The following is a 144,179-nucleotide window of genomic DNA, read 5'->3' on the forward strand; positions in this document are numbered from 1 at the left end:
GACACCAATGTGCTGTTTTTGACGTAAGGGAGGGGGGAGTGGCTTTTAAATGGATGAACCTTTCCATCTAGGGTGAAGGGGCAGGTGGAGGCTGAGGAAAAGCCAACCATCTCTCAAAGTAACCCTTCCTGTGCCCTCAAGACCCCTAGGATGAGGAACAGCCCAGGTAAAAATGAGCGGCCCTTGTGTACCAGGTGCGCCTCCGGTAATCTTTCAGAAGCACATTTAAACTTGCCACTGAATTTTTTCCAGAATTTTCTTTCAACCACTAGCCATCGGCCAGCCCCCATTCTGTTGGAATTTCTACCACGGCAGCTTCTCCCCCACCCTCTGCCTTTCCTTGGGATATCAACCAGCTCTCCCTCCCTGGAGGTCAGCCAATGGGTCTCACTCCCTGAGAGACAGCATCTGTAGTCGCGTGATGCTACCAGTTTCAAAAAGTCCTCTAGTTTGAGCCTACTGGACATTCTATCTGGCCAGTGCTTCTTGAGACTGTCAAAGTCATGAAAAGCAAGGGAAGAAATAAGAAACCTCCACAGACCAGAAGAGACACACCTTCTGTCTAGAGTGTAATTAACGGCAGTGTACCAATGTCAGCCAATGTCTTGGTTTTGACAAAAGTACCATAAGATGTTACCCATGGGGAAAACTAATGAGAATGCTGTTCTCTTTGCAACTTGTCTGCAAATTTAAGTTTATTCCAACGTGAAAAGTTTATTTAAGTGAACCCATGCTTGTATAAATGCTATGTATACACTTGAGGTTCTCCCGTAGCTCGATTTAGATGACTTTCAAGTTCAAGGTCTTGGATGAGTGACGAACAGAGAAATTCATAAAAATGGGGCAAAGATGAGGTGCTTTGCCCTCATCTGTGTCTGCCAGCTGGTGCACACAGGTTGGCAGAGGGAACATAGCAGGGGCCTCTTCTGCCGTCCCTCTGCACCATGGCTTACTTGCCCCCCCTCACCCCTTCCCGCCGATGGCTGACTCCACGGGCTTCACATCTACCCCAACACAGTTCTGCACACTTGGCCGTTCTTCAAAGCTTTCTGTTCCTCAGTCCCAGCCAATTGCCAAGTTGGTGCCAATGGCAGTGGTGGGGGATCGGGCAGTTACAATTCCCAGTACAACAACCCTTATTCTAGCCACCTGCCATGTCAGACCCTATGCCAGGGCTAGATCATGGTCATTGTTTATTACAATCTCTGTGCTAAAAACAGCCCTGGAAATGAAACACTTTCCCTATTTTGCAAGGATGTTAGAAATGACATCTTAGCATTTTTTTATTAGTTGCTCAAGACAATACAATAATCTTGACATATCATACATTTGATTCAAATGGGGTATGAATTCTCATTTTTCCACTGGGTACAGATTGCAAGCATTTTATCCACAGTAGAACTTCTTCCAAAACGGGACTCCATCCTCTCAAACCCTGCTTTATCGGCTGAGCTTATGTAACATTCTAAATCCTTCGTTGTCATTTCAATAACATTCACAGCATCTTCACCACGGTAGGTTCTGTCTCAAGAAACCATTATCTTTGTTCATCCCCAAGAAGCGGCTCCTCATCTGTTCAAGTTTTATCATGAGATTGTGGCAATTCAGTCACACCTTCTAATTCTTGCTATTTCCACCAAATCTGCAGTTACTTCTTCCATGAAGTCTTGAACCCCTCTCAAAATCACCCATGAGGGTTGGATTCAACTTCTTCCAAACTCTTGTTAGTGTTAATATTTTGACCTTTCCCCCTGAATCACAAATGTTCTTTGTGATATCTAGAATAACAAATCTATTCCAGAAGGTTTTCAATTCACTTTGCCCAGATCCATCAGAGGAATCACTATCTATGGTGGCTATAGTCTTACAAAAAAAGTGTTTGTTAAATAATCAGACTTGAAAGTTGAACCTTGATTCATGGACTGCAGAATGGACCTTGTATTAGCAGGCAGGAAAAGCAAAACAAGACCAAAAACTCCCCAAACCCAAACAAACAAAAACAAAACTGCCCCTGGGAGAAATGGCATAATTTGCCCAACCAGAGAAACAGACTGGACCCCCAAAGCACTTTCCTCTTATTCTCCTGCCTCCCTTAAAGAAGCTCTTCCAGAGTGATCAAACTGACCATTTGACAGAGAGGCAACCCAGGATTATGGTAAGTAAATTTTGCATGAGGCCACACAGCCTAGCCAGGTTTGGTTAAAAAAGAAACTCAGATTTCTTCACTGCTTCCCCCCTGCCCCCCCACCTTATGCCTCTGCCTCTAAATTCCTAATACTTTCTGAGTGCCTCTGGCCCATGCTTCTGGAGTCCAGCCGCTCCCAGATCAGTCCAGTGCTCAGGGAGTTTCTGCTATCCCAGGTAGGTACAGATTCTCTGCTCTGCTTCACACCCCCCATCATCATCACCTTGGTGTCTGCAGGCCCAGCTCAGTAGGGGGTTGCAATTACCATCTGTGTCACTGGCATCTTTACAGAGGCATATTTAAGTCGCTGCAGCACTCACAGGAGAGAGCAAGTAAATACACAGCCCAGCAAAGCGCTGAACCCAGCCTCAGGTCTGACTGCATGGAGCAGACATCAAAGAGTTGCTCCCCTTCTGAGACGCTGCCAAAGGTTCTCTTGGTCTCTGAATGATGGATGCTCAGATGACACACAGAGTGAAAAGTAACCTCCCAGAATATTCTAGGATGGTCAAGTCTGTGTTACCCTGCAGGACAAGAGCTGTGTGGGTAAAGATGGAGGTGCTCACATGCAGCCCCACTCCACATGCTGATGGGCCACGTGCTTCTTCACCCCACCACAAGTCCCTGGCAGGGGGGATAGGGCGATGCTGTGCAGTGAACCCACACTCTCCTTCAGGGTCACCCGGTGGCTGATAGAATCCTATGGACAATAAGATGAGGGCTCCATACAACAGGGATCTATTTTGTGACCAGAGCAAGAGCAAGCAGACTTTGGAGTTCTTGAAAAGAAACATGGGATCCATTGGGAACCTGCCTGGGTTCATTAAAAATATTTCATGCTAGACACACTGCATCTTAAAAATCAATTATTTATTTAATAAATGTTTAGTGAGCATGCCTATGTGCCAAGAATAAGCTTAGCACTAAGGATATAGCTCTAAATGAGAAGGAAAGTTCCCTGGCTATGTGGGGGCTCAGAGGACTGAGGAGGAGAAGACAGACAATAAACAAGTATATGCACAAGGTGCTGGTGGGGGGACAAGTGTCATGAGGACTGAGAACTGGACAGCAGGGTGGGTGCTGTAGCTGGAATGTCAGGGAAGGCCCCTTGGGGAGGTGGCATTTAGAGAAAGAGAAGGTACCCTGAGCCTGGTGGATCAGCATTGGGATGAATCCCTCTTCCCTAGCAATGGTGACAGGTAAGAGGACTTTGCAATGTATGAGACATCTGGATTTCATCAAAGCCTTTGGAAGAACCCCTCCATGTAATATTTACTAAAATATGTGCTTGCTCTGTGGCAGATGCTGTTTTATTTATGCACTCATCAGCTCAGACTTTGGATCTGTTTTATGACCAGTTCTCTACCCTGGGAACTCCTTAAGGGTTCTGGTTCTTCCCATCAAGAGTCTCCTATGTTTGTGGCAAAATATGACACACAGTGGGTGCTTGCTCAGTGAATAGATGGAAGGATGGCCGGAAGAAAGGAAGGAGGGAAGGAAGGATGGAAGGAAGGAAGGAAGGAAGGAAGGAAGGAAGGAAGGAAGGAAGGAAGGAAGGAAGATGGGCAGGCCAGCCAGCAGATGACCTAAAGTTAGGAGGTAGTGTAAATTCTTGAGATCCAATGATCAAGGTCCACGAAGAGATGAGATGATGAAGTCAAGAGCCAAACAGAGAGATGGACGCGAGGTAAGATCATACCCATCTGATTCTTAGACCCAGACTTGCCGGGAAGGCAGTGAGGGGTACATTACCCATTTGTAACTGGACATACATCAGCACCATGGTGGGACCACTGTAGAAGCCCTGGTGACATTAGAATCTCTTCCCATAAGTGCTTTTGGGATATGGACAGGGGTAATATGCAAATGATTACCAATAGTCCTGGCTATGTGGAGAAGAGATGGGGTCAGGGAGTTGGTGTGGCTTGGGAGCAACTCTGTTATCAGGCCTGGCCCTGACACCCTCACACCCTCTTACCTGTCACCATTGCTAGGGAAGAGGGATTCATCCCAATGCTGAAATGCTCCTTACCATTTTGACACCTAAGCTGCCTTTCCTTTCTCAATACCCCATGGGTCCCTTCATGTGTCTCCTCTCTCAACATCCCTCCTTACAGTCAGCAGGTACACCTACCTGTCTTCCACACAGAGGTCTGTGCAGGTGCTTCACTGGAGGACTTTGCAATGCAGGTGCAGTGGGACATCAGGTTCTGCCCTTGAGACTTCTCTCTTTCCCTGGTGGCAAACCCATGAACTCCTCAGCTTGAGTCCTATGGCCCAGGTAGCTGTCCAAGGTGGTCTCCTCGCCCAAGTAGCAGCTGTGGGGCTGCATCTGACCTCCCAGAGAAACTGGGCTTCAGTTCCCCTGGGCTGTCTTTGATGCAAGCCTCGGGCCATCATCTAACTTTGGGTGTCAAGAGTTTCATCTGTTAAGTGGATACACCAAGACAGTTTATTGGGAGTTTTAAGTGGAACAATGGGAATAAAATGGCCAGGGCTGGCTTCATAGGCATGAGACTTTGCAAGGCACAGGAGACTGCAGTTTCATCTCTTGAAATTCATGATAATTTTTGAACATGGAGCCCACATTTTTATTTTGCACTGGGCCCTGCAAATTATGTAGCTGGTCATAGAGAGGGCTTTGAAAACCCAAAAAGTGTTATAAAGCAGTTAGTGTTATTGATTACAGTGATACAAATTTGTCTGTAAAGGATATGGATACTTATGGCGGGGAGGGGTGTGTACATTTCTGCAAGCCTGGAATGTTGGGATAGCATAGAATTTGTCACTGTGTCCTCACCCAGGTCCTCCAAAGACTCCAGAAAACCTTCATTCCCAGGCCATGGACACTGTTCTAATTCTGGATTTGGCTTGATTAGCTGTGCAAACTTCAGCAGTCTCTTCCTTCTCTGGATGTCACTGATCTGCACCAAGCCAGCTCCCACTAGTCCCATCTAATCCTCTCCTGCTGCCCTGCACCTGTTGAAAGCCTGCTCTAAGCCTGGCTGAGCAGCTCTGCCCCTAGTGGGAGTTGGAGGCATGAAACTCCCTTTCAGGAAGCGCGGAGTTAGAGCCCCGCCACCTGCTTCTCTACCTCTACTGTCCTCAGACTCTGCGAGCCTCTAAACAGCCCGCCCTGGGTGAGATCTGGGCCCACTGGTATAGCTGGTGCTGTGACTTGAGGGTTCTGGGGAGCCGTGGGGGACTCCTTAATGGGGGTAATTCCTTAAGAGTGGATCCAGCCTTTATCTGAAGAGAAGGTTGTCTAAAGAACTATGGGAGTGTTCCACATCTGTCCGTATCTGTGTGTCTGTGAGGCAGTGCCCAGTATGTCCCTCTATACAAGTGCGTCTCCTAATGGACTCCATTCAGTGTGTGGCATTGCTTCTGTGGGTAACTATATCAAGGAGTGAGTGGGTCTGTCACTGTGTGTCAGTGTGGGGCAGTGTAATAATAAGCTAATGGCAGAGCCCTGAACGCATAGGCAGATGGTGTCAGTGATTTGTCTGTGGGGCTATCATTCTGTGTGGGACTTTTTCAGATTCTGTGGGAGGGTGTGTTGTAGCATGTGCTTGTTTCTGAGTGTTTGTGTGGGTCTGTGCCCGTGTCTATGCCTGTAGATGTGGTGATCAGTGTCCAGCTCTGCATGGGATAGTGATCCAGCTTGTGCCTGACTCTGTGTATTTGTAAGAGAGCACTACAAACTGCGCGATTCTATGTGTGTGTGCACGCCTGTTACAGTGTCCTAGCTTGTTTCTGTGTGAGTGGAGCAGAGCCCAGAGTGTGTGCGTATGTGTGAGTGTGGGTGTCAGTGTATCTATCTGTGAAGCCGTGATTCAGTGTGTATTTGTATCCGATGGTGTGTGTCTGTCACCGTGTCTGCATCTGAGTGAGTTGTGGGGGCGTTCTCCTCTGGGTGACGGTGCACAGTGTGTTTGTGTGTGTGTGTGTGTGTGTGTGTGTGTGTGTGTGGTGTGAGCACCGTGATGTGTGTATTAGAGCCAACAGAGGCTCCAACGCAAGGCTGTGGCTGAGTGTGTATGTATCAGTGAGTGTCAGGGTCTTTGCTTGGCAGTGGCGTGTGTGGCTCGCAGCGTGTGCTTATCTCGCGGGCCAGGGCAGGTGTGGACCCCAGCCCGCGAAACCAAGACCCCTCCTGCGAGCTGAGCGGCAGGCACAAGCGCCGGCGCCTCTAGGACCCGGCGGCGGCCGGCCGCTGTCCCCGGGCCGCGCGAGTGAGCATGTGCAGAGCCGGGCGCCCGCTCGCCCGCTCGCCGCCTGCCGCCCGCTCCGCGCCCGCAACGAGCTCCGCGCCCGCACGCCCGCTCCGTCGCCCGCTCCGCGGCGGCTTAGCCGGGACAGCCGCAGCTCCGGATTGCTGAGCGGCGGGGCCGTGCCGTGCCGGGAGAAGTCGGTCAGCTTGCAGCGGGCGCCGGGGGCGTGCGGGCGCCAGGGGCGCCTCTGCTCCGGGCACTGCGGGGCTGCGGACTCTGCGCCCCGGGAGGCGGGCGCGTGGCCGGCGGTGCGGACGCCCCAGCCGGCGGCGATCGCGGGGTGAGTCCTATCTCCCGGGTGCCTCAGCCGGGACCCCCGCGCGGGCTGCAAGTCGGATTTCCCCCAGCCGTGGGCAAACAAGTTTTTGTAGCCCGGGCTGGGAGCGCGCCGGGGCTGCACCTGCTCGGGCTTCGGGGCGGGTTTTCGCAGGGTGCCTTTCCAGGGGGCTGGGGAGCGGGAGCGTGTGCGTGTGTGGGGAGCGCTGGGAAACAATCGGGCTGAGCCCGTGGTGCTTTAGCCAGTTGCACAAGCCGGGTCCCCCGCCAGGGTCCGAAGAGACCGTCCGTTTCCCAGGAGGGCTCCGGGGTTCGGGCCCAGGGAGGGGGCAAGGGCAAGATTTGGGGTGCGCACTGTCTCCCTCCTAGTCGTGGACGTTCAGCAGAAGCAGCTCCCTCTCATTCCGCTACCAAGCCAGGCTTCCGGTCAGCGGAGGTCTCTCCCCCCCCCCCCCCGCCCCCAGCCCCGTTTCTTGGTGAACTTGAACAGAGACCCAAGCAAAGGCAAAAATCAATCGAAACGTATGTATTTTGTCCGGAAAATTACCCAGCAGAGAGCTTTGCATCTTCCTAGGTGTGGACGGAGACTCACGACTGGACGCTGTTTATTCCGTTTTTCTTTGATACTCAGAAGCATCCCTGGTTTGGATCACCTGTCTCAGGATAACCCCCATGACTGCTTTACTTGAGCATATGAGCCCCACAGAAGATACCTGGTCGTGGCTGGCTCACTGGTGGGGAGGTGGGGGCAGGGACTGGGACCTCTGGCCCTTCTTCTGACTCCTAGGAGGGCTGATGTAGGGGTTTTGGCCCCACAGCCCTGCCCTGTGATCCAGTCTCTGATCATTCTTGGGGTCCCAGATGCTCCCAAATGGACAGACTCAGGACTCCACTGTACTTCTGTGACCCTAGATGCTAGCAATCCTCCTGTTGCTGGAAGAGGGAGGCATTTGGGCCAACCCATGTTGGGACCCATGGTTGGGATCAGGAGTAGGGGCATTTTCTCCAGAGAATTACTGGGTTATCCGACACAGGAAGTGAGGGCTAGTGGGTAGTTAAAGAATTAGAGGAGGCCTCAAGCTGGCTGGCCCTACTCTGACTGCAGCCTCCCACTACTTGGCTGCAAGTGCTAGAGGAGGGCAGAGGGACGGTTTCTTTGGGGTAGGAAGACATTTATTTCTCCTAAGCATGCTCCCCACCACCACCACCACACACAGTCAGCATGGCCTGTGACAGTTGTGTGGAGAAGGTGCTTTGAGGGCTGCAGGAACTCAGGGTTTCTGTAAAGAAGAGCAGGACCTTTCCAGAGTGCAGTGGCTGAAGCTAACTTGGCAGGCCACCAGGCTGGTGGGCTGAGCCTGACTGCCTCATCTTCCCCACCAGAAGCCTCTTGGCCCTCATCTGCAGCTGCACCCTTCAGATCTCAACAGGATGGTTCCCACAGCTCCTCTGGAAGACCTTATTTTGGGGGTGAGGGGGTCCTTCTTTTCAGTGGGTGATGGAGCTCTCAATGGTGCTATCTTGTGGCCTGCTGCCCATCTGATCAGAAGTGAAGAAAAGCCTAGATTGAGCAGAAGGCTGATCTCACCAGGCAGAGGGGATGTTATGGGTCACCAGTTGGCCTCCTGTTAAGCCTGAGTCTCCAGCCCAGCTGGTTCAGCCCAAGCACTGCAGAGCAAGTCAGTGATTCGCAGAGCTGGGTTCCTTGTAGAGTCAGCTTAAAAATGTGACTGAGAGCCTCCAAATTCAGAGCCTCCAGGCCCAGACAGAGTCTAGCCTCTCAAGAAGGTGTATTTCTCTTTGTGGACATTCTCATCTGGCTTCGACCCTGGTCAGTCTTGTTGAGATCAGATCCTCCCCCTGGAGCTTCAAAGAGTTCAAGTCCAAGGACTTTGGGGCAGCTCCGAGTTTATGCCTTTAGGGCTTTATCCATAAAATGTGAGTGGTAATCCTGAGAAACAGCAGGGCCAGAGCTGGGTCCTAATATCTGGGGCCAGGCTGGGCTAGAGGCTGTCGCTGCTCATTTGGGGAAGGAGTGGGTGAGCATGGCCTTCCACTATCTTCTCCCTGGGCCTCATAGTTTCACCTTCTCATTGCTTCCCCTAATCCTTCCTCCTCTCGGCTTTTATAATCACCATGTTGATTTATGGCCTACAAAATTATCACAGGTGTGCCACTTTGAGGGGAATGTGGTCAGGGAGGAGCTCTACTTGTGCACACCGTCTCCTTGCATGACTGTGAGAAGTGTGTGAAGGAATGAGCTGGATTTATTTTGTAAGCCATACAATACGGTGCACCTCTTGGTGGGTGTTGAGACCTCCTTCCCTCCATTTGGCTTCCCTTTCCTTAGAAAGTCCTGGGGATGTGAACCCCCTTGGCATGAGAGGATAGGGGGCTTCTGAGGACAGGAATGCCCAGGGTTTCTTGGCCCCCATTCAACAGCACAAGCCCCTATCCCAGGGGTGAGAATGGAGCCAGAGAAGGGCAAGCCTGACTTTGACTCAGTGTTCCATTCCCTGGTCCATATTGATCCAAGTCACTCAAACACCTGTTTACCTGCTACCCTCCGAGATAGACAGTCTTTAAGGACTCACCACCAGGTGGAAGAAATGAATAAACACAAATGAATAAATTAAGATACTATTAAAGGAATAGTTCAGCAATAGTTCAGAAGAGATTATGATTGCTGGTTTGAAGAGTGGACTGAACTCCAAATCGATCAACCCAAACAGGGAAACAAATGCCAGTCCCCAGCCCCCATAACCATTGTCAGCCACTACCACGGTGCTTGGAAGTCTCCCCATCTGGTATTGAGCAAATGAAGGCCCTATGATCCAGCAGATCATACCACACACTTGGAACCGGAAAACTTGAGTTCAGTCTAGCAAAAGCTGTTTCTTTGTTTCAATTAATTGGTTTGCTTTCTGTCTCAGATTCTGCATCTATATAAAGGGGATCCTAATTCATAATATAATAACTTTGTAAGTTTATAGGAGGATTACTCATTTACTGTTCTGCTCATTCATTCAACGCACTTGATAGTACATGAAAGTACCTTGCGCTCTTTAGTGTGGTATAAAATATTTATTATTTATATGAACTTCAGCAGTAGGTTTACTGGAGGGGTTTTCCAAGTTGGCATTAAACGTTTGGGCCTTACTATAATTTATTTTTATGTTTTTATTATTTGTGATTGACAAAGCATAACTGTATACACTAAGGGGGGTGCAACTTGATGTTTGATATCTATACAACATGAGGAGTGGTTACACTTATTGACTACTATGTTTTGCATCTTTTTAAAGCAACATTTTAAAAAATTTTGAACCCTTTCTTTTTAAGTTTTAAAGTTCAGAAGATCAAAGATTTGCCTCTTCAAAGACAGGGACCCCACGCCATTTCCGTTTCCCAGAACTTGTTCCTTTCCAGGGTCCAGCAGGTTTATATTTAATAGGTTCCTTGTTCCTTTTCTCAGCCTTTAAGACCCAGGGGTGTGGACCCTGGAGTGAGGGCTTCATACACAGAGGACAGAGGCACCTCTGTGCCTGCAAGGGTCTGGCAGGATGGGGAGGAAGTTGGGATGACAGCAGGAAGCCTAACTCAAGGGAGAACACAAAAACCCAGGCACAGGGCAGTATCCAGCTCACCATCAGCACTGGGGAATGGCTTTGCTCTGGGGACCAGGGGAGCCTCATGGAAGAGGTGGCATGGGGGCTGAGCCTTGGTGGCTAGAAAGTATTTCAGAGCTCTGAGATGAGGCACAGTCAGAGGTGGCTATGGGGAGAGCATGCTTAAAAGGGCTTGAAGCTTCTTAGGCAGGAAGCAGGAGCCTAGAGCAGGTGGGACTCAGAAAATCTGGGTCCCAGGGAGGAGGAGGTTGGGGGGAGGCAGGTGGTACCTGGCCAGGGACACAACACTGGTTGGGACACAGGGTTCTAGAAGGAATAGTCAGGGAAGGCCACTGAATACTGGGCTAAGGAGCTTAGATTTGTTCATTCAAGCCCGGGGCACCCACTATAGGCAGTAGCAGTATGATCTTTGTATCAGAAAGATCATTTTCTTAGGCTGCTGGAAGGGGACAGTCTCTTAGAGAGGAGATGAGGTCTGATGACAGGCAGTGAGCTTGAGCAGGTGCTGAGGCAGGGGATGGAGAGGGGAAAGTAACCAAGGGCCCCTGAACCCAGCTGGAGGCTCCCATACATGGCTTTACTGAGGTCCCAAGGCTGAAGACTCCCTGGCTGCTGGTCACTGAGGCTGGGGACTCTGAGCTGTTGGGACATGGGTGCCCATTTTCTTGTGTGAAGAACAACAGGCTGGGCCATGTTCTTTGTCTTCAGTGTCCCTGTCCTGCTCAGAGCTCTGAGTCTTAAGAGCTCTGAGCATTGCTGCAGTGGCCACCATGGCTGAGATCCCTCAGGGGGAGCGGGAGTGTCAGGAGTGTCATCTCTGGGCAGACAGTTGAAAGGAGAGGTGGTCACATGCCTGAACTCCAGTGGCCACTGGTCAGCCAGCTGCAGAGACTGACTCTTGTGCTGTCTTCTCTTCCTGCTGCCACCCCTCAGTCTCTAACTCCCAGCTTAACTGGGAGGTAGGTATCCCCAACACCTGTCCCTCACCTCCTCCTTCTTGGGGCTCAGGAAGGAGACCCACTTGCTCAGGGTGTCCCTCCTTAGGCCATGCTTGAGTAACCTGAGACCTCTAGAAGACACTAATGGGATGGCAAGTGTGCATTTTCGTCCATTCTGGATGTCCCTTCCCAGCGGGGCTGAGCAGTGGGGGGGAGTTGGAGAGAACCCACCAACCTCCTACTGAAGCACTTTGCATGGTTACAAACGGGAGTGCACCTGGAAGGCGGGCCTTGGGGAAGAAGGATGGAGACTTCCAGAAGAGGGGAGAGACTCTGAGGCTGTCTCTCAGCCAGTCCCAGAAGGCTGGAACACTTACCCACATGGCTGTGTCTGGAAGGTTTGGCTCAGGAGATGCCATGTGTCGCATCATCTCCAGGAGCTTTGGCCTGGCATGATTTCAAAAAGGTGCTGACGGAGGCACACTAAACTCCTTTCAAGAATAAATCTTGCCTGGGCAAAGCCAGGACCGAGGGGGAGAAAACAGGCAGGGAGCTCAGTGGTAGCCAGGTAGGTTCTGGGAGTGGGTGGGCTGGGCCTGTAGGCTGGCCCTGAATGACTGCCCTTAGGCACTGAGCTTCACCTGGTTGACATTCAGGGACAGATCTGAGCTCTCAAATGTGGGGAAGCAGAGCCTCTGTCTTGGCAAGCGGCAGGGAGGAAACGAGATGGTGCCGGTGAAGTACACAACCCATGTAGCCTATTTATTAATGCTGCAAGGGCTTCATAAGTGATGGCATTGAGAAATAAAGCGGTTGCTAACGGCAGTCTTAGCTGAGATCAGCTTCAAGCTAGAGTGGGATATCGGGCCCATCTCAGGGAGCAGGGGGCTAACAAGGAGATTGCCTGCTACTTGAGACTGATTCTGCCGGTGACAGAGCTGCTATAGGCCTGTCCTCCAATGCTCCTTGTTTGCCTTTTTTTTTTTTTTTTTTTTTGGTACTGGGGACTGAACTCAGGGGCACTCGACCACTGAGCCACATCCCCAGCCCTATTTTGTATTTTATTTAGAGACAGGGTCTCACTGAGTTGCTTAGCATCTCACCATTGCTGGGGCTGGCTTTGAACTCGTGATCCTCCTGTCTCAGCCTCCTGAGCCACTGAGATTGCAGGCATGTGCCACCAAGCCTGGCCTTGTTCACCTCTTTTGCATTCATAACCAGAGCATTACATAGTCCGTAGGTAACAGAAGTGTCACATCCACTCCCCTCCTTCAGTCCCATAGCAATACCCCGTTGAACAAATGAGAAGCCTGAGGCCCTGTCCTGGGCAATGATTTGCCCATGGTAGGTGTGCTCCCCCGGAGGGCCCGATGGCTCTGGGATGCACTGGGCACCGCCTATAGCCTCCCGGGCCTGATGCAGACAGGCAGTGGCCAGACACTTGCCCAGGTATCTGCTGGTTTCACTGTGGCTCACCTGTGAGCCCCCCTCTTTGGAAGTAAGTCACTCAACAAACATTTACCATCACTGCCCTGCTAGCTGTGAGTTGGGGTTTGGGGGTGTGGAGGTCTATTAGGCATGATCCGTGTCTGAAGGGGCTGTATCCCTGTGGAGAGGTGAGCGTGGCAGAGTGAGGGACCATTGGCAAATATTGTTGGTCAAGGATGGCTGAAGTCAGGGATAAGGGAACAAGTTTCTGATGCTTTGGGCAGAACATCTTCACAGCCCACCTTTAGCAAGCACCCTGTCCACCTCATAGTGCCCAGAAGCCTCTTCCCCAGGCCAGGGGGAGACCCTGTGGGGTGGGGGTGTGCCAGGGAAGGCGTTGTAGGGTCTTGGGGAACTGAGTGAGAGTGAATCCTGATTAGTTCTGGGGCCCCACAGCACCCCAGTCCTACTTAGTGCCCTGTATCCAAATCCTACCTCTAAAATGCACGTGCAGTTCATGCCGTACCTGGCCTTCAGAATTTGAATCGTAGAGCCATTGCCACTTTTCTGCTCCATCGCCCCAGGAACTTCCTCTCCACGGCCAAGGTACCACCTCTCGCCTTTTATTTTAGTTGTGTGGGATTTTTCAGTGATCCCAACCTCCTTTCACCAGAACCTTTTGCAAACACATCTGGAAAGCCCTGTCTGTGGCATTATATCAGATAAAAGGCTCAGGTACTCTAGTTCATATGCATGTGACCTCAACTCTGCAAAGTTGCGTCCTTTGATGACCCACGCAACATTCCGTCTCTCCCACCTTTCAGCCTTCATCTCTGGCTCTGGGTAGGTGGAATGTGAGCTTAGACTGCTCCAGGATCCTACAGGAACAGGTTTCTGGTAGTCTATCCATTCATCTGGCTTCTTGCTTAGTATAAAAATTGTATTCATAAACAGGATCACTGAGCAGTTACACTGTGCCAGGCTTCTGGCTGGGGACCAGAGTTACAAAAATAAATAGGACAGGAACAATGCTAATTGTCACAGGATGGTGAGTACTGGGATAGGGGTCAGCACAGGCTGTGAGAAGACCAAAGAAACTCTACCGGTAGGTGGGTGATGCGCAGGGAAAGCTGCTTGGAGGAGGTGACATCTGGGCTGATCCCTGGGAAAATGCAGGGATTCTCCAGACATAGAGGGAAGAGAAAACAGGCGGCATGTGCAAAGGCACTGGGGCTCGGTGTGCTGTGGCTACTGAGGCTCTGCTTGAAGGTGATTGTGTGTGTGTGTGTGTGTGTGTGTGTGTGTGTGTGAGATGGGGAAGCAGAAGTGGAAGAAAAAGGCTTGGCAGAAGATGAGGCTGGACAGGCTGGATCACGAAGGGGGCCTTGTGTGTCATGCTAAGGAGCTTGGAGTTTATCCCCAAAGCCTCGGGAGCTATTGAAAGGGGTTTTAAGCAGGGGAGTGCCATGATGAGATTTGCGAGTTAGGAGGATCACCCTGGCGGCCTTGTGGAAGATGGATTGGAGGGGCCAAAGCTGGAGGCAGAGAGATCAGTCAGGATTTGGGGGGATTTTCTCTCTGGTTTTACAAATCTGACGAGAGAGACTGGGTGGGGTGGGCCTGGCAGACGCACCAGCTTACAGAGAAAGGAAAGGCTCTGGGGCCATGGGAATGGCTTCCTGACTCAGGGCTGATCCCACCTCCATTTGCTGATTACCCCAATCTGGCAGCCCTCACCACTCCATCAGGAAGGGCCAGGCTGGTCTGGGCCCCTTTGAAGTTTCCCTGAGCCCCCAGCCTCCTGGGGCCTGGAATGCAGGCCTTGGAGCCCAGACAATGTCTCTCTGCTCACACCGGCTGACTGTCCCAGGCACACAGATAGGCCATTGAGGGGCCCTGGCGGACCTGGCAGGAGTCCCAGGCCATGTTAGTTATGGGCAGTGGCTTAGTCAGGCTTCTGGGGGCCTTTCTTCTGGGACAAGCCTGTCCTTGTGCTAAGGGCCTTCCTCACACGCAGCCCAGCCTGGCTGGGCAGCTGCAGAGCCCTCGGCCAACCCTAACAGAGCACTTCAGAGGCACCGCCAAGGGAATCAAAGCCCTTCGGGAGGGCCCTTGTCCCTGGGAGTGGAAGGCACCATGGAGGGCTGCTCAAAGGCCCTTCCACCTTCTCCACACCCCGTGCCCTGGCCTCTGGTGCTGTCCCCGCCCTTTGGCCCTGGAAGGAAGCCAACTGAAACACACTCCCTCCCCTGGGGCCCCTTCTTTGTGAAAGGCAGTGACCAGCTCTGCAGGAGCTCTTCCAGAACATAGTTCACAGTCCCATCGCACCCCTGGAAGTCAGCTGAATGCATGCATGTATTGAGTACCTGCTGTATGCACCTACCCAGGCTAGGTGCACTTTATATGACGGTGTCTCATCACAGGTTGGACAGTGTAGTAGTTGAGGGGATAGGATCTGAATAGAGACTGATCAAAGGCTTGGCGCTTGTGTTTGCCGACTGTGTGACTTTAGGAAAATTGCTCTGCTCTATTTGCCCATTTCCTCACCTGTAAAGTGAGGATGTTACAATATCCCCTCTATTGGATGGATGCAAGGTTAAATGAGATAATGCACAATGAATTTTGCCGAGTGCTTGGCACGCAAGGACTCAGTAAAAAGCCGCTGTTCTGTTTCCTCCTGCTGTTTATTGCTACTGCTATTATCTCTGGATCTTCGCTGCTCCTCAAGAGCAGAGTGTATCCCCATTTCACAGAGGAGGAAGCTGAGACCCAGAGAGGTTAAGCAATCACACAGCTGGCCAGTGGCAGAGCTGAGGTCTGAACCCCTCTGTCCAGGGTTTCTGCCATACCCACAGCCCTTTTGATAAGTCAATCCCAGGGTTGGGGGTATCCTGGACCCCAGGGAAGGTGGTGGCAGATCCTCCTATTGTATCTGAGTGCCCTTTCTCCATTTTTCCAGGTTTCCAAGCCAGGAGAGGAGGGTTGGTAGCGCTCAGGGATGGGGAAGATGGTGCCATCCGCACAGAAGCTGCAGCCTCGGGGCCCTGTGGCTGCTGGAGATAAGTGATGGCGCCATTTGAACACCTGCTGGAAATGGTGCAGAAACCGTAGCCCCAGGAGAGCACGGGCAGGTGCTGGGAGCCAGGATGCGAGGATGACGCCTCCGGAGGCTCCAGCCTCCCTCCTGCCCGCGCGCTAGGAGCCGTCCCCAGGCCCCAACCGGGAGCCCAGCTGCCCAGGGGCATGGCCAAACCTTTCTTCCGACTCCAGAAGTTTCTCCGCAGAACGCAGTTCCTGCTCTTCTTCCTCACGGCCGCCTACTTGATGACCGGCAGCCTGCTGCTCCTGCAGCGGGCCCGAGTGGCCCTCCCACCGGGCCCCCGGGCGCCAGGCACACTGCAGGCCCTGCCGGTGGCCACCGTGGCGCTGGGCGTGGGCTTGCCCGACGGCAGAGCCCTGCGCGATCCCCGTGTCAGCCCGGATCCGCTGCTCCACGAGGACGCGCTGCGGAGTCCCCTGGCTCGGTCGCCGCCGGTCCCCCTGCGCTGGCCCCGGAGGAACCGCAACACCGAGCTGCGCCAGCTGCGGCGCCGCTGGTTTCACCACCAGGGGTCGCCCACCCTAGGCCCCGAGGCCCCCAGGCCGGCCGCGCTCAGCAGAGGTAGGTGCTCAGCAGAGAATCTTGGGGGGCCTTTCCCAGGAGCCCTGCTCAGGCTCCCAGGTTTGATGTTCCCTTTCTCTGTCGCTAAGGCAGCTGGAGAAATAGGTCCTTCTGGCTTATGGGCTTCCCCGATCCCTCCTTTACTCCTGCAGAGCCCGAGACAGAGAGGAGCTGTGATGTGAAGTCCTTTAGCATTTAGCTCACTCACCAGCAGGGATTTCATAGGGCTCAAGGTCGAGATGTGTGAACCCAAAGCTCCAACTCTCGGTTCAGAATAACTTTCTCTATTGGCTCAGTTGTACCTTGCTGGGTGACCTTGGGCAGATCAACTTAACTTCTCTGGATCCCCCTTGAAATGGAGATAGACACCCACCCCAGGTTTATTGTGAGGATTGCCCGTGTTAGTATAGAGCAGCAGGTCCCACGCCTGCAGCACCAGGCACCTGGAAATCCGTTCCCAGTGCAGATGCTCAAGTATTCCCACACTCAGTGAGGCCGGCCATCCATGTATCAGCACTCTCTCTCTGGGGTCATTTTGATGCATGCTTCAGCCAAGAGCCACTAAGAGAGGGGGCCCAGTATATCCTTTGGCCCTCTCACTCGCAGCTTTTGCTATTTAGTAAAACTAATTTATATAGTGTTTCCTGTGCATCTGTATATCTACTATGTATAGATACTAGAATTATCTCCAAATGTTCTGATGAAGAAATTGAGGCACAGGGAAGTTCATTAAGTCTACCAAGGTCATTCTCTTTGCTTGGGTTCCCTGGAAGCAAACCCTGAGACCAGGATTCAGATGCACACAGTAGATTTGGGGTGTGATCCCAGCAAACACTAGTGGGAGAGTGGGAAAGAGACCAAGAAGAGAAGCAGCCATAAAGGTGCATTACTGAGCAGGTTACTACTGGGCAACCAGAGCTTGACCAGCTCGGAAGGGTCTGGAGTCAGAATAGATCACACAGCTCATGGTGACCTGGAAGCAGCAGGCCTGAGAGACAGGGGAGGCACAGCAGGATTGGCCGTGGTTACAAGGCTGGGTTTCCCACCTGGAGACACTGAGTTATGCAGATTGTCTGTGCAGGGCTCAGTCAATTGTTGGGTGCTTGGTGAGTACCCAGTAAGTGCCGAAGTTGCTCTTGAATGGTGACTGGGCTCAGTCAGTTCCTCAGCATTCCTGTCACCTCCTCATTTGGTCCTGTGCCCTAAGTCACAAGAAGAACTGCTTTCTTGACTGTAAAAGGTGTAGTTGGAACATTGGGTCCTATATGGAAGCGTGTAGAAGGAGATAGGTCAGGGTGGGCACCAAATCTGAGTTAGGAGAGCTATGAGTGCCAGGCCTTGGAGTTAAGCTGTATTCTTGTGGGGGCGGGGGGGGTGGTGCTGGGATCTGAGGATGGTGAGAAGAGTCCAAGGAAGAGAAAGGGGTCCAAGCTTCTCTTGCCTTAGGAAGATGATTCTGGTAGCGCCAAAGAATGAAAACTAGAGGAAAGAAGTTTTCTCAGAAATCATCTAGTTCCTAGTCCTTGCTATAGGATTTCTTCACATTAGAAGAAAGAAATAGCTGATGGTTTCTCATTAGCTTATTTTACACAGGTGTGCTTTCTGTAAACTCACCCAAACACTCCAAGAAACTGTCTCTATGCAGTTTTCACTGATGCAAATTGTTTAGACTAAGGTGTAAATGACCCACAGAAGGCAACATAGACTTCTTGAGAGGAAGTCATGATAAAAGCACAAGTTTTTTGTTTTTTTTTTTTTAAGAGAGAGAGAGAGAAAGAGAGAATTTTTTTAAAAAAAAATATTTATTTTTTAGTTTTCGGCAGACACAACATCTTTGTATGTGGTGCTGAGGATCGAACCCGGGCCTCACGCATGCCAGGCGAGCACGTTACTGCTTGAGCCACATCCCCAGCCCCAAGAGCACAAGTTATATGAAAATAGACCTGGGTTCCTTTCTTGGTATTGCCATCTATTGACTCTGCAAATTGGCCTTAATTCCTCTTTTCATTTCTCACTGTTCTCACTGAGGATCTGCTATATGGATCTACACATGTGTTTGTTTGTTTTTTTTTAAAGAGAGAGAGAGAATTTTTTGATATTTGTTTTTCAGTTTTCAGTGGTCACAACATCTTTTTTATTTTATGTGGTGCTGAGGATCGAACCCAGTGCCCCGTGCATGCCAGGCGAGCTTGTTACCGCTTGAGCCACATCCCAAGCCCTACACATGTGTTTTTCACTGTGCCCTTGAGAGGCCAGTCTGGTGGTGGAATCAGACTTGTGCCCAAGTGATTACTGCACAGCATGACCCAGGTATGATAGAGGCATGGCAAAGGGCTTGCAGACTCATTAGACAAAAGTGACCTCTAGCCTGGTGTGGTGGCATACAACTGGAATCCTAGTAACTAAGGGAGGCTGAGGCAGGAGGATCACAAGTTCAAAGCCAGCCTCAGCAACTTAACCAGAGCCTGTCTCAAAAAAAAAAAAAAAAAAAAAAAAGGTCTGAGAATGTGGCTCAGTGGTTAAATGCCCCTGGGTTTAATTCCTGGTGCATATTGACCATCAGAAAAGAGGGCTCAGGGTGACCAACTGTGACCCTGAGTATAGAATATGTATATCCAAGAGAACCAATAAGCATCCTTTAACTTACTTCTAGTAATAAAAGCTGAAGAAATTGTGGCTAGATATAAGCAGGACTGATATTCAACTGTTATCTAACAGCATGGTCTTATTGAGAGCTAAAAAAAACTGAAATACTTCCATACCTATTGATAGTTACTGCCCAGAGCCTCTGGGGTGCCCTCTGTACTCTGGCTGCCTCCCCAGTGACCATCAAACCTCCTCATTATTCAGCAAAGAAAGGATTAATTCCTGGGACAACAGGGGGTATTCGGAATCCAGTTCCAGCAGGATGGTGACAATTTTGAATGGTCTGTCCCGCACCATGGGTTGTTAAATATTTTGAATATGCCCCACAGTTTCAGGAGGAATTTGCTCTGACTGCAGAATAACAAAATCGTCTCTGTTGTCCCTTGGTGGGAGGTCTTCAGTGAAAGCAGGGAAGCCAGGGCACTGGCCCGAAGGCTCTCTGGGAGCCCCTCCTGCTCCCTTCCCGTTGTAGGGCACGGGAGGGCCTGCAGAGCCAGGCGGGCCTCACTGATGGAGAGTGGCCACAGTGCAGCCCTCTGGACAGCTGCTGGGGCCACAGACAAAGCAAGCATCTCTTTGCGGCCTGGGCATCCCGCCATCCTCTTGAAAGGGGATCCTGCAAGGCACGGAAGCTGCAGGAGGCTCCATCAATCACTGAGCATTTCATTATACCTTGGACAACATCCATAATGGAATAAAATGTCAGTAAGTTTACTGGGGGAAAAAATAGTAACTTCTGCATAGCCAGTTTGTTTTTTATTGATAGTAATTTCCAAAGACATTCCAATATCTCCAAAGCCATCGTTAATAGCCTCACGGCTTGTCCATTTTGATGTGCAAATGAACAGATGCAGAGTCACAGACAATAATGCATCGCCTCCATTTCAGCCGAAAGTAATAAATCCGCGGCAGGATGTGTCCCAGCGCATCCCTCGAAAGTTCTCTTCTTTCCTGCACATTCTCGCCTCTGTCGGCGAGTTAGAGAAAACATTTCTGGTGTTTCGGGGATGAAAGAGCTCACCTGCTCTTCACAAACCAGAGTGGCCATCTGCATCTGAGGCCGGGGCTTCCTTTCCACGTTGATCAGGTCCATAACCGGCCAGCTGGTAACTGCTAGCCACTCCTTGTTTGAAGAAGAACTGGAGTCTGACTGCTGGGAACCAGTTTTTCCCCCTCCTCTTTTAATGGCGTGCTCATTATTTGGCTAATATTTATGGATCCATTGTCACGCTAGGTCCCAGGTTAGAGGGGAGGATCAGAATGATAATAGCTGTTGCTTACTTGAACATCTGTCAAGTACCAGGCACAGCTCTATACAGGCATACATCTGTTTTCTCATTTAATTTAATCATAGCCTTCTGATGGTGCCCTCACAGGTTTCATGGCAAAGAATATGAGTTTCAGGAAAGTAAAGTCATTGAGAAATTTTCATTATTAATAATGATCTAGAAACCTGGGTAGTTCAGGCCTTACATTTGACCATTCATATGTGTTATCTTCTGCAGTCTTCAAAACCAGCCTGTGGAATTGGCACCCCATGCCTATTTTACAGATGGGAAAGCTGAGATTCAGAGAGGGGAAGCTGCACATCCCAGGTCACACAGCCAGGTAGTGGTGGAGCAGGGATTTGAACCTAAGTCAACCCGTTGCCCAAGGCTGTTTCCATCCGGTTGCCCAGAAACCTTGGAACCTCAGCCTTGGAAAGTCTTGAGACGGGCCACTTTTAAAACCTTGTGGCTAATGTCCCAGCTACAGTGATAAATGTTTAACATTCCCTGAGCTCATGTTTTGGATTTTTAATTGAAAGCTTTAATGGACGTTTTTCTTTGCTGGGCAACACATCAAAAATTTCTCAGATACGAGCTTTCTTTTGCTAAGTGGGTGGGCAGAGGAGGGAAGTTCATGCGCACTGTCCTGGGAGAAAATCCTCTGCAGTGAAGCATGATGGTTGCAGTCGTCTTGAGGCTGATAGGACAGAGAAGCTTGTGGGGCCTGGGTCTCAGGGAAGCAGGCAGTGCCCGGTGCCAGGGGATGGCCTGCTGGGAGTGACTGTGGGAGGCTCCTGGCTTGGAAGATGGCCAGACACTTTGGCAGACATTGAAGATGGCTGTCAGCTTCTTCCTCAGCCCTGTGTCCTCTGACCCTAAGGCTCTTTGGTCCTGGCATGGTGAGGAGTGCAGTCTACTCTCGCTTTGGTCATTCTCTGCTTCCTCTCTCTTAAACTAGAGCCTCAAGAGTTGCACCTTGGTGCCGTCAGCAGGACCATCCCTCCATGGATCTGAGCTGTCAGCTCCTGTTCTTGCACCCATAGGGAACATCATGGGTTTTTAGGAGCTGTAACCCACTGTTCAGAGTTGGATGTTGGCGTTGACACTGGGCCTAACCCTGATGAGTCATGGTGGGTCACCAGCGGGGGTAAAGGTCTGGCCCCAGCCCTCCAGGAGGGCTGTCTCAGTAGAGACAAGACCCACAGACTTGCAAGATGGTGAAGGGCAACAGTTAATGACAAGAACTTGGCTAACCGATGAGTTTTCCAGGTATAACTTGTAAGAATCCTAAGAAGAGACATGTTGCAGTAGGCTGGAGTGGACAGGTATGTGACCTTGGTCTTCAGGACAGGCAGGGAGAACAGGGTGGATGTGTCAGGGGAGCAGCGATGGAGTGGGGCAGGAGAAATGAGCTTGAACAAGGGGAGGCGGCGAGGGTGGGTGTCTATCCATTTGACAGTTGGGGAAACTGAGGCCCAGTTGAAGTGATTCAGCCAGATCAGAGATGGACAGAAAAGCCACTTTGGGCTTCAGGCCTCAAGCATGAGGTTGGTGGACCCATTTCTCCAGATCACTTAGCACAGGGCTCCTGAGTCCCTGCTTTGGACTAGCTCCTTGGCCAAGAATAAAAATGAGTCTCTCCTGCTCTCGGGGAGCCCGTGAACCAGTAGACCATCAGGACTTTCCATCGGGAAGCCAGCAGGCTGCTGAGAGACCTTGGATGTGCAGCTTCCGGAGAGCCTCATTCACCTGGAGGTGGTGGTGCCCGCTGCCAGTGGCACGGGAGAGGAGCAGGATGCAGGGAGAGGTGCAGCTTCTTTATCACAGGTGCCCCATCCAGATCTCAGCACAGCTATTGTGGGTGTGCATTCACAGCTTGGGGACCGTGCGATGGCGTGTTTGCAAACTCCCAGCATTCTGTTTCTTCAAAACACGGTGGTGTGCGTGACATTTACCTGCCCAGTGCCACGTTTGCATGGTGTTTATGATCACTGTGTTGCTCTGTGCGTCTCTGGGATCTTCTCCTTCCCTTAGGGGAACAGAATAGGCTGTCACAGACTCCCACCCACTGGTGGAGCTGTCCCCCAGTGTCCCCTCATGGAGCTGTCCCCTAGTGTCCCCTCATGGAGCTGTCCCCCAGTGTCCCCATCCAGGGATGTGCCGGAGTGACCAGAGAAGGCTCCGTGGTCAGTTGGTCCCATTGATTGCCACACAGGACACCTATCTTATTACACCCTTAACAGACTCTGCTTGCATCAGCAGAGGACAGTGGATTTTTTTTTTTTTAATTTCTTGGCCTGTTGGAAAGCTCTTCCTTATGTAACCTGACATCAGATTTTCCTGGAGTCCTGTCTTCTCTCTGGCTCACATGGAAGCAGCAAAACTTTCTCTTGAGACCTTGTGGAGGCAGAGGGGCCTCTCTGAGCCTAGAGAGATTAAGGATGAGGAGGAGGGGGTAGTGGCCATGGAAGGTCATTAAACTATCCAGTTACATTGCAAGTCAATAATTTTTTAAAAGTTTAATGAGATGGAAATGCTCACTACCCTGATTTATACGATATGTCCTATATGTCTATTGAATTATCATGTTATAATGTATAATTAAAATCATAATAATGAATAAAAACAAATCCACATGTGGGTAGTGGAGAAAGCAGTAGTCAGCATGAGCCAAGCTCCTCACAGGGCTGCACTGGTGGACAGTGGGCTGTTTACCAAAGAGGGGCAGGCAGTGAACAAGATGGAGCTGTCCAGATGCCCACTTGGCTCCTGCACTGAGCGGGCATTGGGCTGCAGCCCTCATCCTCTGCTCTTCCTTGGAGAGGTGACTGAGCCAGGCAGGGCTAGAGACTCCTTGGCTTTTCCTAAGCCTGAGCCCCACTGTTTGGATCCCTCCCTCCCTGATCTTATCCTCCCTCCCACAGGAACCTACCTTGGCTGCTTCCGTGACGAAGGCCAGGAGAGAACTCTGAAGGGGGTAGTGTTTTATGACTTGAGGAAGATGACCGTCACCCACTGCCAGGACGCATGCGCTGAGCGGTAAGTGCTGGGACCCTGTGCTGTGACTCCCCTGGAGATAAGGTCAGAAAAGAGTCCCAGAAGAGTGATGCCGTGGCTACCGATATATTTAGGCCTCAATTGATGAGATCAGATCCCCATCATCCAGAAGAAAGGTGCCGGGCCAGTGTCCAGAGATCTGGTTTCTAATCCAATTGTGCCAGGGACTTGCTGTGTGACTTTGGTGAGATTTTTTTTCCTTCCATGAGCCTCCATTTACCCACCTTTTAAAAATAAAATGAGACGTTTTAATCTAGATTTCTCCAAGGACCTTTTCAGCTCCATTAGCAAAAGTGTTTCTATTTTGCGTTTATAACAAGTTTTGCTTTTTTGGATACTGCCAGCTCTCTTAATAGTTAGCAGACATTTGTCATGTGCCAAGCAAGGGTCCACTGTGCATGTGTGCATGTGCACGTGTAGAGGACAGGCAAGGCAGCATGAGAGGACACTGTCATCTATTTCTATGGCCTTAGATCCTCTTACAATTTTGATGTCACCTAGAGCCCCACAATGCCCTATCAGGTAGCAAATTAATTTGTCCCCTTTTTCACATGGAGAAACTGAGGCTGAGGAAAGGCAGGACAAGACCCTCCTGCATTGCATGCACTTTGCAGCTTAGATAAAGCTGAAACTGAAGATGGCAGCATCTCATTTTAGTTTCTTAACAATGAAAGAAACTGAGACTTGGAGGTAGGAAGTGATGTTCAGCATCTCAGAGCTACTAAGTGGCCAAACAAGGACTAGATGCTTCTGTCTGGATTTTTAGTCTGGGGCTTTTTTTATACCAGGATCCACTGAGAGGGGAGTTTGAAAACGCTGACCACTTTCTGTAGTTGCAATCCCATGTGAAACTTTTAATACATTCCATTTCCCATCTCTTTTTGTTTACAGCTGCAATTACAATGGGGGGGAAAGTAGGTAGAGAAATGACCGGAGCCCAGGGCTGGGCAGACGGCCCCTTTATAATATGACAAGCGGCAGGTGCTTTGGGCCTGGGACATACTTAAAGTTTTTGAGTTGTGCAACTGTAACATTGCTAGCTTGACACTGTCTGCAGTGAGAGTATTTACACCACAGAAATGGGCAAGCACTCCATATCAGGGCTCTCTCTGTTCCCTGCTGAGAACTGGGTTCCCAGCCCATGGCTGATCCAGCCCCATATATCTTATAACATGAGGTCACTAAAGCTCAGGGCTGAGGTCAGAACAATGGGGCTAATCACTTATTACAAAGGGAAAATGGTCCCCTAGACTTACCTCGATGACTTTTAATTCTGGATGAAGACTGACTCCTAAGGCCAGCCACAGGCTGTGGGCCATCCCCCCTGCCTCCTCACCCAGACCTAACCTTGGCTTATCCTGGCTCAAGGCCCAGCTGTGGATGCCTGACCCGGACCTTTCTGCAGTTAGGGCTGTGAGCCAAGGTCTGGACTCACCCAGTCTCCGTCTCCCTGCAGGTCCTACGTCTACGCAGGCTTGGAGGCCGGTGCGGACTGCTACTGCGGGAACCGGCTGCCAGCCCTGCGCGTCGGGCTAAAGGAGTGCAACCAGGAGTGCAAGGGGGAGAAGGGCACCGTGTGCGGGGCTGTGGACCGGCTCTCCGTGTATGGTGTGGACGCATTGCTGTCCAGCTCCAGGAAGCGTGAGTGTGCCCGCCTCTCCCTGAACTGTGCATGTCCCACGTGCTCCAGCTGTCCCCTACCTGTAGCCTCTCAACCTCACTATGTGGGACAGATCCTGTGTCCTCCCTTCTCTCTTATCTTCATTATATGGTGCTATGTCATGGTAGGTGTCAGGGCCCATTGAAGTCTCAACTGCTTGAGTTCATGACTGAGACATGCCTTGCAGGAGGGAAGGATTAGGAGGCCTAGATATGCCTCATACATGCTGTGTGACCTCAGACAGCCCCCTTACCCTCACTTGGTTCTATCTATTTTGTAAACTGCCACTGAGGAGACCTAGATTTCTAGCAATAGGAAGCACAGAGAATCTGAAAGTTCCCTAGCTAGAAAACATCTGGAAATGTTGGGTAAGGTTAGCCAATATCATTTTAAATAGACAGCTTCACTAGCAGGAAAGTAAGGCGATCCATGGGTCCACAAAGAAGAGGAAATGAAGAACCACGGTGGTCGGAGGAGGGGATGATGTTGTGCAGCCCTGGGTCTCAGGGCCCTGGGTCATCAGTCTTGGTAAACCTAAGGTCTAGGTTTTTCCTGTTTAAGCAGAGCAGGAAATGAGGCCTTGGGCCTGTCATTCAACAGGGAAGTGGATTAAAACCTCTGCATCAAGTGGAACTCAATTTCACTGAAGTATAAACCAGTGGAAATTTCGATGAAAAAATAATTAATAATAAGTCACCCACCAGTTCAGGGAGATAGAAAGGAAGCTTCTCTATTTTAACTTGAACTTCAGTTGAAATTCAACTTTTTCTACAAATTAGTCCTTATACATTTTTACAAGTTCTGGGATTCAAATTTATACTGTGTGTTCCTAAAAATTCTAAAAGTTGGTTCTGGGATGCGTGGAGTATCTGGCAGAGACAAATGCAAAATCGAGAGAGAGAGAGAGAGAGAGAGAGAGAAAGAGAGCTGGACCATCACTCAGAGTTCCCACAGGTAAATTCTCACTGAAGATGAATTTACAATTCAAAATTACAGAACTCAAAGAGAAAATAATCAACCATAAGGTAGAATAAGCTGATAACTCCAAACAAGAATTTCAAGGAGAGTGCTGTCAATTAGAGATGACACCTGAGGGGCCCCAATTAGATAAATTTGAAACTCAAGGTTGTCCTTATTACAAGATGATGGGCCTCAGATTTACTTAACCAGATTACAAAAGGTTCCTCTATAAAATATAACAGGGTTGTGCACATTCACATGTGCTGGGGTGATTCTTTTTTTTTTTTTTTTTTTTTTTGGTACCAGGGATTGAACTCAGGAGCACTCAACCACTGAGCCACACACATCCCCAGCCCTATTTGGTATTTTAGTTAGAGATGGGGTCTCACTGAGTTACTTAGGGCCTCACTAAGTTGCTGAGGCTGGCTTTGAACTTTCGATCTTCCTGCCTCAGCCTCCTGAGCCGCTGGGATTACAGGCGTGTTCCACCAGACCTGGCTCTGGGAGTCATTCTTCCTGTGACTGGAAGGGCCAGGCCGGGAAGAAGTGAGCCTTCTCCCACAGCATGGATGGAGACTTACGTTACCACTGGCCAGGGTGGAACTACAGATCATGGTGGCACAACCCAGCATCCAGACATGGTCTGCTTTTGTCCATGGTCTTGCCTCTGTCCATGGTTCCATGAGGTCGATGGATCAGTCCAGGAATGGACGGAACTCAGGAAATGAGGTGTCAAGTCAAACTCTAAGTCTGTGGAGGGGTTACTGGGAGGATTCTGTAGCAACAGTTGAGTTTTCCAAGCAGTTCAGATGCCCATCACTGAGAACCACAGTGCACCTAAAGGTCAGCCCTGGCCACCTTGTATGGATCAGAGTGTAGGGACAGCAGCCCAGTGTTTGTCCCTGACAGCTGGGGATACTCAGGTGCTCCTTGCATTCAGACAGGACATGTCTGGAAGCCAGGAGGGCCAGACAGAGCAATGGGCACAGGATGGGGAAACTGACAACATGCTCTTCAGCTTAAGGGTCCAGCAAAGAGGCCATTACCTCCACAGGTGCTTACTGCCACCTACCCTGCTCCAGGCCTTGACCTGGCACAGAGGTTTGCCGTCACCTGGACAGCCATATGGGCTCCCTGAAGACTAGGCTGCCCGAGGCTGGTTTCTTGGATCTTTCATTTCTTTGGATTCAAACATTAGCCTGACCCCTTACCCTTCACCTCTGACCCCCAGCAGGACCAGGGGGTCACTTGGTTCTATCTATTTTGTAAACTGCCACTGAGGAGACCTAGATTTCTAGCAATAGGAAGAACAGAGAATCTGAAAGTTCTCTAGGATGTGCCACCCACTCTCCTCTCTGCTGTCACTGACTCTCAGAGACAGGTGTTGTACTTCTCTTGTCCACTGGCTAAGGGGCAGATGGCCCAGTCATTTGGGCCAGCCCCAGACCTCAAGTCTGCCAGACCTGCTGTCATGGTTCATGTGGGCAGGCTGTGAAGCCCTGTGCGGTTGACCCTTGCCTTTCCGCTCCCTTCTCGAGAGGACAGGCTGACAGGATCTCTCTCATAGGTGACCAGGTGACCCCCCCCTATTGTAACTTGCAGCGGTTTCTGGCTAACAAGACTCATGGACCAGCTTCCAGGTCAGACTCAGGGTTCAGTCCTGAGAGCTCATTAATGTCTTCCCCTTGATGGCCCTTGGGGTCTCACCTGGAGAGCAATGGGAGAGGCTGTGGAACAGGCAGCTCTAGGCAACAACCTGACTGCTCACAGTCGCATCTGGGGTACCTGGGGACAGCTGGTCTGACCCCGTCCAGCAGCCCGTGTGTTGCTCTCCTGTCACGGTCGATGCCGTCCCCTCATGTACCTTGTCTGCTCAGCTCCTTCGTTTACTCAGCTCTTCCTGGGAGCCTGCTCTGTCAGGGTCAGCTGGCTGAAGGCCACTCAGGGTGCCAGATGCAGATGCCCTTTGCTTCCCTCTCTGTGACCTGGGGACTCACTAGGATGCTAGTCACTCTATCCTCTCTGTGTTTTCCTGTCCTACTGACATTCCCCTTGCCTTGTCCCTGTGCCTGTCTCATCCCAGCACCCTGTGCATCTACAGGTTGGTTCCTTGGGGACCAGCCATGCCACAGGACAGTCTTGTGGGTCCCGTGTATGTCCTCACCCTCTGCTTGGACACACCCAGGGCAGGCGCGTGGGTGTGGGAAGACCCAACTCAGCCATGTGGTGCACTGTGCTTCTCATAGCCAGCCCCAGCTTGGTGGCATGTAGGAGAAAACAGAGTCTCTGAGCCGGTGACACAGGAGGGTTGCAGAGCTAGTCAGGAGCAGTGACTGCCCATGAACCCAGGCCTTGGGGACTCTGAGTCCCTCTGTTTTCTCTGCAACAGGCTGCTTTCCTGCATTTGTGCCTTACTAGGTCTAAGTCCTGACTTTCCAACCTCGGGTGCTATGGTCAGCCAGGATGGGCTTCCAGATCCAGGGTTTGATCCTGCTTCGGCAGTTTTGCATGGAAAGTGCTCTCTGCCATGGTCAATGCCGGCGAAAGGGATGCTGCTGCTGGTCAGGAGGTGTGACGGGCAGAGCCGCCTGGTAGAGAGACTGAGCCCTGGGAGACCTTTTGTTCAAGGGAGTGTGGGATGAGAAACAGGATGTTTCCTAGAGAAACTCTGATGAGTTTGGAAGAAATAAGAACAGTTGGTGCCGGAACATTCCAGAAGGTTTGTTCAGCACCAAGGGAGCCAACGAGGGAGCTGGGCTTTTCCACCAGAAGGTCTAGAGAACAACTTGGCAGGAAGCTTCCTTGGTGACACAGGTGTCAGGAGTATTCCTAGAATTCGGGTGGGAGTTCAAGATCAAGCAAAACTTGCTCAGAAGCAGAGCAGCCTTGTGGTCCCAGTGGCACAGCAGATTGCGAACTTCCAAGTCTGCTTTTCTTTTAATGCCTATATTCAGAGGGCATAGAGTTTTCCAGAATATCAGCTTCTCAGGTCACCTGTCATGGACTCCGACACATAGTAATTGCCCAACCCAGGAAAGAAAGGAGAGAAGAAAGGAAAGACAGATGGACACCATCTGCAGAGATCTGGTAGAAGCAAACCCTGAGCTTAGCAATTTCAGTCAAATGGTCCCTTGTCAGTGACCCTGGACAACCAAGGTCCTATGCCTGGTTTCCTTCAGGATCTTGACTGCACCCTCTCCAGGACTGTCTCTCTGCCTGACTTGAGTTCTGCCCCTCCTGAGCATGTCTATACCTTTCTCAAGATCCAAAGTCAACATTTGCCCTTGTAACAGGCACCAGCACCCGTGGACACCATTTCTTACCACAAACCCATTTCCTTCCTCCCAGGGCGGACTGCTACCTACCGAGGGTGCTTCCGACTGCCAGAGAACGTCACGCAAACCTTCCCCACCTCCCTGGTGGAGGCCAATGTGACCGTGGAGATGTGCTCAGGATTTTGTTCCCAGAAAGTAAGATCCGTGATAATTTCTTAGCCCTTTAAGGATTCAGCATGTGTGGTGGTCTGCGGAGAAAGGGCAGGTGCCCGTGCTGAGCTGCCCTTGTGTGCGCTGGCCCAGGTGGGAGGGTACAGGAGGGAGGCAGACCAGCCACCTGATGCACAGAGGACGCCAGTTGTTTGAGGCCAGGTAGGGAATTGTCGGTGAAGGCTATAAAGCTGGAACGAATGTGCCTTTCTGGATGCGAGCTCTGCACAAGTGTCAGATGTTAAATTGACTTGGTTTGGATGCGTGAAGATGCTGGCTTGGGACTTGGGGATAGCTGATGGATTTTCTGTTGTTTGCACTGATGATGTTGGGCTGCAAATCTGACTGCAGGGGTCATGGCCACACCTGCTCCTTTGGGTGGATCCAGACTGTGGAATGGAGGGTGATTCTGCTAGCACTGGGCCAAGCACCCAAGGCCACTGTCCCCACATTGCATGCTAGCTCAGGAGTAGAAGGAGTTGAACAAGGGCACAGGGGGCTTGCAAAAGGCAGGGCCAAAAGTGTGTGACAAAAGGCTGGGAGACCCAGCAGATAGTGTCCAGAGAACAATGAGGTCTTGGGCTGGGGTCCGGGGCTACCTGGGTGTGCTGGGTTTCAGTAGTCTTGACAGGACTGTGGTACTTAACTACATAATAGAACAGGACTAAGGAGAGAAGAAGGCTGTGTTGGGCGACTTTCTCATTGCTGCCACCAAAAGACCTGATGAGAACAACGTAGAGGAGGGAAAGTCTATTTGGGGCTCCTGATTTCAGAGGTCTCAGTCCCTAGATGGCCAACTCCATAGCTCGGGGCCCAAAGTGAGACAGCACAGCATGGAGCAGGGGCGTGGTGGAGGAAGGGGGCTCAAGGAGGCAGAGAGAGGGCTTTGCTTACCAGGGACAAAATATAAGCCCCAAGGGCACAGCCCAGTGACCTACCTTTTCCAGCTCCACCTGACCTGCCTACAGCTGCCCTGGGTTAACCCATATCGATGTATCGATCCCCTGATTCGGTTACAACTCTCATACAATCATTTCACCTCTGAACATTCTTGCACATGAGCTTTGGGGGACACCTCATATCCAAACCTCACAAGGGCCTTCACTATGATGATGATGGTGACAGTGAGGATCAAGAGAAGGTGACATTTACTGATCACGTATTTCATGCCAGGTACTTTATCCCAAGCACTTTATGTGGCTAACTCCTTTACTCCTTCTAAGAATCCTATAGGGTGAGGACTGAGGTCAGCTCCATTTTGCAGGTGAGGAAACTGAGGCAGAGAGCCCGAGTAGTCTGCTCAAGGTCACCCAGCCAGTAAGTGGTGGAGCCCGGGCTTCACGTCAGCCAGCTCCGCAGTCAGCTGTTGGTTCAGTGGGTACGGGGGAGGGGCTTCAGTGAAGCAGATGTCCTCTGCTGCACCCCACCCCACATGCCCTGGGAGCTGCCTTCTTCCTGCTTCCTGTGTTCCTCAGTTGCCTGGAGAGCTTTCCTCTGAGGCTGCGTGGAGAACAAAGCTTCCACTGGGGCTCTTTGAAGCAGCTCTACTGAGTCACTAGCATTTCCAAAGCCACTGCGGAGGATGCCTTGGGGATCAGAGTCCGAAGGTCACGATGCACCCAGCCCTGCACCGGGGGCAGTTTATTGATTTGCAGACATCTGGCCTGCAGACCTGTGGGAGGCAGACCTCTGGGGGAGGCAATCGGGATGCATGCTCAGCTGTCAGCTCCTGTCTGTACCCTCAGGGGAACAAACCACCCCCTCAAGGTGAACCTCACATCTGCAGTTCTGAGTAGTTCCCCAGAGAGAATCCTCCACTGGGATCAAGGAGCTGGTCACACAGGCTGAGGCTGGCTCCCTCCATCAGCAGCCCTGCAGGGCTCCTGCTGAGGGCTGGGTGCTGGGCATGAGTCATCTGCCTCAGTCCTCCCAGGGGCTCTGCCAGGGAGACATCCTCCTTTCTGTTTGCTGCCAGAGGCAGTGCAGGCTTGCAAGGTGGGAGTGTCCACACCCAGGCACCGAGCAACTAGCTTCACAGCCCTGTCTCCTGACACCAGGGCCTCACTGCCACTCTGAATAAGGGGCAGAAAATATGAGAAGAAACAGGAGAGGGAATGGGCTGTCACCATGGCTGTGTGCCCTGAGCACTTCAGATGGCTTTGAGTGGATAATCTGTTCACATGTAACACAATGAAAAGATACCAGAGGGCCTGGCGGGAAGCTCCTTACTCCTGAGTCCTTCCGCTCACGTCCATCCTCCCAGGCAGCCCACAGCTGTCTGCTTTCCGAGACAGAATATTCAAGCAATTGCATCCTCTTCAATGTCATTACGAACCCCCCGGATGGTATAGAGCCCCGCACACGATTCTGCACCAAACCCGTTCCAGTGGACTATCCATCTTCAGGATGGTTCCATATCAGCAGAGAAAGTGATTTCTCAATCTTCTTTTTTCCTCATTACACAGATGGCCTATAATTTATTTAACCCATCCCTGCCTGTTAAACATTTAGGTTATTTCTAGTCTTTTGCTCTTACAAACAACACAGCATTGGCTATCCTGGGGTCATTTTGTCTGAGTGAATCTGTAAGGAAAAAAAACAACCCTAGGAGAGTTCAAGAATGTGTCTTTCATTGTAGTCAGAGTTGCCAGGTTGCCCTTAGCAAAGGTTATACTAATTGTATCTCCCTTCTAGTGATGAGCGAGGAGAACCGTGCCACCCTGGTAACCCTCATCTATGGGAAGGGTGGATTCCAATCCTAGGCAGATGCCCCAGGTGCACCACTGATTGGCCAGCCCTTTAGAACCAAGAAGGTCCTGCCTTGTGGTCACAGGCAAGAATTTCAAGATCTAGAACTCTTCAACTTCTATTTTCAGCCTTCCTTCCTATTTACTGGCACAAATCCAGGTTGCTACAATTTCACAGCGGAGCCTGTGCCAAAAGATACCCGCAGGCTCTTGGGGATCTTAAGCCATTTGAGACCTTAGCACCTTGTCCAGTTCCCTTTCGTGATACATTTCAAGAATGAGTTACCTGCTCAGCTCTGGCACATGTGGCTGGGAATCATTCTGGTTAGACCATAGGGAAAGGCATCTCCCAAGAGGCCTGTGCCCTCCATGCCTGCAGCATTGGATTCCATGTGACAGCGTCTCCCTCATCCGGCCCATCTGTATTGTCGGATGGGAGGGTGGGTGTTTCCTCGGGTCCCATTGTTTAGAGCTGCAGGATTTTGCAGCTGTAGGAAGAGTCACTATTTCCAGTTTGAAAGTTGAAAGCCCGTCTTAGTAAACGCACGTGGAGTGAAATTTGGCAAAACACATACGCTGATATTTATAGTGGGCGAAGCCAGATGCTGGGTGCCTGCAGAGTCTAGTGATCAGTGATCACTGGCCCCACTCATCACACCCGGCTCATGTCTGAGGAGGGGCTGGGATGGGAACTCGGGGGACTCACTCCTGGCAGAGTAAGGCCAGTGCTTGAAGCAGGTGAAGGAAGCTGAGAGGGAGGCTTAGAAGGGAGGAGGATGGCCCTTTTTAGGGAGGTTGGAGCTGGAGCAGTTGGGCAAGGTCAGCAGGTTGGGTGAGTGGAGCAGGGAGTGCCTTGTGAGAGGTGGCACCTGTGGAGCAGGATCAAGGTGGTAGGGAAGCTGCCCAGTCCTGCCAGAGTGGAGGGCTAGCTGGGGGTGGCGTGAAACGTAGGGTGGGGACAAGTTGCAGAGGACTTGAGATGTCTGCTTTAAAGTTCAGACTTTTTTTCAGGGGGGGAAATGAGGGGGGATTCCTGAGGGTGTGGCAGGGAAGGAGTCATAAGACCCCCATGACACTGCAGAGCTGTTCCGGAAGGTTATTCTGGAACACGGAGAGGGGTAGAGCTGATGAAGGAGGAGGTCGATCGGAGAGATGCTCCAGGAGCAGAATCCACCTGAGACGTGGACATCAGCTGGGGGGATGAGGAGGCATGTGGGGGGTGGGGGGAAACATCTGGCCAGAGGAGAAGGGGAGTTTCCCGTGGATCCCTTTGGAAGGCAGCATTCCTTAGAGAGCCCTTGACAAAGTGGCCACAGAAGTCAACCGATGACCTGGCTATAAAGTGAGGGATTCCAGGAAGGGCATGAATAGTACCCAGATATCGTGCATCCCACTACAATGACCGCTGACCCAGCAGCATCAGCCTTTGGTTCCCGGACCAGCTATCCCTGCTCCCTTGTCTAGCCTTTGGATGTTGCTATAACTTAGACTCAAGCCTTCTGGGCTGGCAGCTCCTGAGCTCTGCAGATTCCTGGTGGGGGCTTTGCTTCACCCTAGGCAGGGTGGGGGAAAGACTGACATTTCAGCTTGGAGAATTCTTTGTTTCAGGATCTGCCTGTGCATTAGAGGATACTTAAACAGTCTCCCTAGCCCCTGCCCACCTGATACTAACCGCAACTCTCCTCTCACTTGTGACAATTTTAGACTCCAGACATTGGCTAAGGGCCCTGGGGTGGGGAAATCGCCCCTGGTGGAGACCCATGGCTTGCTTGAAGGTGTTGGTTAGCAATGCCCAGGCCTGGCCCACTTTCCCCCAGGTCTGAATTCTACCTCTAGCCTTGAGGTCTGGGGATGTGAAAGCAGTTGGAAATTCATCTGACCTTGGTCTCCTGAACATCGAGGGTGGTGAAAGCGGTGCATTTTGGGATGTCTGGGGTGCTTTCCTGTTCTGAAGGCCAAGCCCTCTTCTCCAGGAAGGCCGGGGGTACGGAGGCTGCAGGGCAGTCCCCGTGGAAGCTTTATCTCATGCTCATTTGGCCAAAAAAGCAGGCTCCGATACCCTGTGAGGTGGGAATGGCTAAATTATGCCAGGGTCATGCCGTGGTCTATAATAGAGCCACTGAAATGTTTTCCAAAGACTCGAGTGAGGGAAAATGTTCGCAGCAGAATGTTCGGTGGGGGTAGGGGAGGGGACCAGAGGCTTAATTGGGGCCAGCTGGGTAGAAGGGCTGCTGGGAGTGACAGATGTAGAGGTGGGGCTTGGCAGCAGGAAAAGAGGGGGAGCCCTCCTTGCAGCACCCCCACTTTAGAGCTGCCCTCTGAGGCTTCTTTGTGGCCCCCTCGATAAAAATCTCTACTCTGTTTTTTGCTTGTGGGTGAAAATGGATTTGGGGAGCTCCAGGAGTGCAGTTGAACAAAAAAAAAAAGAACATTTGGGGCAATATTAGCATCTTCATGATCTGATTCTCTGCCAGCGAGAGGGACTGGACCCGTGTAACGTGTTTTTAAAGCCTCCTGAAATGATCCTGCCTAATTTCCGGTGGTGATCATATTGAGGTGGGAGGAGACCTGCTCACCCTCTTTCGCCTTCAAGATCCTATCAGCTCCTTCGTTGGTATGCAAAGTTCGAATGAGCAGAGGGGCAGGTAGATATTTGCATTGCTACCAGTTCAGATCCAGGGTCATTGATTTTGAAGCCTTATATTTGTCCACAAGCAAATGCATAGACCATTTGTGGGAGTGAGCGTTCCAAAATGGGGCTGATAGGTGAAATCTCACACCCTTTGCAGACAGATCACCAAGGAGGGAGGCTTCACCAGCTAGTATACCTTGGGACCTGAGCTTTGTTCTTAGTGGCTGTGTTGATAAAGGAAGGAGGGTGGGTAGAAAGGGGAATCACATTTTTCTTTTACCTTCTTTTAGCCTCTTTTGATGTCTAGGTTTGCTTGCAGAATATTAATCACCTGGATGGTTTCCCATTGACATTTCTTAAGGGCTTTTTCTTTGGCCATTTAATAGTGGTGCTAACAGGGCCACCTGTGAACTGGAAAGGCACGCACTCATGTGGAGCCTGCTTGTTCTCTGCTAGGTAGCTGCTCTCACTAAGTCCACATAGATCTGGGCAGATGCAGTCCATCCTGGATAGATGCTTGGTCTCTGGGGGTGGGCACCCTATCTCACATCTTTGCCCAGGGTGGGGTTTTCAGAACTGGTACCTTGATATGAAGAATCTTCCCTTGTCCAAATACTGTCTCGCCAATAGGTGGCTGAAGTAATACTTTGGAAGAGTCCATAGAGAAGCTGTCAATATTGAACCTTGTGTGTGCTTTTAAGAACACTGGTTTGTGGTTTGCAATATCTATTTTAGAAAATTTGGAAGCATAAAAATAAAAATAAAATTCATCCGTAACTTTACCACCTCAGAGAAAACAGCTAACATTTTACAGCCTTTGGGTCTTTTATTGTAGGTATAGTATAGGGAATTTGTGTTATGGACATTGACTCTTCCCTCCTTACATCTGTTCCCTTTTCTTTGTGTTTTATGTCCTGGACATTTTTTATGTTTTCATGCTTTGCCTCCCATGACTGCATGCATTCCACTCTCTCCTGGTGGACATTGAGTTCACTTCCTTTTTTCCTTTTCCTTTCCTTTTTAAAATGCTCATTATTTTTTATTTCCTTGGACTGTGCTAGCAGATATGGAATCGTTGGGACTCAGGATATGTACGTTTTAGGTGTGTGCTTCTCAGACTTCTGATACATTTTTTGGAGTACGTCTCTTAGCTTCACCCTTAAGTTGATAGAAAGGAGGATTTGGACTTGTAGTATTCTGGGTTCATATCCCTGCCCTGAACCTTGGTTTTTCTCATCTGCTAGGTGGGACTGTCAGAGGTGAAACTGCCTCACCAGATTAGGATAAGGACTCTGTAATTTATGTTCTTGAGTGTCTCTTGAGTAACAAGTGTTCCAGATGTGGATCATGATGATTGCTATCATTCAACTTCCCCTGGTTCTTTTGCTCTATGGGGGGATGTTTGAGAAACTGCCTAAGATGCAGAGCTGGTCCTTTCCCAGGTCGGTGGAAACCCAGGTGCCCTGGGATCTCGATGGTGGGATGGGTCCATCACAGAGTGTTTTGCGGACTTTTGTCTGATGGATGGGTGGCTTTGATGGGAAGGTGTTCCCTGGAAGTGGGATTGGCAGGTCAGCTGCCGGGGGGGTGGGGGGGGTTCAGGTTTTCATAAAGCTACCCACCCAATGGGACAATCCCATATGGTACCTGGAGACTCTCTAACCTTTGCCCCAAACCGTCATACTTAACCTTTTCTCCATATCCAAAGGACAGATGGCTCAGTATCTGTTTAGAGTGAGGCTGGACACATGGAAGGGGAGTCAGCTCTTGATATGGAGAAGAGAAGACACTGGGGTTGTGAGGGCGAAGCTTCTGGCTCCATGCATTTAATCTCCCCCAGACTCAGACCATCCAAGTTGCTCAGTATCTACTGTATGAAAAGTACCCGAGAGCATTTCAATGCTCAAATCCCTCTTCGGAATGGAGATATCAACTCAACCCACCTAAATTTAAACGCACGCCTGCATTCCCCAGAGCCCTCATCGCTAAACCCTGCCCCTTTTATAGATGATAAAACCAAGGCTCAGAGATACCCAGTGGCCTTTTTTGGAGACCACATACGGGATTCAGACCTGAGGTTCTTGATGGCAAGCCTTGGGCTGTCTCCTCCTCCCAGAGCCGCCTCTCAGAGCCCCACAGCCCTGATGTCAGTCACAACATCACTGGATGCATCTTCCTTCAACCTGTCATTTTCCTGACAGCAGAAGTCCGCTCGTCATCCCTCATCCCTGCAGCTACCCTTGCAGACATCTTCTTTCCCTCCCACATCTTAAATGTTCAGAGCTGCCTCTGGAATGAAGCGAAGGCCCCAGAGATGAGAGATGGGCTCACAGATTTCTCTGGGAATCCTCCACCCTGCTCTCCTTGGTTTGCCCCCAAGGAGTCAAGTCACAGTGAGTGGGCAAAGCACGGGTCTTGGAATCCAGGAGGCTGATTCTGTGCCCACTCACCTGACAGACTGGAGATCTTGGGCTATGGGTCACCTGCCTTTTTTGCCTCCATTTCCCCTCTGTGCTCTCTCAAATCTCTATAATTCTGCACAGTTTGGGAGATCCTGAGAATGTTTCTCAGAGAAGGATGGATTTGGAGGAGGCAAGGCCTGGACATGCCTGCTGGGACCCTGGCTCCACATGTGATGGAATATCCATTCCTCGATCCCTTGGCCATGGGCCAAGCTTTTGCATGTGGATCCTCACGACCTACAAAGCCCAGCCCTTATGGTTTCATGACCTGGCTCCAAGCCGAAAGCCCACCCTCCTGTCAGGCTCAGATGCAGATCCCCCAAACCTCCAGATAAGTTCCTATCCTGCCCCCTGCCCTGCCTCCAGCTGCAGGTGCAGTATCAAGGTGTGTCTCTGCCCTGCCCAGGATGGGCGAGGTGCTTCCATTCAAGCCCCCTCTTGGGTTTGTTTGAAACCACCCCACGCCTGCTTTCTTTATCTGCCTTCCTTTCTCCGAATCCTCTTCTCCTCTCTGCCCTTTCTCTCCTCACTGAAGCTTGGAATGGTGTTGGGGTAGGGGGGGAATGTAAGTTGGCAGAGAGATAAGATTCATCAATATTTAATTTTTATGGAAATCATGTCCTAGAAATCCCCAAGGGGCTGAAAATTGTTCTGTGTTTTCAGAATCCAGTGATGTTGCTGAAGCGGTTATGTTGTAAATAAAACCACATTACTGTCTGCAGTTCTCCCGCCGCTCTGCAAACACCCGGAAACTTGACAGTTTAATCCACTCAGGGAAGCAAAAAAAAAGGTTCGGGTCACTGGTGGGGGCAGCTCATTCTGCAGCCCTGGGATATAAGATTGTGAGGCATCAGCGTTGGCAGTGCTGGTGCTGCTGGGGAGGGAGACGGAGCCCATGTGCGCACAGCGGATTTCCCATGCCTGCCTCTGAACGGGAATCCCAAGACAGCACAGCCCCCAACCCCAAGGTTCCTGAGCTTGGGGAGGCTTTGCTTAGCAGTAACAGGATTTTTGTCTCCTCCTTCACACCCAGTGAGGCTATTGGCCCAACAACCAGCAGAAAGATAGTGTTCGAGGTGGTTGGAATGGCATTTGAGGGGCTTGGGATCTGGAAAGGAGTTTGGTCATCCATCCATCCATCCATCCATCCATTCATCTATCCATCCATTCATCCATCCATCCATTCATCCATCCATCCATCCATCCATCTGTCCATTCATCTGTCCATTCATCCATCTATCTATCCATCCATCTATCCATCTATCCTCTATCTATCCATCCATCCATCTATTCATCTATCAATCTATTCATCTATTCAATAAAAAATTTATTCATCTATCCATTCATCCATCCATCCATCCATCCATCTATCCATCCATTCATCTATTCATCCATCCACTCATTCATCCATCCATTCATTCATCCATTCATTCATCCAGCCATCCATTCATCCATCCATCCATCCATCCATCTATCCATCCATCCATCCATCCATCTATCTATCCATCCATACATCCGTCTATCCTCCATCTATCCATCCATCCATCTATTCATCAATCCATCCATCTATTCATCTATCAATCTATTCATCTATTCAATAAAAAATTTATTCATCTATCCATTCATCCATCCATCTATCCATCCATCCATCCATTCATCTATCCATCCATCTATCTATCTATCCATACATCCATCTATCCATCCGTTCATTCATTCATGCATTCATACATCAAACATTTATTGAGTATCTGCCACAGGAGAGACACTACTTTAGGTGCTGAAGATATAGCAAAGCATACAAAGCTCACAAGAAACCCTTCCCTGCTTGCATCCTCCTGGGTAGAGGCAGGCAGTCAACCAAATAAATATGTAAAGTACATAGTATGTTGTGTTGATAAGCTCAGGAAAGAAAAATGAGGCAAGCTTCGTAGGTGTTTACCCATGAGAAATGAAAACATCTATCCACTAAAAGCCTTGAACGAGGATATTTAATGCAGCTTTATTCACAATAGCTAGAAGCTGGAAACAGCCCAGATGTCCATCAACAAGTGGATGAATCAACACACTGTCCTGTCTACACATAGAATACTATGTGCCAATGAAAAGGACCCACCTATAGACACATAAAAAAAAAACAGGGATGAATTTGACAAATATTTTTCCGAATGAAAGAAGCCAAACACACAAAAATAGGTACTGGGTGATTCTGTTTGTAAGATATTTTGGAACAGGTCAGTGGTGATAGAAATCAGAGGAGTGGTTGCTTTGGATGAGAGAGGGATGAGGGCAAAGGGGCAGAGGACCCTCTGGTGTGATGGACATGCTGCCGGTCTTGGTGTGTATTCACCAAAACTGATTAAGTGCTACACCAGGGGGGTTATTTAACAAAATTAGAAAGCAGAGCACGGGAGCAGGGTGTGTTGAGGAAGATGGGAGGGGCACTGCAACTTGTAAAGGGGTGGCGCTGAGACAGTGACTTGAAGATGGTGAGGGGGAGAGAGCCACAAGGGTATCTGGAGAACATTCCAAGAGGATAGACCAGCAAATGCAAATGTCCTGAGGTAGGAGCCGGAACAGAGTGATCAGGAACAGCAAGAAGGCCATTGTCTGAGTGTGCACAGGCTGCTCTGACACAGGTTGGGTGGCTTAAATGACACACATTTACCTTCAGAGATCTGGAGGCTGAGACTCCAAGATGGAGGTGTCAGAAGGTTTCTCCTGAGACCTCTCTCCTTGGCCTGTAGGTGGTTGATTCTCACTGGGTCCTCAGATAGTTGTCCCTAGGTCTGTGAGTTGTCTGTCTTAACCTCCTCTCTGCACAGGGACACCAGTCATATTGCATTAGGGCCCCTCCTAATGGCTTCATCTTAATTATCTCCATTAAGCTCATCTTTTCAATAAGGTCATATTTTGAGGTACTGGGGTTAGAGCTTCAGGGCTTGAATTTGGGAGACACAGTTCCACTCATTATAGTTAATATGCATGGAAGTGGAGGGTGGGGCACAGCCAGGCCCCTGTGTGAGCTCTCAAGTTGCACCCTGGGATCTAGGCTGCCGGGTTCTGCAGCTCCCTGGGGAGGAGGTGTCGAGATGGGATAGGTGGGACAAGGGCTTGTTGTTGTTGTTGTTGTTTTGGGGTTTTTTTGACTGGTTTTTTGTTTGGGGTACTAGCAATGAACCCCAGGGCCCGTGCATGCCAGGCAGGCCTCCACCACTGAGCTCCATTCCCAGCTCTCAACGAGGTCTCTGTGAGAGGGGTCAGAGGTCACACTTCTTGAGATCTCTTTTCATGAATTCACATCACAGTGGATACTTGCTTCCAGCAAAGCCAGCGGGGTTCTGGTTGAGGGTCAGGTCCCAGATGGCGCTTTCTGTTGGGAAGGAAGTAGCCGTGGAGTCTAGCTGCAGAGACGTGGGGCTCCATGGCCTCTTGTATTCTCCCCGCGAGCGCAGAGGCCTCCTGGGTTTAAGGAAGGGTGAGGGACGTGGGGGACCTTTCCCAGGGGCTGCCGGGCCTGGGAGAGGATTCAACCTGGGGTTCAAGAAGCACTCGGCAGCATTTCCTCCCACTGCCCGGGGGCTCTGCCTGGCCCTCCCTGTCTGCATCTTCTCTATTGTCTTACGGGAGTGCTGAGATCCTCAGCTTTACCAAGCCGTGCATAGTAAATGCTATCGATTTTCTTTTATTTATTTATTTATGAGATTTCTCGCTGTGGGCAAAAAAATAAATAAAAAGGTTTGTGCAGCGATTCCCTCGGCGGTGAGCAGTTCCCTCCACCCACTGCCTTCCTCCCTTGCACACGCTCATGGACGGCTCCCTCATCCCTCCACGCTCCAGGGGACCCAGCATCTCTGGTGGAAAGACACAGGAAGGAGTGGAGATGAAACGGGGTTAAATGTCCCTACCCAGAGCCTGGTGCATAGTAGGTGCTCAAAAAGAAAAATAGGTGGAAAAGGTGGGTAGATGCATTTTTGAGTGAGCTGTGGCAGGTGCCCAAAGGGGTGAGGCTGAGGATGGTTCATTCCTCGGTGAAGCAGCTCCTGTGGACCAGGCCCAGTGCTGGGCAGTTTGTACCTGTCTCATCTAGCCATCACCATATACCTACAAGATGGATTTTATTACCTTTTCTCAATGGTGAGATTCAGAGAGATTAAGTTTCTTACCCAAGTTACCCAGCAAGTGTGTAAGTAGCTTTCCAGTCTTCAGGAACCAGCCCACTCCACTGGATGGTGCAGCCACACCAAATTGGAACCAGAACCCCCTGAGAGACTGCCAGGAGCTGACTGGGTCTCCACAGGGAGGCATATCTTCTCTCCTAACCCAGAAGGGTCCCTCCTTTTTCAGGAAACCCCCGTCACATGGGCCACCTTGGACAAGGAACAAGGACTGTGTTTCCCCACCTGTTCCATCTTTGAAAACAATGACTTTGTGGAAATATGTCCCCACTCTGCAGTGGGACATCAAGCCCAAGGGTTGGCTTCAGTCTCTTTCCGGGAAATGATGGGCCAAGGTGTGACTGTGACCCCTGAGCTCATGTGAAGCCCCCTCTCTGCATTGCCCTTCCCCTGTCCACACCCCTGGCCAACACCTGGACCTCTCAAAGCTCACTTCCGGGCCCTGCTTCCTGCTTCCTGCCCTTCACCCACCCCTCTGCCTGAGTGCCACTTACACTGTGCACCGTTGTCTGTCACCCACTCAGAGCTCCTAGAGGGCAGAAGTCACGTCTTGTTGAGTTTGTCTCCCTGGATTTGAGCACAGAACCTGCTCATGGAAGGAGGACAGTCACCCCTGTTGACCAAGGCATCAGGCGGTCCCCACATCTGTCCCCCCTGGAGCCTGAGCTGTGGGAAGGCGGGGCCCTCATGTTCACCCCAGTTCCTCCTCTTCTCCTTCCCCGGCAGGAGTTCCCCTTGGCTGTCCTCCGGGGCTGGGAATGCTACTGTGCTTACCCCACCCCACAGTTCAATCTGCGGGATGCTGTGGACAGCTCGCTGTGTGGCCAGGTCCCCGAGGCGCAGAGGCTGGCCGGTTACTGCGAGGTCTACCAGACGCCCGTGCAAGGTGAGATCTGCAGCCATCACTGGGTGTGGTGGCTTTGGGTCTGGGATGGGGAGAGTTCCCAGGATTGGAGATGCCGATGATCCCCGCGGAACTGGGTGGGGAAGGTGTGTGTGTTGAGTCTCCAGCATCTGAGCCAGTAAGAGATGGACGCCAGGGCTCAGTTTCAGGAACCCCTGGTCCTTTATCTGAGTCTCTCTGGGGATGATGGGGTAACAGGAGGATGAGAAGAATGGGGAAGAAGGGCAGGCCCAGAGGGACATCAATGGCAGGTGGTGGAGTTAGGGGGCTTGGGGAGAAGAGACCTCCATCTCTAGGGCCTCTAGATCCTGGTATCATCCTTGGTGTGAGCAACACATCTGCCCTAGCTGACTTTAAGAACTGAGAGGGGACAAGCAGGTGGAGAGGAAGATTCCCAACTTCTGGAGCATCAGCTCAGACTAGCACAGCCCTGAGGGCCTGAGGGTCTGGGGACTTTCTCCTGGCCATGTCACGTGCTAGAAAAGGAAGATGAGCTCCAAAGAATTGCTCGACTTAAATGAGGCCAGCCCTGGTTCCCTGTGGTATGTGACATGGCTCAGCCCGGCTAGACCTCCTGTCCACCTCTGCTATTAGAATCTGGAGTCATCTGGGCAATGCTACAAGCCAGAGTTTGTCTGTGGCCATAGACATGAAGTGGGGCGAAAGTCTACAGAGCAGCCTTGTCATGGGGCTTTCTTTGGCCAGCTACAGACCTGTGCACCCAAGGTTCAGGTGGCAAATGCCTTCACCTCACTGGGTCCTGGTTTTCCCATCTGTTAAATGGAAATCTTGGATCATCAGTTCTCATCCTGGGGAATCTGGAATGGAGGGGAGTAACCCTGTGATGACTTCTGGACTTTCAGATACTCGGTGCACGGACAGGAGGTTCCTGCCAAACAAATCCAAGGTGTTTGTGGCTTTGTCAAGCTTCCCGGGAGCCGGGAACACGTGGGCCAGGCACCTGATCGAGCACGCCACCGGCTTCTATACAGGGAGCTACTACTTTGACGGGACCCTCTACAACAAAGGCAAGTCAAAGCTGCAGGGAGGGACAAAGGAGCTCCCAGAGGTTAGACTGTCCCCTCCTGGGGCATGAGAGCGGTGCCTGTCAACCTTGAGCATGCATGAGAATCGCCTGACTGCCTTTCTAGAATACAGATTCCTGGGCCACACCCCAGAGTTTGATTCAGTTTGTCTGGGTTGCGGCCTGGGAATGTGCATTTCTAAACCAGCTTCCAGGGGAGGCTCATGCCGCCAGTCGTGGGACCACTTAGGGTGGAACTTCATGAGACAGATTCAAAGGGTCAGACTCACAGTTTGGATTCCCTCTCTATAAACATTTTTTGAATTTCCCTTTTTTTTTTTTTTTTAGGCAAGGGGTAGCTCATCAAAATGCAATTTTCTTTAAATAGGTCCAAAAATCTCGAAGAGTTTTATGATTTCTAATCTTTTCCTCGTAGAAATAAGAGGCCTCATTATGCCAAGAAAATTAACTTAAATGGTTCAAGACTGTGTGCTGTTTAAGAATGAAGAGCCTCAGACAAGTCAAGTAGCATCTAAATTTGGCAAAATGTATTTATCTGTTGTCAAGTGTTATGGCATTTTTGCTGGGTTTCTTAACCAGAATTTGGTTTAGGAAAAGATGATTACTGTCAGTAACCTCCTAGAGAAACAGAAACATCCTGAGCTTAGCAGAAGGTTCTGGAATCATAACAATCTCTCTGGTTGGGGAAAAGCCACAATTGCCCCTGAATCCAGCCCCAGGAGTGCTAGGACCACCTGCAGATGGGGGAGGAAGTGGTCAGATAAGTTTGTGGTCCTTCCCACTCTGGCCTGTCACCTGTGCTCAGGCTGCTGTTATCTGAGTGTTCCTCTAGAAGGCCTCCCTTTACGGAAGCACCGTATGTTTTGGTCTCCCTATGACTGTCTGACCCAAAGACTGGAATAGCGAGCTACAAAGGTTGGTGTAATATTGAGTCGAACATACTTTAGAGATACCTAGTGGATTTTTGAGCCTTTTAGGACTGGATGTGGCCGCTGACCTCAGAGCACTGAGTGATGACACGCACACATTCAAAATTCACAAGACAGCACCAAATGCCTGAATGCCCACCTGTTGTGGCAAGTGAATGTGGTCTGAGCTATAAGGCAGAATAGCTGCTGATGGAATGGGCTAAAGCACCAAGGAAGGAACCCAAGGTCTCAGGATTGTCAAAAACTCAAGCTTATAATTTAGCTGGTGTTTTGATTCTTCCTTTTGTGGCATTTCCCAGCTACTTTGAGAAAACAAATCAAAGCAAAGGCTCTTGCTGTTTGACCCAAGGCAGTGATGAGTTTTGTTGCGAGCCACATGGGCCGTGTATGTGATCTATGTGCATTTGAGGGGACTGGACTGATATTGCTGCTCTGACTGGGCTGTGCGACATGTGTGTCCTTTTCGCTCTCTCTACCTATGGTCCCACACAGCAGCTGAGATGGGTGTGGCTTTCCAAGATGTCAGTCAATCTGATGACTGCAAGACATCATCAAGCAACCCCCTGAAACCCAATTCCTTGCCTTATTTGGGTGGAACTTTCTCGAGAGTCTTTCCCCCAATAAAGAGGGTTTCAGGCATGTACTCTCTCTTTGCCTGCCTCTCTTGCCTCCTTTATGGAAGCTGAGGTTGAGGAACCATCACTGAACCCCCCAAAAGGTATTTTCTGTCTCTGTGTGGTTAGTTAGTAGCCAGCCCAATTCCCCTGGAGTGACCCTGACTGATTCAGTCGAGTGTCGCGGCAGAGTTTGAAACATGCGTTGGGTTTCATGGATAAACCCAGACTTCCATATTCAGGAGATTTACATTTCCCCAACATCAGAGAAACCTCTGCTGCTTACTATAGACTTAAGGGCTTCCCAGCCATTTATGAAGAAGGTGCAGATGGAAGGACTCATTTAGTTTCTAAGAGCCCAAGATCAGGTGAGATCTTTCTAGGAATCCTTCTATGACATCCTGCTCTTTGATCTCCCCTTCTCCCCTACTCTTTATTATCCCCATAAGTCCTTATGCTCTGTGCTTGGGCCATTTCACCTACTAAAGTGTAAGCTAAAAGACAGGGGCTGTCCTATCCCTATATCATAGAGGAAAAGGCCAACCCAGTGGGCATACCACAGCCCTCAGGGAATCATGTGACCCTCTGTGGGTGGACAGGTAGAGTCTTGTTTTCTCAGCCAGTTTTCATTCAGTCTCTGAGCACCCAAGTGGCCCCAGAGAGGTTGGTCAATGGGAGTAAGTCTCCATTTCTAGAAATTGAGCCTTGGGTTCTTCTGGGCCAGGCTCAAACACTATGGACGAGACCTTGATCAGACCTGCTTTGAGTCCTAAGCTGAAGAATCTCCTTACATCTAAGGCTGGACCTTGTTACAGGCTCTGGCATAATGTCAGAGGGTGGGACGACAGTTGCTCAAAGCAGTTAAGCCTGATGGCATTCCTGCCCCGACTCTGGGGAGGTGGATGGAAGCTGAGGGCCTCACAGAGATATACAAAGGCACGTGGTGAGAACCATGGCACTGGTTTCATGTGCTGTGTGATCTTGGGTTCATCATATACCCACTCTGAGCCTTAATCTCTTCATCCAGCTCTGCCAGCAGCTATGATTAACTCAAAAGGCTATTTACAATGCTCATGTGAAGTTTTCTCCAGGAAAAGCCCCATATGTATGTGTGCATCTGAGAGTCCATAAGGGTACGTGGTTAGGCCTTCTGCCTCCTGACCCCTGGGGGCTACAGGAGGTGACTTGCTTTATTTCTTAAGCAGATATCATCATTCTCGACTCTTAAACACCTCCTGCTCCCTCCTTCCCTGGGATAGGGCTACTCCTGTAGATTCCTTTCCTATTCCCATCCATAGGTCCTTTCCGGGTCCACTGCGGTGCCACCCATGGTCCTCTCTTGCCCCTGATGCTGACTTTCCCTCAGAAAGACCTTTCCCTGCATCAGACCTTTGCCGCCATGTACGTATGGCGCCCCCTGGGTGAGCAGAGGTGCCTCTCTCTACCTGTGCTCTCACGCTTCTCCTGGGCAGGGTTCAAGGGTGAGAAGGACCACTGGCGGAGCCGGCGCACCATCTGCGTGAAGACCCACGAGAGTGGAAAGAGGGAGATTGAGATGTTCGACTCAGCCATCCTCCTCATCCGAAATCCCTACAGGTCCCTGGTGGCCGAATTCAACAGGAAATGTGCCGGGCACCTGGGCTATGCACCTGACCGCAACTGGAAGAGCAAAGGTAAGTGGTTGCTCAGGTGGGGGTCTCAAAGGTATGGACAGGATGCCCATAGGGATTCAGGATCAGTACATACAGTCCTGAGGGCTTGTTGCTGCTGTGCCTAGCTTGAGCTGGCCACCTCTCTGTCCCCTCTGAGCCTGCTCAGTTCATACATCCCAGTGTTTTTATATGGATGCCAACTGGACATCCAAGAATCTCTACCCACTCTGAGCGGGTAGTGGGGTTATCTGCACCCCTTTTCTATCCCTACTCATATTCTGAAGACTCATACAGAGCTGGAAGAAGAACATTGGCTTTGGATCCATCTGTGCCCTCCTCTGCATTCAGGACCAGGGTCCTCCATTATAAAATGAGGCCAAGACCCGCAGCTCATGGGGATTCGGTGATCAGTGAGATAAAGTGCATGCCCGTTCTGTGGTCAGTGCTCAGCATGCCAGTCGCCTCCTATACTGTCCCCCATGACTCTTCACAGTGTCCTAGAGGGGAATAGCCACCCATCTGACTTTCCAGATGAGCCCTGAAAATGTGGTTAAGGGACTTGACCAGTGGACCTGGGTGGTGGGTGGCAGAGACGGGTCACAAGCCCTGAATCTTCGTCAGCTGGGGCTGCCACGACGGTACCACAGGCTGGATAGCCGAAACAACAGTTCTGGAGACCGGAAGTCCAAAGTCAGAGTGCCTGCCCATTCAGTGCCTGGTGAGGCCACTCTTCCTGGCTTGTGGAGGGCCACCGCCTCCCTGTGTCCTCACAGTGCAGAGAGGAAAGCTCTCTGGAGGCTCATTGCGGGGACTCCATCCTCATGACCTCATCTAACCCAAATCACCTCCCAAAGCCCATCTTCAAATACCATCATATGAGGGATGAAGGCATCAACATATGATTTTGGGGAAACTACAAACTTTCTGTCCCTGGCACCCAGATTCAAAATGACTTGTTTTTCATGGAGTCAGTCTACCAACTCAGAGTTACTGAAATTGTACTATTCCAGGCCCTGGGGCCCAGGCTGAAGGGATTAGGATCTCTTCCCTGCCTTGAGGGACTTTCCAGATGAGCCCTGAAAATGTCCAGCCTTTGACATTGAATAGTAGAGATGCTGGTCTGATGGTAAAATGATGCAAATGTAGTCAGAAATGAAACTGTCGATCCTACAGGCTGAGCCTGGATCCCTCCTCTGCCTCTTGCAAACTGTTTGACCCTAGGCAAGCGACATACCTTCTCTTCAGAACTGTTTTCCCATTTTAGAAACTAGGTTAGACCCTATATCATAGGGTCATAGGGAAAAATGAGAGAAAGCAAGCTCCAGAATTCGAGGTGTATCAGTAACCCAATTATGGAAATTATTTTTGTGGTGATGAAATTTGTATCCTTGCCCCCCCCCCAAAAAAATTAATTTCTTAATTTTCTGGAAAAGGGCATCTCATAGAATAAATCATCTGAAGAAGTTTGAGGCCACTTCCTTCTGTGGTGTCATTGTATTGTAAGGGTCCGGCGAAGCGTCGGAGAAGGAGAGACCACACGAGACTAACTTCATGCAATGGCAAGGGGGATTTTTATTAGAGGGATCCGTTCCAGGGCGCTGGGACTCTGTGCTCACTCAAAAAGGGAGTGCAGCCCAGAGTCCAGAGCAGAGGTCAAGCAGAGCTTAAGTACACTTTTTGGAGAGGGTGGGGGGCTTTGCATACATCAGAACGAATCATCATGAGGCGCCGGGAAATTGAACAACAATTCTGATACATGATTAGTCCATTCATTGGCGGGAACAGTTTGGGCAGGGGTGATTGGTCACTTCTAAGTGGGGTACACATTCAAACTGATTGGTTCTGGGGCCTGGATGCCTACGTGCCATGCTACCTGGAGCCCTTAGCTATTAAACAACCAGGGAATCAATAGAGATATTTACTGAGCAGCTCCCGCATTGTCCTAACAACTTTACAGAGATAACAGGTTCCGGGGATAGCAGGGGAATTGTAACAATAGGCTTTTACCTTTTAGCCCAGGCCTTGTAATCTAGAAGCTTTACAATGCCCTAGTCTTTTACACTTTAACTCAGGATTTTGCAGCTTAGAAATTTTACCTTTACAGTATATGATACTTTCCCAACAGGGTCACGGGTTCAAATTTTGGCAAACAAATTCACAAGACACCATACACATCCATCAAGTACCACATTAACCTAGTTTCACAGGAGGACCCCACACAGGACACAGAGCTGCATCTCACCCGGAGGCCCAGCAGCTTCCCAATGCTGCTCAGTCACAAAAAAGGGTCTTTCTTTTTTTTTTTTTTTTAAATTTTTTTTTTAGTTGTAGATGAACACAATACCTTTATTTTATGTATTTATTTTTATGTGGTGCTGAGGATCGAACCTAGTGCCTCAAACTTGCTAGGCAAGTGCTCTATCGCTGAGCCGCAACCCCAGCCCCCCAGTCTTTCTTCATGGGGGATCCTGGCAAGTTGGCCCTAGGTAGTGGGCAGTAGGAAAAAACCTGGCTACTTCTTTCTCCTTGAGGTTGGATGTGCAGAACAGCCAAAGACAGGCCAAGGTGTTTGTGGTTCATCTGAACAGAGATGCCCTGCTTGGGTTCCCCATCAGTCTTTTTTTTTTTTTTAAGTTATACACGACAGTAGAAGGTATTTTGATGTATACATAAAAGGAATGTTGCTGTGTCATGATGACCTGAGACCTGAGGGTCCACCCACATCCCTCCCTGTCCAGATACAGTCCCTGAAGTCAAAGAGCTCATAGTACAATAGAAGAGATAACCAGTTCTTGGCACACAGCAGGCCACATTTGTCTTCACTTGGTATGTTTCCAAGGAAACGCTGCTGGGTGAAGGCAGACTCAAGGTCACTATCCCTCAGGCAGACCTGGGACTCCTCCCTCAGAGCCCAGCTTGATATTAACCCTTTATTCATGCAAGATCACCGAAGGATCTTGCTCCCACAGGGACCCAGGAAGGTGGGCCCTGGGCAGTGGGCAGTGGAAAATCCTGGCCACTTCTCTCTCTTGAGTGGGGTCAGCGACCCCTGGCAGGGCAGCTCCTGACTGTGTCCCTTCTGTGCCCATCCTAGAGTGGCCAGACTTTGTGAACAGCTACGCTTCGTGGTGGTCCTCACACGTCCTGGACTGGCTCAAGTATGGGAAGCGGCTGCTGGTGGTGCATTATGAGGAGCTACGGCGCAGCCTGGTGCCCACGCTGCGGGAGATGGTGGCCTTCCTCAACGTGTCCGTCAGTGAGGAGCGGCTGCTCTGCGTGGAGAACAACAAAGAGGGCAGCTTCCGGAGGCGTGGCCGACGCCCTCAGGACCCAGAGCCCTTCACCCCCGAGATGAAGGACTTGATCAATGGCTACATCCGGACAGTAGACCAGGCCCTGCGTGATCACAACTGGGCGGGGCTGCCCAGGGAGTACGTGCCCAGATGATAGGCCTCAGCCCCAGCTGCCTGCTGCTGAGAATAGACTGTCACACCTCGGGGCTCACCACTGCTCTGAGGCCCAGGCTGGAGGACCCCTGGGACACATGGCTGCTTGTGCAGCCAGCAGGGAGGCCCACTTGGGTGCTGTCCTCCATGCAAGGAGACCTGGACACAGCATCTGTCCAGACACACCTCACAAGACAGACAAAAAACGGACCCACTGCAAGCCAGACACTTTTGTTCTCAGACACACACGGACATTACGCTCACAGTGCCTGTTTTGATGTGACTGAACCACCTGTGCAGGGTGCGCCAGATACCCCCAGCCTTGCAAACGCAGCCAGAGATGTGTACACAGATGTGATGTGCCAGGGTGTGTGCCACCAGAGGTCGTCTGTTTGTCTGTCTCACACACCCTTGGGCACATACATGCATCCTGGCCTCTAAGAAGCCTAGGCTTCCTGTGTGCAGCCCCAGCACTGACTTGCCTGCCAGGCCCTGGACTGTGGAACGCCAGGAGGGCCAGGTATTAGTGCTCTGAGCAGCAGGGACCATGGGGATGAAGGTGGACCTACAGATCGTTGCTGTTGGGCCGTGTAGACCTGACCACATGTCTGACATCTCATAAATGTGCTGTGACTACCAGGCACCGCCAACTGTAGCCCTGCCTCTCTCTGCTTTGTGGGTGGGCTGGCGGCACTGTGAGTAGGGTAGATCCCACCCCTTCCCCGGCCAGGGCACACACTGACCTCAGGCAGCTGCAACAGCTCCTGAGCTGCCACCCGCTTCCAGTTCACCCAAATCAGTGCGCCTTGGAGTCTTGGAGTGGGGCCCTCTTTCCCGTCTTCCACAGCCTCTGGGGAAGCTGAGAATTCATCCTGCCCCAGGAAGCAGGTTGTGAGTGCCAGGGGGCAGGGCAGGGCAGGGATGGGCCTCTAAGGGAGCCTGAGATCAGGGGGTTCATGTGCCAACAAGAGGGGGCTGGGGGCAGGCATGGGGACTTCAGGGGTATATCTTGGGGACCCCTGGAACTGATTACCCACCTGTATTGACAAACTCCTGCTCTCTCTGGGGATCATAAGGATGGTGTGCTATGTGACTTTTGCAGGAGAGGCTGTGGCACAACTTCTGCCTGAGCCCTGGTGGCAGAGCCCTCCCTGTCACTCATTCCCCCCGACACTTCCTGTCACTGTTGCATTGTGACAGCATCTTCAGCACACCCTCTGTCTGTTTCTGTGAGGCTGACCTTATTCCCACTTGTTCATCGTTTCCTCCAAAGGGAAAGGAAGTCAGACACACTGACGCCTGCTGGATGCTGTCCACCTGGGAAGGTGGAGGCCAAAGGCCCCTCTTGCCTCCTACCGCCCATCTCACTATCTAATGGGGCAGAGGAGGCCCTGCCACAAGAGAACAGAGCACTGTCACAGAGGAGCACATGTTCTGTGTGACTCAGAGAGGACTCAGCCCTTGTGCCCAGGGTCTTTGGGGAGTGCCTCATAGCTGCTTTGAAGTGTCTTGAGGAATCTGTAGGAATTATCCCAACAAAGGACAGGGGAAGGGCCCACTAGGCAGAGAGCAGCAGCTACAAAGGCTCAGGGGCTGTGCGGCCCTGGCCTGCAGGCAAAATAGGCAGAGGGTTGAGCGTGGGGTGGGAGTGTCTCTCCACATCTGCAGTGGGGAGGAGAGGTCCTCACAGCCACTCAGTGCCAGCCTGAGACCAGAGTGCTGCTGATGATAATGACCTGCATGGCTCACCCTCTGCCACATGTCTTGGGCTTAGGAGAGGTTGGTGACTGGGTGCAAGACACTGGGTGGTCCATGTGCCCGCAGGAGTGTGGAGATGGGATTGCACTCTGGCCTTGGCAGGGAGAGGAGCCTGGGTGGGCCTATCCTGGGAAAGCCATCGGGGAGACCTCCCTTAGCCAGAGCCAAGCTGCATCAGGAGGAGGTTCAGGATGAGGAGTTTGGGAGCGCTGGGCACTGGAGCACTCCAAGTCTTTGTTCCCTGGCCCCGCTGTCTCCAAGTAAGAACAAGCCAGGTTACAGGACCCAGGGGAGCTGCCCTTCCGGCCATCAGGGGGGCTTGAGGCATCCTGGTAGTCTCCAGGTCTTTCCTGATGCCAGGCTGTTCTTGGTCCTCTCTCAGCATCACTCAGTTTATCTGAATATTTGGAACAGCCAGGTCATTCGTCATTGGCTCAGGATGGCTCTGCCCATCGGTTCTGTGAGGGTTCCTCCTGAGGTTGTTCCCCTTGGGTTGCAGGAGGAGTTGAGGCCCACGGGACTTTCCGTGCTGCCTGGGCCCGTGTGCATCCCAGAGCAAACCTGGAGTCTCACAGAAAGGAATAGGCATAGCATCAGACTCTGAGGAATAGGAATGCTGGCCTCCTCCCAAGGTGGGCTCCCTGACTCAGGCCTTCATCTCCCAAGTCATCCAGAAGACTGAATCCATGGAGGCTGGGAAGGGCAAAGATGGAGTGAGAATACTTGACTGGGCCTGTAGCCAGGGCATGACCCTCTGTGTTTCTCCTACCATCACAGGAGTCCGGGACGAGCAAAGGCCCCAGAGGTTTCTCCTGAGTTAGTACATTCACTGTTGCCATATGCCCCAAAGCATCATCTGCTTTCAGGTGGCATGCCACCAGCTCGCATGGCCTGTGGTATATGGTGCACATAGCTAGTAGTACAGGTGAGTAGAGCAATGATGTCTGGGTCCATCCAGTTCACACTGAATCACTCCAAATAGCAAAGCACCTGACACTTGATAGATGATGCTTCTGGATGTTGGATGAACAAGGAAGCACAAAGACCCTGTGGCAGCTGCTGGTCCTCAGTAGCCTTCATCCTAAGTATAACTCATTAACAGGATGGGGGATTTGCTCATCCTTTTGGGAAAGTTCATTTGACTCCAAGTTAAGTCTGATCTACAGCTCAATAAAGAAGACACTGTCCCAACCAGCCAAGGGTAAAAGCTGACCTGTTTATTGGGCAGAAGTGTGGCAAATGCATCAGGATCCAATTAGAACAGAAGAGAAAAACACTGTCTTCAGATTCTATCTTCAACAGCAAAGCTATGGAGTGACACAAACCTGTGTTAAAACATGTAATTTTCATGGATTTTATCTCCTGTTGTGGATCAATTTGGAAAAACCAAAATATATAATTTTAAAAAACTAAAACACATTCTGATAATCCCAGTGATGTGTAAATGAGGGAGAAGAATAGACAGACTCCCAAATCCTGGGAAGAAAGCTGCTTAATTATGTGAGCATCTTATAATGAAGCTTCTTGCAGCTAAAATTAGATTCTGAGTGCATGAATATGCAATAATGTTTGCACATCAGAATGCAGTTTTTCCTCTTAAAAGTAGCAAGAGCTACTTGGTTCTGAGGAGGCCTCACAGGGGGAGAAGGAAGTGTTGAAGATGACCCTTATGATGGCAAGAATCCTTGGGGGCCCAGGTTTGTTTTCTTCTGACCTGGAAACTTAGTGAAGGCGTTTGAAAGTCAGTGATTCCAAAGACGTTCATGAGGGTTAGGGAGAAATCAGTTGGTCTGACCTCACACTGGTCCTCAATCGTGGGTGCCTTGGCCTGAACAAGAGAAAAGTGGGATGGGAATAGCAGAGAGTCTGTGATGGCCAGACTGGGTTGTGGTTCTCAGCTCTGCTGCCATCTTGAACAAGGCCATCTCTGTTCCATTTCAGTCTCTCACCCACAAACCAAGGGATATGATAGATATTGGTTGCATCCCCAGTATCCATTCCCCATTTCCTCGTTTATGCTGAGGCCCCATGTGATCTGGTAGAGCTGTCTCTTTGGGGGAGGAACACTTGACTTAGGATAAGCCGACAGCACATTCCTTTTCCCGGGCTGAGGAACAGGTCCAGATGTGACCAGGTGAGCTAAGTCTGTGCCACCAGAGGGAATTCTAAGATGTTTCTGGGAATGTTGGGTAGCAACCTACTGGATGGGAAGAAGGAAGCATGGGTTGAAATGGTGCCATCGTGAGGAATCACTCTCAGCCTGAAGCTGGCAGTACAGGAGGGAGAGTCCAAGAAGCGGAAATAAACCAGTCCTTGGTGACCCTGTTCACGTCCAGGGTCAAACCTTGCCTGAGAGTGGCCCTACCTCTGGACTTTTTTGATACATGATCCAATAAAGTCTCTTTATTGTTTGAGTGGGGTTGAGTTGGGCTTCTGTTGTTCACAACCCAGAGCAATGTACAAAGAGCTTGGATTGAAAAGCCCTGAGGCACTGACTTTCTGTCTCTGTAGCTAATGTAGGTAACACCTGAAACTCAGACTGCCGTGAGCCGGTAGGACTGGGAGGTTACTTTCACAGGAATGGAGCTGGGTGTGAAATGCTCAATAAAAAGCCGTGCTTAGTCAGCCCAGACGTGTAAGACTTTTAAGTCAGTATGTGGATGTCACCCCAGATACCCTCAGGAAATAATTCCTCTGGGTGCTCAGCCCGATCATCACTTGTCTCATTCGATCTTTATCCACCCATGGGTGAGGTTATTATTTGATCATTATCTTTGCTTGACAGAGGAGAGGACTGGGATGCCAAGCTTTAATGGTTATTCCAGTATGGCCCTTTCATGGAGGATACATGGTGGTGTTGGAAGGAGTTTGATATTCTTCTTGGATTGGGGGTGAAGAGTTGTAGGGGATAGCAGATACTGATGGCAGCAGATCAGCAACAAACTACCTTCTGAGGAGGGCAGTTATAGTGAACCACACAACTTTGATTTTTGTTTTGAATGGAACATGCAAGCTTGGGGCAGAGTAGAATTGTCACCTGAGGAGAGCTGATGTGGTGCCACCAAGGAGTCCCGTCCTGTCTTTCCCTCTCTAACCCCACTGGGTGCCAGAAATTGGAGGAACAAAGAGAGTTAGTGATGTGGGGTCCCTATCTTCAAGGTCTCATTGGATTGACTGTCATGTTATATGCCAGGTGGAGGTCTGTACAATATAGAGAGATCGATGAGTATCCCAGGACATCCAAGTAAGTGTATTTGCCAGTTACAGCAATTGTGGCTGAAGATAGCCAACCGTGGCTCCTCTAGAGAACTTCAAGTGTTCAGGAACATTGTAGAAACTCAGGCCTCTGCCATGGGAAATATGAGCAGATCCACCTTAAATTGTAAACAAGATTGCTTCTCTAGTATGAAGAAACTTGATATTAATCAAAAGTGAAAAGAATTTCAGCAAAACCACAAACTGAATGAATTAACTTTCCAGGGTATCTTCAGTATCTGAGACATTTTCCCCCCATATTCAGGTATCATGGTGACAAATCCATACCTTAAAGGTGTGGCCCCTGATGATCAGTGAACAGTCAATAGTGTCCCTGTGGGTCACAGAGTTCCATGGTATGATCATTCCACACGTGTCTCTGTGAGGTAGACATTATTATTTCCACTGGGAGAGAAGAGAAAATTTAGTTTTTGAGATTGAGTTGGCCAAAGTTTAGCACTTTATTTTACAGATTATAAAAACGAGACTCAGCATGGAGAGGGTCTTGTACAAGGTGATGCTATAAGAATGAGTGATGGAGCTAGGACTGGAATATTGGCTCTATTAGACCACCTGATTGTCCCTGTCACTATGCATCCCTGTAACTCTTCACAAAGTTGCTGGAAATGAGACAAATGTGAATGTTCAGCTCATTTGGAAATGACCCCATTAATTTTACTGCTAATTCTTTGCCTAAATACTTTTTGGTGGGCCCTTGAATTCACTTTTTTTTTAAGAGAGAAAGAGAGAGAGAGAATTTTTTAATATTTATTTTTTAGTTTTTGGTGGACACAACATCTTTATTTTATTTTTATGTGGTGCTGAGGACTGAACCCAGTGCCCCGCGCATGCCAGGCGAGCGCACTACCGCTTGAGCCACATCCTCAGCCCCCGAGTTCACTTTTAAAGGTCATTTATCAAGCATCCTCAGTACTTGGAATCCTGATCAGAAGTGAAGTCAAAGAGACAGACCATAGCTTGCAGTTAGTCCTCTTTCTGTTACTGAGACAAAACACATGAGATGACCTTTAAAAAGGAAAGGTTTATTTTGACTAATGGTTTTGGAAGTTTCAATCTATGGTAGGTTGGACCTGTTGCTCCGGGGACTATGATGAGGTGGCACACCATGGCAGAGGTATGTGGCAGAACAAGCCCTTTCATCTCATAGCCAGGAATGAAAGAGAAGGAGAAGGACTCGGGTGCTAATAGCCCCCTCTGAAGTCAGGCCCACAATGACCAGAAGACCCCACTTCTTATAGTTTCCACCACCTCCCAACAGTGCTATGGGCTGGACTTGAGGGCAAACTTATCCAAATAATTGTACTTTTCCAGAGTTTTCATCCTGAGTCACAAACATCACAGGTGGCCTAAAGTCCTATCATTCCAAGATATTAGGAGGCAAACATCTCTGATGGAGCTGAGTCCAAGAGCATGTGTATATTTACAGGTGCACTGGCAGTCTGGTGTGAGCTCCAGTTGCCAGCAGACAAATGCCCTTTGAATCAGATGCCAGCCAGCCAAAGCATTACAAGGGACCAGAGCCCAGTCACCTGGCCTTTGGAATTAAGTCACTTGGATATCTAACCTTCCCACAGTCAACTGTGGAATATGGCATAGTAATCCACTCCCACTCTTGGAAGGCAGAGCACATATTTAGTGTGTTGGAGGAGATCAAGGAGAGCAGAGAAGTAGAACAAAGTGCAGATACTTCTCCAGCGTTCAGCCATCCAATTGTGCCGTGGCATTGCTAAAGGTTGGAATGGTACCTCACCCGAATCACCTGCACTCGTTTTCTCTTGCTGCATAACAAATAAGCACATATTGAACAACTTAAAACAACCTCCAGTTTCCACATAGTGGCTCTTTTCTCAGACTTTCCATCTCTCAATCCCATTGTTCTGGGTTCTTAGAGAATTCTTCACTTTGATAGTCAAGTATCATAATTTGCTCTTTGCTGTGTACATTCCAGTCTCCAACCCATATTTTGATTTCTATAATGATATATATTTTTTTATTCCTGAGACTGCTAGTAGATTTTTTTGTAACAATCAGAACTTGTTTCATAAGTAAATACCCTTCCTTATCTCTCCGAGGTTCCTGAATATTCTTCTGTTAATGTTCTGTGCTGCTTGCTCTGTTAACTCAGTTTCCTTGAGTGTAAATTTTTCCCTTTGTTGATTCTGCCGTCGCTTCTATGTTTTGAATGCTTTAAATTAAAAATATATATATATATATATGACTGTATATTGATGAAAGGTGAGGAAAATTATACAGGTGTCAATCATCCCAGCTGTCTTAAGTAGGGTGCCTTAATTAATAACCAAGTTAATTATCCTGGGCCACTCCATGCTCCCAAATTCTGTCAACTCTCTGCAGAAGGCAGCGATATTTCTGAGGCAGAATTCCCACCTGTGTCCTTAGTACTGGCATTCTCCTAATTTTGCTCAGTTTGGGGTTCACTCTAGTGCCCCCTACCCCCTCGTTTCCAAGCATGATTATGTCATTGTATAGATTTGATTCAGGGTACAAAGGGAGTACTTGCTTTACCTACCATCATGAAAAACACATCCTTGGTGATTAACCTATCACAAGGTCTTTGTGCATAAAAATCAGATCTTCAATGCTCTCAATGCTGGATTAGAGCAAGAAGAACTGGATTCTCTTCTGGAAGTGTAACTTACTAGGTGACCTTAGGCAAGTGTCCCTCCCTGATCTCAATTTCTTCACTAAAAAAAAAAAAAAAAGAAAAGAAAAAAAAATTAAAATAAGAATTGTCCGAATCCTCATCTGGCTTGGTCATTCTAAAATATCACTGATCTCATCCACATAATCCCATGAAAAGGAATGATTATTGTACCTTCTCCAAATAGGCCCTCAACAATGATATCAGAGCAGACAGAATTTCATGTCACAAAGATTGGTTTCCCAGTATTGACTATGTTTTCCCATCTCCTGAATGAATAGTGTCCTGAGAAAAAGAAAAAAGCCCTGAAAATATTTTTGTTGTTCCTTTCATCCTTGGTCATTTAAAAAAAAATTAATGAACAATTTCCCAATATTTTTATCTGCTTGAAAAACTATATTTATACATTTCCTTCATTAGAATTTTAAATCAGTGGAGGCAGAGATAGTAAGGTGTTGTTTATCTGGGTAAATAGTTACTAAGGTTGGGGCTGGTGTACTGGAGGCATAAGAAAGGTCAGCAAAATAGGAGAGTTGGAGAATTCCAGATCACCTGGCTTTTAAAGTTTTCCAAGAAAATAATATTATCCTGGGACATAAATACCATGCTTTTTCTATTTAGGAAATGTGGCTGAAGACACTTGGTTGTGTTTTTCCATCAGCTGTTTATCGACTAGCTCAGGGACTGAGTTCAGCTATAACTGTTTGGTGCTGCAGGTACAGAAGGTGAAGAAATATGGCAGCCACCAAATTCTCCTGGAGAATTGTTCTGAGCCACCACTCCAGTTCTTAGTCAACCATCTGCTCCCAACTCTTGGAGAAGAACAGGATACAAATTGGCAGGATATCTGTCAAAATCCCTGTTTGTGATGTTCAGAACAATAGTTTAGTGTTGCAATCCAAACCTTGGCTTATATCAGAGTCTCTACTGCCCTGGGTTAAGGATGGGAAAAACAGATTCTCTACCTCCCCTCGCTCTGTAGCTCCTTACCTAAAGCTAATTATTAAGTCTATAGTGAAATTTGTTGTTTGTTTGTTTGTTTTAGCATAAACCATCCTTCTGTATTAGGCTCAAAAGTGAAACACAGACCCCACTCCCAGGTTTGGTGCAGAAAGAGCCTTGCTTTCTATGGGATGGAGCAAGGGTGAGAACACAGAGACACTGCAAGAAACCTACCTACTGGTCAGCCTGGGGCCTCCCACCCGAGGAGCATCCAAAATTCTCAAACCACTTATTTGTAACAAGTTATCCTACAATTAAAAGAAACATTTATTAACTGAGAGTTTCTGTAGGTAGAGTCCAGGAACAGGGTCCACCAGCTCAGGGACTCTTCTCAGGCTGCGGTCAAGGAGTTGGGCTGGGCTGCTGCAGTCTCATTGGAAAGCTTGACTTGGGGACACTGACTCCCAAGTTCATGTAACAGAGCTGCAGGATCCTATTCCTGGTGGGCTATTGGACTGAGGTCCTTATCTCTTGCTGGCTGTTGATCAGAAGCCACCCTCAGTGCCTTGCCATCTGGGTCTCTCCACAGGGCATCTCCCAACATGGCAGCTTGCCTCATCGAACTGAGCAAATGCCAAGAGCTAGAGAGAGTGTCAGCGAGATAGAAGTCACAGGCTTTTGTAACCTAATCTTGGAAGTGATGTCACTGTTGTGTTTGTTGGTAGCAAGTCACTCAGTCCAGCCCACATCCAGAGGAGGGCGTGAATCAAGATGAATCTTCAAAGGCAGGGGGCATCAGGAATTTTCCTAGCTGCCTTCCATATGCCCATTGAGGGTCTCTTCTGCTAGAGTTGCCATCTACCCTGCAGCTAGCGGCTACACTCCCCCAGCCTGCACACAGCCACATCACAGCCTTCCTCGTCCCCAGCAAAGCTTCTCCAGACCTGTAGTGCACTGGACTTCCGCCTGCATCATTGCCAGTCTCCTTTCTGACAATTGTGGCCCTCAGTTCTTCATGCAGCCTGTTGAACAACCAGCAAGGTAGGAAAACTCTGGCCAGATATCCTAATGGAACGGCTCACTCCATGACTCACCCAAGAAACCTGTTCTTCACAGAATCCTTTATTCCCTCCTATGCCCAGGCTTTCCCTGTTCCATGGCCACATTAACCTCCATCAGATAATTAAGGGCTTGGCTTACCATGAGAGACCTTAAATGTCACCTTTCTGCCACCCAATATGTCTTCAAATGACATAGACTCTAATGAGATGTTCAAATATAGAAAACTGAACGACTCCTTGCTTTCACTGTGACATTTATTCAGCTGGAGTGAACTGTCTACACCACTACATTACTTACAATTTCTACCTGACCTTGGGTGGTGAAGTGTAATCTTTAAGGAAACTATCCATTTAATCTCACTCGCCTTGTTAGCATTTAATTAATATGACAAATTTCCAGATGTACAAAGGATGTTAGGATTATAATTCAATTTTCCCCTCAAACGGCCAGTAGCCAAGGGCAGTGAGGCCATCTCTGGCACTGTTGGGAAGTCACCCGGACCTGGTGCTGCTTCCTGCCCCTTGGAGCACTGAGCAGGGATCATTCCAACTTTTGCTCCACAGGGAACAGCCAGGTCCTCTGCCAAGACCTGTTCTCCCACCGACTCTCTGTCCTTGACCCCTGGAGGTCTGAGTTTTGCTTTGCTGCTCAAGGTCAATCTAAGGCTTGGGGCTACAAAGAGAATCTTCTATGCACTGGATGCCAGCCTGAAAACTCTCAGGTCTGACTGACCTGTAGACGCCATATGCAAAATGTTTTATGCAGATTTTCAGTTGCAAAAAAAAAAAAAACAACAACAGATGGAAATAAACCAGAGATCTCCTCATCTATAGTTATATTCTGCTTTCCCAGAATGTAATTTACTCTCCCATTTTCCCAGAGATGCCCTATTTTGATATCTCTAGCTCGTTCTAATCCCATAAGTCACTCAACAAGACCAGTCCTTAGGTGTAGAGAATAATGCAACTCCAAGGAATGGAAAGAACATCCAACCTGGGATCAGGGAGACTCGGGGTCCACAACCACCAACAGGCTGTGCATCTTTGGAAGACACCATCTCCTCCCTGAGAACTGTCACTCAAACATGGTAGTGGAACTGACACCTGAATATGACCTCATGACTTTTTCTCGCTGGCTAGAGATCAATGGACCATTGGAGTCCCATGACCTAAGCCGAGGCAGTACGAATCTGAATCTCTCTTTTGGTCACTGGGATTTGAGCCTGAGAGCTCCTGACCTGTCTGCCAGGTGTGTGGAATGAAGACATGTGAATGAGGGGCCCATGGAGCAGGCACATGGACATGCTGAGGTCTCTGCAGAGAGCAACAGATGGCCTCACTGTGCTGAGAAAAGGAGGACCAAGCGGTAAATAATCCAGAGAGAACGAGACAGTGTTTGTCAATATGAATGTTATAAGGACAACCACAATCTAAGAGGAAAGTTCTGTACCTGATCAGATCAGTTCCCTCAGTTGTCTATGCTATCTTCTGGCCCCTTTTCAGGCTCATTTACTTTTTAACCTACATAAGTGAATAAACGACTTTCACTCTTTTTTGATATGATACATCATGATTGTTTTCCCATTTTTCTAGTCTTTTTTACATATTTTCCCTCAATTTCTTTCCTTTTTCTACTTTCCTTTCCAGGCCCCTGATATTGTATGGATATAAAATGTAGAGTACCATCATTTTTTTCTTTTTTTTTGTAAAAAAAAAAAGTGATCATACAATGCAGATTTTTTTCTTTGTAGTTGTTTGTTTTTAAATGTCTTTATGGTAAATGATGCACTGTATTCATCTCTTTAGAAGGCAACATAATATTATCCAGTAGGGATCTCTAAAATGGGAAAATATACCCCACTGCACAAGGAAAAATATATTTAAATGTCTATCTCTGTTTATCTCATCTTTTAAAAATTTCTATTATTTATTTATCTTATGCTTAAGATATTAATACATGCAAATAAATATCTGTATTTAGGAGGGAGATGCTATTATTAAGTGAGCAATCAAAAGTGCCTTAGAGATGACTAGTCCACAAACTCAGGAAACAATTTATTCATACATTTTCCTTTTAATGAAGATCCAGGATATTTCAAGATGCTAAAGCAAGCATCCCTACAAACTATGACACAACAAGCATCACTCTACATGGACATTTATAATATTTCACGTTTTGAATTCTATAGGATAGATTTCCAGAAGTACAATTTCTTATTCAAAGGGTGTGCATAGTTTTGATGTTAATCAATATTTCTGATCTGCTCTCCAAAGCATCTGTAGCAATTCACATTTCCACCAGCAAAGAAAATATGAGTCTCATTGAAATTCATATTTCCATGAAATATGAATGCTTATTCTTCTGCATCTTCACAGACTTCAGGAGTTATTACTCTTTTCAATTTTTTCCAATCCAACAGAAGGGTTGAAAAATGGCATGCAATTTGAAAGCATCTTTAAGAGTATCTTCATCTATGAGAAGGGGCATTGGACAAAGTGACCTCCCTTCTAGCTAAAGTATTCATGATTCTCTAATTGCCTGTTTCTGAGCTCACCTGTTAGAAGGTGTGAGTTAGTCCCCCTTCACCACGTGTTTGTGAATCTCAGAGACATCTTGGGAAAATTTGCTAGAAACTTAACAAATCCAGGGCTAGAAAGAAAGTTGAATGTGGTCCAGAAGATCATCTTGCCAATACTGCTCAGCTTGTAAGAAACATTGAGGCCAAATCCCTGTGATTTCATCCAGAACAAATAATAAAAAATAGTATGTAAAATTTCTAGGATGAGCATATTCATAGTAAATATTTTAAGATCAATGGCTGCATGAGATGCATTTTCCTTAGAGGTTCACTTTTCAAAGAGCTTTGTATTAAAAGTGCTAGTTCAATAAATATTCATGGGGAAATTCATTGATGTGTTTTACACTTAGAGCTAAAATTTCAAAGGTCCTGGAAAAAAAAAAAGATGCATGATACATTTCTTACCCTCTTAGGAGAAGTGGTAAAAACATGATCTGCTTGGGTTTTATCACTATAAATCCTCCCAGGAAGGGATCTGCGTGTTTTTTTTTTCATTCCCACTCTCTTCTAGCTCATCCTGGACAAATCACAGCCTGGTCAGGACACAATTTTGGCAATAAGCACTGAGGGGGGAAGGGGAGATGTGAGGTTAGGAAGGTTTATGTCCTGAGCCTTTTCAAAGTCTCCAGAGCTGTTCCCAACAGTTACCATTTAACAAGCACTTCCTGCCTGATGATCCTTCTATGTACTCTCTCCCTAGAGCCATGTGATATAGGCGCCATTATTATTTCTATTTTGCAGATAAGAAAACCAGGCTTCCAAAAAGGTAAATGCTGTTTTCCCCCAAGATCACACAGGTATAGTTCAGAGAGAGACAGATTGAAAACCAAGCCCATCTAGCTCCAGTTCACTCCATTATTAGTCCCTATGCACCAATCTACAATTCCCCAGGTCTCTAGGTACTCACTGCAGAGTTTGGAGAAATCTTGGTGTGGTGCTGAATGCTTTCTCCTTTGTCTCCCCTGCTTCGTGCCTACTCTGGTCATGAAGCATCCCACAGTCCCTGTGACATCATTCTTCTTGGCCCTTTTGCCTGTGGCAGGAAACAAATCCACACAGGCAAAAGAATTGGAGATCTGGCCACTTATTCCTGCCAATATTTCTGAGTCTTGAGTAAACGTATTTATTTTTAGAATGGCAAGTTTTTACCCTTGGCCATGGTCAGATCCAATTGTTTCCTTGCTTAAGATGCTGAAATCACTTCCAGGGACAGAAGAATAAAACCCAAAGGGTTTGGCTTGGCTTTCAGGACCCTCTGCATCCTGCCCATACCACCCTCTTTTCCATGGCTGTAATCCTCCATTTATGCTTCAGTCACTGTATATGATAGCTCTTTCATCTGCTTGGAATGTCTTTTTCCCTCTCTGACTATTCGAGTCTTAAATAGCCTTCAAGGCCAATTTGAATGGGCCTACGGCCTCTAGAGAGTCTTTGCTATTCTCCCAGGCAGAATTGATGGGCTTCTCCTCTTAAATCCCCACAGTTCCATCTCCTCATCCTTCTGCTGGGAGCCATCTTTGGTGATTCTTCCTATCTGCCTTTGTGACTGGACTGTGATGTGAGCTTCTTATAGCAGGGGGCTGTGTCATGCTCCTTTTTCTACAGCATCCCACTTGTCAATTGTCTCCAAGTAGTAGCAACAGGGACATCAACCTCAGTAATAATAGTGAACATTTATGGAGGACTTAAAAAGCGATTTTACTCAATCCCCAGAAGAATCTCATGAGGCAGATTAACAGATAAGGAAATGGGTTTTCTGAGAAACATGGAGAAATGGCAATTCCCAACCTCACCACACTGACCCACTGGCTTTATATGGTGCCCATTAAATGTCTATTGAATGAAAGAGTAAACACATTAATAATTAAATGAGTAGTAAGGAGGGGGAAGTCATATGGTTCCAGAAAAATCATCCAGTCCATTGACTAAAATTAGTCCAATGACTCAAATAAAGCATTCCCTAGAATCCAAGCAATGATAGCCTTCTCTTCCACCACTCAGTGGTTGCCTTCCTCCCTCTCGGGAAAACCCGCATGGCATACTTATGATAGAAGCCACACCAATGGGTGTCCTTCCGGACACATTTCCAAGAGACACAGGACACCATTCAGGGTCCAGGACAAACTCTGACTACCTTCAGGAGGACAGGGCCTTAGAACTGCACCCAGACCAGTGTAGGTGGGTGCCCAGGCTCATTTATACCTCCTCACGTAGTTCTCTGGGGAAAACACTAATCCCAAGGCTGCCACTTAGTGCTAGAGAGCAGAACAGGCAGGAGAAAGCCAAGTGGATACAGGAAACAAGAGAAAGGGTGGAGAGTGAGCAGGCCACGGTAGGAGGATATCAGGCTGCAGGAGTCACAGGTACAGACAGAACTGAGGGCATGGAAGAGAAAATGGAAGAGATTCAGCCCTAACCAAGTGTCTGTCCCACAGAAGCTGTGGTGCTGGGAGAGCAGCTGTGCTAATTCAGGGGAAGGACACATCACCTGGGCCTCAGCCAGAGACAAACAGACAGGGTGCTGCCCACCCACCTGCTGGTGGTCACCCAGCCTTCCCAGTATTCTGAAGAGGGAGAGAGCCCTGCAGCATCCCCAAGATCCCTTCTTCCCTCTTGCCCCTCCTAGAGAAGATTTAGGGACATAGGAAAACAGGGACACTCAGGGGCACCACACACATAAACACACTTTCTTAGACACACACAAACATTCATACATGTACAAAACTTCACATGCACACTCACACTTACATACACATACTTTTATCTCACACCTAAAGACATAAACACATTTGTTCCCACATTTCCCAAACACACAAACCTGTACACACACACACACACACACACATATATATATATTTACTATACATGAATATACACAAGTGTGTAAATGTGTATGCACATATGGAAAAGGAGACACAATTTCTACCTTACACATACACATACGGACACATGAACACGCACACAGGCCGCATGGACACATACATAATCATACATGTATGCACACATACTTACACACTCCACATTCTTGACAGTTTGTCAGGCTTCCAAAGCACAAGTAAATGGATGGATTTCATTTCTGGAGAGAAACCAGCATGTTCTGAAGGTCACTGAACTAGGTTCTTCCCTCTGAGGGGCTGCTAATTAGCTCCTTAATCCTAATTTTCATTCTTGATGGCTTGCTGGCCTTGCACATGATAGGAAAGTTGACCTTGAGGCCAGCGGTCAATGAGGGGCCAGAGAAAAGAGTTACATGGCCAAAAGGGGCATGAAGGAAAAGAAAATGCATTTCATGCGGAGGATTTGATTTTCAGTTAGGAAAATTGAAATAATTTCCTAAAGTGTTTTTGGAAATACATGAAAGTATTTTTCTTTTTGAACTCAAGAGACAGCTCTGGAGGCTGTTAACTATCTCATGGGGTGTTCAAGAATCTGGTCCTCTCTCCAAAAAAGCTGAGAACCAGTGGCAGTGGGGTCTGAAGTGTCTGCCAAAATCTCAAAGCATAGGATGGAGAAGTTTCATCCAATTCAACTGAATTCACCCATCTGGTCATCTGTCCATCCATCCATCCATCCACCCATCCGTTTATCCATTATCCATCTAACCATTCATTCACACATACAGCCTCTGTTCATTCATTCATGTAGTTACCATTTATTATCCTTTGGCCTAGCCTTGGGGTCCAGGTCCCCTGAAAGGACTTCCAGCATCCTCTGGATTATCCATGAAAAGGGAAGGCTACTGGCTCATCCTTTCCTAATTCAAATGCAAACCAGAGGATAAAACCTCCCAGGTGTGAAACTCCCTGAGCTTGAGAATAATGCAGCAGTTAGCACTGGGCCTGGCCCAGCCAGACTGTCTGGAAAGACCTGCTGATTCAGGATTTACTGGTGTCCCATGTTTAAATGCCCTCAACAAAACTCCACACTTTCTGTCTTTGAAAGTCTTTCATGATGGAAGCCAGACTGAACGATTATGTAAGAGTGCTTTTTGCGACAAGTTTATGGGTGTACTCTGAAAGAAGCAAACATATGCCTATTAAGCATGGGGAGAATTATCAGCGAATGCTTTTAAATGACCAATAAAAATGAAATTATCATTGCTCATTGTTTTTTATGGATCATAATGTGGGTTTTTTTTCCTTATAGAAATATCTAACAAACTCCTTTCCTAGACGCAGGCCCTAATTACATAGTTAGCACACAGTAATACATGCAAGTGGTTCTCGCCTGTCATAATTCATCTTCATAAATGTAATTGGCCCAATGAAAGGGACCACAAAATAATTCTGTAAAGAAGAGATGGATTCAATTAAAAAAAAAAAAAAGGTTTTTACTCTTCTCTTTTCTGAAACTATAGTTTGGGATAGAACTTTTTAAGAACATATCAGATCCCCCCCCCCCCTGCAGATTACCATCCCTACCCCAATTCATTGCTCCACGATTTATTGAGACCTTGCTCTATTCAAACCCATTGGCAAAACACTGGAGTAAATCAAAACTTGAAACAAACTCCCCACTGCATGGAAATGGCAATCAATTAAGGAAGTAGGTCTATAAGCAGTAGGCAGAAATGGGAATGGGGGGTGATACAGGGTTAACAGTGAGAGATGCAGAGCAGGGCTAAGAGAGTTCAGAGGTGATGTGGTTGCTTCCTGCTGGGGAATCTGGGAAGGCATGATGGGAGAAGTGGAATCTGAGCTTAACTGTGAAGTATGAAGGGATGGGTGGTGTGTAGGAAGGTAAATGGTCACTTTGAGGAGCTGAAGCAGAAGTGGGCTCACTCAGACTGACATGGCAATAATTTTGGCATGGTGCGGACAAGGGAAAGATGGAGTGGATAAAAGTTGAAGTGGGAGAAACATTTAAAAAAATTTTTTAGCTTAAGGCTGAGCATGCCTTCCCTTCTACCTATACAATAAAGATAAATGGACACAATCAGTGTGGCACGCCCCCTTGCCAGACCCTGTGCTGGGGCTATGTAGAGATCCAGGTGATTTAGGCTTCCAGCCTACCCCCCAGCTACCCAGAAGGGAAGGGAAGAAATGATGATGTGGCCAACACTGGCTTGAACTTATCTCTGTACTTATTATCAGGGGATGGAGAAGGTCACTGTTTAAATGTGGCTGTCCGTCCCAGATGAGCTCACCATCCCTAGTCTCTATTGCAGCAGGCATCATTCGCAGGAGGCTCTAGTTGCTTCCAAGGCAAAGACTTTTGGACCATTTACTGCCAAATACTTCTTTTTTTTCTCTAACTCAGTCACCAGCATTTTCCTTCTTGAAAATCTGAATGAGCCTAGAAAAGATGCTGAGAAGAACTGCTCAGGGAGGCAGGAGGGGAATGCAAATGAGGATCACAAAGCAGAATTCAAGAGAACGGGAAAATTCAGGAAGAAAGTAGGTGACAGTGTCACAAGCTATAGACAATTAAAATAAGAGAAGGTTTGGGAAGTGTCCATTGGATTTGGCATGGAGAAAACCATTACTGGCTGGATGAGAGCCAGAGGGCAGAGGTCAGGGGCAGCAGCATGAGGAGTGAGTGGGGCTAGACAGGCTGAGCCACATAGCGGGTGCATGGATCTAGTCAATGCCTGCTGTCCACACCTCTGCTTAATGTTTTTGGTCTTTATTCTCATTAACAGACCTAATAACTCTTAGGAAATTATATCAGCTTTTTACATTGGACAAGTTTTGTGATGGCTTGGACTAAGTCTACCATGGTGTTTCCCAACCTTTCATGGGACACAAAGTCCAACTCAGTCACCTAGATGCAGTGTACTTTCCTTCTCTCTTTACCCTGCAATGTCTGCTTATTCTCTCTGCTTATCTCACTTTTCTGTCCCCGCCTTTTTATCTCTATGGCTTTCTTTGTGGTTGACTTAAATTTTGTTTCCAATTCTTAACTGCTTTTTTTTTTTTGGTACTGGGGATTGAACTCAGAGACATTCAACCCCTGAATCACATCCCCAGCTCTACTTTTGTATTTTATTTATAGACAGGGTCTCACTGACTGCTTAGCAGCTTTTCTTTTGCTTTTGCTGAGTCTAGCTTTGAACTCACGATCCTCCTGTCTCAGCCTCTGGAGCCACTAGGATTACAGGCATGTGCTACCTCTCAAAGCTCTTCACTGCTTTTAATAGGATTTTACTTGCATGCCCTTTCCATGGTCCAGTGGTCTAAAGAGGATCCTTTCCTCCTCCTTGACTTTTGGGTTGACTGTAGGACTTGTTTGAGTTAATGAGATGTTAGTGAATCGATGCAATCAGAGATTTCAAAGGTTCTTGTGTAATTGAATTTTCTCTTTCTATACTCTGGTAATCCACCATAAGATTATGTGCCAGGGAGATGCTGCTTCTTCAGTCTGGGTCCCAGAAGAAACATGTGAATAGACCCAAGTCTGTCCTATAGCCTGGAGCCCTGTCAGCCAACCTGTAGTATGAAGCAAATCCACCCAGCTGAGCCCAGCTAGATCAGCCATACTGTAAACACTAAAAAAGCCGAGCCCAGCTAGATCAGCTATACTGTAAACCATTAAAAAAAAAAAAAGGCATACTTATTTTAAGCCACTGAGTTTGGGGTTGGTTTTTTGGGTAGCATTTCTGCAGAATCAGCAGAATCAGCTAACTAATCCATCTTGCTTCTTCAAGTACTTGAACCCTAGCAAGACCAACTATTAATACAGAGAGTTAGAGAACTTCAACCATCATTACACACAAGGAAAACCTTCCCTTCAAGGTTTTAAAATATTTATTCCAGAAGGTTTATTTCTTCTTCCACTCATTTGTTCATACATTCAACAAATGACTACTTGTGTTAAATCTTAGCAAAGGCACTGGGGCCAGGTAAGGGGTAGTTATACTTTTGAAAGAGATACATTTCACCCCTTTCCATGACAGTGAAAGCCATATACACAAATATTTACACCCCAAGATACCTGCCATATTTCTTACCCTAAAGCAAGCCAAGTGGAGATAAAATGATCATTCTTGCAAAAGCCCTTGTTTATACTTAAAAGCAATTATCTGTGAGTATGTTAAAAAAAATCTATAGTAATTATGAGCTTGTCTTTTTCTTTTGCACAGATCACATCAGCCAGTGAAGAAGTGCAGTGCAAGACAGTCTTACCATATGTCAATATCAAATACATTTTCCTTTAAAGTGTGCTTTGTGCATCCTTCTGGAAGATGGGGAACGAAATGCACTTGTAAACAGGCAGAAATGATTCACAGGATCGTGATTGCTTTTCATCAGCTGCATCAATTATATACAGCAATGGGACTTGGTGAAATACATTTACAACTTGCTAAAAACACTCCTTGAAACAATTCAGACCTTGTTAAATCCTGGTGTGCTCAGCCGAGCATGGCTAGGCTAGCAATCGGCAGAACTTAGTCCAAGCTGACTTAACACCAAGAGGAATGGCATGCTGGGCAGATTCCTTCTGATCTCTCTTTCCATTGTCATGAGACAAAGGACCAGGAAGTATAGCTTTTTATTAAAATGTTTATAAAGTATTCAAATCAATCATCAAACCAATTGACCATATTATCCCAGGTGATAGAGACATAGGGATGTAAGTAAAACAATAAATAAATGGTCCTGCCCTCAGGTCTCATAGGAAATACAGATAAACATGCCATTCCTAGCTCCTCTACCTACTAAGGATGTATACTTTATGTGCAAGTACTTAACGTATCGGTCTCTCATGTATCCCATCCGTATTCCATTAATAATAACTATAACAAATGACTGCTGAGAGAGCTAGATAAATTAATACATGATATGGCAGACCTCACTGGTTGTCCGCTCAATATCCACATATTCCATTAGAGTGCAATGCACCCTGACAAAGTACTCACTTTCCCAGACTCCCTTGCTGCGAGAGCTGGTCACATGTCTCAGATCTAGCCAATGAAAAGTAGATGGAACTCTTGGTGAGCTCATCATTTCCTGAATAAAAGGACATAGTTTTACGAAAGGCACCTCTTTTATCATCTCTCCAGAAACACTTACATGGAAGAGCCAGCCAACTTGAGACTGTGAGGGTGAAGCTTGGGACAATGAAGCAGGTAACTGGAAGGAACTTGATTTTCAAATGACATCCTTGGGCACCTGCATAAACTTCATTTAATCCCAACTCTTTGTCTTGGGAGGAATAGCTCTTCCATAAGCCACATTCCTCCTTAAACTACTCTTTGTGTTTCTGTACTATACAGGAAAATACGTGCATAACCCAAAACAAGCAAAGTGGCTGGAGTAGAGGAGGAATTTAATAAATGCCATTGATGTCACAACATTTAGTCACAACATTGATGCTGTGACTAAAGTGGCATGATGAGAGAAACACAGGGGACCATCAGACCCCTGAGGAGGGTGTCTAAGCCTTACTACATGTGGAAACCTCTTGGAGAAGGAGAGCACTGAGGCAGAAATATGGAAGGTCAGGCAGGGGTGCTGTTAATTCTAATGTTGAAGTCTTTTAAAATAATTTCTTTTTTTTTTTTTTGTCTGACCTGTCTTCCCATTCCACAGACCCTCAACCTAGAATGTTCCAACCTTTAGTCTTGCCCAAGCCTTCTTTCATTCTTGTTTCCAGAGAAAGTTTTCTCAACAAAGCAGGACACGTCTCACCTGTGAATGAAAACGTCCTAAGAGTGACCCCTCTCTTACACAGGGCCTCTGAAAGTGTCCATCAAAGATCCTGTAAGAACAAACCTGTGTCTCCAAGGAGGCTGTCGCAAGACCTGAAAAGCTAAAAGATACATTTGATCTTTTAGGCTAAAAAGTATCATAGCATTTTTTGTGTGTTTTTATTTTATGACATATTCTTAATTGGTTTTAATGTGAAAATGTTTCACTTACTTCCTAATGGATTTAATTCGCATCTAGGAAGATTTGCTATCTTTAGTCAGCAGTTCTGAGTCCCCTCTCCATCCAGAGCGAGTGCCAGAGTTCCCTGTTCCTACATGGAGATGGCACCTATTTGGCCTGGGACACCTCCTTGCTTTCTCCAGCCCAATCCCTCTTCACTTAACATCTTTTATTCCTGGCCATCTGTCCCAATTCTCTGCTTGTACCTGTGTTATGGCGCCTACCATGGCACAGTTGGAGCCATACAGTCTCCAGTCTCTGATTAAATTGTGAATCTTTCAAGGGCCGGGGTTGAATTTGATTCAGTTTTCCATTTATTATTATGTAACAAATTACCCCCAAACCTAAAAGCTTTAAAAGTTGTCTTTCTATTTTGTTCGTGAAGAATTCAGGAAGAGATCCACTCAGCAGTCTCACCTGCAGTTTGCAGTCACATATCAGCTAGGGCTATAGTCTAGGAAGTGCAAGGTGGCTCCCTCACCTGGCTGGCAGGGAATGCTGGCTGTCAACTGGAACATCTATGTGCATCCTGTCTTATCAGGCTTCCTCGGGTTGTTCCCTCAGAACAAGTGTCCCAAGAGAACCAGGAGGAAGCTCTGTGGCCTTTTCTGACCCAGCCTGAGAAGTCATATGGTCTCATATCCAATCTCATCTTGTTGGTTGCAAGGGAGTCCACATAGATTCAAGGAGTGGGGAGTTAGACTCCATTTCTTGCTGCTCACATTATAGAAGGGCATGTGGGGTGGAAGCAATTATTGACACTCTCTGGAAAACACTGCCTAGCCTCGTGAGCATCGCAGCATTTATCCCAGTGCATGGTGAATGAATGGGATCCACGAGTCCTCCGAACTGCCACCGTTCCCAGGATAAGATTTTTCACGTGGAAGGGGAGTGAAATCACATTCTCCTTTCTAAAACCCTTTCCAGCACTCATTCTGTCTCTTTCTACCTGAAGATGACAGTTGAAGCCAAGAGATCAAAAGAGCAAGAGGGAGGGAGAGACAGGGGTGAGGGAAGGGAGCTGGAAGATTTCTAATTCTTGGGAAGACGAAAAATAAAATATCTCCTTGGTTTCTTTTACTGCCACCAAGCTTCAGTTTTTCTTCCCCACTCCCAAAAGGAAATGGAATGGTTGGAATTCATTTGGAACATGAATTAATGGTCAAATTAAAAAATGCAAATCAAGCTGGGTTCCCCCACTGGAACCATCTCTGTCCCCCTCACTCAGAGCCTCCATCTTCCACCTCCCCATTAGGGCAAAGAGGGCTTTTTGGACAGCTCATCTCTTTAAGCCTCTGCTGCAGTTAAACTCTATGATTTCCTACAGAGCCACCCCCACCCAACCTAGCACAGCGTTGGCCTCCCGGGGAGAGGCAGCCTGTCATTCAGAGAACTCTCCTTCTCCAAAATCTAATATCCCCTCATCTCCCATTACGAGTTCAGTTATGGGAGCCTTCATAGCAGGTGTCATTAAATAGACATTAAGACCCAACAGGGCATGTTTTACGGGACCATTACCATATGCCTGATGTTTGCTGTGACAAATGGAGATCCAGCCAACCACGCCATGTGATAATGGGCCAGGAAACACCCCCTGGGGTGAGGTAATGTGATTAGAAGATGAAGCTCTCATTGTTTAATGCCATCCATTGGAAGGGGACTGATTCCTCTTTGCTGACTTGCCTTAAAGTCGGGTTTCGCCCTCTTCTTCCTGGGTTCATCAGGTACTCGGGCAAGGGGAGTTGGAGACTATCTGGCCCGCTGTGGCCAGATAGAGCATGTTTTAAGAAAGTTTGCAATGTGATTCAAGGACCAAACTGTCTCAGTTCCCCTCAAGACGATTGGACTTTGGGAGGTAGAGGCAAAACAGCAAAAGTGAGAGAGTTCCCTTCCACCCATTTCCCTGATATTATAACATCTTGCATAATCTTGCCAAAACAGAGACATTAATATTGGTGCCATACTATTAACTAAACTAGAGAATTTTATTTATATCTCTCATGTTCTTTTCTGTTCCGTGGCCAAATTCAGGAAACCACTGTTGTGTTTGGAGAGATTATTTTTGAAACCTGGACAGTCAAAATCAAATCCAGAACACCTTGGGTTTGCAATTGATTTTTAGTATGGGTTTTGCATTATTTCCTCCCTGAGGTCCCCTGTGGCTAATCCTGTTCCATAGGAAAGTTTTCCATTGGGTCCCTGAGTTGTGAAGCCTATGGGCATTGCCAAGGCTCTGAAGGGGAGAAGAGCACAGTGTGTTCTCTAAGAAACTTATCTCCCTCAGGGTCCTCAGAGTGGATGGTGTTTCCCTAAACTGACTCCCAGGTACCTTGCAGACTCCACCTCTCTCCTTTCCTCTGAGTCTCAGTCCGGAAAGGTCAGATCCTGCAACCTGGCAATCTCAGTGCCTTAGGGGCACTGAAGGATGTATCTCCCTCATGCATGATGGCCAAGGAGGCTCATCTACCACCTTGCTCCATACCCTCCTCCCCTGAGACTCAAGTTCATGGGACAGTCACTTTTTGGAGTATTATATGCATGAAAGACAGCTCTTGAGGGGCTTGTACCAGCAGTTAAATGCTCCAGCCCCAAACTAAAGCACATTACACCGGTTCAAACTCCTTGACTGAAATGAATCTCAGAGCTGCGCCTAACTAAAAGGAACCAGGAAGTGCAATCCTCCCATGAAACCAAAAGCACAGAGAATTGAATTGTTGGGCAAACAGCAATGATAACAACCTTTCTCAAGGATCATATGGAAAGGCAGACCTGCAAACCTGTTTCCCCAAATGCGGGCTGGGTGACTTTGGGCTCTGAAGAGTTTATATGCCACTTGGGGTTCCAGAGATGCTCACAAGGTTGGTGGGACACTGGGCTAGGGCAGACAGGAGGAGGCAAGGCAGAGATAGAAACCAAAAACAAAACCAAAACAAAAAAAAACCCACATTAGCCCCTTCCCTCAGATGCTCTGCCTGAAGCAAGTGCAGAGAAACAGAACCAAATAATCAGGACCCAAAGCACTGATACAATCCATTCTGTCATTCTGCTAGGAGAGAGGATAGCTACACCATTGATGCAATTTCTTCTACAATTATCCAAGTCCCTATCACGTGTGCTCCTAGGGTCACTTAAGATTGAGGATCCTCCTGCTTGATGCTTTTACATTTAAAATCCCGTTTAATGATGTAGGCATTGGTGCCTGTAGTGAGTCAAACGGTGACCCCCCAGGAAGGTATGTACACAGCCCAACCCCCCATAGGCTGTGAAAGTGACCTTGTTTAGACCCAAAAAAATAATTAATTAATTAAAAATATATCTTGGCAGATGCAATTAAATTAAGAATCTCAACATGAGATTATCCTGGATTATCCCTAAATCCACGACAAGGGTCCAGGAAACAGAAGAGCCGATCCATACACCCAGAGAAGTCTGTAGGAAGACAAGGAAGAGACTGAAGCTCTATAGCCACCAGTCTAGGAATGCCAGGAAAACCAGGAACGGGAGGGGGTAAGGAACAAACTCTTCTCCGGAGTCTGGAGGGGGTGGGGTGCAGCCCTGCAGGCCCCTGGATATTAGAGTTCTGCCTTCAGAACTGCAAGAGCATAAATGCATGTTGTTTTAAGCGTCGGGGTTTGTGGTAATTGGTATGGCAGCAGCTCCCCCTCCCCCGAAACAAATACAGAACCCCTGACAAGCAGTTGAGAAAACTGAGTCACCGGCATCTTTGAGTATCTTGTCAAAGTCATGTAGACAAGAACTATTGGGGCCTGGACTTGGAACTTGGTCTAGGTGGCTCCAAAGTCTGGGCTCTCTGAGGCAGTGTGGGGAAGTACCTAGACCTACTAGAACTACTCAGTGTCTGGAACCAGACTTTCTGGGTTTTAATCCCAGCTCTGCCGCTCAGGAGCTGTGTGACTCAGGGCAGATTTCTGTTAAAGATAGCACTTTCCACCAGAGTTGCTCTGAGTTGAAGGCAGGGAGGAGCTAAGCAAGGAAGACAACTCCAAACAGAGCCAAACAGCACAAGCCGCAGAACAGCCGCAAAGCAATTGTTCCCTGGGCTCCTCCTTATCACACGCTCCACCCTGTCCCTTTCCAATTCAACACCCTTGACTTTTTGGAATGGAGAGTTCTAGGCTTGGGGGGCTGTCCCCTGCTCTGCAGGATTTTGGCATCTCTGTTCTCTTCTCATTAGATGTTGGTAGTGACTCTCCCTCCCAGTCATGACAATCAAAAGCAACAATCAAAATCTCCAGATGTTGTCAAATGTCCCTTGGGGGATAAAATGACCCTTGGTTGAGGACACTTAGAGAGTGCCAGGCCCTAGGGACTCTTTACTGAGCATTGTGTCTTCCATCTGGGTTTGGGTGAAAGTTCAGTTTTCACACCTGAAGTTGGTTCTGAAGCTGTCAGCAAATGTCCCTTGGCAAAGGGCTTAGAGACCCAGTCCATTCCTCTTTCTCCTTCCTGTGTATGTGACTAGGCCTAGGAAATGCTGGTGGGATGGCCAAAAGGTGGGGAACAGGTGGGCTGAAGGGGGAAGGGCAGGATGGAGTAGCCCAGCACACATCAATTAACAATCTTATAGTTCCCTGTAGGGAGAGGCAATTCCTGGGACAGGTTACCTTAGCCACAGGTTGGAGCAGGGGCAGGTTCTTGATAAGGGTGGAGGAAGGACTCTGAAGGAATTAACATTTCAATCCCTCAGGGGACAGTCTCCAACTTCCCAGACTCACTCAAAATTAGCCTCCTTGATCCAACCTGACTCGATTTACCTATCTATACTGACTGCCTGTCTAATTCTGGCTTCAGATGGACAAAATACTTCTAGTTTATTTATTTGTTTTTATATGGTGCTGAGGATCGAACCCAGTGCATCACAGGTGCTAGGTGAGCGCTCTACGGCTGAGCCACAACCCCGGCCCAAGACATTTATTTTGGAGTCCTGGCTCTATTAGCAGAGATTAGTAGAGTGCCAGGCACGATCGTATTATTTTCACTCTTATTATTACCCCTGTCTGGTGAGCTCACCCGTAAAGGGGCACAAAAGGGAAGCATCTAATCCTGATGACTGCAAAGGCCCCAAATTAAATGAGGACTTGTTTGATGGCCGCCATCAAAGACAACATATGTGACCAGGAAAGGGTGGGAGCCCAGTGTGAGTAGTGTAATTTAAAGGACCGTCTTGTGTAGTGTAATTTAAAGGACCGTCTTTGCCAAGGCAGAAGGAAATGGTGAGAGATTTACGTTGATGTGACAAAGGTTCCCGAAAGCTGCAGTTCTCCCACAGCCTGAAATGATGATATTTGCTGTTGGCAGACGTAGCTGAATTGGATAAAGAGAGACCGCACTTGCGGACTGTCACTTCATTTTATTCTTTTGTGGCTGCCATCCAAAGGGCTCAAGTGAGAACCCCGGGTGGAGGTGGCTTCCAGGATCATCCCCTCCTCCACTCCCTCCTCTCAGGCTTTTATTCCCTCAGCTGTCAGAGGCCTAAAGAAGGTGGGGGGGGGGGAGTAAAGGCCTTGGAGTCAGGAAGCCTCTGTTTGCACCCTGGTTCTGCAACATGAGACATCATTTGCTACGTATTTATTCCACAGCCACAGGAATTATCTTGTCAAATCTTCAGGATTGCACTCTGAGGGAGGTGCTCTGATTATTTCTATTTACAAAAGAGACAGAAGCTTAGGCAGGTAAGATAATTTGCCTAAAGCCAAGCAGCTCATCAGAGCCACCTTAAAGGATGACATTTACATTATAGACCAACTTTTATGACAACGAGCAGTAGGTGCAAGGTTTCCAGGCCCTGGGCAAGTTCTAGAGTAACCAGTCCTTCATAAACCCATGTAGACTCTCAAACACAGGTCTCTGCTTCTCTAAGGAATGAATACACACACTCCCTGGTGTACTCAGGAGTGTGGCTGCACCAGGTTCTGTCTGCAACCCAGACATTCCTGGAGGTTGCTCTTCTCATTGTCTTGGCTTTGGTGGCTCAGTTCAATGCAAACACCGACTTTGAATCTACTCTTATTGCTTTAATGGAATGGGAGGCTGGAACTAGGTCAAGTCCACACTGGTGTCCCCTGGATAGGGAGCCTGAGGGCTGTCTGTGTACTGGAAGTTAAATCTTGACTCTTAATCTGATGATGTCTTACCTTGGGTTCTCCAAAATTCACAGCCAAAGAAGAGGCTGACGTGCAAGCATTTTGTTGAGGGCTGTAATCTTGGAGGTGCAGAAGTGAGGTCATTTTTGTTTTTATTTTGTATAAATGTTACCTATGAGCAGATAACAGCCCCATAGCCATTGGGAGGAAGAACCAAATCCTAAAACTCAGATCTGTTCATTGCAAACCCCAAGGCAAACCTTGAATTCATCTGCCCCCTTAACCATTCATAGAGGTGAGGGTAACAGGCACACAGGCTCCTGATCCTATTTTTCAGGGACCCAGGCATACAAACATCAACAGGTCTGGGAAGAGGGAACCCCCAGGAACAAGGTGCAGACGGTGGAGAGGAAAGAACACAGTACTAGGGTTGTAGACAGCAGCAGGGAGCTGGGCTGGGCGGGGCTTGTGGGCTGGGCAGGGCTTGTGGGGGGGACTTGTGGGGTGGGGGGACTTGTGGGGTGGGGGTGGGGGGGCTTGTGTAGTTTGGCCAGGAAGGTATGCAGAGTTCTTGGAAGGAGTGTATCCCCAGGAGTGCATTTTAGGGAGAGGCAGGAAAGCACTGAAGTTCTTCTCCTCTGATCCTGTGGGACCCAGGCAAACTCAGTCCTAAAGAGGTCTCTAGACCAGTATTTCTGGTGCCCCTTGCCTGCCCCCTCAACCATCTCTTAAAACTATCTGAACACACTCAATAGAGTTCCCACCTTCGTTATCATCCCTCTATGCCTTCTTGCTCCTGGCTTCATGTTACCTGATGATCACCTGCCTCTTTCACTTCTGGGCATGGACTGGATCTGCTCTCCCTTGCCTCTCAGAGGCCTCTGGAGGATTTCACCCATTCCCTCCTGGTAGCCTGTCCACCCTGGCCAGACCCTGGGGCCCTCACTCCTGCACAGCCAAGAGATTCAGGAACTTGCAGCAATTCCTACATAAGGAAGGCTCTCATTCCTTCAGGACAGACCCATACTAATTCCCACCAGACCCAGGTCCAACTCTGACCCTGACCTCGACCTTGATCTTTGAGTTTTAGGCCTGTCCCAGATTTAGTCCAACACTCATCCCAGGCTAATTCTTAATTCTACCCCCAAATGTAGCTTTGCCCCAGGCGGAGTTCCAACCCCTCTTCCATCCTGAGCCCCAAACACAATCCCAGATTGTCCCCAACCTAAGCCAGCCCATAAGTGCAAATTTTTAGTTTTAATGAGAAAACTGACCAAGAAAGTGATTGGTCTAACTCAGTGCACCTCAGGAGTTGGGCTTTCCTATCACATGCCTGAGTGAGCCAGCTTATCAAAAGCACCAGGGAGGCCATAGAAAGGCCACCCCACTGGGCCTAAGGGCAATTGGTTACTCACCAGCTAAGGCATCTTAGACTGCTGTAAGAGGCACTTTTCCCGGGATCAGTTATGTTATAACTCTTCTGCAACCTACACCTGGGAGTCCACCATACAGTGTGGGAAAATGCGGGTTTCACATCTGGGGGTGCTTGGGGAATGATCTCCATGTCCCCCTATCCCTGCCCGAAAGGACTGTCCTTTCCTCAGTGCTACAAGGGTGCTAGGCCTTCCACAGACCACCCAGCTGCAGGTGGTGTATGTTTGAACAAGGTTCTTACAAGCCCGGGCCCTGCTCCCAGTAGCCGACCTAGTTTCATTTCAGTTCTCTTAAAAGAAAACCTTATCCCAGTTCACTCTGTGGAGTCTGACAAATGTGTTTCTTTATTAGGGTGAACCCAGCCCTTGGAGGCAGCAGAGCAGGTCACGTGCTGGCAAGGTTGCTATGGAAATTATTCACTTTTATTGAATTATTCATTTGCATCGTCCACCTAGAATGCCCCCCCCCCTCCCACCACCAGGCTCACAGCTGTTGCAGACAGACACTTGGACAGAGAGGCGTGGGGCTGACGGTCCTCCACACATTAGCAGCTCTGCCTGAGAGCTGGCCGGTGACAGAGACAAAGCAGAGAACCCTGGGCAGAGATACTGGTTTGCCTCCTGCCTCAGTTACAGAGCACAGCGGTTCTCCACGGATAGTGTACAGACCCTGGCGTCAGACTGCCAGGGTTTGTGTCTCCTTCTCCCCCATTTTCTCCTCTGTAAAGTGGGAGTAGAAAGGTGTCTACTTGACAGAATTGTTCTTGCATTTCAGACTTAAAAATACATAAAATGAGCCAGGCGCGGTGGCGCATGTCTGTAATCCCAGCAGCTTAGAAGGCTGAGGCAGAAGGATCGCGAGTTCAAAGCCAGCCTCAGCAACAGTGAGGCACTAAACAACTCAGTGAGACCCTGAGTATTTCATATTTTATTCTACGGCTGGGGGTGTGGCTCAGTGGTCGAGTGTCCCTGAGTTCAATCCCCAGTATAAATAAATAAATAAATAAATAAATAAATAAATAAAATGCTAATAATAACTTAGGCCCTTTTGAGAGAGGGCTCTTACTATATTAAAATGATGGGTCTCTGTTTCCCCTGTATATCAAATGAAGCCTCAAGACCAAACACTCTCCAGGGAAGCTTCAAGCTCTGATAGTCCCTGCTGTTGACAGTGGAGCCAAATGGCATCTTCCTGCCTGAGTTTGTCATCTTCTCAGGGACACAGAATCCATGTCCTTCGGGAGTCCTCACCCTCTTCCCAGCAGCTGTCACAGGTCGTGGTAGTAAAGTCAGTATGTGTTGAAAACCTGAAGACACCCAGTTTCAAATTCAAAGTCAGGTGAAGGATTGACCCTCCTGGCTAAGGGGGATATCGCTGCAGCACCACCAACAGCCTGAGGGTCAGGTCATTGTTCCTAAAATCAATACCATCCCTCTCTGTAGCCTGCAGGGATCATGGTGATGTGCTGGCATGCCCTTTGACAGATTCTCAATAGAGAGAGAAAAAAATCATTAACAATGTGATGTTTTTGTTATTGAAATATTTTTGGTATATTCCAAAATACTAAAAGTATTCCAACCTGAAACCAATTTGTTAAGTGACAAAGTCAACAAATGTGTAAAGATATATAGAGAGGCATGTTATCACAGACGTGTCAGACATCACTTAAATGCCAATTATAGGGAGTGGCCATGCACACAGCTAGCTCCTTCCCAATAATTTACCATGTAGACCCAAAGAAGAGAGAGTTAGATATAAACTTGGTTACAGGCTGAGATGCACAAGACACAGGATGAAGTAAAAAGAGATTCAAAATACCCAGTGCTGTGGAATTTCATTTAAATAGAACCTATAAATATAAACATATATCTCAGAGGTCTAAGGACAGACTATAGCTTCAGATAAAGAAATGGTTGCTTTGAACCCCTCCCCCACCCTCCATGAATTTCTAAAGGATTTTGGTTGATGTGTCCACAAGGAGATTCTCGATCACCCTCTGCCTTCCTCTCGCCCCTTTCTTCCACTGAGTGAGCTCAAGGTCAAGATTGTTTTACTGTCCCATGTAGGTAGCTATGTCAGTTCCACACCCTGACAACCCAGATAGAGAGTCGACCCTCTCCTTAACGTCCCCCTGCCCCAGATTACTCATAAGAGGTCTGTGCATGCCATGAACATTGCCAAAGGCTTCTGGATGCCTGTTGAAGCCTTTTCATGGCAACACAGCAAGGAACTTGAAACTCCAATAATTAGGTGCCCGTGTTTCTCTGAAGTACCTTGGCCACTCCCCTGCCCTGGCTTGGCCTCCTGCTGACCTACCTGAGTTTTGGTCTTTTATTTTTCTTTCTATTTTCAGCTCTATTGCTCTCCCTCTAGCTCTTGATTGGCCCTGGGAGCTCCATGCTCTTCTCACTTTATAAAGCAGAGCAATTCAGCCCTGCTTCTGCCCCACCCCCAGATTCCTATCTAGGCCACCCTTGCATGTGTTCAAACCCATCCAAGGGCTCAGGGTCAGTTCCCAACGGGCCACTGACTAAACAAAACTTCCTTAGAGAGCAGCTGGGAGAGCAAACAGCAATCTCTCTCTCTCTCTCTCTCTCTCTCTCTCTCTCTCTCTCTCTCACACACACACACACACACACACACACACACACACACACACATACACACACCAAGAATAATCAGTCTGGAATTATGTTCATCAAAATGTTAGCAGTGGTTATTTCTGAGTAAAGATAATTTGGGTTATTTTTGTTTTCTTCTTTATATATTTTTGTAGTACTTGAATTTTCTAAAACGGGCATGCGTTAGCTTCCCAGTCTGAGCAGCGAGAAGCGGGAGCGAGCGATTTTCATTTGGGGAAGACAATGTCCTCTGAGATGCAGACTCTCGGGTCAAGGGCGCACCACCATGGCCCCTCCCTCCCAGTCCCTGTGCACACTTACCAAGCACCCGCTTGCCCCACAGCATCACCAGACCTCAGTCCCCACTCCCGATTTGACTCATCTCAGCACCTCCTGCCACCCAAGCCCAGCAAGGGTTCCACCCAAACTGACTTCCCAGCCCCTCTGCTCATAGGACCTTAGCAAGGGACCAGAGAGCCATGGAGTCCTGGGGCCTTTTAAGAGCCCCTTTCCCTATCTATTTTGGCAGAAATGATTGAACCGAGCTACACGTAGCATGACTATTGAGCAGGACTCCATATCATATGTCATGTTGGGAACAGAGCCCGGGTCCCTGGAGAGGAAGTTCACCCCCACAGGAAAGGAGGAGGAGCACCAGAAGGCTCAGGGAGCACTCTCAATTCCAAATCCTAACCCTTGTGCACGTGTATGGTATTGCTACTGCAGCAGTAGTAGCATCCCTTGGATAACACGTCATCACTGTTGTTGAAGTGACCAGAGATTGATAAAGTTGCTTCTGTTGCCCAGAAACTCATCAAAGAAAAAGTCCACCCATGGTCTAGAAGAGGGGATGCAGGACCAAAGATCAGTAGTGAGACTTGAAATTCAGGGCAGCAAGCTTCAGATTCCCGGGCTGCACTGTCCCCAATCTGGCCTGGATTTTTGCCCAGTGGACTGTTTGAGGCCAAAATAAATCACATAATGAGCATGGGATTTTAAGTCCATCGCCTGTGATGCTTGGCCCTGAGCCATCTGTCATGGGCACTTACTACCATTTTGTCAAATGCAGCTCTTCTAGAGTGACTTCCCTCTTTTTAGAATCACCATTCATTGAGCCCTCTATGGAGCAGGCACCGTGCCATGTGCCTTACTTATGTCACAGCCCATTAAACCATCCCACGAGGGCTGCAAGGTAAGTGTTATTGCCCATTTTTTATAGATGAGGAAACTGCATCCCACAGAGATTAACGTAAGTAACTAGCCAAAGGTCCCACAGTCCATTAGTCAGCTATTGTGGCAATAATGCTGTGTAACAAATAATCCACCAGTTCAGGAGATGACAACAAGCATTTACTTCTCACTGACAGCAATGGCTCCTATGGGCTTGGTGCCAGGCTATGAGTTGGTTCATTGCAAAGACTCTCTTCATTCTCCTGGGACAATGGTTACCCAATTCATTCCTCTGAAGGCAGGTGGCAGAGAGCAAGATTCCAAACCAAGACATGCAAATCCATAATCGTCTGTTGGTCAGGACCCACATGAATGGGGAAGGGAAATAAATTTCACCTCTTCTATTGAGAGGACTTATAAGGTAACAATGCAAAAGGGCACAGATGCATCATTTTAATACCAGGGGCAAAGAAATGGGAATGAGAATACAATGTACATACATCGCTAGAGGAGAGGAGAAAACCAGGATCAAACATGATTCTTCTGATGCTAAAACCCACTGTGACCTCACTTCCCTCCCTCTGTCTCCTCTGTGGGTGTACAAACCAAGCTCAAGGCTCAGACTGTTGATGGTATGGATGGAGAAACCTGAAAGAGTTAGCAGACTTGGATGCTTGGTCTTTCTCAGGGTGCCCTTAGTTGCTCTGGGAAAAAGACCACTGTAGACCTCTGAAGATTGGATGAGGAGCCAGGGATGGGAAGACCACCCCACTTCATCAGGGTCAGATTCAGCAACAACACTTGCTCCTTGGCCACCAGGGTCATGCAAACTCTTCACTTGTCTCCAGTTTCTGGAATGATCATGGCCCAACACCTGGGACAGAATACCTTCTACAGATGAGGTCAGTGATCCTCACATTATTTTATGAAGTGCACCACCAACCTCTGATCAGTGAACTCCAATACCTGGAACTCTACTGGGGGACACTACCGCCAACATGTATTTACCTTCAATGCCTAGGGCTCAACGTATCCTAAACTGAACATGACCCAACCACAGAGAATAAGCCAGCATCCTGGATGAAGGAAGAATGTGATGTTCTGAGTTCTGGTCTCAGCACTGAAGCTCATCTCTGGGTCTCAAATTTCCTATCAGTAAGATGGACTTAGGCCACTGTGTTTGTCCAAGCGCCTTCCCTGCTGGGCAGTTCCCAGTCCCAAGAGGCCAGCACACTGTGGGAATATTCTAGACTCAGTATGTTGGCTCTGTGCTGCCTTATGTCATTCTCCAACTTCATCTGTCCCCATCAATGGCCAGAGCCCTCAGTCTTCTATTCTAGGAAGAAAAAGAGCAATTAGGAGGGACAGTGTCTGTGGGAAGGGGGCCTCATCATTATTTCCTGTCGTTCAGGCTGGAAGCAGGGCTGAGTCTGGATGGCTCTGGCTGAATGGGGCTGCACGTATCCAAGTCCTGTGTTCCCAGGTGGCCTTGCCAATCTGTTCTTAGGGGCTTCCCTAAGAACCCTACATCTGTCTTGAATTGGAGAATTCTTGAGGGAAACCCCTAGATGTGTGGGTCTGGAAGGTGAAGCAAGCCGTGGCAGAGAAGGAACATGTGTAGCTCTTGCTACTTCGAGCAGGAGCCAAGACCAGCAGCAATAGCAACACCAAAAACATGCTAAGAAAGCATATTCTCAGGGGCTGGGGATGTGGCTCAAGCGGTAGCGCGCTCGCCTGGCATGCGTGCGGCCCGGGTTCGATCCTCAGCACCACATACCAACAAAGATGTTGTGTCCGCCGAGAACTAAAAAAATAAATATTAAAAAAAAATTCTCTCTCTCTCTCTCTCTCTCTCTCTCTCTCTCTCTCTCTCTCTCTCTCTCTCTTCTCTCACTCTCTCTTTAAAAAAAAAAAAAAAGAAAGAAAGAAAGCATATTCTCAGGGCCTCCCCAGAGCCCCGAGTCAGAATCAGCATTGAACGAGATCCCCAGGTGATTTGTGCACTGTACAGTTGGAGAAGCCCCTCTGCCTGTAGCATAGAGAGGCAGAGGGGCTAGAAACTTATATCCACTCAGGGGCAAGCCCTTCACCCAGAGGTACCAAAACTTGCAGTTCATTGAAGCCCTTGCTGCATCTCAGTAATTTTTTTTTTCAATCCTAGGCCAAAACAAAAATCAAAACTGTGAGTTCCTTTTATTAAGTAGTATGGTCCAAAGAGCTAACTAGTATTTATACCCTAACAACTTAGCCACTGTTTGTGAATATGATGCCTAAGACCTAAAGCAGAAAATAACATGTTGATTTCACTTGCAAATAACCACAATTACTTATTGATGGGTGCTTGTGCCTATTGGGCATTTGTACAACTCTTCAATTGTGGGAATCAGATTGGACACCACCACCCTCATTTCCTGGTCCCCCTCATTTCTTGATTTTGATCCTAGCTGCTGCTTAACACCCAGCCTCACAAAGATTTGACATTATTCAAAGGAATGTAGGACAATCTGATGTCGAGACGGGGAACTAGCCGGAGGGTAGGGTCTGGAAGCTGTTGCTGTGTTTTCTTCAAAAAGTGAAGATATCCCACGACAGCTGGGGTACCTTGGCAAACAGTTTGGGAACATGGCTGCCCCCTAACAGGACAACTGTGAGCACAACCTATACTGTCTATTGGTGGACTGAACCACAGTGACACCCTGTGGGATCTTGACTCAGGGTGGTACTACTACTTGGTCACCTTCCTTTATTTTCTCTTTCTATCCTAATCTCACTTCTCCATTCACCTCTTAGTTTTTCTTGGGAACACTTTCTGATAAACCTCCTTCACAAGCCACCTGTGAGATGGGAAAGTTGAGAGGATCTCAGACGATCTGAGTTTCTCCCCGGGAGAGGAATGCCACCAACAACCATCCCGAGAGGAAGTCGGGGTTGGGTAGGGGGGATGATGGGGAATTTGTGTTCCCACATACTGAGTTCAAACCCTGAAATCTCAGTTATAAAAAGGAAGGAGAAAGTCGAGCAGGCACTTTTCCACCCACTTTTTTAAAAAAAGGTTTTGTTTAAATGTACACTTGGAGCGCTGTTCCCAGCTTCATTAACCCCCCTAATAATTATTCTAATTACTGCACGCTCTCTGCATAAGGATGTGTTTGGAAGCCCAGCTCGACTTCAGATGGCAGACAATGTGTCCCTGCCTTGCAGAGTGTTGCTGTTACACCCTGAAATGTTTTAGGCAAACAGAGGCAGCACCTGTGGAATGTCATGGCTAGGGGGTGGGACAGCCTGAGCAGCAGGCGCTCACAGCTCACAGCTGCAGGCCACACTCCACCGAACCCAGGCACCAAAGCTTTGGTTTTATTTCTGAAAGGGGCCAGAGAAGGAGTGGAGACTGCCATACTCCCAGGACCCACAGCAGACAGGGGCTACATCTGCTGCCTTCCCACTTAGCATGGCATCTAATCCTCTCTTGAGGTTTATTATCTTCAATTTACAGGCAGGAAATCTAAGGCTCAACTCCTTTATTCATTCAATGCATATATATTGTCTTAATCCATTCATTCTGTGTTGCTATGACAGAGCATCACAGACAAGGCAATTTATAAAGAAAAGTAATTTATTTCTCCTGGTTTAAGAGGTTGGGAAATCCAAGGTCCAAGGGCTGCTTCTGGTACATCTGATCATGACAAAAGTGTCACATGGCCAGAGAGTGCCTAGAATGCCAAACTCCCTTTTATAACAATCCACTGTTCTAATAACTAACCCACTCCCAGGTAACAACTGAATCTGTCATGAGGGTGAGCCCTCATGAACTAATCATCTCTTGAAGGTCCCCCTTTCCAACACCCTCACGGTGGCGGCTAAATCTCAGCAAGTGTTTTAGAGGAGGCACTCAAACCATAGCACATGCTGAGCACCTACTCTGTGCCAGTCACTTGGAAGCTCTGGGAGCAGAGCAGTAAGCAAAATGAAGCCCAGCCCCTCTCCTCCCTCTCTTCTAGTGGAGACAGATAATTGATAGGTAAGGTCAGGAATTAATAAAAGCAATGAAGAAAAGGTGGAGGGGGACAGGAAAGCAAGGCCTGGGGTGTGCTTCATGTAAGGTTTTGGCTGGGGAAGTCCTGCAGAGGCCTGAATGAATGGAGCAAGGGGACCAGGAAGTGGTGGGAAGATGGGGGTGCTGTTGGGTGAAAACAGGTACCAGGAAGAAGCTGCAGTGAGTATTAGAATCCGGCAGGAGGTGGCTGCTAGTTGGGTTGGCAGCACAAAGCGAGGCCACTGTGACGGGAGCAGGGAGAGCTAGGGGAGTTGGAGGACAGAGAGGAGTACAACCCAGGAGTTTGGAGTTTATTCTAAATGTGGTGAAAAGTCATTGGAGGACCCTGCCCCAAGGTTACGCAGCCGTAAAAGGCTGGGATAAACTTGAGCCCAAGGCTGCACGTATCCAAGGCTGTGTTCCCAGGTGGCCTTGCCAATCTGTTCTCGTGGCAATGGCTATAGAGATTTGGAAATTATTTCCTGCTTTGTAGTTCATGCTCTGTGGGACCTGTGCTCCTCCCTATTAAGATGGGAAAAATTCCTCCTCTAGTGCCTCTTCCACCTCCCTCTACCATGACCCACATTCCTAGAACACGGCTTGCAAAGGTGGCCACTAGCACTTCTTCCCCATCCCCACTACAGCATGCTACTTCTTCTATCAATAGATAGAGCCAGTTTCCTCCCAGGAGGGCTTGGGCTTTTGCTTTGTCCAACCAAGTAGAAGTGACCCTGTGCCAGTGGCAAGCCAAGGCCTCTAGCATCCTGGAAGCCTCCACCTTTGTCCTTGTGGAACCCCAAACCTCCGTGGAAAGGAGTCCAGCTTCATTTCTGGGGGATCACTTGGGGAGGGCTCTGCCAGGCTGGCTGAGGTGTCAGATGCGCAAGTGGGAAGCCACGTTGGAACTTGAAGGACCAGTTGTGTCAAGGCCAGACAGCGCCGTGTGCAGCAAACAGAGATACAAGCTGTTCCCACCGAGCTCTGCCCAAATCACAGATAAAATGGTTGCCATGTCAAGCTACTGAATTCTGGGGTTGATTGTGGCAGAGCCACAGAGAACCCAAACAGCCTGTTCTGTCTGTCCTCATAGTGTGTATTTGTCTATATGAATCTGTCCGTCACAGGGTCCATCCTAGTAAATACATTTTTTTTCTTCTCTGAACACCCAATGCTCTGGCACTTGAAGCTCTTAAGGACCTGGGAAGAGACTGCCCTTCCAGGGCCAGCCAATTCTTAGGGATAGAAAAGTCTTTCGTACACCAGCCAACAAATCCAGAGTCCATAAGCCTTCAACCATGATCTTATCTAACTCTCGCACCCCAAGCCAATATTTCTTGGCTTGCCTTTGATCATCCCAGGACCATGGACCAGGCAACTGGAGATGCCTCTCATAGCCCAGAGCCCACTGGAATTGTTCAAACTATCCAACTAAGCTGTTTCCTTGTCCTGACTTGTATTTCCACATAGAAACCCCAGTAATTCTGTAGCCTGTGCTTTTGACTTGCTCTCTCTGCCTCCTGACCAGTGCTCATGCAGCCCTGCTCGCCTTGATACCCTCTTATTTCTGGGGGAACCACCAACAACATTAACATTTTCCTCCAATGGAACTGACCTCTTTGTATTGTTGCTCGGTCACCTTTATACATTAACACCCAGGCACAGAACATAGCCCTTTTAATTTGGGCGAAGGAAAATGTCAGTGATCACTCCTCTGCAAAAGGGTTAATAGTCCCAAGAGGAAAAGGGACAAGCAGTAGCCTCCTGGTTGGGAATAGGGAGACTTCGGAAGAAAAGCTGGATGGACATGAGCCATGATTCACAGGCAGGGGTGCTTCAGTGCCTGGGCTGGCATCCCGGAGCTCAATCCAGAGCCCAGACTGAGCGAAGAAGGGAGGGAGACATATGCATATGGAGAGAGACAGGCCAAAGTGAGGGCTATAGGGGGTTAGCTTCTGATTTTTTCCCATGTTTGGGCCAAGGCATTTTAAACAAGGCTTTGCTCCTGCCAGTCACACAGAGCCGGGGAGGCCCAGTTAGACCAGGGAATTCTAATGAGCTTGTTTGGTAGACTCTGCATCCGGGCTTGGCAGGGAAGCCTGGCTCTCTCACCCAGCAATACCCCCAGGATCATGGTGAGGATGTGGGCTTGGTGGGGGCCGCCTACGGAAGGCAAGCACAGGGTACCTTTTGCCAACTGGCACAAGGAGTCTCTCTGGTTGGGAACAGGTTAGAAGATCTGCCCCTCTAGGCAGGTGCAGCCTCTTGAGTGTGGTATTTGCTTCAGAGGAAAGAGCAGTGCTAGAGCCTGGCTTGCTCAGGCCCATCCAGGGCATCTTTGTGTAGGACTTTGCAGTTAGACCTGGCATCCTTGCTTTGCCCCAGACTCGGGTAAATCAAAATCGATCTCCAAGGACCAAAAGCGAGAATGCATTGGAGCACTTCAGATAAACAACTTGGGGAGATCTTGGCAAATGTAGGGGAGTTTGACAGGTCAACGCAAATGTGGGGCATGTTGGCACCTGCGGAGGAGCTACGAGTGGCCTGGGGAGGAAGCCCTTCTCATCCCCTTCAACCCACTACTCTCTCCCTCTGTGTCCTGGTGAGACATGTTCCCCTTCAAAATTAAAGCTTCAGGGAGTGGAGGTCTGGACTCTGCCTCCAGGAGAAGCCATTATCCTGCCCATCCACCAAGGTCTCCACTTGGAGATCCACCAAGAGATAGCCACAACCTGAGGCACAGGCAGACCTACATCTGTTCCTTGGTAGCAGAATCTGCTTTCCTCTCTAGCCTCTGGCTCCCTTTGCTCTGCAACCGCACAAGGCCGAGCCTCCATCGGAGGAAGAATTATTGAAAGCGAACAACTCCAGGTAAATTCTGGAGTTCTTTTCCATACCCCAGCAAAACATGGACAGCTGGGGAGGGGCGGGGAGTGCAGCCAGCTCCCTCCCCTCTGTAATGCCCTCTGTGATGAATTCCACGCCAGAAAAAATAAATAAATCTAAGGGCGTGTTTCCCCTGGAGGATCGGCAGCGACAAAATTGCAATGAATGAGAATGTTTCTGGGTTATGTGTTGGAAAATTAGCACAGGCTTGCATTAATTGAAATTCAGTTCTTTATGTATATCAATTCCCTTTGATCCTTCTGGGATTCGCAGCAGCAAGAAAGACACCGAGCAACAGATTAATCCAAGTGTTGTCGGCGACAATGATAAATTGAGGTTTAAAAGCCTACATTGAGATAAATTACTATTAAAACCCAGGCCTCCCCGCTCCTGTGAAGTGTGTAGAACCAAGAATTTGTTAAAATAGTGGGTTGCCTTTCATTAGACAAACTCCTAAGCTTTGGATGGTGGTTTCTCGGTCACTGGAGGATGTTTCTGAGCCGTAAGTGCTGCTGCTCCTACGGCTTGGATCTTCTGCACCCTTCCTGCTCTCTGGGTTCTACGGTGGCTTCCTCTCACATGGCCTCAGGGGCTAAATCCATCTCAAGAGCCTCCCAGGGCTGTCTCCTGGATACCAGGCTTGTGAATCCAGCCTCCTTGGTCAGGCATCTCCCAAAATCCCAGACGCACTGCCAAGACTCAGTGTGCCATCTCCCCCTGAGACTCTCTGCCAATCTTGTGTTCCCATCTCAGCCACTCCATCTACTCTGTTACCAGTGTCAAGGACCCCATCCCTCCCTCTTATCCCCAACCCAATCACAGCCACTTGATCCTCTATCATCAGGTCTCTTCTCTCCACCCCAAGTCACTTTCCAGGTTCTGATCGTCATCCACTGCCACCCTGTGTTGTTGTCCCTGCCTCTTCAGTGGCCCCAGTTTCCTTCCAGCACCTCCCTCACTTCCAAGCCCCTGTTCTTCTTGCAGCATCCACCTGTCCCCATCCCTCCCCTGATTCCTCATGGCATTCCCCGTGATGCTCAGGGCACTCGACTTTGGGGCTCTTTTCCTGCCCCAGGTTAAGCCGCATCCACCTGCACCTCATCCAATCCCTGCTCTCTCTGGAACACACCACAGTGCTTCTCGTGCCCTTGACATTGCACCTCCACCCTTCTTTGCCAGTTGACCTCATGCTTATCCTTGGAGCTCACAACCCAGAGCACCTGGTAGGGTTCTTCGAGTGTGCAGAACCAGTCTGTATGTTCTCCGTCACTTTCCTAATCTCTCACCAGACCCAGCGCCCTCCTCATCAGGGAGTCTGCGCCTAAGAAGTGTGTGCACGTGTGCATCCAGCCTGTGGCCAGCTGAGCTGCCTTGGAGGTGTGAAGAGGGGCAGATCGTCAGATGGAGGTCAGAAACATGCACAAGCCACAGGAGGAGAATGTCGATCTTCTCTACACTCAGAATCCTGCCATGTGACCACCTTGTAAAAGATGCAGAGCTCTGAAACCTTCCCCAGCCCCTATTTCCTCCTGTCTTGCTCCCAGCACACATTCCCAGGGTCTTCCTCTTTGGCTGGGAAGCTGCAGGATTCCCCAAACACCATTAAAGGCACATTATCCTAGTACCTCACCTCAGCAACGGGAGGGAGGGAGGCGGCTCAGAGAGGAGTGAATTCATATTTGTCTATTCCCCAGATTAACATACTGAAAGCTTCCTTCATCAAAATTGCAGCACTGCACACACTTCCTGGTAAACTTGGACAGCAAGGAAGCTTCTCTCCAAGGGATAAGAAGTTGCTTCAAGATGAAGGTGTTATCCAATTTGTCATATCTGATTTTTCAGGCAAAGAAGAAAAAAAAAAAAGGACTCCATTTCATTTGCTGCTCGTTCTCATTTTCTTTTTCTCTCTCCCCCTCTCCTCCTGTTTCCTCCCTCTCTCTTTCAACTGAGCCCCAACTCCACCCACAGTTTCCCAAGTAACAATGGAGAGATGACCTTAAAAGTAATCAGACTCTGCAATTTGGGGGGGGGGGTGAATATTCAATTAGTTCCAGGCCAGGGATTCCTGATCAATATTGCCTTCTCAAGGCCAAATAGTGTAACAAACCCTCTTATTAAGCAATTCTAGGCCCTGGTGTTGTTACTCATGACTGACAGTTAATCTGTACTTTAATACCCGCCCCCTCCGCTGGCTAGAGCTGCAGATTACCCCCAAAAGGTTTTCAGCCCCACTCCCCAGTGAAGCTGGAAGAAATGGAGCTGTTGTGGGAGTCTGAGGAGAATTGGAAGCCCAGCTTAACCCAGCCCTGATGTCGGACCCCAGGGGCTTAATAATAGAACAATAGATTCTCAGGACCAGAGGCCCCCCCTCCCCTAAGCATCCCTGAGTTCAAGGAAGAAAACTCTCCTAATCGCCCCCCTGCACACACACACATTTACACATTCACATTCGCTTTCTGCATCCCTACCCAGACTGCTCATCCTCTATTTGCACACCTTCAAGGATGGGGAACTCACCCCTTGTAAGGCACTCTGTTTTCTCTCTGGCCTTTATTATGAGTAGTCTCCTCCTGACTTGGATTCTGCTTCCACTGATCCCTGTTCTGTACTTTGAGCCAGTTGGGCTCATTCTACCTTCAAATATGCCTGCCACTCCTGGGGCTAGCATTTTTTTTTTCTTTTTGGTACTGAGGGATTGAACTCAGGGTGCTTCACCACTAAGCCACATCCCCAGCCCTTTTAATTTTAACCTGTCTCAAAATTTTATATATATATAAAAATATATATATTTTAAGACAGGTTCTCGCTAAGTTGCTTAGGGCCTCGGTAAGTTGCTGAGGCTGGCTTTGAACCTGTGATCCTCCTGCTTCAGCCTCCAGAGCCACTGGGACTACAGGAATGACCACCGTGCCTGGCCCCAGTGCCAGCATTCTAACTGCCCTTTTGATCTATGAGAAAAAAATGCCACCGTAGTTGACATTTAAGTGACTCCATAGTGATAGCGGCAACACCAACAATCATAATTGGCTGAGTTTTTCCTGTGGGTCAGCCCCATGCTTAGTATTTTACATGTTTGTTTTGTGGTCCTTATCATAGCACCCTGAGGAGAAAGATGCTGTCATTGCTAGTTTTAGAGCCAGGGAAACTGTGGTGCTGTGGATCCCTTCACCGACTGTCCTGGACAGCGTGCTCATCCTTGCCCTGGACACCTCAAACACATGTCCATTGCTGCCCATGATCCTGGGTATTGCAATTTACTTGGTGTTACTTTTTTATAAATCAGCCTTTTGAGCTTCTCTAAGTTAGGGGCTGACTCATTCATTCATTCATTCATACCTCATTTATTCTGGAATACTCCAAAACATCCAGCTCTTATTAGACTATATTGCACCATCAAGGAATAACAGGACCTATACTTCTAGAGAACTGCTGTGGCCCAGAATGGAATGCCCAAAGCAAAGACATCAATCAAAGGAGAAGTTAATGTTTGGGGGTATACTGCAAAGAAAATCTAAATATAGATGAGAAAAAAAAAAGCAATACAAAGGTGTAGAAAGTTTCCTGGTCAGGGAGCCAGGAGCCCTGGGTTCCAGTTTGTTTTGCCAGACTCTGTGCTATGGGATAAGTCCCTTCTTCTTGCTGGGTCTCAGGTCTCCATCTTAGACCTTGAGTTGGATGGATGGTTTTGGAATATTTCCAGCACTATCAAGCTGAGAGTAAGACTCTAACTAGGACTTCCAAGCTCTTGCCGGGGTTGTCTGATCAGGGAGTCCCCAGCTCCTCCACACTGCTGTTGCTCCAGACCTACTTGGCACTGCCTGCCACCTGCACCCCACGGGTCCCCATCTTCTGCTGAAGGATGCCCAGAGTAGTAGTGGAAACCACAGTAGCAGCAGCAGCAGCAATAGCACCAGTGGCCTCTGCAGATCTGTAGGTGGCCCTTACCATGCACCTGGCAAGATTCTGAGTACCCCACAGACAGATCTAACAAGTGGTGTACCCAGGAGGACTTCTCCACAGTGGTTTCAATGAAGAACAGCCTGGGTCTTGTCCTACAGGCTGTTTCAGAGAGAACACCCCAGATCAAGGGACCAACTCCCCACCTCTATCCCCGATCTTGACCTGGGACACAAAGCCAGACCCAGAAGGCAACCCCCTCTTGCCTGAGAAACTTGCTTACTAACCCACCAATTAAATAGAAGCAGTCAGGCAAAATGGCGTCACCCCCCATCCCCTACCCCTCACCAGCTCTCTCAGCCCCTTGCATTTAGAGCCACACTCTGAAAGGTGCAGATTGGTCACGTTCCTGTGGCTGTGGCTGTGGAAGAGGAGGATGATAGGAATGGAAATTAGACCCCGAGGGGTGCTTGGGAGAGTTAGCAAGGTAATTTCTGAAATGTACATGGCACAGGGCCCGACCTGGGAGGTGGGTTAGTAGAGTCATAATGACTCTCTAATAATATTAGCTGTACTCATTGATCACTCGCACTGTGCCAGGCAACCTTGACATATGAGCAGTCAGAGCTCAGGGATGGAAGTGACCAGTGACCTGCTCACATGGGCCCCTGGATCCTTGATAACGAAGAGTACCCTTCCCTCTACCCACGAGCACCACCTACCAGCTTATGGACAAGAACCCGGGTCTCCTGGCTCCTAACCCATCTCTCCCTCCTATCATCCCACTACCCTCTGGGCCTTTTCCTCCTCAGAATTCAAGGATTGTTTACTCTGACACCAAGTGTTTGGGCCTTCCCCTAGTGACCGAGGCTCAGACTCATGCTTGTAACATGACATGTTTCCAGTCAGAGCAAGAGGAAGAGCAATCCCGGTGCATGAGCCTTGTGCAGAGGAGTCACTGCTGGTGAATAAGGTAACTGAAGGCATCTGGGCCATTTGCTGTCTCCGTGGGACAGACAGCCTATTTGAGGTATGCGATTTGACTTCCGAGGATCCTTGCTGTCTGTTTCTGAGGCCCCACATCGTCCCCCCTCACATGGCATTAGGACCAACCTGTATGACCAACAGAGTCTTGCAGAAGCAGTGGTATATGACTTCCAAGCCTAGGTCATCAGGGAATTGCTCTCACCTCCCTCCCTCTCTCGAGTTGCTCTGATGTGGGGAGGACATCAAGCAGCCCTTGGGAGAGAGCAGCAGAGGACTCTGGGACATCCGGCGTTGACTTAGTCCATTCTGGCTGCTGTCACAAGATACTGGGCGGCTTGAAAACTACTGAACTTTGTTTCTCTGATGTGAAGGATCAAGGTACCAACAGATGCAGTATCTGGTGAAAGCCTTCTTCCTGGATCACAGACGGCCATCTTTTCATTGTAACCTCATATGGCAGAAGAGACAAGGGTTTTCTCTCTGGCTGGCCTTCTTTCTTTCTTTCTTTCTTTTTTCTTTCTTTCTTTCTTTCTTTCTTTCTTTCTTTCTTTCTTTCTTTCTTTCTTTCTTTCTTTCTTTCCTTCTTTCTTTCTTTCCCTCCCTCCCTCCCTCCCTCTCTCCTTCCTTCCTTCCTTCCTTCCTTCCTTCCTTCCTTCCTTCCTTCCTTTCTTTCTTTCTTTCTTTCTTTCTTTCTTTCTTTCTTTCTTTCTTTCTTTCTTTCTTTCCATTGATTCTAATCACAAAGCCAATCCAGGTCCCTACCTCCTAATACCATCATCACCCTGGGAGTGAGGATTCAGCATGTGAACTTGAGTCGGACATTCACAAGTTTGAGGCCAGTCTGGGCGACTTAGGGAGAATTTGTCTCAAAACAAAAAAATAAATAAATAAATAGGACTGGGATGTAGCTCAGTTGTAAAGGGCCCCTAGGTTCAATCTCCAATACTAGAAAGAAAGAAAGAGAGAGAGAATTTGGGAATTCACTTCAGGTCTGGGATTAAGAAATGCCAAACGGTATCTGTGATAAACCTCTCCTTGTATGGAGATTGATAATAATGTAAGCATTTCTCTGGGTGCATTTGAGGAGCACCTGGGTCAGAAACACTTGCTGGGAGAAGGGGTTTGATTAGAATAGACATTATCAAGCAAATCCAGAGGAGCTGATCTCCACTGCCTTTTCCAAGACACAAGCTTCTTAGTCAGGATGGGCCCAGCTTATGTTTGGATACTCCATAAAAGGAGTTCATGGGGATCTGACCTGACTGGAGACTTGAGCTTTTGTGTGCTGGGATGTCCTCAGCAAAAGCATCTGGAACAGGTGACTCTGTCTCAGGTCCCTGCCTCATGTGGGTTGGAGAAGTGCATCCAGGTTCAGGCTGCAAGATGCCCCAGCTTCTGAGACCTCCCCGTCTTGGATTCTATACAATTTTTTAGTTGCCTCAAATTTATCAAATCTCATGCTGCATTTTGCCAAGTAAAACAAGCGTATATTTTTAAGGGGAAATTCATGCATATGTTTCTGATTCATCTTATGTGGAAACTATCAAAATATTGTGTCTGAAGTAAAGTCATGTCTAGAAAAGTCTTTTGGTAGTTTTGCCAGGTTTTTTGTGCGCCTTTTAATGGGATTTGATTCTGTCCCCAATGTCTTTTGGAGTCTTACCACTTGATGCAAACATCTCCTCCTCCAGGAAGCCTCCCCTAGATGCCCCAGCTACAAAGCTCAGAGCAAAGAGGCCTCCAAGTCAGGATCCCACAGCCTCCAGAACTGCTCTTCTTCCCATGAGACACAATCTTACCCAACAGGATGGTGAGCTGTCCCAGGGTGGAGGCCAAATGCACTCCTTGTGAATTCTACCATGATGTACCACCCCTGGGCTCAACGAGGTATGCATTAGGAGGCAAGCCCATGCAGGGGAGGCTCAATTGGGAGGTGAGGAGGCAAGAAGGACATCAGCAACCAGGGCCCTGGCCTGCGGGAGGTTTTATATCTGAGTTCTCAGCTTCTCAGAGTTGTCCTTTTTCCTTAGTCACATGCTCAGCGGTGACACCAAGGCAGAGCTGGCTGCAGTTCAACAGTCAACCTTTACGCCTTGCCTATGGGGCCACTGAATCTCCTAAAGAAAAGGAGAAGATATGTCGACCCCTCCACAGGAGGCCCTGACATTGGCTGCAGACTGAGCCTGGATCCTGGTCAGACTAGCCCCTGATCATGGCCTGAAATGAGCCACCATCCCATCCACTGCACAGCCTGCCTGGCACGGTCAGCTCCCAAAGCTAATCCTGGCCCTAAGTGAACTCCCAACCCAGCTCCCACCTGCGCTCGTCCCTGGTGATGGACAGCCCTTCCCAGTGCTGATGCAACCAGGGTCCATGCCCTCTCCCTGGACCCTCATTTCCATTTACCCAGCTGCTAATAAATGAGGATTCTGCCTAGTGCCTGGCTAACCTCCTGCCCTTGCAGACTGGTTGAGTTAGCTCTTCTCCTTTAGGGCTGTGTGGCAGGAGAAAGTCACCATCTCAGACTAGAGGAGCCTGTTCCTTCTCCTCACAAAGGTGCACGGTAACAGGCACATAGCTCCACACCTTAGTAAGACCTGGTTCTGGCCACAGTCCCTGGACCCCCCCCCACCTCCAACCACTCTTCTTCCCTCCACCATGGCTGCCAAGACCTCCTGCACCCAGAGCAAAAAACCAGTGTCATTTCCCCAGCGACAAGGATTCACACCAGACCATAGAAAGGATGACCACATGACTCAGCCCATCCAAAAAGGGGCAAGGCCAAGGTGTGCACGTCCATGGGCACACATCCTGGTTCAGCATTTAAAGAATGTGTCCTGTGCCGTGACAATGCATGTTAGGAGCGTCATGTCCATGCAAGGGGACGATGCCCTTCAGATAGGGTTGGCATAAGGGCTGACTTAAGGCCTAAGGGTTGACTGTTGAACTGCAGCCAGCTGTGTCCTGCCGTCACCGCTGAGCATGTGACGAAGGAAAAAGGACAACTCTGAGAACTCTCTGGGAACAGAAATATGCTGCTTAAGGAAGACCTGGAGAGAGTTCTTAAGACACAGAATGAGAAGTCAGAAAAAGGAGACTCAGGATGTGACCTTTCACACAGCCACCAGGAGCACCAGGGAGCCAGGATCCTGTCGTGAAGGACCCAGGAATGGTGATTCTCCATGAAGCATCTTGCAACTCACAGTGTGCTGGGAGTTGAAGACCCTCTGGTGACATCATCAAAGGTCCCCAGAAAGAGGAAGGCATATGGGTCTCTTTTTCCCTGTGTAACTGTGGGTGTAAGTGGGCACAGAGAACATGCCTATTTACAATGGAAAACAGCTGAGAGAGAAAGAGAGAGAGGGAGGGAGGAAAGAGAGAGAGAACACAGCTTATAACCATGATACAAACAACCTCGTCATTTTTCTTCCACATTTTCATAATTGGCATCATGTGTTCAAGAATTTCCTCTTCCTATTTTTTTTATTTCAATCACGTTATAATCATTTTCTGCCATTGTTAAGCGTCCACTGAAAAAGTTTTTAGCAGTTATGTCATATTTCATGAGCTGGCTGTACCATGCTGTGATTGACTTTGCCTTTTTCCTATTGATAAGGATTTAGGGTTCTCTCCTTAATATTTTATCCTATGCATAATACTAGAGTCAATCTCTGTGTATAAGTTTTTCTTTACAACTGGGTTAACTTTCCTTTCCAAATCATGAAGTGAAATTACCAAGGATGAATATTTTAAGGCTTCTGACTCATATTTCCCATTTGTATTCCAAAATGTCTGTGACTGCTTATGCCCCTAAAAACAAGAAATCAATGTGCCCATCTCATTACAATATCACCAGCACTGAGCATTTTCACTTCAAAATTTTTACCACTTTGATAAGCAAAATGACGGCTCATAGTTAATTTGAATGTCTGTGATTATTATTGGTGGGTGGTGAGCAGATAGAATGGCACAGAGAAGTCCTGCAGAAGAAGATCCAACCACCAGCAGAAGGACTTTTGAAACCTAGTTTAGAGGTTAGATATGCCGCAGTCACAGGCTTCCCATATTCTGAACCTGAGAATCAGAAATAGTCGGAGGCAGGGCTGGACTATGCCAGGCATCCTGGCATGGAACCTCCCTATGAAAACGTCCAGCATGAAGCAGCAGCCCAGAACACAGGCTCCAATGTGGAGCTACAAGATGAAAGAGAGGGAGGAACAAAGTTAGGGGTCAGGTCCTCTGGAGCAGTGAGATGGGAAGAGGTCAGGGATATTAAGGGCAATCTTTCTGCAAGAAGCCAGAGGAAAGAGGAAGATGTGTTTATCCTCATTACATACTAGTGAGCTTGGAGTTTCTCCCATGTATGGGCTGGTTGAGAAGAAGGTAGTTTGAAGATAGTTCAATACAGAGATTATTTACAAATATCTGGGCAAAGTAGAGGGAAGTCACAGGGGTAGGAAGGGGGCTTAGGAGCCAATATGAGGGCTAAGAAGAGGGATTTTATTGTCACACTGCAGTCTACACACCCTAAGGTGACCTCCTTGGAGTCCACCATCTGTAATCCCCTCCCCTTGAGTGTGGGTGGAGCCTATGGCTTGTTTCTAACCAATAGAATATTGCAAAAATAAAGTATGTCACTTCCACGACCATCCTACCTTACAGAAGACTCTTTATTGGGAAAAGAAAGAGAGAGAGATTGACATTGAACAAGCCAACTGCCTGGGGAAAGGGAGAGGGAGAGGGTGAGGCAGAGTCCTGACAGCATTCTTCAGTCAGTAGCCAGTAAGGGCCACCTGACTTGCAGCTACAAGGACATGTATTCTGTTCGTGGTCGGAGTGAACTTGAAATGAGCACAGGTGCTTTCCCCGTTCGAGCCTTCAGATGAGAGCACAAGCCTGGTGGACAGACAGATGGCGAATTTGTGGGCTCTGAGTAGAGAACCCAGAGGGTACAACAGGTTCCTTATGCAAACAAAAGCCAAATAACTCTCTTTATTGCTCTAAGTGCCTAAGTATATGATTATAAATAAAAAAGCATGGGTGAATGGACACTAAATGATAATACTGGTTTTACCTGAGGAAGGGCAAGGGTCTGGGGTAGGGAGGAGGAGGTAGAACATTATGGTTATGTTTAAATGTTACAGTGACAACACACAGAAACAAGAATCCAGGTATGCCACCTCCCTCCCCTCTGCAAGGGGTCAGCCCAAGCCTCAGCCTTGGTTTACCCAGCCCCCAAGCTGCATTTCAGGGGAGGTCTGATCTGGGGGAGGCTGGACTCAACTCTGGTCTCTGAGGGGTGGTGGGAAGCTATCTGTCCAGGAGAGATAGCCAACTATGGAAGAGACTCAGAATCCATCCTTTGGGAGAGCCCGAGAAGGCATATCTGTGCAGAATGGCAGAATCCAAGAAGGCTTCCGGAAGGAGGTGACACACGGGCCAGGGGTTTTAGTAGGTGGAGAATGGAGGTAGGTTTATGAAGGAAGGTGTTTGGGATTCAGGCTATAAAGCTTTTTATAAAATTCCAGGCTTGTATAAGCTTAAGCTACTTAGCTGATGGATTTTCGAAGGGTCTAAAAAACATAGAAAACACACCTTAGCAAGGTAATGCAACGAGTTACCTTTTTTCCTTACAAATTCATGCAGCAAAACAAGCCTTAATCAGAGTCAATAGGACACAGGCCCCCTGCCCCCCTATATTCAGGAGGCCTCGGTACTTCCTAACAAAGGGAGGGCAGGGTGTAGGCATGGGGTGCTATGGGCAGGATTACTCCTTCTGAAGGCCCCGGACTGTTGCATTCTGTGTCATTCATTTCTCAGAGGTGCCAGCAGCCTTTACAGTTGAAAACATCTGTATCTGGCTTTAATCAGAGATCCTGTCAAGCACTCGCCCCCTCCTGTTGTACTTCATTGTCCTCAAGGGGGAAAAATTTATTATGAGCATCATTTTACATGAACCTCCCAGATGTGCTTGGATTTACAATTTGCAAAGACACCAACTTGATTTCTGCTTTACACCCAAAAGTCATAAAAGAGAAAGAGAAAGCATACCCACCTCTCTAGGAGCCACTGCTTATAGTCATGGTCAGCTACTGACTGGCTGGGTGACCTTGAGCTAGTTGCTAGCCTCTCTGGGCCTCAGGTTCACCATCTCTGCAACTAGATCTCCAGAGGGGGGTCATTTTTATCCCAACCCACTGTAATTTTGTGATTTGTAAGAAAAACTAGAATCATCCAGATACATGCCTCAGATCTTCCAGCCTCTGACCATCCTCAGCCCTAATGCCATTTGAGCTTTCTTTCTGCCTGTCTGAGCACCGCATTCCTCCACTTCGAATCTCACATGGCTTTTGACTTCCTGGCCTGACATTCAAAGCCCTTCATCCCTTGCTTGGCCTCAACTTCTCCTTTCTGCTCCATCTCCTATCCCTTCCATCCACCCTATCATTGCCACCAGCAAGAAGCCCGCATTTTAAATTTTCTTCATGCTTTTGCCTTCTTTCTTCTGACTCCTACTTTGCCTTCAAACCCTAGTTCAAATACCAAAGTTTTGGGAAAGTTCAAGCAAAATCCCTGCCTCTGAATTGGGGTCCATGGCCTGAGCACACCCCCTAAGTCCAGCACTCCCCACTGCATGGTCAGTAGCCCTGGACTCCAGACTCTTCCAAGACAAAGACTGGGGTCATAGCTCTGTGTTCCTGGTGTTCAGCACAGGACTGGCATGGCAGGCATATGGGTACCAGTTGTCTGTCTGGTGGGGACACATGGGTGGGGCCAGGATTTATCTAAACAGTCCCTGAACTTAACTGTGGTCTTGCAGAGCTCAGCGGCGGAGGAGGAAGAACACAACTTTGGAGATGCTCGTATGGGGGTTCGAATGCTCTCAGTGTGTGCATTGAGGCGAGGCATTGGACTGACTAGAAAATGGAAATAAAGAAGCTGACCTTGAAGGCTGTTGTGAGAAACAGGAGAGATACGCAGTGTCCAGCACACAGTAGGTACTCAATAAATGGTAGCTGTAGGACCCATCTGTCCTTCCTTCCATCTATTTCATCCTTCCCTGAATCATCATCCAACCATCCATCCATCCGTCCATCTTTCTATCCATCTATCTACCCAACCACCCATCCATCCATCCACTCCACAAAGTGTTTTATGCTGGCGTAGAACTAGACTGTAGCGAGTACTGGGGACAAGATGGCTCTGAGACATTCTCTGGCTCTCTCATCCTGATGTTTGAAGTCCTAGCCTTGGTTTACCTGCTCAGCTTCCATTCTGCCTCCTGGCCTGGTGTGCTGCAGTCTGGCTGGGCACAATTCACGAGCCACTTGTCAAGCACAAATGAACTTTATTTTTAGAACACACAGGCCTCACCACAGGAGCTCTTCAGGTATTCCCTCAGAGCCCAACTGCCACCACCGGCTTCCAGCCAGCCTCTCAAGCCTCCACTCCTCCCGCTCTTGAGGCTGATTGGCTGGGTCTCATGGGCGGAGCCAAAAGAGTCCCCCAATGAGCAGCTCCGTGGTCTGAAAGGGTGGGGGAAACAGCCCAATGAGCATCACCATAGAGGAGCCAATCAGCTGGCAGCTGGAAGTTTGCTGGGGCCCCTTCGGCTGTGGCTCTCAACACTGGTGCTGCTCTGAAATCTTGGGATGTCCTCTCTAAATCGGCCCAGGGAACCTGTAGGAGGAGCACTGGTTCCTTCTGCACTGGCTCACCTGAAGCATGTGAGTCTGAGCCTCCGAGATGGCAAAGAAGGCCCCAGGTGGAGCAGGGCAGGGCCTGTGTGCACGAACGCTCTCCTGCAGGCAGCACCTTGCTGTGGCCTGCCACTGTCTTGGCCCCGCGTCCCTGACCCTATTCCACACCCCACCCCAACTCCCTCCCGGCAGCCACCTGGCTATCCTGCTCACTCTTCCACTTACCCTCCCGTAGAGCCGTTGTGAGGATTAAATGAACAGACGTAGACAGGTTTCTAGAATGTTCCTGGCATGGAGTAGGCACAACAGGAGCATTTATTTTCACTATTTGTCATTTAAAGCTCAAGGCAACTTGTTCAGGGGCCTCACTGCCCTCAGCCTGCAGTGAAGGAAACAGCCTGAGAGAGAGAAAGTGTGTCACCTAAGGACAAGCCTAGGAAGAGGCAGAGGGAACTGGAGGCCAAGTCACACTCTCTGGCACAGCTGCACCCTGTCCTCTACCGCAGTAGAGGGCTGAGGTCAGGCTCTTTCAATAAAGGAGTGTTATTACTGTTTAAGGCTCCCTCCAATTCAGCAGCACAGCCAGGGTGGAGAGGTAGGTGGGGGCTGAGGGGCTTTGATTCCAGCTATAGCACTCCCCACGTACACACACGCCACATTCACACGTGCGTGCACACACACACAAACACATACACACATAGCCCTGAGACGTCCTTCCCAGACTACTTCCTTGCAGACCCTGTGTGAACAGGAGTCCAAGTCACCCCTCAGTCACAGCTGTGCTCAGGCGGGGCCTGGGCTCAGGCACCTTCTAGAAGCACCTAAGCAGCCTAGGCAGTCCACACTCCCAGGACTGCACTGCAGGCGTGAGCTAGAGGGTTTACAAACCCCACCTGCTACAGCGGCTCAGGCTCAGGTGTTATTTCATCCATTTCCCAGATGAAGGTACGGTGGCCCAGAGGCCAGGCTTAACTCAGGGACAGCAAAGGAGTGAGCTGCCCGCTGGAATGAGCAGCACGTATCTGGGCCCCTTCTGTGCTTTGCCCTTTCCTTGTGCCAAGTTCGCAGGGCCTCAGTTGCCTTGGGAGCTGCCTATGGACCTGGTCCCCCAGAATACAAGAGAAGGAGCCCCCCCAGGGCTCCTCCCCTGGGCTGTTTCCTCCAACCTGGGGTCGCTCTGCTCTCTCCACACATTCCTTAACTGGGACCCGCGGCCCCTCACGGGGTTGTCCCCATGCCTCTATCAGCAACTCCCAGCCGCTCCCAGCCTGGCCGCCTGCTGCAGCAGTGCACCAAGTTGGGCTGAGACCTCCCCTTTCACCTGCTTTTTATTCCCTCTAAAGGTGACTTGATGACACTGTTCAGTGAGGCCCCACCTCAAGCTTCAGTTATTTGTGATTTAATGAGGAGCCTTTTAATTATAACATCTGTTGTTTTAATTACCAAAGGAATTCTAATGAGGCTCCCGGAGGAAACTACTGCTGGAGAAGAATCTTCAACATCAGAGGGCCCGCGGGGTCCTTGGCACTGTGACTGCCACTAAGCGTGACCCGTCATGGAGAGCACTTCATCTTCATTTTAATTAAGCTTCAGGGGTGAGCCAGGCAGCCTCCTGCTCCGGAGGAGCTGAGCAGCCCGATCCTGCAAGAGGCTCTGGGCGAGGGAGGCTTTGGTTCTGTGGCTAGGGAGGACCAAAAAGACAAAGCCACCATCCGAGGATGGTGGTGGAGGTGAAAGTCTGTCACTGGGGTAGAGGGAGGAGTCAGGCCTCCCTGCAGCCCAGCGGTGGGAGCTTAGCCTGATCAGCTGGCCTCTCTGGGTTTTAGAGTCCTCCTGGTACTGTGCCTTCCTCACAAGGATGTGATTCATCCTTGATATTAGATTCTGGATTTAGAGCCGGAGACACGTTCACATCCATCAGAGGGGAGGAAGCAAGCATATTGTGACATGAACAGCTCGTAAAAACAGAAGGTCTACAGCGGAGGTGGGAGGTGAGGGTGCTGTCTGTGGTAACGACAATGCCAAGTTCACTGTGGTTCTGAAAGTGATTGGGATCCTGACATAGAGTCAGGACCGTTCTCCTAGCGCGTTTCTCTTCCTGGATCCAAGCCTTGGAAATTCCTCTGCCTCAAGAGGGTGTGTCTGTCTCCCCCACTGAATACAGAAGGGTCCTTGCTGCTCATTGTGTCCAAGAAAATGCAGGGGGCATGTGATGTCCAGATCGAGATTTTTGCAGCCCTGCTTGTTCCAGCGCTCGCTCGCTGTCTCTCTCTCTCCTTCTCCAGGACCCTGAGAACCTGCCTGAGCTTGTCTCTAGAGGATGAATTCACACAAAGAAAGCCAAGGTCATTCTAAATGGGTCAACACTCCACCAGCTTCCAGACCCATGAGCAAGCCCAGCCAAGATTGGCAGAGCCACCCGGATAATGACAGGTGACGCGTGAGCAATAAACACAATGGGTGTGAGCCCCTGAGGATCTGCCGTAATTTTATGCAGCATTTTATCACAATAAATAATGGATGTACTCCTCCAGGTTCCAAAGCAATTGAGAAATACAGACAGGAAACAGGGAGGGAACAAAATAGCTTTCTTCTCCCCTGGTAAGACTTGGTTGGAAGATGCTCCTTGGAACTTGTGAATAAAATGGCATGTTACCCACCTGTGAGTGTCCAGGTGAGATGATCGCCTAGAGAGGACATAGAAAAGAGCCTGCAGCCACAGTTGGGCTGGTCAGGAAAAAGAGCACAAGCCAGAGAGACTAAGCTACTCAGGCTCAGTCCTTTAACCTCACCCTACACCAGGAGGGGGCTTGTCTCTTTAGGAAGAGGGAGCGAGGGGTGGGGACGAGAGCAAAAATCAATGCCTGCAGGAGGACTGAAGTTCCCTGTTCTTGTGTTTTTATGGGCCTTGGCAGAAACACAGGGAAAGGGGATAAATGGCTCTTCCTTGAGTAATCCTGGTGGAAATGGTAGTGATGGTGATGAGGCTGGTGGTGACAAGGACGTTGATGGCAGTGGTAGCAATCATACTTTGCGTCAGCGTGTTCTGCCAAGAAATCCTCCCTGCTGGTGGTCCAGAGGGGTGTGTGTGTGTGTGTGTGTGTGTGTGTGTGTGTGTGTGTTTAAATATTAGAAGCCACTATAAACAGAGCAATAGCTCAATAGCTCTATACCAGTTCACCCCACCGCCATGTTTATTAGTATCCATCTCCCCTCTAGACAAGAGTAGAGCGGAAGAATATGGCCAGTAGCATCTTTGATGATTCTACTCGATGGATGTAGGTCCTCCCCTTGCAGTGCTCTTGCTGTCTTCCTAGATCCCCCCCCACACCCCCCTCAGGGTACACTGCCTTATCTACCTCCCCCACCAGACCCTTGAGGATTAGGAATGCATCTCATCCATCAATGGATTATTCATGCCCACCATTGGACTCAGACCACAGCACATGCTCCGGAAATGTTTGAAAAGTCCATTAATTCAACCCTGGTGTTACCAGGCAGGAAACGAGGCCTGGGTAAAGGATGGGGTTATATGCAAAAGAGAGTCTGCAGGTGCACGGAGGCCAGCAGGAGCTGGGATATGGGCGAACAGCACAGGCCAGCCGATCCAGCAACGCTGGCTCATCCAGCAGGCACTCAATTTTTCTACAAATTAGTTTTTCTTTCTTTTTAAAATAGTTATTTTAACAGAAGGAAGCAGGCAGACCTCACTCACCAGGGTATTGACTTTCTGCAGCACATTTTTATTAAGACTCATCGGGGCTGGAGGTCTCTGCGTCCTCCGACGGGGCCGTGTGTGCAGGAGGCAGAGTGATAGGGAAATTACACACGGCAGCTGCATCTTTGAAGCTTTTTAAAGCAGCCACGGCCAGCTGACTCTGGGGTGTAGGTGGCTGGAGAATACCAGCTATGCTTCACTCTGGCCTTCTATCCAAACAGAGAAAGAGCTTTCCTAATGAGCCAAGTTAGAGGAATATTCTTCCGCTCTACTCTTGTTTAGAGGGGAGGTGGAGGCTAATAAACATGGCTCTGGGGTGAACTGGTATAGAGCTACTGAGCTATTGTTCTGTTTATAGTGGCTTCTAATATTTAAACACACACACACACACACACAACTCTGATGCTATACAGCAGAGAAAATTGAAAAGGGATGAAAACATGTGGAGATTTGGTGGCACTAAGAACCATGGCATATTGGAAAACTGGGATCCCCCAAAGGGTTTCTTCAGTGGAGATCCTTCCTCCTCCCTGGCTGATTCTCACGCACCTCCCTTTCACTAAAATAAGATTCCCTGGGTCTTATTTTATACAGCATGACCCAACTCAAACCTTAGAGGCTCCTTGGCTTATCTGGAATGAAGTCAGTGCTTTGGGGTAATGTTCATGATTCATCACCATCTGACCCAAACCTGACTCTCCTTCACGTCTTCTCAGGTGCTTTTCCCATCCCCACTGCTACAACTAATCATTGTCATCCTCGTCACCACTGCCACGTGCCTTTGTAGACCACTGACTCTCTTGGCAGGCTCTGAGCCAAGAGCCTGGACTGACCTTCATTATCGTTTTCCCTCTTCGTAATTCCATGAGGTAGATACTAGGATTATCCTCCACCTGAGGATGAGGCTGTTTGGACTCAGGGGAGTGAGTTACGGAACTTGTTTAAAGTTACACAGTCATTGAAGCGGCCGGTAGTCCTCATGGTGACCTGTCAGCCTTGGCAAATGCTGTTCTCCAGCCATGAATTCCCTTCCTCTCCTGCTGATTCCTGACCTAGTCTTCTCTGATCAAATTCCCTGGGCTTTGAGGGTCACATGGAACAAATACCACTTGGTTGGATTCTGTTTCTCAAAATTGTGTAACAGGAGTCTGAATGCAAATTGCTCTTGTCTAGAGCTCTGGCTCAGCTCTGCAAGTCACCAGACCTCTGCTGAGAGCTTGCATTGTCCCAAACCCTGAACTGAGAGCAGGAGTCTAAGTAGAACCCAAGAAGCACTCTCCAGACTTTCAGCCCAGCTGGACCATGGCTGTTCATGGTGTCCACGACTTGTAAGCCATCTCCAGCCTATCCATGGGACGTTATTGTTTTATATTCTTTCATTATATTGTTCACTTATGTCTTAATCTCTCTTTTTCTGGATCAGTTTTACTGAAATTGGTTAAAACATTCGCTTTCCTGAGCCACTCACTCTTGGTTTTGTCTTAGTTCTGTTGATGTCTTTATTTTATGGAGATGTTCTATTATTTGTTTTATTGTGTATTCATTTCTATCATTACCTATATTATTTCTTTCATTCTAGTTTCTCAGATTCTTTTCTTAGATTCTCAAGTTGATTGCTGGGGCTGTGGGTTCCATGCAGCTGTTCTAATTTCCTAATAATAATGTATTCAAGACTATAAATTACCCCTTGAAGAACCAGGGAAGCTATATCGGGCAAACTTGGATGTGTCGTGCTTTCACTATTTTCAATTCAAAATACTTTTTAATTTCTGTTATGATTTTCTTTTTTTTAAAGCCATGGATAATTTAGAAGTATGCTTTTAAGTTTCCAAACATCCACTCAAACCATCTCTTTGTGGTTGATTACTAATTTTATTGCATGCCAGATAGAAAACCTGTTGGTAATGAAGATTCTTTGGGATTTATTGAGACTTCTTTTGTGATCTCTCTTCATATATATTACGCAGCACTAAAAAATGACAAAATCATGGATTTTGCAGGGAAATGGATGGCATTAGAGCAGATAATGCTAAGTGAAGCTAGCCAATCCTTAAAAAATAAATGCCAAATGTCTTCTTTGATATAAAGAGAGCAACTAAGAACAGAACAGGGAAGAAGAGCATGAGGAAAAGATTAACATGAAACAGAGACGAGTGGGGTGGGAGAAAGGGAGAGAGAAGGGAAACTGTATGGAAATAGAAGGAGACCCTCATTGTTACACAAAATTACTTATAAGAGTTTGTGAGGGGAAAGGGGAAAAAAACAAGGGAGAGAATTAAACAACAGCAGATGGGATAGAGAGGGAAAATGAGAGGGAAGGGGAGGGGGGATAGTAGGGGATAGGAAAGGTAGCAGAATACAACAGTCACTAATATGGTATTATGTAAAAATGTGGATGTGTAACCGATGTGATTCTGCAACTTGTATTTGGGGTAAAAAAGGGGAGTTCATAACCCACTTGAATCAAATGTATGGAAGATGATATGTCATGAGCTTTGTAATGTTTTGAACAACCAATAAAAAAAATATTTATATTCCGCACACATTCTCTAGTTGTCAGGCTCAGATGCACATCTGTATGCCTGCAGAGTCAAACATTATCTTTAATCTGTTGGCTTCTGAGAAATATGTGTTTCAACTACCCACTATCTTTGTTGATTCATCAACTTTTCCCCATAACTATTTCAGTTGTTGGGATTCGTACAATGCAATGTCTGTCAGTAATACTTTTAGTACCTTTCACCATAAATTCAATTTGTCTGATATAAATATTTGTTTTGTAGGCCTATTATTGTTTTCCATTTTTTTTTACTTTAAATATTTGGTTGACATTTAGTTTTAGTTGTTTTCTTCTTCAATAGTATATGACTGGGTCCTTTAAAAATCAAATTTAAGAATCTGTTTGATTGGTATGTCTAATATGTTGACATTTATTGTCATTGATGATACATTTACATCTATTTCTGCTGTTTTATTTGGTTTTCCCAACTTTCTTTGTCTTTTTTTTTCATTTTTTGAAAGGTCCCTTTCCTTATTTTCTATTGAGTCAAAGTTTTTGTTATTGTTATGGATATGATTATTTCCTTTACTAGATTAGAAATTGAAGTTTCTATTTTTTTTCCTTTTATATCTTTAAATTACTTGCAAATGCCCTTGTTTTTTAGCATCTCCCAGTATACCTCCATAAATACAACCCTCTGCTTGACTGAGACAGGCCCTGACATACTTGACTTCCTCTAATTGTCCGCCATCTTTCTTCCCCACCCGCTGTGGATGAGATCACCTAGAATATTTATTTCAGACTTTTTATCTTGCCCCACACCACTATATTAGCCTTCTGAACACAGAGATTTAACCATGAAGAGAGTCTGGATGAGGGTGACTGATTTTTTTAGTCTCTCACTGGGTTGCTATAATAAGACAGACAGACTTATTGTCTCACAAGTAGCAGAAACTTATAGCTCACAGTTCTAGAGGACGGGAAGCCCAACATCAAGGTGCAGGCAGATTCAGTGTCTGGTGAGAGCCTTCTTCCTGTTTGCTAGATGGTGCCTTCTTACCATGTTTATATGGTAAAAGGAGCAGGGCAACTCTCTGGGGCCTTTTTATTAGGGCCTCCATTTATGAGGGCCTCATCCCATGACCTAACTCCTTTCCAAGGCTCCACCTCCTATGCCACCACCAGGGTGGTCAAGATTTCAGTGTATCAACTTGGCATGGACACAGATCACAGCAACTGATCATGAGTTCCCACGATCAGCTGAATGGGGAGCTTGAAACAGAAATTAGGTTGAATGACTTAAATACTGAGTTTTAATTTTTTTGCAAGTCGGAGTTTCTGAACTGAAAATAGTCCCTCTGCTATTGATAAGCTTGTCCCTGTTCTAAGCATGACAGCTCCCCTGGGAAGGTGACTAGCTTGTTTCCTCTCTGGTCTCCCGATGCATAAGACCAGGCGTGAGGAGGACAGAATGAAATGTCAGGGAAGGCTTTCTGGGTGAGAAAGAGAAAAACAATCCCGACAGCTGAGAGATGGCCTGGCATTCTCAGCAAGGCCTTGGGGCCGTCCTACTGAGCGTGAGCAATTTCACAGGACATCAACATTGGACAAAGATACACTGTGACCGTGATGCCTCCGGACCCAAACCAGGTCCTTCATAGTCATGTCTGATCACAGACCCAACAGGAACCCTGTCCAAACCATGGAAATCACCAGAAAAGCTCCCGATCCTGGCTGATGGGAGTGACTGCTGCTCCCTAGTCTATTCCAGCCTTCGTTCCCAGAGAAGGACCTACAGACACACAGAAAAGAATTATTAAGATACCAAACAACATAATTAATCATCTTTTCTTCCGGGAAGCATCCAATCAGAACCCAGCCTCAAATTCCACAAATCCTTTAAGTCCTCCCTGAAGTCTTCTCAAGAGGATGCCTCCTGGTTTCTCGCAGTGGGGTATTCTCCTTTGCTTGACAAGTGAACTAAACCCTACTGTTAAACTACATGTGTATTTCTGGTGGTCTCTGACTGATAGGCCTGGACATGGGGAAAGTGACATGACCCCAGTCCTAGAACCAAAGTTGTCAAAATGTTGGTTGAATTAAGTTGAATCCACACAGGGAGTCTTTGGAGTGCTTGGCAATGACAGGGAGGGACGGGGGGCTTCGTTCCCCACTGACTCCTCCCCCAGCCCAGATCCGGCTGGGCCTGCCTGTCATATACTCCAAGTAGCTATTGGAAGGGCTCCTTTAATGGCAAGGAAACCTTAAGCTTTTTGCCTTTCAGTCAACAGGAGGAGACCTCACTCATAAAGACCTAGTCTCTGCCATTCCTTTTCTCTAAGGAGAGAAATAGCTGAACCTAGAGCTAGACCTATATGCAGAGGAATCTGCCTGAGGTGTGGCTTGTACACCTAGGTTATGGAGAACGGTTACTGTAAGATTCTCAGACTTGGTCCCGCCTCTTCACAGCACTGGAGGAGGCTGATGGAGACCAAGGCAAAAGTACAAGAGCAGCGGCCAAGCCCAAAACTGATTTGTGAGCAGATGACCACGGGCCCACCCCAGGCAGATGGACTGGTCTCTAACCAGCCTGGCACCTGCTGCCTCATGCAACTTCTTCAACCACATTGTGACTCTCCTATGAGCAGCTCCATGGGTCCTGAGGTCATGAGAACTAGCCACAGGGACTAACCCTGATACAGTCCACCCGTTGTCAGAAACTGCCAAAGAGGTATTAAGTAGAAATAATGTCTCCTCACCTAGAAGAAATGAACTGACAACACAAATGTTGATCTGACTTTTGGAAAAACACAAATCAGGCTGAAGGTACGCTTCCAGAGTGCTCTCTGATCACACATACATGACACACACAGGGATCCGTGCTCAAACACATAGACACACTCAGTCCCATTAGGGTATCCTCTCTCTCAGAATTGTGGGCATGCAACCAGAAATTGCCACCTTCTGAGAAGAACTGAAAAGGTACCAAGCCACAACTGCCCTCCACTTTCAGCACATTGCCTGATTTCTCCAGGATACTTAATGTGGTGTTTAGTCGTGGAGACCCAGTGGATACAACACACAGCCGGAAGCAAGTGATTCCAAGGCCCCTGCTCCAGAGTGTGAAGGAGGCAGGAAGATGAGTAGAGCCTGCCATCCTGTCCTCTCAGCCTGGAACATCCAGTTCCTTCCATAGACCTTGCTCTATGAGGCCTTCCTAGTTTGTCCCAGGTAGATTATGTTACATCCTCTTCTTTTGAACAGCAAATTGTAGCAACCTTTTATAAGCATTTGTTATCTTCCCCTGTTGTTTGACTTAGGATTTGGTTCTGCTGCAAGTAGCAAGGTTTCCCAAATAATTATGGCTTAAATAACTTAAAATTTATGTATTTCCTGCATTTATTTATCTCCTGTAATCCACTACTTCCCCTTTCTTTCCAATTATCCCTCGAGTGTAGTTCTCATGCTTTTGGTTCAAGATGGTGGCCAGAATTGCAGTCATTCTATCACATCCAGGGCTGAAGAATGGAATGCTCAGGGAGGGAGAGAAGGAGGCAAAGAATGTTACTTTTTTTTTTTTTTTTTTTGTACCCAGGATTGAACTCAGGGGCACTTGACCACTGAGCCACATCCCCAGCCCTATTTTGTATTTTATTTAGAGACAGAATCTCACTGAGTTGCTTAGTGCCTTGCCATTGCTGAGACTGGCTTTGAACTCATGATCCTCCTGCCTTAGCCTCCCAAGCCACTGGGATTACAGGCGTGTGTGCCACCACGCCCAGCAAGAATGTTACTTTTTAAAACATTTCTGGGAACTGCAACATGACACTCATTTCAATTAATGTGGCTAGAACTTAGTTACATAGGCAGAAACAGCAGAAAAATTAGTCTTTTTTTTTCTCTAGGTGGCCATATGCCCACCTAAAAATTTCATGGATACAAAAGAAGAGAAGCATGGGTCCTGAAGCAATCCTGTCCAACACTCTCTCTCCAGTCCCGGTTTAGGGTTAAAATATGCAGATTTTGCAGGGAGCTACCTATTGTCCTATGGGTATAGCTTTGGTGGTGCCATTAGCCAAGGAAACCTGACAAAAGGAGAACTCTAGTTATGTCAGTCCGAATCCCCTGCAGGGCCTTAGATTATCAGCAAGTGAGCAGAGATGGAGAATGACTTTGTTCCTGGCACCAGGGCTCTGAAGAAACTGTCCATTGCCTCCTGCACACTGGATCCTCAAAGCTACTCACTTTTCTGAGCTGCCCAAAACCTGTGCTGCTGTTTGTCCTTTAATGCTCCATACCCTTGCAGTTAATTCCTTTTTTTTTCCTTGCTTAAAATATACCCAAAGTTTATTTCCATTGCTTGCAAATGGAACATGCTATTGGATATTTCTTGGTTACATCATTTGTCATTCAATTCATACATCTGTTAGCGTTTTGAATGAGATCAATTTTTCAAAGCAGAGAGCACATTCATTTATTTCAGCACATGTGCCCCAAACATCAACACTGTCAATTTGGTCAATGGTTGCTGAACAGACGAATGAGAGGTGGTTCTGTGGACATATTATATGAACTTGAGAAAGCCACCCAACTTCTTGCCTTATTATCGCCAGTGGAACTCTCCATTAGTATCATGTAGTGATGATGAAGAAAATGGTCTATGTCACCTTGACCTCCTTCCTCCCTCTCAGAATAGATGGAGCTGCAGCAGTTTCCCCGAACAGCAGAACCTACGATCAAAGTTAGAAGTACCATTGTATGATCGCTGCAGAAGAAAGATTTTTTTTAAATTGTATGTCCTAATAGGATGTTAAACTCATCTGTTCTGATTTCCCAGTTACTTTATTTACCTCTCTACCTAGACGTAAGTTCATCAGATTTATCACAAATTGTTAATCATTAACTGAGATCCAGGAGCCACTAGACCATTCCCTTTCTCAACAACTGTACCTGCTCATGGGGAAACCACGTGAATATTACCCTATTCTCACTCCCTGTCATAGTTTAGGACAGGGACATCTGAGCTACAGTACAACATTCAGATTCTCTCTCCCAGCAAACTGTAATTGCAATTGAGAAATGCTGGTGTCAGAATCCTGGGGATAGAGGATAGGTCAATACTGTGTGAGAGATGAGGCCATTCTTCCTGATGAACACTACACAAAGACAAGAAGAAAGCCAATCTGTAGAGAAAGGGGAAAGAAGAGCATTCACAGAGAAAAACAGAAAGAGAAACCCCAAAGTTCCAGATAGAAAAAAACCAAGAGAAGCCTGTTCTTCTTCTGGTAGATTTGCATGTACCAATTCTGGTCTCCTGAGTGGTTCAATGGGATTCTTGGCCCTTGAGACAGTTCTGCAAGACACCTGTGAAATTAGGTACTGAATAGAGTTTATTTTCTTGAGTCACTCTGACTGGGTACTTACAACCAAAAGTCTAATAAAGACACCTGCCCTAGGTCAGGCTTCGTCCTCTTTCTAGGGGACGGGGCCTCCCTGCCTCCAGTCTGTCATGGCTCCATTCCCATCCATCCATCACCTAGGCTTCTAGGCAAACCTCACTGTGTCAGTACCCCCAGTGTGCAGAAAAGAGGTGACACGGCAGGCCTGGGACTGCTATCCTTAAGGAGGTTGCTAGCAAGTGAACCCTTGGCTGGTGACTGGGAACTTAGATGACAGAAAGTTCCCCACCTTGACTGAGAACAGTGGCTCACTCTGCCTATATTGTGGTGTCATCTACATGGTTGGTGCTAAACACCTGCCTTCCTTCTGGAAATCTGGAGTTTAGTTAAGTGTTAGGCCAAGGGGATCTACGTGACCAGCCCCCCTGAAAAAACCCTTGGCCACTGAGACCCCAGTGAGCCTCTCTGATAGGTGACATTGCACATGTGTAGTTGTGACTTCTTGCTGGCACCTGGTCTTCTCCAGACTTTACCTGTGTGACTTTTCTCTCTGCTGCTTTTCCTCTGTATTTTTTCACTAGGATCAATCTTAGCTGTGAATGTGAGCATATGCTGAGATCCTCCCATTCTCCTAACGAGTTGTCACACATGTGGGTCATCTCTGGAACCCCAGATACCCTGCTTAAAATACTTACAGGTCTTTTTCCAGGGGAGAGCCTGTGTCTCTGTCTGACATCAGGACACTCTCTGTTGGTAATGACTGTTCTCTCCCTGTCATGTCCATGTTCTCCGCCATGTGTCCCGCTACACTCCTGCCTCTGTTGCTAAGCACTGAATGCAGCTGCCAATCACCCTCCAGGTCTGATCTCAAAGAGTCCTCCTGGAGGGTCCCTTCTACCAGGACCCAGAGGCTTCCACGTCCTGCTCTGTAGTATGTGGCTTGTCCTCTAACACAGACCTGCAGCTTAGCAGTTCCTACCAAGCCCTTGTCCCAATAAGTGCTAAGTTTTGGGCGTTCAGGACTTGACCCATTCATGTTTGCATCACCAGGGACCAGAACAGTCCCTGACACACAGTACGTGCTCCATAAATGTAGGTTAAGCTTTATCCTTCCATTCTAGATGCCTTTCTTCTCTGGAAACCTGGAACATCAACCTTCCTGCCCCATCCTGAGACATGTTCACCTATAAGTATTTTATCAAGATGCCAAGTCCCCTGACTAGGTCTAGACCCAATTTCAGGCTCAATATATAGTATGAAGAACTGGAAGTGGGGGCCCATGTGTGAGGTGCCTGGATCACCACAAGATTCTCAGAGAAGTTAAGTGAAGGCACTTAACTAAGGTTGCAATAGCTGGGGAAGAATGAAGCTGAAACTCAACTTCCAGAACAGTGGGGCCCCAAAGTGCACCCCAGAACACTGTTCTCATGTTTGCAGACTTGACCTGGAGAGCCCTGCTGTGAACCCAGGGGCAGGCCAGGGTCTATGCCTCTCTCATCTCTGACCTCCCCAAGGACCAAGACTCCACAGCTCCCTTTACCCAGTCCCCCAGCACAGGGTGATTGCAATCTGGTGATTTCACATTTGTCTCCAAAGGCCTCCTGTGATTTCCTTTGTGAGCCTTCCCCAGCGTGGCCTGAAAGCTCTGTCCTTCCAGATGATGCTCTGACTCCCTCCCAGCTTTAGGGAATTCATACAAATTATATCCAATTAGAAAGGGAGAGCTTTGACCTCCTTCACTGCCACCTGAGAACCAGCTTCGGGGTCCTACCATCCCAGAAAGCTCTAGGTTTCCTGTGGTTGAATCCTTTTGACGTTTTCAATGGTAAAATAAATTTGATTTGCAGAAGCCATGAAGGAACTGAGGCGATGTGATTTCCAAAATGCACTGTGTTATTGGATATGATAAAAGGCAGAATGAGTCAGTAAATGTAGCAGTTTAGTAACTGTTACAAAAAATCAATAGCCATGCGATCTAGAGGGGCGGGGCAGGAGGAGGCAGGGTTCACAGATGAACTCACAGCGTGCACACCCGGCAGAATCCTCAGCCCCCTCACTCCCTCACTGACACAGACAGACAGAGGATTCACACCCCACACTGCTGTGTGCATTGACAGGCGCCAAGACCATCACATAAATGTGAACACACATACCCACGCAGACATGTGCACAGCCTGACCTGTCCACTAACCACAATAATATCAAGTGCCATTCACTGAGAAGTCAAAATGTACCAGGCACAGTTTGAAGGGCTTTGCAGATTTGTCTCTGTCTTACTGTCTTATTTATTTGCACAGAAACTGTATGCAATAAGCAGATTATTATTCACATTTTACAGATAAAGAAACTGAGGCAGAGATCTTAAGTAACTTGCCCAAGATCATCCTAGCCAGGAAATAGGAGGTCCAGGGGGTCAGAAGCCAGATAGATTTTAGAAGCCTTGTTGACTTAAAGAAAAAAAGATTTTTGTATTAGGAAATGAACTCAGGGGCACTTAATCCCCAACCCTTTTTATTTTATTGTTTTTTTTTTTTTGAGACAGGGTCTTGCTCAGTTCAGGACCTCACTAAAGTACTGAGGCTGACTTTGAACTTGTGATCCTTCTGCCTCAGTCTTCTGAGCTGCTGGGATTACAGGTGTACACCACTGCGCCCAGCTTAAAAATATTTTTTGACCTTGTTTCATTAATGGTTTTTTTTACAGTTTAATTGATACACAATCCTCATATACTAAACTTCACACATTTAAGGTGGACAGTTTGATGAGCTTTGGTATTGTATATGCCCATACAATCGTTACCACGATCAAGATCATGAACACATTCATCATTCCCAAAAGTTTCCTTAGATGATGTGGTCATCTCTCCCTTCTGTCCCTACCCTCAAGTATCTACTCTCCTGCTTTCTGTCACTGTTGATTGGTTTGCATTGTCGAGAATTTGTTTTAAGTGGGTCAGACAGTGTATTCTGTCGTGTCCACAGCAGCAATGTTCACCAGGACTTCCCACAAAGGCAAGGCGGACATGCACACGTGGAAGTAATCACACTTGCATGTGTGAGGTCCACAAGTCCTCATGCATGCGATCCCCCATGCCACATGCCCCTGCATGCATCTTCACACCCACTTCTACACCCCTCCACATGTGCAAAGACACCCATGTACTCCCCACCCCTCGCTGAATCTCTCAATTCATGCTGATCTTCTGGGATAATTTTGCCTCATCCAACAGTAAAATGGACTCCCAGCAATTTTCCTGCCGAAAAAAAATACAGCTCCTTTCTCCCTTCAATGTCCGTGTGGCTGGTGAGTGTGTATCCATGGTCCTTAGCATACAGACCCTGGTTCAATTCTCTTTGCTTTGCTTCTTCAATCAATTTGAATGGCAGCCCCACTTTCCTGGGCATTGCATATTCAGCAATGATCAGGCAGTCACAGTCCCTGCTCCTGTGAGACTGAATTCCCTCCAAAGCCAGCATGGCCAGCCCTGTGGCATGGGTGTGATCAGAAGAGGAAACCCTCAGGCTCCACCAGGCTGGGTGAAGAACTGAGGTGCACACTCAAAGTGGGGCAAGTAGAAGAAGGAAGAAAACATGGAAAGGAGAAGTAGAGTGGGAGAAAAAAGAGGCTTGGCTGGCTGGGAGAAAAGAGAGTCTTCCTTCAAGGGTAGACTTTGGAAGATAGTTCCAAGATGCTGAGTGAGATGCTGGGGTGGGGAAGGACTGAGCATAACTCTGTTGTTAGGAGCATGGTTCAAGTGCTCAGGGTTGGGCTGATCCAGGGCTTGTCACTGACCATCATCCTCAATGGATAGGACACTTGTACCATCTATGGCCACAGTCCCATTTCTGTAGAGGCAGAGATATTCAGCCTGTACCTCAAGTTTAAGGGACCCCCATCTGTCAAACTGATGCCCACTGGAAACACTCTGAGAATTAAAACAACACCAAGGCTTGGTTTCCACTCCCAGAGAATCTGATATAATTATTTGTGGGATCTGGGGATGTGACGTGCGTGGGCTTATGAATTTTTAAAAACTCTATGGATGGTTATCTAATATGCAGCTCATTTGAGAACCATTATAATTTCTTATTTACTTCCAGTCTTAACATAGTTACCACCAAAGTACCCTAGCGTGGTAGCCAGCTTTCCATTGCTGTGACAAAAATACCCGAGAAAACCAATGTGAAAGGAGGAAAGGTTTATTTTGGCTCAGTTTCAGTCTAAGATTGGGTGGCTCCTTTTTAAGGGATCTGCAAAGAGGCAGAACATCATGGCGGGGAGTGTGGTGAAACAAAGCTGTTCACTTTATGGTGACTAGGAAGTATAATAGAGAGAAGTATCTGGGGTCCCAATACTCTCTTCAAGGGTACACCCCCAATAACCTAACTTCCTCCCACTAGGTCCTGCCTGAAGGTTCTTCCACTTCCCAATAGTGCTACAGGTTGGTGACCAAGCCTTTAACACATGCACCTTTGTGGAGGCACCAGATCCAAATTAGAGCACCCAGGATAAGGAAAGCCCCAGGGACCCCTTGAAATGCAGTCAAGTAGAGGACCCTCCAATCCTATTTTCCAGCAAATACCCTAAAAGGAATTTAACAAAATGATCTATTTTGGTTAGATGTCAATTCATTGGTAGAAAAAGACTGAGAATTTCATAAGCAGTAAATTACATTGTCAATGTAATTAACTGAAATTGGTGCAAGTAGTAGGTAAATGCCGAGGGATGATATGAGACATTTGAAGGCTTTTAGGCTTTACTAGTAATTCAATATCAAATTAATTGCATACATTAAATATTACTTATACTGGTTGTTGTTTTTTGAATCTGCACCAAGATTCTGCATTAGAGTCCCCATACTGCCCCTTTTAGTAGTAATGGCTGTTGCTTATTTGGAACAATACATATAATGCATTGACAATTATTAGTGACATTAGAAGTGTGAACCGCCATGGCAAGTGTAGAACATTGAGTTTATTTCAACTCCACACGCTGGTACTGGAAGCAGAAGTCTCGTCCACTATATTATCTCAGCTAAGCCAAGCTATTGACCAACTGCTACAAAAATCCCTTTGACTTTAATTGTATTTTACTTTTAATTAATTGAATTACTATATAATTAGCTCCATGCCAACTCTTATGAACTAGATTATTTGAGTCACATCCAATCTGAACTCCCTTGTAGATGTTTTTTGATGTGTGGAAATAATGGAGCAAGAAGCGCCCGGTAAATCCCACATGGAGGAAAGAATTATGGATTCTGGCCATTCAGGTTTGATGGACGTGAGTCTGGATCATTTTAATGTGACTTTGTGAAGGCAGACGAGGCAGGGCCTGGGCAGGCTTTGAAGAGACTTTTTCACAGGAATAAAAGAAGCAGGCGGGAGCGTGGCCTTGATTCATGAGGTGGAAGCATTCTGCTGAAAACAAACAAATTTGGTGCATTTTAAAAATTGTTTAAAAATATTCAAGAGGAAGGCAGGCGAGGCAGACAGGAGGGTCATTTGATGGACAGGTCAATGGTTCCTAGAGGTAACTGGGTAATTCCCACGTTCCTTCCTTCCTACCTGGGATTCTGTACTTCTTAAAGTGGCTGAGATGGAAAGAAGAACCCTGCTCAGATTCACAAACATTCAGTGCACTGGGCTGGGGAAGGGACATCCTCTTACCAAAAGAGTTACAACAGCTTTGTATTTCCTCCCGAGAATCTCACACTCATCTTTAGGGAGTACACTCATTTTAGGAAAACCACCATGATGTGCTTTTTAGTAACACAAATACCTACCGGTTTGTTCTTGGAGAAAACCATGAAATCACCATTAACCTGAATACAAATCTTTGAAATTCAGAATTTAAAGGTTCTGTTTGGCAGCTCAAGTTCAAGGATGGCTGCACGCAGTCATGTGGCCCTGAGATTTTCTTGTCCTCCTTGCCCATTTGGGGGGAGGCGTCACAGGAGGAATAGGATGAAAATTGTAGAGAAATACTTCTTGCTTCTGCATGAACTGTGCTGCCAACGGTTATAGTCCTGGAGGGAGACAGAGTTCTTTCTGGACAGTTCTTCATGGAAGAAGGAGAAATGACCTCAAAGAGCCGGCTGAGGTTAGCTGCTTCATGTCTTGCTGGGATGGGGAACTGGATGGAACAGCCAATATCCTTAGGATGACGTGGATTACAGGGGAGAAGCCTGAATCCACTACTACTGTCACACACCTTGGAGTGGAGTTTTCTTTGAGGGGAATAGATATTCCCAAGTCAATCACACTGGGAGATGGCTAGTCTTAGGTAAAAGGTGGACAGTGGGAAATTGGACTTTAGTGAGAGGGACACTAGCCTTTCTCTGAGCTTAGCTGGTCTTTGCCACGTGGAGGCAAATGGAAATGTCACAGTGGTGCTCTTCAGGATCCCCAGGGAGGGGTCTGAGCCCTTGCTATCTGGGTGAAGCCAAATCTTCTGCAGTTTTTTTGTTTTGTTTTGTTTCCTTTTAAAGCCAAAACCGTTAGGAAAGTGTTACCAGAATTCAAAGGTTCTTCCAGGCTCAGTTGGAGAGAATTAAAAGAAAGACCAGACCTGTGCTTAGGTTTGGGGTGACAATGGAATAGACCACAGGAAATAGTTGAGGGGGTCCCTGGTGGAAAATGGCAGTGCCCAATGACACCAAACTATCCCATGAGCCGAGACTGTGAAGGGACAGCTAGGCAAGAAATTGGAGCAGAGCCTGAGGAACCTGTTTCTGAAGATACCTGAACCAGCATTGCTGGGTCTCCCAGACTCAGCAGGTAAGGGTTTGGGGTCCACAGTAACTGGGTAACCAAGTTGTGACTTTGTGTCATATTAAGAGCACATGAAGTAACTTGACACTGGCGATTTTGCAACCACCCGGAATTAGCTACTATTATCTAAAACGGAGACTCACAAGCATCAATTGGCTTGGCTAAGCTCACCCAGCCCAAAGTGGTAGAGTTAGGACGGGAGTCTGCATTGCAAGGCTTACGCCCCATGCTCTTTGTACCATACCACGGTGCTTTCCTACCAGCTGGAGTTTTGGTGGATCCAGGCAACGTCTACCACAGAAGAGAGATGGCTGTCTGAAGAGGGTTGGAAGAAATGCAACAGGGAGATGAGGGTGGGGGGATGGGTAAGAGCCAGAAACCAAATTCAAACCATACATCATCTTTCCAGGGAAAGAAGGATGAGAGAAGGCTTTGGGAGTGCAGGTTCTAAGGGAAAATGGGGAAGATTGAGGTTCATGTCAGAGGTACTCTGGGGAGATGGAAGGCTGGTATCTGAGCATCCCCTGGAGTAGCTGAGCTCATGACTCATCCCAATCCCACCAACTTGTACAACAGTGATCCCTACAAGAATTATCTGATGACATCTAGTTAGCTAAGGACTTATTCCTAAGAGTGGGCAAGTCTGGGACAAGAGTACTTAGTAATGGGGTTCATGTGGATTGAGTCCATGAGTGATCCAGCCTTCGTACCAGGCATGGAGGAAACAGAAATGGCCTGAGTATTAAAGAAGGTGGCAAGGACAAGAAGATGACATAGGGGTTTTGACAAAGGCAACCCAGGAACATTGTTGGCCCACAGAGGAGTGTTGGAGAGGATCGGGAAGTTTCAGAAGCTCTATCAAGGAGGTCCTGGAATTTTAGGCTGAGGAATTGGACTAGCAGGTGACAGGGTGTGGCAGGAGGCAGCCGTGGGGCCACCATCAGCTGTGTCCACAGCCTCAGTGGACTATCTTGGAAGGAACCAGCAGGACAGCAGTTGCTCCAGACCCTCCCACCCCAAAAAAGTCCCCCCAGAATAGGAGCGGAACCCATGGGAGAGGCAAGCTGATATAAATCAGAGCTAACCTGTACTGATCATCGGCTCCCTAAATCAAGAACTTGGCAGATTTTTCTGGGCAAAAATCAATCTTGCTGTCCCCACTGTAAATACCATAATCTTTTTTCCAGTGTGGTTTAGAGAATGTAACTGCCATGCTCATGATTTATTCGAAAATATTCTGCCAGGTTATGTGAATGGAGGAGTCCGTGTGCTGAAGTAGGAGGTCAGACTCTGAACAGGGGGCTGGTGCCTCCTTCCTGTGGTGGTCCCTCCAATAGCCAGCCGGCTTCCCCCTACCCCATGTGGGAGCATCCGGTGGTCAAAAGAACAAGGGGACATGGGGACCGAAGGCTAGCAGCCTGCGCACCAGAACAGCCCTTGTCTAGTGAGTCATGGATACAACACAGGTGGTGATCCAGCTGACAGGTGGCAAGTCCCCCCATCCTTCTTTCTATGGAAGCTATCACTGAATTTCTTTTTTATATCACTTCATAATTTTTTTATTACTCAGCTAATGCTAGAATGCATTCATGTTATGCTTGATTCAAATAATGAAGAAGTTTCCAGAGCAGACTGAGAATTCCCCTTCAACACCCTCCCCACAGCCTTAACCCCCCAACCCCTTTTTCCTCCAGGGAAACCCATCAAACACAAGGGACCACCATGCTCTATTTAGTAAACACACATTTTTACAACATAGGTTTATTTATACACATATAGTATGTATATATAGTATATACACATAGTATACATACAGTTTATATATAGTATTTTTTATGCAGTATGTATATCTGCAGTAGTACATACAAGCACACATGGGTGCGCATGCGCATGCACACACACACACACACACACACACACACACACACACACTTACAGTTGGTCCCCAGCTTACAATGGTTCAACTTAGAATTTGTGTTTTTTTTTACTTTCCAAAGGTGTGAAAGTGATATGCATTTACTTGAAACTGCACTTTGAATTTTGATCTTTTTTGCACGCCCGTGAAAGGCCCTACAACAGTGTCTTGCCATGCTCAATGCTGGGCAGGGGCAGTACCCTGCTGCTCCTGCCAATCATGTGACCATGAGGGAAAACAAGGGATGCTATACACTGTATAGTGCTACTGGGCTGTAATGCTCCATTGGTCGAGTGCACTAAATGCATTTTGTTTGTTTGTTCTTTGGTACTGACAATTGAACCCAGGGGTGCTTTACCTCTGAGCCACATCCCCACCCACCCCCTTTTCTTGAAACAGGGTCTCACTAAGTTTCTGAGGTTGGCCTCAAACTTCTGATCCTCCTGCCACAGCCTCCCAGGCAGCTGGGATTACAGGTGTATGTCACCACACCTGCCTTGAATATATTTTTTTAAAATGTTTTTATTGGTGCTTTATGGATCGTACATAAGAGGTACATTTTGATATGCTCATAAACGTATATACATAGTTTGCTCCATTTGGGTCTCCTTTACCTCCCGTCCTTTAAATGCATTTCTGACTTAATATTTTCAATTTAGTTGAGTTTATCAGAACATAATCCCAGCGTAAATTGAGGAGCATCTGTATAGTGTTTATAGGTTTATATTGCTTCCAGGTCTTTTTTAACCTTTGTAAATAACATCACAGTGCATTTCTTCATAACTAAATGCGTCTCTGCACATATTTATGAGTTTTCTTAGATTCCCAATGAGACACTGCTGGTTAGAGTTTTGACAGATCCTACCAAATTATCCTCCAAACACAATTTGCCACTGGGCTCTGAGTGTCTGTTTCCCCACACTGCTAGTGCTATTTTCATTCAATGTTTGCTAAACAGATGAGAGCAAGCCCCTGGGAACACGGAGCGCGTTTTCCTGTGTTTAGGGGTCGTAAGCATATTGTCATCTGTGTATTGTCTGGTCATTCTCTTGTCTAGTTTCTATTAAGTTATTTGTCATTTTTCCTATGGAATTGAGAGAGTTTAGTCTCTGTCTTGTGAATATCTTGCAAATCTTTCATCTTACTTTGTTCCTTGTGCTTCCTTGTTCAGAGACTTTAAATTTTTTATGAATTCCTCTCCAACCGCCTTTCCATTTACAGCTTCTGCGTTTTGCAACCTGCGTGGGAAGGCTTTCCTTCCCCAGCATCATATTTCCAATTTCTTCCTGTGTTTTCTTGCAAGGTTTCCGTGTTTCTCGATCTGCATTCACTCAGCCTGCAGCACCTTTGCCGTCTCTGTCACTTTCTGAACCAGCTCTCTCCCCAAATGATCATAATCATGTCAAGACTTCAATCAGCACCTCCAGGCTCCTGATTCCCTCGTGTGCATCTCCCGTCTGGCTTTCCTGTGTGTTTCTCACTTGCATATCCAAAACCTGTCTAGGCAACATCACCAAAGGGCCCCACACACAGCAAATCCAGAACTAAACTCTTGATCTTTCGCTCCAGACTTTGACTTTCTTCCTATTCTTAGGGAATGACCCAGAAACTCGGGTTTCACTTTCAGGATTGCCCTGTTCCTGCCACGTACTGCCAAGAGTGAGGCTGGGATCTCGGCAGCTATACCTCCTGAACATGCTGCTCTCTGTTCCCTTCTCCATCCCTTCTGCCCTGACCTCAGCTGCCTCCATCTCTTGCTATTGGCCTTCAAAGTCACCCTTACCTGCTCCACTCTTATCTACTCTAAGTTTTCCCCACTGAGCAGTCACGCTGAGCTCTTGAAGGTTCATTGTGATTAAAAAAAAAATAGTGTGATTGTATCAAAATCATTAAGATGAAGAACAAAATCCTGCTTATAGCCAATAAGACTTGGGTGCCTGCGCCTCTCAATCTCACTCTGTTCCAGCGACTGTCCCATTCTATTCTTCTGACCACATGTCCTTTACACATGCTATTATGGCTTAATTGTTGTATTTTCCCCCCTTGTACACCTCTGTTTTCAATCAAATCTTGTTGCTCCTTGCTTTCTCAGCTCAAATGTCACTTCTATGACTCCATAAATTAGACCATCCCTCATGTTACATGTTCTTGTAGCATCATGAACTTTTGCTTCATAATCCTTATCCCAGTCTATGTCGCTTCTGTTTATGTATTTAGGTGTACCATGCAAGTCTGTCTGTCTCCCCACAAGACAAAGAGCTTTCTGAGAGCAGGAAGTGGGTCTGTTTGGTTCAGCCCAAAGTGTGGCATCAGGTGTGAGCTCCCGGAGCCTTTGTGGAGAAGTCAAGTCCCTCCTGGCCTCCCCATCACTGCCTGCTCCCTGGGGGCGGGGGGGGGGGGCACTGACATCAAGGTCGGGCCAGGAACACTCCCTCTTGGAATTGCAACAAAAAGAAGTGGACTCATTTCTGTCTGCCAGGGATCCAGCAAAGCTCTGATCCATGTTTGGGGACCCTGTGGAGACAGAAAGGAAAGGGAGAAGGTGACAGAGGAGACGAGATGAGTGTTTCTTCAGGGAGAGGGACAGCAGCCATGAAGCACTTGGATGCAGCTGGTCTCCTACCCTGCAACAAAATCTGCAGAGGAAACTGCTAGGGCGTAGCTATCCGGGTGGATAGGGAAGGAAGGAAGGACCCACGAGGAGCCCTGGCAGTGTGCCCCTAAACAGCTGGCAGAGCCCTGGTGGCACAGTTCAACGGGACTGAGCTAAATTGTATGCTTATTCCATTTTAGTGAGATGGCTAAAGGAACAGCTGAAATGCACAGGGCTTTCGAGTTTAATGAGTAGAAGGAATTAATTAATCTGTGAAGGGAAGAAAAGGAGAGTATGGATAAGGAGGGAATGCATGTCAGCATTCGTTTTCACTTAGTGTTTGCCGAACATTTGTTGAGTTTCTTCTGTGGACAGACACAATTCAGCTGTTTCCTATAAAACTAAACCTGCAATTACCCCACAGCCTAGCAGTTGCATTCTTAAATGTGTATCCTAGAGAACCAAAGACTTGTATTTGCACAAAAACCTGCTCACACATGTTCATCACAGTTTGGTTCATAATAGCCCAAGACTGGAATCAACCCATGTGTCCGTCAGCCGAGGAATGATGGTTGAACAAATTGAGACGTTCATAACTTGGAATATCAATCTTCCACAAAGAAGAGTGAGTGACTGATATATATAACGTCTCTGAAGAATCTGTAGGAAACTATGTGGAATTTAAAAAAACTAATGCCACAAGAGGCTACACACCAAAATGGTTCCATTGATATGACATTTTTGAAATAAGTGTTATGGTTTAGATATGTGGTGTCTGGGCTGGGGATGTGGCTCAAGCAGTAGCTAGCGCGCTCGCCTGGCATGCGTGCGGCCCAGGTTCGATCCTCAGCACCACATACCAACAAAGATGTTGTGTCCGCCGAGAACTAAAAAATAAATATTAAAAAAAATTCTCTCTCTCTCTCTCTCTCTCTCTCTCTCTCTCTCTCTCTCTCTCCTCTCTCACTCTCTCTTTAAAAAAAAAAAAAGATATGTGGTGTCCCCCCAAAGCTCATGTGTGAGACAATGCAAGAATTTTCAGAGGTGGAATGATTAGATTATGAGAGGTGTAACATAATCCATGGATTAATCCACTGATGTGGATTATCTGGGCAGTAACTGTAGGCACATAGGGCGTGGTTGGAGAAAGTACATATCTGCGGGTGTGCCTCTGGGGTTTATATTTTGTCCCTGGTAAGTAGGTCTCTCTCTCTCTCTCTCTCTCTCTCTCTCTCTCTCTCTCTCTCTCTCTCTCTCCTTCCTGACCATCATGTCCCGAGCTGCATTCCTCTGCCACGCCCTTCCACCATGATGCTCTGCCTCCCTCATGCCCAGAGCTGTGGAGTTGGCCAACCATGGACTGGTTCTCTGAAACCGGGAGCCCCAATAAATTTTTTGTCCTCTATGTTGTTCTTGTCAGGTCTTTTGGTCACAGTGAAGAAAAAGGCAAATAATGCAGAGAGTTTTAGAAATAGAGAAAAAAAAACAGTGATCTTCTGGGGTTAGGAAAGGGAGTAACAAGAGAGAGGTCTATCAGTTGTTTTATATAAAGGACAACGTTACTATTGGGGAAATTGGGTATATGAGAAAAGGACACCAGAGCTCTCTGTATTATTTCTTAAAATGGCATGTGAATCTACAATTATCTGAATAAAATGTTCAATATACTATCTATCTATCTATCTATCTATCTATCTATCTATCTATCTATCTCCCTATTATAAAATCAGCCTATTCCACTCCTATGTATTTACCTAACAGAAATGAAAGCTTATATCCTTGCAATGGTTTATGCATCAATGTTCACAGCAGATTTATTTGTAATAGCCGCAAGCTGGAAACCACCCAAATGTCCATCAACAGATGAATGGATAAACAAATTGTGGTCTAGCCATACCTTGGACTGTCAACCAACCCTAAAAAGTAATAAACCATAAAAGTTCTGACTCATGCGGCAGAAAGGAGAGTTTTGAATGCTAAATAATAGAAACTGGAAGGGGAAAGACTGCATATTGTAGATTCCATGTATATAAAACTCTAGGAAGTGCTAACTAATCTATTGAGAAAGAAAGCAGATCAGTGGTTGCCTGGGGATGGAAAGCATATCAGGAGGGAGGAGGAATTTTCTGGGGTGATGAGTGTATTCATGATCTTCATTTTGGTGATGATTTCAAGGAGATATATAAATATCAGGGTAGAGACAGATCTAGACATAGACACATGTATAGATAGATCTCAAAACTTATCAGGTTGTGCTTTTTTATTTTTAATTGTTACATAATACCTACGCATATTTATGGGGTACAGTGGACTACTTGGACACATATGGACAATGTGAAATGATTAAATCAGGGTAACTAGCATATTCATTATCTCAAACATTTATCATACCTTTGTACTGGTATGATATTTTGGAACATCCAAAATCTTTTTCTCTAGATATTTTGAAATATGTAATAACCTACTTGTTATGCTTTGGATGTGAGGTGTCCCCCAAAAAGCTCATGTGTGAGACAATGCAAGAAGATTTAAAAAAGAAATGATTGGGTTATAAGAGCCTTAACCCAATTGGTGAATTAATTCCCTGATGGGATTAACTGAGTGGTAACTGAAGGCAGGTTGGGTATGGCTAGAGGGGGTGGGCATTGGGGGTGTGCCTTTAGGGTCTATATTTTGTATCTGGCAATTAGAGACTCTCTCTGCTTTCTGATCACCACGTGAACCACTTCCTCCTGCCATATTCTTCCACCGTGATGTTCAACCTCACCTCGAGCCCCAAGGAATGGAGCTGGCTGTGTATGGACTGAAAACGTTGAAACCATGAGCCCCTTAATAAACTTTTCTTCTTCTACAATTGTTTTGGTCAGGTATTTTAATCACAGCAAAAAAAAAAAAAAAGCTGACTAAAACACCACTGATAACTGTAGTCACCCTATTGTGTTATAAAATACAGAAACTTGCTCTTCCCGTCTAACTGTATTTTGTACCCATTAATCAACCTCTCTCACTCTCCTCAACCTTCCCAGCTTCTGGTAACCACTATGATACTCCCTACTTCTCTAAGACCAACTGTTTTAACTTCCACATAGAACTAAGAAAAGGCTCAGTATTTGTCTTTCCATGCCTGGCTTCACATAAGCTTCTCCAGTTCCATGCCACAAACAACAGGATCCCATTCTTCATGATGGGAGGGCACCCCGATGTGTAGGTATTTCACACTTCCTTTATCCATTCATAATTTCAAGGGAAATTATGCTCATTAAATGTGTCCTGTGTATTGTGCCTCAATAAAGCTGGACATAAAAAGAATCAATGGATGAGTATATGAATGAGTAAACAAGTCAAGAAGGAATGCATAAATTTAAAAACTGACCAATGGGAATAAATGAGTGACTAGGAATAAATTAGAGGGTCATGATAAACAAATGAATGAGTGGTTGGGTGAGTAATGAAGAGATCATGAGCACCCAGCAGAGGCGGACTCACAGGTCCACACTTGGTCTGCGTCCTAAACTCAGACTCAGCCACAGCCCTGGGTACACACGGTTCCTAAATGTGAGACCAAATCTGGTCAGAAGCCCAGGACCTTCAACTCCCCCTCCACAGGTTCCTGGGTTAATTGGCACTTCCTGAGACACGTTTCCAGGAACACTCTAAAATGTTCTCAACTATGAAAGACACGGCAGCCTATAAATCACAGCTGGGAAGGAAGCAAAATTACCCCATCTCTCCCAGAGTCTCTGGGGGATGGCTTTCAGGGAACATGGCTGTGAACACCCCCAGAAAGATCCCCCAAATCCCCCACCCCCAGTCCAGTGTTGTCCTGAGCCAAAAGTGCAGGTCGTGAGGGTGGGAGGAGATAGGACACAGACAACATAAAACAAGAGAGAGAAACAGTAAGCAGGGTGGATGAAGGTGTGTGTGTGTGGCGGGGGGGGGGGGGGGGGTCCAAAACCAATATAAAGGACAAATTCCCAGTGTGACCTAGAAGTAGGCATGGGCCTTCACCTTCCTGATCCACCTGTGTTCAAGGTTTGGAGGGATCCAGAAGGGACAGAGCAATCTCGCCTGGGACTGGAACCCAGGGCTCACTGGACACCAGGCTTTCTACTGGGGAACAGGCCAGGAAGAGGATTCCCCAGGAGCTGACCAAACCCAAGATGGCTTCATCCAGAACTCATAGCTCATTCGAGCATTCCAAGAAGCTTGTGTCTCCACCAACCTGGTTTACCCTGGCGGGTCTTTAGGAGATGGCCAAGGACATGGGCCAGAAGCAGAGGACTCCCCGCAGGGTTCTGCAACCCAACAGCTAGGTCTCCTGGGTCAACTAGTACAGTGGGTGGATCAGGAATGCTGGGCTCCAGGGTAGGGGATCAAGGGTTTTGGGAGGGCCTCTGCGTGTTCCTGTGGGTGGGCACAAGGGACTTCTCATTCCAAGACAACTGAGACTGATCATTGGCTCTGCACCATTCCAATTTCTGGAAAAAAAAAAATGGTCAGCCTCTCCTAGATTATCTGTTTCCTCCACACCCCAGAGCTACAGTATCAAGAACCCATCTGTCTCCCATGGGAGCAAGGATCACCAATTTTTATGCATTCCAGGACCCTCAAGCGGAGACACTTAAACACTGCCCAGCCCTGTGTCTGTGGCACCTATGCTGCCATGCCAGATGCCAGGAGAACTGACCTTCCAAGCAGCCCCTCCCTTCCCAGGACAAACCTGGGACAGCCTGCCTTCCACTGTGCCGAAGCCTCTCTCTGACCCTCCCCTGGCCTGAGCCCTCCCACAAAGCCCTTTAGACACACAGGGACACTGACCACGTACCCATGTGCCTACAGCCTGGCTCACCTCTTCTTCAAACCAGCCAGTGCCCCCAGCCCCCAGTGCCTTCTCTACCTCCTGCCAGGGGTGGAGGAGTGTGGCCATTCTTCTCCGTGTCTCCAGTCTCCCTTGCAGTCTGTTGACCCAAGGGCTAAATTCAGAGGGAAGACAATTTGGTCAGTGAAAGTCTTAGTCAAGGTTACTCTGGTTGCAGACAACTAATTAATTTGCTAATTAGTTACACAAATAAAAAAAGTGGGGAGGCGATAGAGAAAATTGGCGGTCTCCTGGAATACAAGGTGAGGAGGAACATAGAGGCCACAGAGCTGCCACCAAGAAGCACATGGCCACTGGGAATGGAGGTCACTCTGACCCCATTTCTCCAGGTTTTCTCTCTGTTTCTTTCTAAACATCTGATGTTTCTCTCTGTCCTCTCCTTTCTCTTTTCCTGCTCTCCTTCTTTCTTTCTTACTCTGTTCTCTCTCTCTCTCTCTCTCTCTCTCTCTCTCTCTCTCTCTCTCTCTCTCTCTCTCCCCCCACCTCTAGGGACCCCCAAGTCCTGGTTTTATTACTTGCCACTCAAGGAACTAGCTAAAGCTGATCATGGTTTCTGTGTCTTTCTGATCCCTGGGAGACAGTCTACTGGGCCAGCCCAGGTCAGGTGTCTACTCCTATCCACTCAACTATGACTGGTGGCAAGGAGCCGCTGGGGACAGGACTGCCTGGGGCTGTACCTATGGGTATGGTAGGTGGAGCCCCAGGAAGGGGAATGGGCTAAGCATCCACACCAAGAGCTGTCACGACCACGCAGATGCCTTGTCTGGAGATAGCTCACCCACATCCTGACTCAGAGCAGGGAAGCTCCATCCTAGCCTCTTGCCTTGTGACAGGAACACTGCATCCTGGTCCCCTGTTCTATATTCAGCCTATGTATTATGTCTTGCTGAGTGAGTGGGAAATGAAACAACTTTTGTATTTCCCTTAGAAGGTCCTTCGATAAGACCCAGAGCTGGGTCCTATTTCAGCCAAAGCCTTTGCTGGTGGACTGTGAATTAGAAACAGCCATGAGTCAAGGAGTAGAAGAGAAAGATTTGAGTTTGAGGGGTTGAGGGACCAGGGAGAAGAGCCGGGCTTTGGAGGCAGGCTATTTAGGGTGGGACTGCCAGGCGCTTCACAGTTCACCTAATATTGACTGGGCCCAGCCTGGCAAATCCAACCTATGTCATGAGATAAAGTCAATAATGTGGACCTAGAACAGTGCCTGCCTACTCCCAAGCCCTTCAGACCCTCCATATTTTGGCAGGGGTGAAAAAACTTTGTAGACATTGTAAATTATCTCCCTGCACAGGGGATGGTACCAAGCAAGGCATGAATCCCACCCACGTTGTTGACAGCTTACAGGGTCCCAGCCCTATGGTAGGCACTGGTTAGATGTGAGGGTGAAGGATGTGAGATCCAAGGGAAATAAAGAGAATAAATGTTATAATGGAGACAGAGTTGTCACCAGCCCAGACTCCAAAGTCAGGCAGCTTGTGTTCAAAGGCTAGCTCTGCTGCTTCTGTACTCTGTGACTTTGGGCACATTCCTTAACCTCTCTTCCTCATCTGGAAAAGGGGGCACAATAACATTATCTACCTCAACAGATTGTTAGAACGAGTAAGTGCTTAAAAGTGTAACAGACATACACTCAAATGTAATGTACGTGACACTTGAAAAACTAGAAAGAGAGGTATATACAGCATCCCTGAGAGCATAGAGCAGGAGCAGCAAATGTTGGAGGTGAGGTTTGTGTGTGCAGGTGAACACGTAGAGATAAAAGATGAATAGTGACAGGAACAGTGGACGGGGTGCCCAGTTCTAGACAAAGGCCACGGTCCCTGCGATGATACCAGGGAAGGTAATCAGAGCACAAGGGACCCTTCAAAGAACAAGTAGGGTGGATCAGAGATGGCATGTGGTTTCTGCCTTGTGCACCAAGATGGGTGCTCTTCTGCTTTCTGGGGACCAGAAATTCTGTTGGAAATGTGCAGACTGTGATCCTGGACAAGGCACTGATCACAAGGAAGGAGCTGCATGGAGTTTGATTAGAACAAGTGGCAAGGACCGAGGCAGCGTGGGCAGAGTAACAGAGGCTCTCTCTCTGCTCCTCTCCAAGCTGTGTCCTCACAGTCCTGGCAGCTCCGACCACCCCCACTGGAAAATCCCCCTCCCTCCTAGCCTGGACCCACTGAAAGCCCTCGGGAGGTACTCAAATGTGCAACTTTTTATAGTTCACATCTATTCTGCCGGGGAAATCAGCCCTCGACCGCAATGGTGCCCAGACATGAATCATAATGTCCACGGTGTGGAGAAAACGCAGCAAGTCAGCAGTTACGGGGTGGGGCCCCAGGGTTTTCATTCACAAAGAGATTTTTCAATTTTATTAAAATCAATAAGAGTTTTATTACAGTATAAATGAAATGATGGCTCCTTGCCTTCTGGGATAACAAACTATATTACCTTCAAAGCTGGCACACAAAAGTCCCCGCCCAGAAGGGACCCTCTTGGGTCAGGTAAATACCTGGAACTCATGCACCCAGGATGGAAGTTGGCCTTTTGGGATTGGAGAGAGATGAGCTATAACCCAAAGAAGCACACCTACCAGATATTTCCAGAAGAATGCCATGCCCATCCCAGGAACCTATGTTCAGGAACCTTACAAAAACTATGACAATTGATGGGGCGATGTGTGTGTGTGTGTGTGTGTGTGTGTGTGTGTGTGTGTGTTTAAAAAAAGAATGAAGCCAATTTGAGCATTAAGGTGGGATCACAGCTGCAGCTGTCCTTCTGAGGGAAGGAAGGACACAGAGAACAAGTGTGTGTGGATGCGTTTTGCAAACTGTCAAGAGCTGTGCACCTGCTGGTGGTCTTTTCTTCATCCTTGTAGTTATTGTTCATAAAAATGAACACTCTGGTCCAAAGACAGGCTTGGAGATGGAATAAAAGGAGCAGAACCCACAGGAACCAAGACCAAGGAGCCAATTGCTAAATGCAGGGAGGAGAGAAGGAATGAGAGGAGTATACACACACACACACACACACACTCATGCACACACACACATACACATACACTCTTAAACCACTCTTGGGATGGATGGGGAGGCATGTGGAGAGGCCACAGAGTCCGACCTGGAGCTCCCAAGGTCTGCAAGCATAGGGTGAGGGGGATGGATTTCTCTCCAGGATATAGGTAGCTTTTCCCCAGGGCTGTCCTGACTCTGCAAGGTCACTGCAGACAGCCTCCTCTGGGCTCCTGCATGGCTCCCGGTACTTGTCCCCTGCCCAGGACTTGGAGGGAGCTGAGTCTAAGGGAGAAGTTTTCAATTGGCACTGGAAGCTCCTCTGCTGGCTGTCAGGTTGGAGGCTCAGGCCCCATGGCTGTGATGTCCTGGCAGCCCCCGGGAATCAGACTGAAGCTGGCCCGTGTGGTACTGCAGTAATAATTCATCTGGGAGGACAGTCAATCCGTGCCACCTGGGGACTGGTGCTGCAGAGGTAGCTGGCTGGAAGGCCTCAGAGCTGCTGCCAGTGCTGAGGCAGAGGCTTTTGCTGGCCTCTGGTGTTTCTGGGACGCAGATTCCAGCCAGGGAATGGGGCTCTTGGCTGGATCCCACGAGCCTTGGAGAATTTCTTGCAAACTCTTAAAATTTACACAACGGCAACGACAAAGGTACCTGAAAATCCCAACCCTAACAAAACAATTTTCACTTTTATGTATCTCCTTCCTGCCCTTGTCCACAGAGGCATACATTTTCCCTTCATTTTATTTATTACATGTGTGTAATTTTGAATACAAATGGAAATTTTTGTCCCCTTAACAATACATAATGAACATTTTCATGTTTCCATGCAGCTTTTATAATCAAACTTAATAGCTGCACAAAATAATTTAGATGCCCTATAATTTACTAACCAATTCCCCTACTAAAGAGCTACACAGGTTACTTCCTAATTTTTGTTATTGAACAATTCTGCATGGAACATCATCAAAGGGATGCATTTTGCTTTCCAGAGATAAACTAATAGTGCCAAAGAATGTAAATATATTTAGACTCTTCACACACACTGGTCACTTAGAGAGTGGTGCTACTTACATTACCTCTGAAAGTTTGTCTCTCCACTTGGATCTCCCAGCCCACCCTCCAACCTTGGCATAGTGGTTATGAGTATGTTTTGTGGGGAAATGTTTTTGATAATTTAATAAGTATCAAATAGCTCAAGACTGCTTAATTTTAATTGCTTTAATTACTAACAAGGCTAAACATCTTCCCAGGTGTTTGCTAACCTACTGGGTGTCACCCCCACCCCCGCCGTGATAAGCCTGCCTAAATGTGTTGCTTACTGTCTATCAAGTCACAATATTTTTTCTCTTATAAACTTTTTATGTGGCATAGCTATCAATTCTTTGTGTACTGGAGTTGGGGCAACTACATTTTTTTTTCCATCTAGCATCTCCTTATTTTACTATTTTTTTCCCCTGACATATGGGAGTTTTCGTTTTGTTCTTGTGTCATCTGCCAATCTTATCTTTGCAGTTTCTTCTATTGCTTCAAAGCCGAGTGGTCTTTCTTTGTAAAGGTAATACATATTTCATCTTCTGCTAACTTTTCTATTTTTAAAAATGTATTCAGCTCTGGAATCCATCTGTAGTCTATTAAAGGGGAGCTCTGAATTAAAATTCTTCAATGCTATTGAGTTCCTCAGCATCATTCATTTTTAATTATTTTTTAAATTATTATTTTATAGAAACGGTCCAATGTCTTATGGGTGAGGCCTTGTCACTTACTCTTTTTTTTTTTTAGCCTGTCCTTTGAAATCCTCCTCTGTTTGCTTTTCCAGAATCTATCATCTTCAGGAAAGTACTGCTGAGATTGATTTGAGATAGGCCATGTTTGTAAATTAACCTATGGCGGGGAGACATTTTCATAATATCAAGTGTGTTCAACTTGGGTTATGTTAGGTCTCTCTCTCTGCCCCTACCTCATTAGGGTTTGCAATTTTCTTTTAAAAGGTCAGGCATACATTATATTTCTTCCTAAGCATGTTAGATCATTTATTTCTCTCTTAAGTAAAGATTTTTCCTTCTGTTTTCTAGCCGTTGCTAGAAAACATTGATTCTTATGCATTCAGTCTGCACCCATCTTCTCCCTTAAACTCTTTAATTCATGAATTTTTACTGATCCTATGTGTTCATCACCCATACCAATGTTTTCTTGTCCTCTGTTTTCAAATTTATTTCATCTTGCCTTACTGAATTGACTGGGATGTCCAAACAAGGTCACGTTGCACACCTTAAATCTTTTTTAGGATATTGGGTAGAGTATAAATTAACCTAAGCATCTAATTATCAGCATGATAACAACATGCTTTCTTTTTTTAATTCCAATTTTAACAATGCTTGTGTTTTATAGGTATGGAGTTTTGCTCTAAAGTAGGTATGCTTTATCTTACTGAGGAATCCTTTAATTCACAAGTCATTTTGAAAATGACTCAGGGACTGGGGATGTGGCTCAGTGATAGAGAGCTTGCCTAGCATGCTCGAACCTTGGATTTGATTCCCAGCACCTCAAAAAACTATGTTAAATTGTATCAAACTATTTGGGGCTGATTATTAAGATGATTTTTAATGACTTTCATTTTCAGGAGCAATCCTTTGTGGAATGAATGTTGAATGAATAGTGACATTTTCTCCCAGGGATGGAACTGGAATTGCAAACCAGGTCTTCCAATTCCCCTGTCACTTGATGAATGAAATTGTCATTTTGGAAGGTATGTTTTCGTTTCCTAGGGCTTCAGCATTGCTTCTCATTGTGTAATAATCAGCAAACACAGGCAGATGAAAAGTGTTTTGAGATAGAATTCTTTCTGTCTTTAATCCTTTGCAGGGTGCCTGGGTTCCCGGAGCAGTAGCCAAATAGGCAGTTATCTAAACATCTAGGGGAGGTTCTCTGAAATGTTAAAATCTTATAATGATCCAAAGAATAACTGAAAGTGAGTGAAAGATCCTTTAAAAGAACTAGAAACTTTTGACCTAAGAACACATGCTAAACGCCCGATTCAGTTGTCCCATTTCCGGTTCTCTCTCCCGGAGGCCAGCCTGGCCAGGTGCGCAGAGCTGGCTCCTTCCTCCGGGCATTCCTGCCTCCCCTTCCCGCAGCCTCCACCATCCTCCTCTGGGCGTCAACCCACAGCACTCTGCCCCGCAGGCGCTTTCTCTCCTGGCTGCTTTCTATCTGCTGCACTGGGGGAGATTTTTATTCTGCTCCAATTAGCCAGAACAGTTGCTGCCTCCCAGGGATCCAGCCTAAGCGCAGCGCCCACGCTGAGCAGCATGGCGCCACCTCCTGCGCAATTGCCGTTCAGCCCCCTGTGAGCAGGGCCTCAGCGAGCCAGGTCTCCTTCCCACTCCCTCATCCCATGGGCCACAACTTCCCCCAAACAGTCCCACAAACCCTGAACTTGATTTTTTACTGTCAAACCTATGCGATGGGTAGGTAAGAGTTCTCAACATCCCCTCTTTACAGATGGAAATTGAAGTCCGGGGAAGATGAGTGAATACTGAAACTCACTCCACTAGGAAATGACAGGGCTAATATGCCAGAGTGAACTCCAACACCATGCCAAACCTCCAAGTTCTTTCTACCACGCTGCACAATCTACCTGCTAGATGATCTCTCCTTTCAAGCTTGAAATAGAGAATTCAAACATTGACAATGTCAGGACTTCAGTGTGCATTTGTTTCAAATAACTCAAAGCTTCCAGGAATATGGAATTTTGCTGGAGAGGGGACAAGGAAATCCCTCGCTGCCCACAGCTGGCTTGTTTTAATCCTCACCAAACCAGTTGAACATTCTGATGCTCTTGGTGGCTGTGTGTGTTCGGGCATAATTGGAGAGGGGAGGTGGCCATCTGATCTTGCCTTTGTGGAGGCCTTTGGCTCTACAGGTGGAAGCTATGGGGTTTTGAAATTTGTTTGCTCTGTTCCTGGGATATGCAAAGGAAGCCAGGAATTTGATTGCAGGCTCCCATCGATGCCTGTGCGTCAGAAGAAAAATGTCCTGGGTCCCTTGCTCCTGGCAACCAAGTCCAAACTCTGCTCCCAGGGAAAGTGGGGCTCTTCTGTCTCGCCAGGGGAGAAGGAACTGGAGAGGGAGAGAGCCCAGCTTTTCAGTCCATCCTGGAAGCTCGTGGAGAGCAGTTTTGGAAGAAGCAGATCTAAGTTGGTCAAGGAGGGAAGGGCAGGATTTGAGTAGGAAAGTTGAGAACCTGAAGTGAGGCTCAGCAGAAGGTGGAAGGCTGTGGATATGAGGTGGGGGACCACAGTGTGGGGATCACAGCAGGAAGAGTTGGACCCTGAAGGGGGATAGTTCCCCAAATCCTCACTTCCCTGAGGGGAAGCTGATGTCCAGAATGGGCAAATAACCAGCCCAACATCACCCAGCTGGTGAGTGGCAGAACTGGGAGAAAACCCAGTGCTCTAGTCTGGTAGCTCAGGGTTCTTGCTGTCCCCCCACCCAGGCTGAAAGAGCTGTGTCCTGCAGCTCCTGAGCAGGATCAGGAGGCCCAGGGATCTGAGCTTCCCACCCCAGGGACTCCCACAGACCATCCATCACTCTGGGGTGGGTGTTGTCCAGGGACTCCAAGAGAGGAAATAATATACCCAGAGGAGGTTGTGATAGATGGAAAGAAGCAGAGACTGTGAGCAGCACATGCAGATGGACAGTCCCAGGCTAGATCATTACCAACGACATAAAATATGCTCCAGGATTTCTCACCTTATATTAAAATCATTCTCTGCTTAAAGTCTCTTTCTCTAGCCACCACCCCATCTCCCCACTCCCCCTCCCCACAACAAAACTTAATAGAGCTGTCTACGTTGGGCATCTTCACTACCTCACTATCTACTCACTCTTTAGGCCACTCTGGTCTGATGTCCATGTTTGTTCTTGACCCAGAATCCACCGTTACCCACAGCTTTGCCCTCTGTTTTGCTTGACCAAACTCTGCTCAGCCTTCTCTTTCCCACAGGCCTGAATTCCACTTACCCCCAAGCCCAAGTCAGCACACAGGACAGGAACCGCTATCCCCAAGACCCTTAACATCCTTTCCTGGGAATCATTGACTACTATAGGACATTTTCCAGACCACCTGGTCATTTCTCCTTGTTTGTCTGGGTTTCCCTCCAAAAACTCTGCTTATGTTTGGAAAACCCTTCTGTTTGAGTTTTCGATGCTTGCAGACTTCTGAGACCACAGTGTTCTCCCTATAGTGGTAGTCTCTTTTCTAATTAAATTTCTCTCCCTATCTAAGTCTGGATCTGCTTTCATTTGACATGATGGTCATCCTCAAACCCCCCAGTGTTCAATTCAATGGCCACTGTGGTCCACACCCTACTCCACCTGCCAACAGTAATTAGCACATTACCTCCCCTCTTGCTTGAAACACCTCCCTTGGACTCCTCCTCTGGCCTTTCTCCCACTATTTTATCCTCTATGCCGGTTTTACCTCCTCCACACTCCTCCCAGAGTCTGAGATGATGCACACCTTGCTCTGGGCGCTTTAGTCATCTGTTTTTCCTCCCCAGGTGGTCCCACCCTTCTCTGTGGCTTTATATACATCTCCCTTGATAACCCTCCAATGACTCTATTGCTCTCTGAGCTCCCAATTCAGATCCCATAGCTGACTTTTCCTGTATCTGGCCTGACTTTTCTGCTTGTCTACCTAATGGACCTACCAAATCTGCCATGTCCAGCTCTTAACCCCCCTGGTGGAACCCCTGATCCAGTCCTTCTCTCCATATGATGCACCCAGAAATAGCTCCACCATGTATCGGATCACAAAACCAGTAAACCCAGAATCCTTTCACCCCGATTTTTCTCTCCCACTAGCAATTCCAAAACAAAACCTTACCTATACACCTCTCTTTCTATCCCTGCTGCTATCCACCAGAATCTTTCACCTGGACTAGTTCAGGTGCCTCCTGAGTGGTCTTCCTACGTACAGCTGTATCCTCATCAGACTCTTGTCTGCATGTCTTCCAGAAAGAAAATTTTATAATTATAAACTGAACTCTGCTTTGAATGCTTTAACATCTTCCCACAGTGCCTAGGTTCAAACCCAGAGCCCTCTGCAGTCTGGTCCCAGAAACCCCTCCCACATCCCGGGGTGCCATCTTCCTCCTGCTCCCTCTGCCCAGCCACCATGGCTGGCTGTCCCATCCTGGGTCACACTGGGATCTTCCCAGGGCCCCTGAACTGGCTGTTGCTGCCCCTTCACTTGGTTCTTCTCTTCCCGCAATTGTGCAAAATCTGTGAACTGTGACTCCCATGATGCTCTGGCCCAACACCCTGTCTGTGCCTTCTTGATGGGAATTTTATTTTCACTAGTGGTTGTTTGCTTGTTTACTCTGTCTCCCCCACTAGAAAGTCCAGGAAGGTGAGGACCATGTTTTCCTAGCACCTTGCTAATATTCAATACATAAACAAAGGGACTTCAACAAGGTAGGGCTTACATGCCTGCTTCTGCCCAGGTTGGTGGAACCCCTTAAGGCAAGGACCACCTCCAGTTACCTCTATTCTCAGTGGCCCTAAGAACACAGAGCCTGGGTCTTGTTCTTCACAGGGCACAGAAGAGATGTCACCATCCACATCTACAGCTTTCTGACCATGCCCAGACCTCTCTCTCTCTCTCTCTCAGCCAACTCTATGTCTAAATCCTCTTAGAAACTGTAGCACATAGCTTAGCAGAAGGGGTGGCGCTGCCCTGCCTGGAGAAGCCCCTGATCCTTGCACCTGGGCACTCTCCAACGGGATGCGGAGGCTAGACGCAGGACAATGGGCTTTCACTTCCTGGCCCTGATGGCACAAGCTGGCTCAGAGTCACAGGGGTAGCCTTTTATAAAATTGGAGACAGACCCCTGGGATTAGAATCCTTCTGGTGTTTCAGGAGACAAATCTCCACAGTCATCTTTTGTAGAATGGTATCCTGGTGACGGCCCGTTAGAAAATACCTCCCTTAGACTGCAATGGGAGCAAAATGCAAAAGCCCAGCCCTCATTGCATCAGCCAAGGCCCCAGAGTCTTCCAAGCTGTGCAGTTTAACAGATTAGTGTGGACACTGAATGTAAGCTATATCCAGGGCCTGACTCTGGGCTGAGGGTACGAAAATCCTGAGGAAAACAATTGCCTTCTATTATGATTTTAATCTGGAATGCTCCTCAAAGGCTAATATGTCAAAGGTTTGGATACAATGCAGAGGTGGGGTTTGGGGGAGATGATTGGATCATGAGAGCCCGAACCTCATCAGTGGATTAATCCACTGATGGATTCATAATTTGACAGCATTATAGGGAGATAGTGGGAGCTTTAAGAGGTGGGGCTTAATTGAAGGAAGGCCACTGGGGTGTATCCTTGGAGGGTATATCCTATCCCCTGACCCCCTTCACTCCTAGATCTCTGCTTCCTGGCTGCCATGAGGTGAGCTGTTCTACTCCACCATACCCTCTCCACCATGATGCTCTTCCTTATCCTAGAGCCAGAAACACAGAACTGAGTGACCATGGATTCAAACTTCTGAAACCTTGAGCCCCAAATAGATCTTTCCTCCTTTAAGTAGTTTTTCTCAGGTATTTTGCCACAGCAATGAAAATCTGACTAACCCTCCACACCAACTGCCCTTAAGGAGCTAAGTGTTGGCAGGACAGATCCACCATTGCTCTTGGAAACCAGGAGCCAGCTGTGTCCCTTGCAGTCTAGAGGGCAGAACAAGGTCCAGCGCAGCAGATGGATGACACTGAAGGCAGATTTTTTGAATGAGGACGCACTTGCTCCCCATCAGGGCAATCCTGCGAGACATGGTGAGCTCCCAGCATATTTCTCCTCTGTTCAAAGTCCCCATTGATGCCCCTTGCTCTCAGCAAAAGGATGAAAATCCCTAATGTATCCCACAAGGCCCTGTGTGGCCCAGCCTCACCCACTCCACGAAAGTCATCTTACACCCCACCCTCCCTCTTTCCCTAACATTCTTATTCTCAGATCATCAAACACCTTCAGCCTCTCTGCCCATCACAAACTTGCAACCAACAGTTTAGTGTGTCTGGGAGGCTCGGGTCTCCCACCCATTGTAAGACCTCTTTGCTTGCAACCCAACCCCCCTGCTTCATTTCAATGATCACTTTTTATAGACAGCCTTCCTGACCTTCCCAATTGTCCTTCTTACTCATTGGCTCCTGATCCTGGCCAGCTCCTCAGAGCAGCTCCCCCAGTTCTAACCAGCCACATCTACCTGGGTGCTGTGTGAGACATCCATGGAGGATGTCCTGGGCCTGCTGCTGGTTCCCACCCGGAACCCTCACAGCCAGACAGAAAGTGAGGGAGAATGTGGAAAGAAATGCTACCTCTGAGGTCCGAGCGGCAGACTCTAAGATGCACAGCTTCCCCTTCACACCAAGAAGAGAAAATGAGCCTGGATAAAAGGGAGAGTGAAAGCAGGGTTTGCAGGAAGTTGAACTGGAGTGGACTCTGGTCACTGTCAAAATCTCTGCCCAGCTCCGAGGGGCTCTTTGCCACACTGTGCAGGAGTCCCCCTAGTTCCTGTGTCTGTGCTGTTTTTCTCCAATTCCCTGCACCTGTGGCTGTCCTAAGACCTGCCCTCAGACAGGAAGAGAGCCACAGGGGCATAGGAGTTCCTGGCCCTCCAGACAAGCACGTAGCCAACAACCGGTGCAGGAGTCAGGAAGTCCAGCTCTGCAGCTAGGGCACAGTCAGAGTGTCATTATGCTCCAGATCTCCTCCACTTAAAACCAGAAGGACTCTTGCCTGGCTTCCTGACTCGCCCACACCCAGTTTAATCCATACCAGGTTCCCTGGTCCCTCAATATCCTAGGGGAATTGGTTTCAGGACTCCCGAGGACACCAGAATCCACAGATGCTCAAGTTCCCTTTTATCAAATGGTGCTGTATTTGCATATAACCTACACATAGCCCCCTGTATAGTTTAAATCATCTTCAGATTATTTGTATTAACTAGTAAAATTTGTGTGCTGTTTAAAGGATTGTTATACTGTATTGTTTTTAGAGAATAATGACGGGTTTGAAGGCTGTATATGTTTAATTTGTCCTTATGGAGGCTGCAGATAAGGAGGGCTGACTATACTGGGTTTCCTTCTTGCCCCATGCAATGATTTCACAATTTAATTTAAGACTCACAACTCTGACTTCTTGAGTGTCTTCCCCCTCTCCTTCCCAACAGCCCTAAACTTCTACTGGCTCACCCCAAAAAGGAGGAGAAGACTTTCTTCTATGCCTGAGCATGTTAGTGGGGGAGATTTCTCACCTGTTGGCCCTTCTCTGCTAGTAGACACTGCTGATAGACAGTGGCTGTTGTCACTTATCACCTGGTGCTGTAGCACAGGCAGAGCTTGGGACTGCCCTAAGGAGGAAGGTCTATAATTTATAATTTCCCCCTATTGATTCAGACCCTATTTCAGCTCTTACTGCCACAGCTGGCCCCCGTATGGTAGCTAAGCCTCAAAACTGTCCTTTGACCAGACATGGTGGTTCACGCCTATAATCCGCCATTTGGGAGACTGAGGCAAGAGTATTGCAAGTCCAAAGTCAGCCTCGGCAACTTAGTGAAGCCTTAAGCAACTTAGTAAGACCCTATCTCAAAATAAAAAATAAATAAATAAAAGGGTTGGGGATATGACTCAGTGGTTAGGTGCCCCTGGGTTCAATCCCCAATACCCAAAACAAAACAAAACACCTGTCCTTTGGTTAGGTAACATTATGCTACATCTCTCTGGTGCAGCATCTCTTTGCCCCAGGTGAAAGCATTGCTGCCTGATGTACGCATGCTCACTTTTATATACCCAGCTCCCCAAACTCAGAGCCCTAACTCAAGGGCTGCAGGAATGACAGGAAGGAATAAATCCTTTATGATGCCAATCAAGCACGGGGTGGGTCAGTGGGCATTTGTGCTGCCATACATAAACCAGCCCTGCTGCCTCTCAGTGCCCTTTGAGTAAAGGGCATCTCTGGGGGTACGGTTCTCTCAAAGAAGCCCCTCAACAATCAACTAGAATATATCATCTACAGCAGGCAGACTATTCAGTCAGAGATTACAATTATTTCTAGAATTGAGGATATTCCTTTGTTTGTACATCCAAGTGGGTGACTGTACTGCCGTAGTCTGGCTGGGCACAATTCAGGAGCCACTTGTCAAAAGAAACAAACTTTATTTTTAGAACACACACCGCACCACACAGCTCTTCAGGAATTCCCTCAGAGCCCAACTGCCACCACAGGCTTCCCACAAGCCTCCCCACCTCCCCCACCCCTCCTGCTCTTGAGGCTGATTGGCTGGGTCGAATGGGTGGAGCCAAAAAAAGTCCCCCAATGAGCAGATCCGCAGTCTGAAAGGGCGGGGAAACAGCCCAATGAGCATCACCGCAGAGGAGCCAATCAGCTGGCAGCTAGAAGTTTGCTGGGGCCGCTGTGAGCCAATCATCAGCTGGCAGCTGGAAGTTTGCTGGGGCCCCTTTGGCTGTGTCTCTCAACACTGTACAAGTAATGCCCACGCCAGAGCTTGGGTGATTATCTTTTCACAGTTAGTTCCCCCAATAGACCTCACAAGGGCAGGCATGGTCGATGCTCTTCACCCGGTGTCACTGCAATAGGGTAGCACATGGAGGGATTCCCTAAGGTGCTAACTGATACATGGAGGGCTGCTTAGAGGAGGGATGCCTCAAACTTGGCTTGAAGGCTACATGATGCCCCATTAGAAACGGATGTCCTTGTGGAAGATGTCATGGGAACTGAGGAGATGAGGGCTGGCAGGAGAGTAGACATCACCCTGTCCTATTGTCACTGCCTTGGTTAGCAATGGAAGTGTGGGGAAACCCCTCAGGTGTCCAACCCAGGAGAAACTGTGGAGTCAGTGGTCTCCCCACTTATGCTGATGGAACCCTGAGGCACTTGAGGTGTCACAGATAGAGTCAGGCCTGTTTCCTGACCCTAATACTGTCAGGCCTCCTTCCAAGACTTTACCCTGCTTGGACACATTTGCAAAGGACAGCACAGAAGTACCAAGGGCAGGTGGAGAAGACTGCCAGGCAGAGGTGACTCTTGCCTCTTCAAGGAAGAGCCTCAAACGGGGTGAGCTCCAGGTTTCCTTGTCCCTCCTGTGTCCCCAACCCCCTGCTTCATTCATGCATTTCCCCTGATAATTAATGAGCAAACATTCTTTGAAAAACAATGTTTAAACACCTTAGGATTAATTTAATCAAATGTTTAATTGCCCTGTAATTAATCATCTAAGCTTAATGAATTGAGCCTCCATCTCTGGGAGTTACATTTATCCCAATGACTTCTG

At 47.8% G+C, this 144,179-nt stretch overlaps 1 protein-coding gene across 2 annotated transcripts; it reads left to right on the top strand.

Annotated features, from left to right (window-relative positions):
* The first annotated feature begins 5,269 nt into the window (after window positions 1-5,269).
* Window positions 5,270-51,702, top strand: WSCD1 (WSC domain containing 1). 2 transcript variants are annotated; one of them, XM_081270194.1, is made up of 9 exons: window positions 5,270-5,325; window positions 15,690-16,391; window positions 23,230-23,344; window positions 24,819-25,003; window positions 29,331-29,452; window positions 42,210-42,369; window positions 43,251-43,415; window positions 46,448-46,648; window positions 49,722-51,702. In XM_081270194.1, the coding sequence occupies exons 2-9, from the start codon at window positions 15,974-15,976 to the stop codon at window positions 50,072-50,074; spliced, it is 1,719 nt and encodes a 572-aa protein (XP_081126320.1). In that variant the 5' UTR covers window positions 5,270-5,325; window positions 15,690-15,973; the 3' UTR covers window positions 50,075-51,702. The 2 variants fall into 2 exon arrangements, with proteins under 2 accessions (XP_081126320.1, XP_081126319.1); XM_081270193.1 differs by lacking the exon at window positions 5,270-5,325 and adding an exon at window positions 6,430-6,739.
* Window positions 51,703-144,179: the final 92,477 nt, after the last annotated feature.

Source organism: Spermophilus citellus (assembly GCF_964194105.1).
Source record: "Spermophilus citellus genome assembly, chromosome: 17".
Lineage (NCBI taxonomy): Eukaryota > Metazoa > Chordata > Mammalia > Rodentia > Sciuridae > Spermophilus > Spermophilus citellus.

Coding starts and splice junctions, on each gene's coding strand:
- WSCD1 (XM_081270194.1), top strand. CDS start 15,974: ATGGCCAAACCTTTCTTCCGACTCCAGAAGTTTCTCCGCAGAACGCAG. Junction 16,392..23,229: donor GCCGGCCGCGCTCAGCAGAG/GTAGGTGCTCAG, acceptor TCCCTCCCACAG/GAACCTACCTTGGCTGCTTC. Junction 43,416..46,447: donor CGGGACCCTCTACAACAAAG/GCAAGTCAAAGC, acceptor TCTCCTGGGCAG/GGTTCAAGGGTGAGAAGGAC.